The 144,179-nt window shown below is 43.8% G+C and overlaps 2 protein-coding genes across 2 annotated transcripts; both read right to left on the reverse strand.

Annotated features, from left to right (window-relative positions):
- Positions 1-60,614: 60,614 nt before the first annotated feature.
- LOC130357648 (protein spinster homolog 1-like) lies at positions 60,615-64,055 on the reverse strand. Its single transcript, XM_056560373.1, has 2 exons — positions 63,933-64,055; positions 60,615-62,211 (listed from the first exon to the last, which is right to left on the reverse strand). Exon 2 carries the CDS (start codon positions 62,184-62,186, stop codon positions 60,672-60,674), a length of 1,515 nt encoding a protein of 504 aa, XP_056416348.1. The 5' UTR covers positions 62,187-62,211; positions 63,933-64,055; the 3' UTR covers positions 60,615-60,671.
- A 13,942-nt stretch (positions 64,056-77,997) lies between these two features.
- PTGES3 (prostaglandin E synthase 3) lies at positions 77,998-99,846 on the reverse strand. The gene is made up of 8 exons (XM_056562417.1): positions 99,572-99,846; positions 87,388-87,501; positions 83,866-83,935; positions 81,459-81,557; positions 81,216-81,305; positions 81,066-81,128; positions 79,863-79,887; positions 77,998-78,979 (listed from the first exon to the last, which is right to left on the reverse strand). The coding sequence occupies exons 1-8, from the start codon at positions 99,829-99,831 to the stop codon at positions 78,960-78,962; spliced, it is 741 nt and encodes a 246-aa protein (XP_056418392.1). The 5' UTR covers positions 99,832-99,846; the 3' UTR covers positions 77,998-78,959.
- Between the last annotated feature and the right edge of the window lie 44,333 nt (positions 99,847-144,179).

Raw genomic sequence — 144,179 nt, forward strand, 5'->3', positions numbered from 1 at the left:
GAGACTTGTGGGCTCGCTGTGACTTATAGTGAACTTGGACTCAATTATGCAGTCCCACGCTGACTTTAGACTTGACAGACTCGACTGTGACTGACTAGACTTCTCTCCTGTGGTTGCTTACCAGGTTATGACTTTCACCTGAAGGGGTTCACTGAAGATGGAAGCGTGGCTGCGTGGTTAGGCCTTGGTCTCCCTCAGGACACCAGAAACTCTCAGGTCTTGACTGTACTGTAGCTCAGCATGCACTAAACTCATCTGCATAGGCTAGCTCCTCCCTGCTATATAAGGGAGTAATTTGGAGGGGTCCTATAGGTCACCCACAAGTCACCTGGTCACTGACACCTTCCCTGGTTACATAGCTTAACAACAGGACTTAAAGGTACAAACACATAATGGTAATACATTAACTCTTTAGGTAAAAGAAGAAGTGACGAGAGTTCCGAGGAGCGTTGGGGCCAGAGGACTGGGACTGAGTCCACCTGAAAGAACCAAACAGTGTACAGAAGGGCCAACCACATATATACTGTGTATATATATATATATATATATATATATATATATATATATATATATGTTTTATACACTTAAATGCTGGTGTTGTCCCATATTTTTCATTTTTACAAGAGGTAATAGGATAAAATACCCCCAATATAAGTAACATAATTTCTCCCAAGTACAGGAATACCCTATATGTGGACATAAAGTGATCTGCAGTCACACAACAGGGCTCAGAAGCATGCCATGTTCATTTAAGGCCTAAATTGGTGATTAGTACAGGGTTAGCTGATAGTTGCAGAGGTTCATTGCAGAGGAAAGCTAATCAAACAAACAAACATGTGACTACATTTTGGAAACTACACCCCTCAAGGAATGTAACAAGGGGTGCAGTGAGCATTTACACCCCACTGGTGTCTGACAGATTTTTGGAACAGTGGGCTGTGAATATGAAAAAATGTCATTCAACATTTTTCATTTTCACGGCTCACTGTTCCAAAAAATTTGTCAAACACCTGTGGGGTGTAAATGCTCACTGCATCGCTTGTTACGTTCCTTTAGGGGTACTGTTTCCAAAATGGGGTCGCATGTGAGTTGCACCATAGGGGCTTTATGAACGCGACATGGCCTCCAACATCCATTACAGTCAAATTATTTCTCCAAAAGCCCAAATTCTGAGCCCTGCCGTGTGCCCACAGAGCACTTTACGTCCACATATAGGGTATTTCTGTAGTCGGGAGAAATTGGGTAACAAATTTTGGGGTGCTATTTCTCATTTCACCCCTTGTAAAAATGAAAAAAAAAAAAAAAAAATAAATAAAGGCACTTCTTTCCTTATGAGCCCTGACTTGTGCCCGCAGCGCACTTTACATCGATATATGGGGTATTTTCATACTCGGGAGAAAATGGGTTACAGATTTTAGAGTGCAAACCAAAAAACACAAAAAATGCTTTCAGCTCACCAGATGCCCAGATATACGAAGAGAAGGTGTCCATTAGCAGGGAGCACAGGAAACAGGAGCCAAGCCATATCCTTGGTTGATGCAATCCAACAAAAGGAAAAAGGGGTTCCAGCTCCAACAAAAAATTATGGTGCTAAAGTTAAATTTTTTTTAGGACTATCATTTTTTGGTGGAGCTGGAACCCCTTTTTCCTTTTGTTAGATTTTAGAGTACTTTTTCTAATTTTACCACTTTTAAAAATTTAAAGTTTGGGGCTACACCAACATGTTAGCGTAAAAAGTTAAATCTTTCATTTTTACATCCCTCTGTTCCAAAAAAATTGTTGGACACCTGAATGCTTAATGCACACTTTATTACATTCCTTGGAGGATGTAGTTTCTAAAATGGTGTCACATAAGGGGGTTTCAACTGCCCAGGAGCTTTGTAAATGCAACATGGCCCCTAAAATCTATTCCAGCCAAATTATTTTTCCAAAAGCCTACAGTGAGGCGGAGGAGCTGCAAGCACAGCACGGTACTAGTAAGCAGTGGTACACACCCGTAAACTCCAACCACCGGTGTTATATTGCCCTTGGTGCCTTCAATACTTCCCCTCTTCTGTATCGTTGGTTACAACACATTGCACATTATCAGTTCTCTCTGTGCCAATTCAAGGGTATCATTCCCTCACCCACCCCACCCCCCTTCTCACTCCCATTTTTTTTTTCTTCCTCCCCCTTTCTTTTCTTTTCTTCTACTTATTAATTTTTCTGAGCTTAGTATCATACCTTTTTTCTTAATACCACATTGGCCTTGGCTTTCATGCTATGATAAATGCAGTGGCACACTGTACAGTGGTCCCTCAACATACGATGGTAATTCGTTCCAAACGAGCCATCGTTTGTCGAATCCATCATATGTTGAGGGATTCGTGCAATGTTAAGTATAGGAAGCTGTACTCACCTGTCCCCGCCGCTCCGGACCGCGTCCCGCCGCTTCCGATGGTGACCCCGGGCCTCCGCTGGGCTCTCCTGGTCTTCTCCGGTCCTCCGCTGTCTTCTCCGGTCCTCTGCTGTCTTCCGCAAGGCCTTACTGGGCCTGCGTAGCGACGTCATTACGCCACTGCGTACGCCATTCCTATTGGATGACGGGACGGCGTGCGCAACAGCGTAGTGACGTCACCGGAGAGGCCCGAGAAGACACCGGAGGAACAGTGCTGGACCCGGAGGGCACCCCTCCGGAGTCTCAAGCTGTCTGAATTTTTATACAGCTCTCTATAACATTTCGTCTCAAGCTGTCTAGATACATATATCTCACTAAAACATTTTACTTTATTGCCATTTAAGTTTACCTGTTAGTACACAGAAGGGTATATTGGCTTGCCTGAGGCTATCTACCAATAAGTTAGCTACTAGGGTCTATTGGCTACACGCTTCTTACCCCTAGAACACCACAGTATAACCTTACCTAGGTTACCTTTAATAAATACGTGCCTGACTTTTTAGCTCGCAAGAGCACCTACTGGCCAGGTAGAGCATCTCACACACATAATAAAGAGGAAAAAAGAAAGTTAGTGTACCTAACAGTGGCAGGAATTGGATATCAATAGGCTACAATTCCTGCAATTCTTGATATCTTAAGGGTAGATTATTTTGTGACAGGTGCTAACGATTGGCGACTGTAATGCTACTCTCGGAGGAGCCGGGAGAGTCCCCCTTTTAGTAACTACTAAAACACCTTTTAAATGTTTCTAGTGTGTGTACTTGTGTATAAGAATTACTTACAATTTTTCCTTTTGTGTACACGTGCATCTAGCGGACATTTTTTCCGTGTACAACACTTACTTACTTTTATGTACACAGACACAAAGCTATTTTTTCTGTGTACAAGAAACATATACATTTTTTATTACACAGACTTACATATTTATTGACACTCCAACAAAGTTCAGGCGCATACACCTGATAAGTGCAAATTTTTGTAAGAAAGTCTTATGAATATAGGGATATATACACAAAACTGGCGTGTAAGGATCTGCAGTCCACCTACACTAGGAGTCCATTGATAAACACGGCCTTACAACAATCAGCCAGGCACACAACTTACGAATCTCCTACAGGCTAGGAGTCTCTTGACCTAATGGTCAGGCACAAGCTTAGTGGTTACGTTGCTGAACTTGGAACTGGAACAGTCTTAGCATAGTCCTGCTAGGCACATATGTCTTGAATTTTTCTGTTAGTGAAAAATAAAAGTAGTTAGCAAAAAGAAACATAACAGTCATCACATGACAGTCCTTCAGAAGACATTCTTCCGAACTCTTCCTGTTCCTCTTCTAGACCCCCTAGCTCTTCCTACATCAGGGTCTGGCTGGGAGTTAATATAACTCTTCCACACCACATTGGTGAGAGTAGAGTGGGTTACAGTGGGATTCAAAGTGACCAGGGGTTTACTGGTCGCCCTGGTTACTGGGGTCAAGGTTGGTGCCAAAGGTTTTAGCCCCATCTCCATGTCAGGAGTGGTCTACATCACTTTCGTTGGTACCATTGCAGGAGGCAAACTCTCATTGCTCCGAGAGGGCCTAGGTACGGTCTTTGGTGCCCGCAGTTTAGGCCTATATTCCTGGTCCTTGGCAGGCCTTGGCACTTTGCTGTACACTGAAGAAGATGACTGTTGTTGGAGAAGCTCCTCCTCCTTGAGTACGCTGGTGGAGGCATCAGGAGCAGGCCATTTCGGCCTCAGCCGACTCCCAATCTGTAGAGGGGAAGTATTTGAAGGGAAGTTGTGTTAGAGCTGTTGGTCTGGTGACCGCATCAGCACATTCTCCTCGCAGGCCCCGGACGGGGTGTATTGCACTATTTCACCCACCTCCAGGGAATAGAACTTTTTATGAAGATATGGCCTCTGTACTGCTCGCCGGTTTACGAGGAGGGTTTGCCCTGTGTGGCAATCTATGAGTGTCCCGTACCTTCTCACCTTGTCAAACTTGGCCACAGTTGCTCTTCGTCATTCTAAGGGCTCCTCCCCTTCTCGGGGATGATCCCACTTGCGGATGATGAACAGTGCTTCCATCTCTTTAGTATTCTCCTGATAACGAATTCTCTCTTCAGGAGGCAAATGCACACGCTTAGGGGCGTACAGTTCTCTGTGTCGGGCCTTTATTTTGTCCATCAACTCAGCCAGCTCGGCTTCCTGACAGGCCCTTTCTCTTTGTGCAGTTGGGATTGGTGAGAGTGGCTTCCCAGGTATACGTTGTAGAACCGCGTGCATATATTAAATGAATCCTAGCTCGTCCCCAAAAATCCACTGGGGCAAATTTGGTGAGCGCGGTCGTGCACTCCGCAAGCTGGACAGGGGTATTTCATGCTCAGGGCCAGAGGAGGAAGAAAAGCCCGCCTCCGGCAGGGTACTCACTGTAGACTCCTCCGATGGGATCTCGGCCCACGAGCCCCAAGTCCGTTGGTGAGGGGACAATCTCACCGGCGATGCTACTCCAGGTGTCCCAGCGTAGTCTCCTGGAGGTGTATCCGGACAGTCATTAACATCATCGTCAGGCAGTGGGGGAAGATTGCAGGCCCCCTCTTCGTCCAACAACAACCGCTGCAGACGGTCGGCAAGTTCGTGGAACAGTTGGGCTGCGACCGCCACAACTTTCCGTTGCTCCAGCACCATCTTGGTGCTCTCACCACGTGGAACGCTGCTCTGCTCCATGTCTGTACTCTCCGGCTCTCTGTGCAGACTGAAGAGGTCGCTGTGCAGGGTTTCCTTTATACTGGGCTTCCCCAAAATGGCTGCCGGCAGGAAGAACGTCATCGGTGCAGGTCCTCCCAGAAACAACTCCTCTGTCTCTAAGTTCCCTTTTGGCTGCGATACAGCAACTTGACACCCACGCCCAGGGGCAGGACGTGGCGCAGCGTGGGACTTTTTTGCGCCCTTCCTGTGAGGTTAACTCTTCCTGTGCTGACCGGACCAGAGGATTGTAGCATGTATTCATTTTGCAGTTTACACATTCTTGCATCAAATAAAACTTCGCCTCCCCCTTACTTTTCGGATGGCCCCCTTGTAATGCACACCACACGCACCGCTCTTTTACACTGTAATGCGGTTTGCAGCACATGAATAAAGTCCGTTATATTGGGGGGAGTACACTTTCACTAGTGGCAACAGCAGCAGGCACACACCCGAATCCTGTTCGTCAGACGCCAAAAAGGCTTTGTGGTACGCCTCGGGGGGTGTAGGGTAGCTGGAGTGTTGCTGAGCAGGTATCAGGGGTTTATTAACCCTTGTCACTCATGACGCCAGGGTGAGGGTTAAATGCTGAGGTAATACTGGGCCTATCGCCACCCTTCCCAAGAGCGATAGGTGAGTGCAGAATAATGGATTGTCCACAACCAGTGCTTAGCTGAAAACTTGTTGAAACTTTACTGAAGATTTTCTGTAACATGCAGTAACCGGTAACAGTCCAGATAACAGAGTCTATATATAGCTGAAGCAGTGATTGACAGTGGTTGGGACCTTGTAAGTTCTCTTTAGTTTAGAATTAATCTGTAGCATAGATCCGCTGGATTTAGGGGTAGATTTAGGTCCAGTGATCTTGCGGAGTTAGCAGGGAATTGTAATAACTCACTTATTAGTGTATGCCGAGGCTGCAAGGCTCTGGCCTAGTAATTGTCTTTGTAAGTTGCAGAGGTCCTACCTCATCCAATGTCAGCAGCCCAAGAGAGCGATTAATGGCTGCAGCTCCCTTATATGGGCAGAAGCTGAGCGGTTTTGGATTGGTCCATACAGCTGTCACTCACCGTTACATGGCATTGTGGGTGAACACCTGACACAAGAACCCCCAAAGGTCCTTCAATAAACCATAGAGTTCTGAACACCGAGTCACATGACCTAAGGTCCTGCAACGCTAATAGGTAGGCATTTAAATATACATATTTACATTTATATTTAGATGAATATTAGCTAACTGAGGGGTGACGAGGGGTTGACTACAAAAGAGGGACCCCACCGTTCCTATGAACTCAGACTTTGGGGACTTCCAACAAGGTACGGCATGCAATACGGCACCGGGACACCACAACAGCAAGCTTGGGACTAAAAAAAAAAATGATCATAAAGTCTCTGTTTAATGGCGTAACAAGTAACTTCAGGTGGTAGTGATATCTAACTCCTGTACAACAAACTGTATTTCGCTTCCCTGAGAGAAAGGTTCTGCTCACCGACTGTTCTCTGCACACCTGTAAATATCGCTGCCGAGCTACTCGTGGCCTGCGCCAGGTCTCTTATATTCCCTGGATCTGTGTAAGACATTTCACCTGATAATCCCTGGTCATGGCCTGACCATTGTGCATTCTTCTTCCTGAAAGTGTCACCCCCAGAGACTGGAGAAGAGGGGGACCTGAAGAAGAGGGGGGTCCAGCCCCTTGAAACGCATTGTCTATACTGTTTTAACTGATAAATAAAATCCCTATTTCTTTATTATTTTCTGTCCGAATTGGTTAATTGCTTTCAACCTCTCCACGGGTGAGTGCCCTGAAGCATCGACTTTCTATCTGCTTTCACAGTATCTTCAGGACCGTCCCGAGGGATCCGAAGGACGGGATCGATGCTGGCTGCACCCCGGTGATTTAACCACGGAAGTTGTACATAGGCTTTTGCAATAAATCAAGAACAAAAGGCAATCCTGCGCTCACCGCTCAGGTACACTGTATTCGGCACCTCTCACAGACGCAACATCCGACACGCAGGTGTGTTTGGCGTGGGGCACTCAGAGGCGACTGCCGTCGGTTTCACGCAAAGGAATTATGAGCTTCTTTTGGAATAGAAGAACATACAAGCAATAGCACAGTGACAAGTAATTACAGTAAAATCTCCCTTGGTGGACACCTCCCATTAGGGGACACCTCCCAATAGTGGACAGTTTTTAATTCCCCGGAAGAGTCCCATAAGACTTAATGTATTTGCACCCTCCAAATAGGGGACATTCCCAATAGCGGACGCGGACACACCCAAAAGGGACAATAGGGGACAAGTCACTCACATTAGGGGACAAAACACTCCCAATAGGAAACAACCAGGATTATGTGCTGGCCCTACCTACTGTCAGGGGATACAGCCAATACCCCAGTAAGAACGTTAATCCAGGGATTTATTCTGACTGCCATATTGGAGTCGGGAAGGAATTTTTACCTCTAGTATGAGGGTTTTTTCCTTCCTTTGGATCAACTCAGTAGGGACTCATTAGGGTTATAGGTTGAACTTGATGGATTCTGGTCTTTTTTCAACCTTATGAACTATGTAACTAAGAAGCCCAGGCCCCCCGCTGCACCCCCCTGCAGAAGCCCCAGCACAGAAGCAGAAGAACAATGCCTAAACAGTAATCTCCTGCTTCTGTACGTCCGCCGGCCACATTATTCAACCCCTTCCTTCCCTGATCCCCCTGTGCCACTTTATACCCCTGTCCCAAATCATCCCCCCTTTATTACTCCCTGGGCCATTTCATTCCCCTTTATCCCCCATTGCCATTTTATAACCCCTTTATCCCTCTGTGCCGCTTCATAAAGAGGGGGGGGGGGGGTGATTAATTTAAACAGAGGGCAATAAAGGGGGAATGAAATGGGGGGGATCAAGGGGTAATGTTGTGGCACAGGGGGTAAGAGGTGGATAATTTGGCACAATGCATGGGGGAATAAGGTGGCACAGGGTATAAAGGGGGATTAAATGACACAGGGGTGGTAAGGGGAGACTAAACGACACGGCAAATTCTACTGTAATATTGCTTTTTATCGTGTTTTATAGGTAATTACACTCTGGGGTGAGTTCAGGACAGTATTCTGTCATTTAGTAAGGTTTTTGAGCCTTTTTCCCAATAGGGGACATGTCTCAATAAAGGAACCTTTTTATTACCTGTGAGTGTCTGCTATGGGAGATTCTACTGTACCACTAATAAGGTCCTCCTATACCCTACAAACACACCAGCAGTCACATTTTTTCCTCTTCTTGGAAGATAGAAGATTTAAGAGAAAAGTAAGCCTCTAAACCAGGCATTCGCTCAATAACTGGGGTTCAGCTATAGGTGGCCGCAAACTGGGAGTTTTCCCTCAGCCTCCCTTCTACCCTCAGCGCTCTCACCTGTGGTTCCGAGAATATCTAGGGGTAGTAAAAATGTCCAGAACCTCTTCTCCTGAGCAGAAGGTAAGTCCTCATGTCTCTGGTCCTCTCAGAGCCAGTGGGCAGCGAATGAGGCCGGATAAATAGTTGCGGAGCTCTGCTGCGGGCAGCGCCGGTGGGAGGAAGCTGCACATGTGCCTGGAACCCCAGAGCTGTTTTGTGCATGCGAAGTGCTCAATTCTCGTCGGGAGATTTGAAATTGCCGGAAATTTTCATTCTGAATCAACACTCTGCTGAGGCAGCAGATCCACTGAGAGCTTCAGGTATTTTCTCCTCCCTCCCTCTCCCTTCCTCTTCTTTTCTTCTTTTTTTTCTTATGATGTGTCTCCCTGCCTTCTTAGAATGTCTGGTCTAGGAGGAAAGAGGAAATGGTTCCAGCCTTTGCCAGAGACCTGGGATCAGTATATATGTGTCTAATCAGCCAACCACGATTGAGCCTGGTGCGTTCCTCAACTGGTTCAAAGGCTAACTTACTACCCCTACTTTCCAGGAAGTTGTGGCTTCTATGATGGGTAAAAAGAAAAACAAGCCTTCTGCTAGCTGTGTTTCTCCAGAACTATCTGGTTCCTCTAGTGCTATTACATTGTCTGATTCTGAAGAAGAAGAGGATACAGAGGACCTTTACCTTCTTCATAAAGAGAGGATTCCTAAGGGGTACTGGAAAATCTTTTTTTTTTTTTTTTTTATCAACTGGTGCCAGAAAGTTAAACAGATCTGTAAATGACTTCTATTAAAAAATCTTAATCCTTCCAGTACTTATTAGCTGCGGAATACTACAGAGGAAATTCTTTTCTTTTTGGAACACAGTGCTCTCTGCTTACATCACGAGCACAGTGCTCTCTGCTGACATCTCTGTCAATTTTAGGAACTGTCCAGAGCAACATATGTTTGCTATGGGGATTTTCTTCTACTCTGGACAGTTCTTAAAATGGACAGAGATGTCAGCAGAGAGCACTGTGCTCGTGATTCAGCAGAGAGCTCTGTGTTCCAAAAAGAAAAGAATTTCCTCTGCAGTATTCAGCAAGTAATTTACAAATCTGTTTAACTTTCTGGTACCAGTTGATTTATAAAAAAAAGTTTTCCACCGGAGTACCCCTTTGAGCCCTATAGAAAAAGGTTGAGAAGGTCAACCAAAAGACAGTATTCCTTTAGTAAATCTGATTGGAAAAGACAGAATAGAGAAAGAGGATCAAGCCCTTCACCCCAAAGAGTGATCAATGATCAATGATGCCAGTCCTCCGGTGGGCACCAGACATCTGGATTTTGCAGAGATATGGTCATTAACATCCTTAGATGTCTGAGTCACAGCCACTATGAGAAGGGGATATTCTCTGGAGTTCAAAGAGCAACCTTCAAACAGATTTCTGCTCAGCAAAACTTCCAATCCAATTATTCTGAAACTTGTAGATCAGTTTATTCAGAAAAGAGCCCTAGAAGAAATACCATCTCACAAGAAGGGCGAAGATCACTACTCTCCAGTGTTTGTAGTCCTGAATTCAGGAGGGGATTGGAGACTTATCATAGACCTGTCTTACCTGAACCAATTCTTCCTCAAGAAGGCGTTTGGATGGAATCCATTCAGTTGGCCGTTCTCAACATTCAGCAGGGAGATCATCTAGCCTCCATAGATCTTTAGGATGCTTACCTGGATATGCTTACAGATATTGAAGAGCCATCAGAGAGTCTTACGCATAGAAGTCTGGGACCATCAGAAGATTTGGCATCTGCAGTTTACATTAGGATTACCTTAGAGAACCCTACATGAGGCTTCTTGCTGATGCTGTCGTTTTTTGGACTATACCAGGATTTTTGCCTAAGGTTCCGTCAGAATCTAATTTGAATCAAGAAATAATCCTTCCGCTTTCTTCCTCTCAAGAGGGTAATATGCATCTCCTCTAAGTGAAAAGAGCTATTATGATCTACCTTGAGAAGACGGCATCATTCAGTCTTTCAGAAGGGTTGTTTCTTCAGTTTGAATGCCCAAATAAGGGTTAGAAGGCAAGCAAGTCTTCCCTTGCTAGATGGCTGAGAAATACTATCAAGATGTGTTACTCTATGGAAAGAATTCAGTATTCATTGACTTTGAGAGTTCATTCAACGAGATCGACTGCAGCTTCTTGGGCAGAGAAGTACCACATCCCCTTAGACCAAATATGCAAAGCGGCTATATGGGCGTCACCTACTACCTTCACTAAGCACTACAGGTTGGATGTCGCTATCTCCCAGGGATCCAAGGGGAGGTAGCTGGTAACCTATGAATCAGATTATGCTGCCCGTCTTTGTTCTTTTTACTGCTTGGATTGTGCCATTGTGTGCTGTCACGGATGAACAGGTGTTACGTTATGCGCTCCGGCCACACACGCTGGCCGTGAGCACATGGTCCCGTTACCTGCTACTGCTGGCGGGGCTGGGATTCGCATTGCGGGGCGCACCTGCATGCGAATCCCAGTCTGTCACTCACCGGGTGCTTTTCCTGCCCCCGCCTCTGCCTCTCTGCTCCGGAGCATTTGTCCCCGTCCCCTAGGGCGCTCGACGGACATTTAAGATTTAAAGGGCCAGTGTGCCCATCAGTGTAGTACACCTGTGGCTCATTGATAAATTCCTCCTCCTCCCACACTTCCTTGCCAGATCTTTGCTGCCTTGTGCCTGAGAGAAATCATTCCTGAGAGTTGCCGCGCCGTGTATCTGTTCCTTTGCTCTGTGACCTGACCTTGCTCCTTTGCCGCCTGCCTACTGACCTCCTGCTACGTCCTGACTATGTTACTGTGCCACCTGCCCTGACCTTCTGCTATCTTGACTACGAGCTGCCTTATATCTCCTGTGCCTCGCATCTCCTCAGCCTCCTGTGTGGTCGAGCCGTGCCAGGGGTAGCGACCTGGGTGCCGCCTGCCACAGCAAGTCTCTCCCGCACACAGCGTTCGGAGTAATGAACTTCCAGACACTAAGAGCGGAGCTCCGAAAGGCAGGGCAGCGCACAACCAACGGCACCTTAGACTCCGTTCCCTGGTACAGTCCGAGTAATCTGCCACACAGGTCCAGCGGATCCATATCCACCAGTGTTCCAGTCATCTGAAACGTGAGTATTACAACAGGAAGTGGAAAATTTACCTTTTCTGAAATTTTCATTTTCTGGAATCAATGGCAGCCCAAGTATACCCACCCAAAAAAATTCTCACTGCTGCATAAAATACAATTGCTGGAGTGTTTGTGGGATACTTATAGGTTAGGAGAGGGCTGTACCTTATTAGTGTTAATTACTTATCTCTATGCTATTGCTTGTACGATATTCTATTCCAGGTTCATGAGGAAAGCATTAACCCATTGTGTGCTGCCATGAATTCCAGGAAATGGACATTCCAGAAAAAATTAATTTTCCACCTTTTTAAGTCAACCCTTTGAGAAAAAGTTTCTAAAGCTATGTTCCCATGTCAGAATTTCCGCTGTCAGAGATTCTGCTTCAGCAGAGTCCCGATTAATTCAACAGGAATCTGCTGCGCACCCGAATGCTCCGAATGCTGTGTGCGGGCTTCCGTGTTCGCGGCCGCACCCTCTTGACGTCACGCCCGGCCCCTCGTGACGTCACGCCCGCCCGCCCCCTCAACCAAAGTCTATGGGAAGGGGGCGTGACAGTGGTCGCGCCCCCTTCCCATAGACTTTCGCTGAGGGGGCGGGCATGACGTCACGAGGGGGCGGCCGCGAACACGGAAGCCCGCACACAGCGTTCGAAGTAATGAACTTCCGGACGCTGCAAGCGGAGTTCCGAAAGGCAGGACAGCGCACAACCCCTTTAAGATTTGAAAAACCTGGCCAAAAATGGTACTTTCTCATTGGGCTCCATTGGGGGACACAGGAACCGTGGGTATATCTTGATGCCACTAGAAGGCTGACACTAGGCATTAACAAAAAAGAAGTCAGCCCCTCCTGGCAGGATATACCCCGCCCACTGACTCTGAGCTAATCAGTTTTAGCTTAGTGTCAGTAGGAGGCAGGCACGGGTCTGGAGCTCTCAAGCTCGGGTCTTCTTTTATATTGTTTTCTAGTTTTTCATAGAGTATTAGATTTTTCTCTCATTTGTTATTTTATCTGATTGGGGTGACAGGAGCATGGCGCCTCCTGATCCCCCACTTGCGAGGAAGGGGCACGGTACATAAAGTATGCACTGTTAACCCCTTCTCACCATCGACTAGCTGGTTGAAGACGTCAGAGGTGAGTATGTGGGAAATCTTCCTTGTAGGTAAGTACACCCCTCTTCCTCCTCCCCCCCACATGGCTCCCCTCCGGCCCTTCCCAGTGCTCTCTCCCTGCTCAGGTTTTGGGGTACTATTGGGGCTGTTTAGGGATTTTTTATTGTTATTTGGGGGGTCAGGTACTCTTTGTTGGGGGACCAGCTCTGGCCGCTCCTGGCTTAGCGCTGTCTCTCCCTGCCTCACACGCGGCACTCCCAGCTTCTGTCCTTGTTTGCAACAGTAAGTGTGTCGCACAGCTGGCTCTGTGCTACGGCCGCAGTTTCTCTGCGCCTGTCACACAGCCCTGTTTTTGAGCCCCCGCCGCATATTATTAAGCCGATGACCGCGGCCAGCTCCCATCTTCTTCAGAAGACCGTTCACCCGGCTGCATGGCAGCATCGGTCCTGGGAGCGAAGGCCGCAACCAGCAGACGGCTGTAAATTTAGTCCATGGCTTCGGCCCTGCGGCCGGCGGGTAGCTCCGCCCACTATTTTCACATGGTCCTGCGCTCTGCTTTCTTCCTGTGTTCCCTCTAAATGCCTCCATAGCGTGACCACAAGAGGTCAGCGCTGGCCTCTCCTGGCTTAGCACGCGCTGCAGGTGTTACATATCCCCTCCCCCCACTTGGTCCTCCTGCCTATGGGAGGCCATAAACTCCAGGGGAGGGCCACTCCTCTGCTAGTGATCTCACGGGGGTCTCCTTCTTCCTCACGGCACACTCTGTCCCTCTAGCTGTTCTCTTCAGGGATATACTGCTCTGCAAGCTTCCAATACTGCAAGCTGCCGTTCCTGCAAACTGCCATTCCTGCAAGCTGCCATTCCTGAAAGCTGCTATTCCTCTTCAGCTGTTCCTGGACGTAGCGATCTCCTCTGCAAGGGACCTCCACCTCTGCAAGAGACCTCCACCTCGGCAGGGGACCCGCGCCTCTGTACGGAACCTCCAACTCTGCAAGGGACCTCCGCTGCTGTTCCAGCTGCTGCAGGACACAGAAACCTGGGTGAGCTTGTTCCTTTTTTTCTGGTTTGGCTGACTTAACTGTTGGGTTTTTCCATGTCCGACCCCAGACCCGAACCCCCCACCAGACAGGCGGTCGCCGCCTTGGTTACATACTAAAATGCCAGGTGGTTCGGCTGAGTCCACCTGTTCTACCTGCTCCGCTTCACGTCCCAGCCCCCTGTGCCTTCCGCCCAGGACAGCTCCCTCGAGCGTGCGGTCTCTGACCCTCCCCCGGTTTGGGTGTCCTCTCTCTCTCAGACGATCTCTGATCTGACCAATGTTACCAGAGAGGTGGCTACTGCCTTAAAGCGGTCCTCCTTGGGCCCTCACTCCCAGGAGGCTTATTCAACCTCCTCTGGCCGCCCCACCCAGTGCTCTCACAAGCGCCCTAGGGTCATTTACTCAGACTCCTAACCCGATGGGACGTCTTCACGCCTCTCTCACTCCCTATCTCCATCTACCAGGCAGTGTCCTCGCTCCCGTGGTCGCTCTCCTGGGGGCTGCTCCCGATCTCCAGTCCACCGTTCCAGGTCTCCTATGCCTGGAGCTTCCACTGCCCGTTCCTGGTCTCCTGGGGAACTGGTGGACGCTGATCCGCACTCGGAGGCCGAGGAGCTGTCATCCATGTCGGACATGGTGGAAAGTTTGGTGTCAGCTGTCATGGACACCTTTCACCTACAGGAACCTGGAACTTCGGACCCTGCTCGAGAAGCTTCCTTCCGCCGCACTCAACGCACTCCCAAGGTCTTTAGTACTCATGCAGAGTTTGATGACTTACTGAACGCAGCTTGGAAGCATGAAAAATGCTTCCAGGGGTCTAAACGGTTGCAGGCTATGTATCCATTTGCCCAGGACCTGGTCTCCAAATGGACCGCCCCACCTATAGTGCCTATCCAAGTCCACCACTCTTCCTTTAGCTGATGTGGCTTCTTTCAAAGATCCCGTTGACAAGCGGATTGAGAACGTGGTGAAAAACTGGGTGTCCAAGGCGTCCTCAGCCTGGGCTTCCCAACTTCACCAAGGAGTTTTATCTGGGGCTCCTCCAGATGACCTGGCTGACTTGGCTCTCCAGATCTCCAACGCTGGTGATTATCTGTGCTAGGCGTCTCTGGAGTCCACACTTTTTCGGGCAATTCGGTTGCTATACGCTGCTCTGTGTGGCTGAAGGACTGGAATGGCGATGTGGCCTCCAAGAAATCTCTCACAGAGATGCCTTTTGTTGGTGGCTTTTTGGAAAACGCCTGGATGAAATTATTTCTGAGGCTACAGGCAGTAAGTGCTCTCTGCTTCCTCAGAATAAGGCGCGTTGCACCGATTCGCAAAGCAAGTCCTCTTCTTTTCGGCCCTTTCGGTCCTTTGCCTCGGGCTGCCAGGACAAGCCAGTGGCCTCGCAGTCTGGGAAGGCTCCTTCCTTTAAAGCGCGTCCCTCCTGGAAGCAGAATGTCCGTTCTGGACATTATTCCGCCAAACCAGGTACCCGCAAGCCTACCTCCGCCTGAAGGGGTGCCCCCACTCGAGTCTTCCTCTCAGGTGGGTGGTTCATTTTTTCCAGTCCCGTCCTCCCTGCTCTCCTGCCCTGGCTACGGCTATTCAGTCGGCGCTCCACATCCTCCTTGCACAGGGGGTCATTATGCCAGTTTCGTCCCAGGAAAGTTTTTTTTGTTTTTATTTAAATCTGTTTGTTGTTCCCAAAAAAGGGGAACGGTACGTCAGATTCTCGATTTGGAGCTCCTCAATCGGCACCTGCAGCACTTCCAAATGGAATCTCTCCATTCTGTTGTTGCATTAATGGACATGGGGCGAATTTCTGTCTTTGGTGGACATCCGGGATGCTTACCTCCACATCCCCATTTTTCCGGCCCACCAACAGTTCCTCCGGTTTGCCGTCCCTGCAGGACAATTTCAGTTTGTGGGTCTTCCCTTCGGACTGGCCACAGCTCCCAGGGTCTTCACCAAGGTCTTAGAGGTGGTTATTGCTATTCTCTGCCTGTTGATCAAGGCTCCATCCTTGGCCCAAAACCAGGAGAGTCTCAACATCACCCTTCAGACCCTGACAAATTTCGTCTGGGTGATCAATCGGGAGAAATCCAACCTCTCTCCCTCTCAGTAGCTGGTTTTTCTGGGGCATCGTTTCGACACCGCAAAAGCTCGAGTTCTGCTTCCTCTGGACAAGCGGAGTGCTCTGTTGTTTGGGATTCGCCCCCAGAACCAGTGGCCATCCGTTCTTGCATGGTAGTGCTGGGCAAGATGGTGGCGGCCGTGTGCCCTGTGCCAAGTTCCGGTGTCGCCCTCTCCAGTGGGCCATCCTGTCCCTGTGGGACAAATCTCCACTGTCCCTCCACCGCCGGATCCGTCTGCCCCGCGAAGCTCGCCAGTCTCTCCTTTGCTGGCTCCGCTCTCCTCTTCTTTGGGAGGGACGCTAGTTTCTCCCGCTGTGTTGGCAGGTCTTAATCCCTTAAGGACACAGGACGTACTCAAATGGCCCCTTTTCCGAGTCCTTAAGGACTCAGGACGTTTGAGTACGTCCTGTCAAATCCCGGCCCCCCGCCGCTAGCTGGAGGGGAGCCGGTGCCCGATGCCTGCTGAAGTCGTTCAGCAGGCATCGCAGCATATCGCTCAGGGGGGTCATGATGACCCCCCAGGTCGGCGATGGCCGCAGATCGCTGGACAATTCAGCCCAGCGATCTGCGACGGATTCCGGGTCAATCGGGTCTCCAGTGACCCGGAATTACAGTCTCTGAGGGCCCCGAACAGCCATAGCCAGCAGGGGTGAGGTGGCACTGGTGCCACCTCACGATCGCCCTGATTTGTCTGCCGGTTTACCGGCTGACCAATCAGGGCACCTGCTGCGGGTGTCACTCCCGCAACCCGCTCCGCCCCTCTTCCGGAGGACGTGATCGGGTGCAGGAAGAGGACCCCGGCAGCTGGGGACCCCGATCCCCGGCGTCAATGTTGGGATCGGGGCCCCAGGAGCGGCGGCGGCGAGGGACTGACCTGAAGCGGCGTGGATCAGCAGTTGGAAACATAGAAACATAGAATGTGTCGGCAGATAAGAACCATTTGGCCCATCTAGTCTGCCCAATAATCTGAATACTATGAATAGTCCCTGGCCCCATCTTATATGGAGGATAGCTTTATTCTTATCCCATGCATGTTTAACCCCTTAAGGACGCAGCCCTTTTTCACCTTAAGGACTGAGCCCTTTTTCGCAATTCTGACCACCGTCACTTTACGAATTAATAACGCGAACTTTTACTTTTCTTTTACTTTACTTTTCGTGACATATTCAGCTTTATTTTGGTGGTAAATTTACGGCGTTAATTGCATCCTTTTTTGGTGAAAAATCCCCAAATTTCATGAAAATTTTGAAAATTTAGCATTTTTCTAACTTTGAAGCTCTCTACTTGTAAGGAAAATGGATATTCCAAATACATTTAATTTTTCTTCACAAATACAATATGTCCACTTTATGTTGGCATCATAAAATTAACATATTTTTGCTTTTTGAAAAAATTAGAGGGCTTCAAAGTAGAGCAGCAATTTTCAAAAATGTCATGAAAATTGCTAAATCTGAAGGGACAGATGTTACAGAACTACAACTCCCAGCATGCCTGAGCAGTTGAGGCATGCTGAGAGTTGTAGTTTGGCAACATCTGGAGGGCTACCGTTTGGGCACCACTGTAACAGTGGTCTCCAAATTGTGACCCCCCAGATGTTGCAAAACTACAACTCCCAGGATGCCCAGACAGCCTTTGGCTGTCTGGGCATGCTGGGAGTTGCAGTTTGGCCTTCCTAGTGGTTGCTACAGTAAAGATCGTTTTGTTTTCACTTTCAATTACCCCCCCCCCCCCCCCCCCACACACACACACACCATCGATTCCCCAGCAGGATCCAGCAGGCTCCAGCGAAGATCCCAGGTCCCCAGGCATCTTCTCCTGCAGGTACGGCCTCCATCTGCTTCCCAGATCCCCTCGACATCCAGGGGCGGGCAGAACGGGGGGTCCTGTCCTGCGCTGCCATTGGTCAGAACTCTGTTCTGCTAATGGCAGGGGATAGGAGGAGATCGCAGCTTTGCGACCTCACTCCTATCCCTTAGGCTGATCGGGGCTGTTGCTGACAGCTCCGATCAGCCCTATTTTCCGGGTGATCAGCTCACCAGAGACCCGATCAGCCCGGAATTGGAGAAAATCGTATGTCTGAATTGACATGCGATTTTCTCCGATCGCCGACATGGGGGGTCTCAGGACCCCCCTGGGCGATGTGCCGGGGTGCCTGCTGAATGATTTCAGCAGGCATCCGGCTCCGGTCCCCAACCGGCTAGCGGTGGGGACCGGATTTCCCACGGGCGTATGGATACGCCCTCGGTCCTTAAGGACTCGGAATGCAGGGCGTATCCATACGTCCTATGTCCTGAAGAGGTTAAACTCCTTCACTGTATTTGCAGCGACCACTTCTGCAGGAAGGCTATTGCATGCATCCACTTCTCTCTCAGTAAAGTAATACTTCCTGATATTACTTTTAAACCTTTGCCCCTCTAATTTAAAACTATGTCCTCTTGTGGCAGTTTTTCTTCTTTTAAATATGCTCTCCTCCTTTACCATGTTGATTCCCTTTATGTATTTAAAAGTCTCTGTCATATCCCCTCTGTCTCTTCTTTCTTCCAAGCTGTACATGTTAAGGTCCTCTAACCTTTCCTGGTACGTTCAATCCCGCAATCCATCCAGTACTAGTTTAGTAGCTCTTCTTTGAACTCTCTCTCTGGAGATGAGTGACAGCCTCCTGCTGTTGCTTAGCAACAGCTCCCAGCATGCAAAAAGGGCATGCTGGGAGCTGTAGTTATGCAACAGCAGGAGGCAGACCACCACAACTCCCAGCATTCCCTTATGGGCATGCTGGAACTTATAGTTTTGCAACAGCTGGAGGCACATTTTTCTATGGAAAATTGTACCTTCAGCTGTTGTATAACTACAACTCCCAGCTTGCACAAACAGCTAAAGTGCATGCTGGGAGTTGTAGTGGTGCATCTGCTGGTTGCATAACTACAACTCCCAGCATGCCCGTTGGCTGTCGGTGACTGCTGAGAGTTGTAGTTTTGCAACAGCTGAAGGCACACTGGTTGTGAAACTCAGAGTTGTTGTTTTTTTTACCTAACTCAGTGTTTCATGACCGGTGTGCCTCCAGCTGTTGCAAACTACAACTCCCAGCATGCACCATACATGCTGGGAGTTGTAGTTTTTCAACAGCTGGAGGCACACTGGTTGTGAAACACTGAGTTAGGTCACAAACTCAGTGATACACAACCAGTGTGCCTACAGCTGTTGCAAAACTAAAACTCTCAGCATGTACAGTCGGTCAGCGCATGCTGGGAGATGTAGTTTTGCAACAGCTGGATGTTCCCCCATCCTCAATGTGAACGTACAGGGTACACTCAAATGGGCGGAGGTTTACAGTGAGTATCCGGCTGCAAGTTTGAGCTGCGGCAAATTTTCTGCCACAGCTCAAACTGCCAGCGAGAAACTACTGTGAACCCCCGCCCGTGTGACTATACCCTAAAAACACTACACTACACTAACACAAAATAAAAAGAAGAAAACACTACAGCCTCCAGCTGTTGCAAAACAACTACTCCCAGTATTACCAGACAGCCACTGACTGTCCAGGCATGCTGGGAGTTTTACAACAGCTGGAGGCACCCTGTTTGGGAATCCCTGGCGTAGAATACCCCTATGTCCACCCCTATGCAATCCCTAATTTAGTCCTCAAATGTGCATGGCGCTCTCACTTTGGAGCCCTGTCGTATTTCAAGGCAACAGTTTAAGGTCACATATGGGGTATCACCGTACTCGGGAGAAATTGTGTTACAAATTTTGGGGGGTATTTTCTGCTTTTACCCTTTTAAAAAATGTAAAATGTTTGGGAAAACAAGCATTTTAGGTAAAAAAATTTTTTTTTTACATATGCAAAAGTCGTGAAACACCTGTGGGGTATAAAGGTTCACTTAACCCCTTGTTACGTTCCCCGAGGGGTCTAGTTTCCAAAATAGTGTGCCATGTGTTTTTTTTTTTTTTGCTGTCCTGGCACCATAGGGGCTTCCTAAATGCGGCATGCCCCCAGAGCAAAATTTGCTTCCAAAAAGCCAAATGTGACTACTCCTCTTCTGAGACCTGTACTGCGCCAGCAGAGCACTTTTCACCCCCATATGGGGTGTTTTGTTTTCTGAATCTGGAGACATTGGGCTTCAAATTTTGGGTGGTATTTTCTGCTATTACCTTTTTTTAAAATGTAAAATTTTTGGGAAAACGAGCATTTCAGGTACATTTTTTTTTTTAACATTTGCAAAATTAATGAAACACCTGTGGGGTATTAAGGCTCACTTTATCCCTTGTTACATTCCCCGAGGGGTCTAGTTTCCAAAATGGTATGCCATGTGTTTTTTTTTGCTGTTTTGACACCCTAGGGCAGTGATGGCGAACCTTTTTGAGCCCGAGTGCCCGAACCGTAATGCACGCCAACTTTTTTCCCCTCAAAGTGCCAGCACAGCAATTAAATCAGAATACACATTAGCTTGGCAGTATAGTTCCCCCACATTAGGTGCAGTATAGTTCCCCCACATTAGGTGCAGTATAGTTCCCCCACATTAGGTGCAGTATAGTTCCCCCACATTAGGTGCAGTATAGTTCCCTCACATTAGGTGCAGTATAGTACCCCCACATTAGGTTGGCAGTATAGTTCCCCCACATTAGGTTGGCAGTATAGATCCCCCACATTAGGTGCAGTATAGTTCCCCCACATTAGGTGTAGTATAGTTCTCCACATTAGGTGCAGTACAGTTCCTCCACATTAGGTGCAGTACAGTTCCCCCACATTAGGTGCAGTATAGTTCCCCCACATTAGGTGCAGTATAGTTCCCCCATATTAGGTTGGCAGTATAGTTCTCCACATTAGTGTTGGCAGTATAGTTCCTCCACATTAGGTGCAGTATAGTTCTCCCACATTAGGTGCAGTATAGTTCCCCCACATTAGGTGCAGTATAGTTCCCCCACATTAGGTGCAGTATAGTTCCCCCACATTAGGTACAGTATAGTTTCCCCACATTAGGTTGGCAGTATAGTTCCCCCACATTAGGGTTGGCAGTATACTTCCCCCCACAAGGTTGGCAGTATACTTCCTCCCACAAGGTTGGCAGTATAATTCCCCCCCACAAGGTTGGCAGTATAATTCCCCCCCACAAGGTTGACAGTATAATTCCCCCCCCCCCCCCCACAAGGTTGGCAGTATAATTCCCCCCACAAGGTTGGCAGTATAATTCCCCCCCACAAGGTTGGCAGTATAATTCCCCCGCACAAGGTTGGCAGTATAATTCCCCCACAAGGTTGGCAGTATAATTCCCCCCACATTAGGCAGGCAGAGTTCCCCCACATTAGGCAGGCAGTGTTTCCCCACATTAGGCAGTCAGAGTTCCCCAACATTAGGCAGTCAGTGTTCCCCCACATTAGGCAGGCAGTGTTCCCCCACATTAGGCAGGCAGTGTTCCCCCACATTAGGCAGACAGAGTTCCCCCACGTTAGACAGGCAGTGTTCCCCCACATTAGACAGGCAGTGTTCCCCCACATTAGGCAGGCAGTGTTCCCCCACATTAGGCAGGCAGTGTTCCCCCACATTAGGCAGGCAGTGTTCCCCCAAATTAGGCAGGCAGAGTTCCCCCACATTAGGCAGGCAGTGTTCCCCCACATTAGGCAGTCAGAGTTCCCCCACATTAGGTAGTCAGAGTTCCCCCACATTAGGCAGGCAGTGTTCCCCCACATTAGGAAGGCAGTGTTCCCCCACATTAGGCAGGCAGTGTTCCTCCACATTAGGCAGTCAGAGTTCCCCCGCATTAGGCAGGCAGTGTTCCCCCACATTAGACAGGTAGTGTTACCCCACATTAGACAGGCAGTGTTACCCCACATTAGACAGGCAATGTTACCCCACATTAGGCAGGCAGTGTTACCCCACATTAGGCAGGCAGTGTTACCCCACATTAGGCAGGCAGTGTTACCCCACATTAGGCAGGCAGTGTTACCCCACATTAGACAGGCAGTGTTACCCCACATTAGACAGGCAGTGTTACCCCACATTAGACAGGCAGTGTTACCCCACATTAGACAGGCAGTGTTACCCCACATTAGGCAGACAGTGTTACCCCACATTAGACAGGCAGTGTTACCCCACATTAGACAGGCAATGTTACCCCACATTAGACAGGCAGTTCCCCCACATTAGACAGGCAGTGTTTCCCCAGATTAGGCAGACAGAGTTCCCCCACATTAGACAGGCAGTGTTCCCCCACATTAGACAGGCAGTTCCCCCACATTAGACAGGCAGTGTTCCCCCAGATTAGGCACGCAGTGTTCCCCCACATTAGACAGGCAGTGTCCCCCCACAGACATACAGCCTCCAGCCATATACAGTGTATGGCTGGAGGCTGTATGTCTGTGTCGGAACACCGAAGATGACGTCCCGCTGGTCACTTACCATGCGCGCGTCATCCTCGGTACTCCCCGATGCTCCGCTCTGCTCTGCTTTACTGGTGCACGCATGGGACGTCAGTAACGTGACATCCCTGCGTGCTCTACCTCCCGGCGGTCCCTGTGTTTTTAAAGCTAACGCGGGACCGCAGAGAGGTAACCGGGACATCCTTGTGTCCCGAAATGACCTTTCGGGACACAGGGATGTCCGGAATGTGATGGGGGCCTGTGGCCGCTTGCCCACAGAGGGGGCTCGGTGTGTCACCTGTGGCACGCGTGCCATAGGTTGGCCATCACTGCCCTAGGGGCTTCCTAAAGGTGACATGCCCCCCAAAAACCATTTCAGAAAAATGTTCTCTCCAAAATCCCCTTGTCGTTCCTTCCCTTCTGAGCCCTCTACTGCGCCCGCTGAACACTTTACATAGACATATGAGGTATGTGCTTACTCGAGAGAAATTGGGCTACAAATACAAGTAAAAATTTTCTCCTTTTACCACTTGCAAAAATTAAAAAATTGGGTCTACAAGAACATGTGAGTGTATTTTCTCCTTCACTTTGCTGCTATTCCTGTGAAACACCTAAAGGGTTAAAACGCTGACTTAATGTAATTTTGAATACTTTGGGGGGGGGGGGGGGTGTAGTTTTTTATAATTGGGTCATTTATGGGGTATTTCTAATATGAAGACCCTTCAAATCCACTTCAAAACTTAACTGGTCCCTGAAAAATATCGAGTTTGAAAATTTTGTGGAAAATGGGAAAATTGCTGCTGAACTTTGAAGCCCTCTGATGTCTTCCAAAAGTAAAAACTCATAAAAAAATTATTTTGAATATCCATTTTCCTTATAAGCAGAGAGCTTCAAAGTTAGAAAAATGCCAAATTTTCATTTTTTTCATCAAATTTTGGGATTTTTCACCAAAAAAGGATGCAAGTTACCATAAAATTTTACCACTATGTTAAAGTAGAATATGTCACGAAAAAACAATCTCGGAATCAGAATGATAAGTAAAAGCATTCCAGAGTTATTAATGTTTAAAGTGACAGTGGTCAGAATTGCAAAAAAGGGCTGAGTCCTTAAGGTGAAAAAGGGCTAAGTCCTTAAGGGGTTAAAGGGGTACTCCGGTGAAAAACTTTTTTTTTTTTTAATCAACTGGTGCCAGAAAGTTAAACAGATTTGTAAATTACCTCTATTAAAAAAATCTTAATCCTTCCTGTACTTATTAGCTGCTGAATACTAAAGTGGAAATTATTTTCCGTTTGAAACACAGAGCTCTCTGCTGACATCATGAACACAGTGCTCTCTGCTGACATCTCTGTCCATTTTAGGAACTGCCAGCATGAAAGGAAATCCCCATAGCAAAGTGGGCAGTTCCTAAAATGGACAGAGATGTCAGCAGACAGCTCTGTGTTTCAAAAAGAAAATAATTTCCTCTGTAGTATTCAGCAGCTAATAAGTACAGGAAGGAATAAGATTTTTTAATAGAAGTAATTTACAAATCTGTTTAACTTTCTGGCACCAGTTGATTTAAAAAAAAAAAAAAAAAAAAGTTTTTCACCGGAGTACCCCTTTAACGACCAATGCGAGTCTCCTTGGTTGAGAGGGCGTTTTTCAGGACCGGTGTACTGAAGAAAACTGTTCCCTGAAGAGAAATGTTCCCAAGCAGCTGATGAGAAATGCTGAGTCAGCAAAACCACTGTGATTGGCTGGGACTCGCACACCCGCCCCATACTATTGGTTGTTGGGAGTGTGCAGTCTCGTTCTGCTCACTATTTTGCAGCCTTGCCATGCCTGGATACAGTTCTCTGCAAACCTTTCACAAGCAGACAGATCAGGGGAACAATTCTCTACAGCCTCCTTCCCCTTCAGACAACCAGCAGCACAGCAGAATATGTCCTTTATCATGTCCCAGATCTCTATGCTCGCTCTAGCAGATGTCAGGGGAACATTTCTTTTCAGTGTCTTATTGCACCAAAATGTACGGTGTAAAATCCACATGATTTAGCATTTCTGCGATGTGTGGCCATACCTTTAGGGCAGTGGTCTCTAAATTATTGACCTCCAGTTGTTGCAAAACTACAACTCCCAGCATGTCCAGACAGCCGTTTGCTGTCAGGGCATGCTGGGAGTTGTAGTTTTGAAACATCTAGAGACCCACAGTTTGCAGATCACTGCGCATAGCTCTCTAAACTGTGACCATCCCCATCTTGCAAAACTACAACTCCCAGCATGCCCAGAAAGCCGTTTGCTGTCTGGACATGCTGAGAGTTGTAGTTTTGCAACATTTGGAGAGCCACAGTTTGCAGATCACTGCGCATAGCTCCCTAAACTGCGGCCATCCGCATCTTGCAAAACTACAACTCCCAGCATTCCCAGACAGCAGTTTGCTGTCTGGGCATGCTGGGATTTGTAGTTTTGCAACATCTGGAGGGCCACAGTTTGGAGATCACTGTGCGGTGGTCTCTAAACCGCGGCCCTCAAAATCTTATAAAACTACAACTCTCAGCATGCACGAACAGCAAAAGGCTGTCTAAGCATGCTGGGAGTTGTAGTTGCGTGCATCCAGCTGTTGCATATCTACAACTCCCAGCATGCTTACACAGTAGTTTGCTGTCTGGGCATGCTGGGATTTGTAGTTTTGCAACATCTGGAGGGCCACAGTTTGGAGATCACTGTGCGGTGTTCTCTAAACCGTTGCCCTCAAAATCTTGCAAAACTCACTGCATGCACAAACAGCAAAAGGCTGTCTCAACATGTTGGGAGTTGTAGTTGCATGCCTCCAGCTGTTGCATAACTACAACTCCCATCATGCCCTTCGGCGATCAGTATATGCTGGGAGTTGTAGTTTTACAACAGCTGGAGGCACACTGGTTGGAAAATACTGAGTTAGGTAACAGAACCGAATTCATGGTTTTCCAACCAGTGTGCCTCCAGCTGTTGCAAAAGTACAACTCCCAGCATGCACGGTCTGTCAGTGTATGCTGGGAGTTGTAGTTTTGCAACAGCTGGAGGTTTACGGGTGGGTTTACAGTGAGTTTCCTGCTTCAAGTTTGAGCTGTGGCAAATTTTCCGCCGCAGCTCGAACTCCTAGCGGGAAACTCACCGTAACCCCCCGCCAGTCTTAACCCGTACAGGACCTAGGGCGTATGGATACGCCTTCTGTACCTGGGTCTTAAGGACCCAGGGCGTACCTGTACGCCCGTGGGAATTTCGATCCCCAACGCGCGCCGGGCGGGGACCGGGCCGGGGTGACTGCTGATATCGATCAGCAGGCACCCCGTGCAAATGCCCAGGGGGGTCAACAGACCCCCCCATGTCGGCGATCGGCGCAAATCGCAAATGAATTCACACTTGCGATTTGCGCCGATTCCTGGTCATACGGGTCTATGGTGACCCGGAATATAAGGGGGATCGCGGTTGTCTAAGACACCCACGATCCCCCTCTAGCGATAGGAGTGAGGTGGCAGAGGTGCCACCCATCCTATCTCTGTTATTGGTGGTCTAGACGCGACCACCAATAGCAGATCAGCGGCGGGGGGGGGGTTTACTTTCATTTTCCCCGTTCTGCCCACCCACAATAGGCGGGGCAGGATGGGGAAACCGACAGGGACCGAACGCCGAAGATCCACTTACCCGTCGGTGGAAGCTGCGGGACGGGATCGGTGGCGGTGATCGGCGCGGGCGGCGATGTCGTGCAGCAGAGGAGGACGGCTCCCTGGATCCGATGGAAACCGGTAAGTTGCCTAGCAACATCTAGAGGGCTACAGTCTGAGACTGTAGCCCTCCAGATGTTGCAAAACTACAACTCCCAGCATGCCCAGACAGCTGCTGGGCATGGTGGGAGATGCAGTTTTGCAACAACTGGAGGTCTACAGTTTAGAGACCACTGCACAGTGATCTCTATACTGTAGCACTCTAGATCTTGCAAAACTACAACTCCTAGCATGCCCACATAGCTGTTTGCTGTCTGTGCATGCTGGGATTTGTAGTTTTGCAATATCTGGAGGTCCACAGTTTGGAGATCACAGTGCAGTGGTCTCTATCTGTAGCCCTCTAGATGTTGCAAAACTGCAAATCCCAGCATGCCAAATTAGCTGTCTCGGCATGCTGGGAGTTGTAGTTGCGATCCCTCCAGCTGTTGCATAACTAGATCTCCCAGCATGCCCTTCGGCGATCAGTACATGCTGGGAGTTGTAGTTTTGCAACAGCTATAGGCACACTGGTTGGAAAATACTGAGTTCGGTAACAGAACCTAACTGAAGGTTTTCCAACCAGTGTGCCTCCAGCTGTTGCAAAACTACAACTCCCAGCATGCACGGTCTGTCAGTACATGCTGGGAGTTGTAGTTTTGAAACAGCTGGAGGTTTGCCCCCCATGTGAACGTACAGGTTACATTCACACGGACAGGTTTACAGTAAGTGTCCTGCTTCAAGTATGAGCTGCGGCAAATTTTTCGCCGCAGCGCAAATTTCTAGCGGGAAGCTCACTGTAAACCTGCGCCCGTGTGAATATACCCTAAAAACACTACACTACACTAACACATAATAAAGGGTAAAACACTACATAAACACCCCCTTACACTGTCCCCCCCAATAAAAATGAAAAATGTATTGTACGGCAGTGTTTCCAAAAGGAGCCTCCAGCTGTTGCAAAACAACAACTCCCAGCATTTCCGGACAGCCACTGACTGTCCAGGCATGCTGGGAGTTTAGCAACAGCTGGAGACACCCTGTTTGGGAATCACTGGAGTAGAATACCCCTATGTCCACCCCTATGCAATCCCTAATTTAGTTCTCAAATGCGCATGGCGCTCTCTCACTTCAGAGCCCTGTCGTATTTCAAGGAAACAGTTTAGGGCCACATATCAAATCGGGAGAAATTGCGTTACAAATTTTGGGGGCTTTTTCTCCTTTTACCTCTTATGAAAAGGAAAAGTTGGGGGCTACACCAGCCTGTCAGTGTAAAAAAATGTAAAATTTTACACTAACATGCTGGTGTTGTCCTTTACTTTTTATTTTCACAAGTGTTAAAAGGAAAAAAAGACCCCCAAAATTTGTAACGCAATTTCTCCTGAGTATGGAAATACCCCATATGTGGGCGTAAAATGCTCTGCGGGCGCATAACAAAGCTCAAGAGTGAGAGCGCACTATGCATATTTGAGGCCTAAATTGGCGATTTGCACAGGGGTGGCTGATTTTACAGCGGTTCTGACAAACGCAAAAAAATAAATACCCACATGTGACCCCATTTTGGAAACTACACCGCTCACGGAAAGTAACAAGGGGTATAGTGAGCCTTTACACCCCACAGGTGTTTGACAAATTTTCATTAAATTTGGATGGAAAAATGACAAAAAAAAATCACAAAAGTGCTGGTGTTACCCAAAATTTTTCATTTTTCATTTTCACAAGGAAACATAGGAAAAAAGCCCCCCAAAATTTGTAACCCCATTTTTCTGAGTAAGAAAATACCCCAAATGTGGATGTAAAGTGCTCGGCGGGCGAACTACAATGCTCAGATGAGAAGGAGCGCCATTGGGATTTTGAAGATAAAATTTGTCCGGAATTGAAGGCTACGTGTGTTTACAAAGCCCCCATAGAGCCAGAACAATGGACCCCCCCCCCCCACATATGACCCAATTTTGGAAACTACACCCCTCACGTAATGTAATAAGGGGTACAGTGAGCATTTACGCCCCACAGGTGTCTGACAGATTTTTGGAACAGTGGTCCGTGAAAATGAAAAATGTAATTTTTAATTTGCACAGCCCACTGTTCCAAAGATTTGTCAAATGCCAGTGGGGTGTAAATACTCACTGCACCCCTTATTAAATTCTGTGGGGGGTGTAGTTTCCAAAATGGGGTCACGTGGGGGGGTGTCCACTGTTCTGGCACCACGGGGGGGGGGGGGGCTTTGTAAACACACATGGCTCGACTTCTATTCCAACCAAATTCTGTCTTCAAAAGCTCAATGGCGCTCCTTCTCTTCTGAGCATTGTAGTGCGCTTGCAGTGCACTTGATGTCCACACATTGGGTATTTCCATACTCAGAAGAAATGGGGTTACAAATTTTGGGGGTCATTTTCTCCTATTACCCCTTGTAAAAAATATAAAATGTGGGGAAAAACCAGCATTTTAGTGGAAAAAAATAAATAAAAATAAATTTTTCATTTACACATCCGACTTTAGCAAAAAGTCGTCAAACACCTGTGAGGTTTTAAGGCTCACTGTACCCCTTGATGTGTTCCTTGAGGGGTGTAGTTTCTAAAATAGTATGCCATGTGTTTTTTTTTTTTGCTGTTCTGGCACCATAGGGGCTTCCTAAATGCGACATGCCCTCCAAAAACCATTTCAGCAAAATTCGCTTTTCAAAAGCCAAGTGTGACTCCTCCTCTTCTGAGCAATGTAGTGCACCAGCAGAGCACTTGACGTCCACACTTGGGGTATTTCCATACTCAGAAGAGTTGGGGTTACAAATTTTGGGGGGCATTTTGTCCTATTATCCCTTGTAAAAATTAAAAATTTTGGGGAAAACTAGCATTTTAGTGGAAAAAAATAAATAAATCATTTACACATCCAACTTTAGCAAAAAGTCGTCAAACACCTGTGGGGTGTTAAGGCTCACTGGACCCCTTGTTACGTGCCTTGAGGGGTGTAGTTTCCAATATAGTATGCCATGTGTTTTTTTTTTTTTTTTGCTGTTCTGGCACCATAGGGGCTTCCTAAAGGTGACATGCCCCACAAAAACCATTTCAGAAAAACTCACTCTCCAAAATCCCATTGTCGCTCCTTCCCTTCTGAGCCCTCTACTGCGCCCGCCGTACACTGGACATACACATATGAGGTATTTCCTTACTCGAGAGAAATTGGGCTACACATTTTAGGAACATTTCTCTCCTTTTACCCCTTGTAAAAATTCAAAAACTGGGTCTACAAGAACATGCCAGTGTAAAAAAATGAAGATTTTGAATTTTCTCCTTCAATTTGCTGCTATTCCTGTGAAACACCTAAAGGGTTAACAAACCTTTTGAATGTCATTTTGAATACTTTGGGGGGTGCAGTTTTTATAATTGGGTCATTTGTAGGGTATTTCTAATATGAAGGCCCTTCAAATCCACTTCAAAACAGAACTGGTCCCTGAAAATTTTTTATTTTGAAAATTTTGGGAAAAATTGGAAAATTGCTGCTGAACTTTGAAGCCCTCTGATGTCTTCCAAAAGTAAAAACATGTCAATGTTATGATGCAATCATAAAGTAGACATGTTGTATATGTGAATCAATATATAATTTATTTGGAATATTAATTTTTCTTATAAGCAGAGAGCTTCAAAGTTTAAAAAAATGCAAAATTTTCAATTTTTTCATTAAATTTTGGAATTTTTCACCAAGAAACGATGCAAGTATCGACAAAATTTTACCACTAACGTAAAGTAGAATATGTCACGAAAAAGCAATCTCGGAATCAGAATGAAAGGTAAAAGCATTCCAGAGTTATTAATGCTTAAAGTGACAGTGGTCAGATGTGCAAAAAATGGCCGGGTCCTACAGTGAAAATTGGCTTGGTTCTTAAGGGGTTAATGTACCCTAAAAACACTACATTACACAAAATAAAGGGTAAAACACTACATATACTCTCCATTACACTGTCCCCCCCTTCCCCCCCAAAAAAGAAAAATGTATTGTACAGTAGTGTTTCCAAAACGGAGCCTCCAGCTGTTGTAAAACAACAACTCCCAGCTTTTCCGGACAGCCATTGACTGTGCAGGCATGCTGGGAGTTTAGCAACAGCTAAAGGCTCCCTGTTTGAGAATAACTGGTGTAGAATATTTTTGATAGTGGAGCCAATTCTAACATTTGCATCCGTGTCCACCCCTATGCAAATCCCTAATTTAGGCCTCAAATGCGCATGGTGCTCTCTCACTTCAGGGCCCTGTCGTATTTCAAGGAAACAGTTTAGGGCCACATATGGGGTATTTCCGTACTTTGGAGCAATTGCTTTACAAATTTTGAGGGGCTTTTTCTCCATTTACCCCATATGAAAAGGAAAAGTTGGGGTCCACACCAGCATGTTAGTGGGAAAAAATATAAAAATTTACACTACCCTGCTGGTGTTGCCCCATACTTTTCATTTTCACAAGAGGTAAAAGGAAAACAATTTGAAACGCAATTTGTAACGCAAGTACGGAAATACCCCATATGTGGGCGTGAAATGCTCTGCGGGCGCACAACAAGGGTCAGGAGTGAGAGCGCACTATGTACATTTGAGGCCTAAATTGGTGATTTGCACAGGGGTGGCTGATTTTACAACGGTTCTGACATAAACGCAAAAAAATTAATCCCCACATGTGACCCTATTTTGGAAACTACACCCCTCATGGAACGTAACAAGGGGTATAGAGAGCCTTAAAATTTCACTAAAATGCTGGTTTTACCCTAAATTTTTCATTTTCTCAAGGGAAAATAAGAAAAAAGCCCCCCAAAATTTGTAACACCATTTCTTAGAAGTATGGAAATACCCCATATCTGGATGTAAAGTGCTCTTCTATGAAGAGAAGGAGCGTTGGGCTTTTGGAGAGAAAATTTGTCCGGAATTGAAGGCCACGCGTGTTTACAAAGCCCCCATGGTGCCAGAACAATGGACCCCCCCACATATGACCCCATTTTGGAAACTAAACCCCTCACAGAATTTCAAAAGGGGTGCAGTGAGTATTTACACCCCACTGGCGTTTGACCAATCTTTGGAACAATGGGCTGTGCAAATGAAAAATTAAATTTTTCATTTTCTCGGACCACTGTTCCAAAAATCTGTCAGACACCTAACATGCTGGAGTAGACCCCAACTTTTCCTTTTCATAAGCAGTTGTAAAGCAATTGCTCCCGAGTACGGAAATACTCCATATGTGGCCCTAAACTGTTTCCTTGAAATACGACAGGGCCCTGAAGTGAGAGAGCGCCATGTGCATTTGAAGCCTAAATTAGGGATTTGCATAGGGTTGGACTCGGGTGCAAGTGTTACAATTGGCTCCGCTATCAAAAATATTCTACGCCAGTGATTCCCAAACATCCTGCCTCCGGTTGTTGCTAAACTCCCAGCATGCCTGGACAGTCAATGGCTGTCCGGAAAAGTTGGGAGTTGCTGTTTTGCAACAGCCGGAGGCTCTGTTTTTGAAACACTACTGTACAATACGTTTTTCATTTTTATTTGGGGGGGGGGGGGGACAGTGTAAGGGGTGTATATGTAGTGTTTTACCCTTTATTTTGTGTTAGTGTAGTGTAGTGTTTGTAGGGTACATTCACACGGGCAGGGGTTGCAGTGAGTGAGCTTTTTGATGTTCGTACATGCTGAGAGTTGTAGTTTTGCAAGATTTTGAGGGCCACGGTTTAGACACCACAACACAGTGATCTCCAAACTGTGGCCCTCCAGATGTTGCAAAACTACTAATCCCAGCATGCCCAGACAGCAAACTGCTGTGTGGGCATGCTGGGAATTGTAGTTTTGCAAGATCTAGAGGGACACAGTTTAGAGACCACTGCACGGTGATCTCCAAACTGTACCCCTCTAAATCTTGCAAAACTACAAATCCCAGCATGCCCAAACAGCAAACAACTGTGTGGGCATGCTGGGAGTTGTAGTTTTGCAAGATGTGGATGGCCACAGTTTAGGGAGCTATGCATAGTGATCTGCAAACTGTGGTTCTCCAGATGTTGCAAAACTACAACTCCCAGCATGTCCAGACAGCCGTTTGCTGTCTGGACATGCTGGGAGTTGTAGTTTTGCAACAGCTGGAAGTCAACAATTTAGAGACCACTGCCCTAAAGGTATGGCCACACATCGCAGAAATGCTAAATCATGTGGATTTTCCACTGTACATTTTGGTGCAAGAAGATGCTGAAAAGAAATGTTCCCCTGACAGCTGCTAGAGCGAGCATAGAGATCTGGGACAAGATAAAGGCAAAATAGTGAGCAGAGCGAGACTGCACACCTTCAACAACCAATGGTATGGGGCGGGTGTGCGAGTCTCAGCCAATCACAGTGGCTTTGCTGACTCAACATTTCTCATCAGCTGCTTGGGAACATTTCTCTTCAGGGAACAGTTTTCTTCAGTATACCGGACGGTTCAGGGACGTTGGAAGCCCGGTTCTCCCCTGGAAGCCCGTCTCCCCATCAATGTCCCGGAACTTCGGGCCATCTTTCTTTGTCTCCTCCACTGGGAGTCGTACCTCCGAGGTCGTCCAGTTCGAGTTCAAGCTGACAACGCCTCAGCAGTGGCTTATATCAATCGCCAGGAGGGCACTCGCAGCCTCTCAGCAATGGTGGAGGTGACAAGGATTCTGGTCTGGGCGGAACGTCAGGTTCCCTCTATCTTGGCGATCCATATTCCAGGGGTGGACAATTGGAAGTGGACAATCTGAGTCACTCCTCGCCTGACTCCGGGCAGTGGCCTCTCCAACCGGAGGTGTTTGCAGCAATTTGCGAATGTTGGGGGACCCCGGAAATGGACCACTTTGCGTCCCATCTAGACAGACAGGTCCCCGAGTTCGTGGCCAAGTCCCGCGATCCTCTAGCTCTGGCCGTGGACGCATTGGTCATTCCCTGGGCGCAGTTCACCCTTCCTTACCTCTTCCGTCCGCTTCCCCTTCTGCCCAGGGTAGTGAGGAAGCTCAAGGCGGAAGGCATCTCAGCAATTCTTGTGGCTCCAGATTGGCCCCCTGATTTGCCGACATAGTTTGTCTTGTGGCGGACGTCCCCATGTGGCTTCTGGACCGTCCTGACCATCTGTTTCAAGGTCCTTTCTGCCACCCCAAGTCCCTGCCGCTGCGTTTTACGGCATCATGCTTCCATCCTCTGCCAGGGTCTACCATCACACCTGGCGTGCCTACTTTCGATGGTGCAAGGCCCAGTCCCTGTGTCGGGTTGTTTTTTCCTTGCCAAACCTGCTTTCCTTTCTGCAGGCGGGTCTGGAAACGCATCTGAGGCCCTGTTCCCTTAAAGGGCAGGTGTCAGCACTTTCCATTTTTTCTCAGCGCCCACTAGCATCCGACCCTCATGTCCGCACCTTCCTTCAAGGTGTGGCTCATGAGGCTCCTCCATACAGGTCCCCCACTCCGCCCTGGGACCTGAATCTGGTACTCAGTGCCTTATTTGAGCCCCTCAGGGAGGTCTCTCTCCGCTTCCTTTCTTGGAAGGTGTCCTTTCTTATCGCCGTTACCTCGATCTGGCGGGTGTCTGAATTGGCGGCTTTCTCCTGCCGCCCTCCTTTCCTTGTCCTTCATCAGGACAAGGCTGTGCTTTGGCCGGTGCCATCCTTTCTCTCTAAGGTAGTTTTTGCTTTCCATCTGAATGAGGATATTGTCCTTCCCTCCTTCTGCCCGGCCCCTTCTCACCCTAAGGAGCACTCTCTCCACAATTTGGATGTGGTCAGGGCCGAGTCTATCTCTCTGCCACCTCTTCCTTTCGGCGCAGTGATTCACTGTTTGTCATTCCGGAAGGCCGACGCAAGGGGCTTGCAGCTTCTAAGGCGACCATCTTCCGGTGGATCCGATCTGCCATCTCGGAGGCCTATCGTTCTAAAGGGAAGGTTCCTCCTTTCCGGGTTACAGCACATTCCACCCATTCCGTTGGGGCCTCCTGGGCGGTCTTTAACAGGGCTTTGGCACTGCAGGTGTGTAAGGCGGCCACATGGTAGTCCATGCACACGTTTACCAAATTCTACCAAGTGCACACTTCCGCATCTGCTGCCGCCAGGTTTGGGCGTAAAGTGTTGCAGGCAGCAGTGGGGTTGCCCTCCGCCTGATTTTTCTCTGGCTGTGTTCTGCTTCCCACCCCGGGGACTGCTTTGGTACATCCCATGGTTCCTGTGTCCCCCAATGGAGCCGAACGAGAAAAGTAGATTTTTTTTATACTTACTGTAAAATCTTTTTCTTGGAGGATCCATTGGGAGACACAGCACCCACCCCGTTGGTTATTAGTTTGTTGACCTGAGGGTCGGTTGCCTGTCAGTAGTATTGTTCGGTTGTTTCTGTCTGGGCCTTACTCGGACTTCTGTTGTGTGTTTCGGTTCCCTCCTACTGCTTTGGGACTAAACTGATTAGCTCAGAGTCAGTGGGCTAGGTATATCCTGTCAGGAGGGGCCGACTTCTTTCTTGTTAATGCCTAGTGTCAGAAAGATATACCCACGGTTTCTGTGTCCCCCAATGGATCCTCCGAGAAAGAGATTTTACAGTAAGTATAAAAAATCTACTTTTATTTTAGATTTTCTTTTTTTTTTTTTACTGTAATTTTTATTGACATTTTCAAGTACATGAATCCACAGAAAAAACAACAAGCGAATAACAACAATACTGGCTACGCCCGCAAGAAAACAAAAAGGTATACAAAGAAGGCTTGCAGTAGACTATCATGGTACATCCAAAAGAGGAAGGGCGGACCCATGAGGAGACGTCCCACCCAGGGAGCCACAAAATAGTGAGCGATGCAAAAGCCAAACAAAGCGAAAGATTAAGGCACATCTTTGTATGTGGACACAGTAACCTATAAGGCCCAAAGGGCAATACACACACATAAATAAGGGGGGGGGTAGGAAGATGAGGGTAGGGAGAGGGGAGGAAAACACTAAGTGACCACACAGACCAATACAAAGCAAAACATGAAACACAGAGCTAGGAGGAAGAGGAAAAAGAAGGGGAGAAAGAAGGTGAAATGAAAATAGAGCCCAACAGATCAAGGCGGGTGCCGGTCAGAAAAAATCATGATAGCGGTGAGATGGGGGATCTCCATTAGGGGGCCGAAGGAGTAGCGAGTATGTGTTGGAGAGAAGTCCCCGAGCCTGAGGTCCACCACGGCATAACCTTTCAAATTCAGTAGGTCAAGAGACCACAGTAGAACCAGTTGTGGAGGACAAGAAATGCCGAAGTTGCAGGTAGTGGAAGTGCTCAGACGAGGGAATATCCCAACGAGACACCAGCTGATCAAAGGGTAGAAGGGAGCGAGACAAGGGGTCCACTACATCAACCCAGCAAAAAAGACCTCGAGAACCCCATTCCCGCACCATGAGGGAGAACATATCAGCAGAAAAAGCAGGACAGTAAAGGAAAGACCGCAGTGGCAGTGGCAGTGGCAGCGCCTGAATGACGAAGGAGAGTGAGAAAAGGAAAGAAGGACTGGGCAGTGGTCGGACCAGGAAATAGGGTCACAGGAAGCAGTAGAGAGCATGCGCACCATGGGAAGGTTGCCGAAAAAATTGTCTATGCGGGTGTGCAACTTATGCGGGTGTGAATAGGAACTAAAAGAATGGTCCGTCGGATGGTTAATCCGCCACAGGTCGTACAATGAAGAGGCCCGGATAATCCCCCAAAAAATGGAAGCCAAGTGCAATTGGGCTGGGGATGGCGGGGAGCCAGACAGGGAGTGCCCCCCAGAAGCCAAGCAGAAGAGGGATATTTATGGAGCCTAGAGAGGACCCTACGGAGAAATGGGATCTGAGACGTGTTAGGGGCGTAAATATTACAGAGCAGAAGAGGGACCCCACCCAGGACACCCTCAACTATAACATAGCGCCCCTGAGGGTCAAGAGAGCAAGAGGAGACCTGTAAAGGGCAAGAGCGAGAGACCAAGATAGCTGTCCCAGCCGTCTTCCTATCAGAGACTGCAGAGAAGGTCTGAGGGCAGGAGTGTTGAAGAAATTGGAAAGATTCAGAATGGTCAAAGTGTGTCTCCTAAAGGAAGACAATATCAGCTCGGAGATCTATCAGTTCGCGTTGCAATAAACACCTCTTAGAAGGGGAATTAAGACCCTTAACGTTCAAGGAGACACACTTGACCATGGCGGATGGTAAGAGGAGGAAGAAAGCCAGTAAAGAGTCATACTCACGAAAGGCCTTGGGAAGGTGTCAGCCGACACGCGGAGAAGAGATAAAGGATCCCGGATTTCAAAAAGAAAGCACGAGGAAAGGCAACCTGAGGAAGAGAGAAAACAGGAAGGGGAGGGAACAGTGGACAACAAAAAGACCCACAGACCAACAACACACAGACAGGACAACACAACAGACAGAGAAAACAAAACAGTGCAATAAAACAAACCATTGACAATGTCAATGCAGAGGCCAAGACCACCAAAGTGGATTGATAACCAAGGCATGGACGATCCATTGCTATAGCCTCGAGAGGGGAAACGGAAGAACACCACCAAGGAACAACTACAATAAAGGGTAAGCACCCCACCCCGAGGCCACAGCAAGAATCACACAATCTGGAAGTAAATCAAACTACAGGTGACCAATAATGCAAATATAAAACAAGTAGTATAAAACCAAGCAAAAAAGGGGAGGAAATATCAAAACATCAGCAGGAAATCCGTGCAGGACAGGATCAGGCAACAGGAGAAAGTCCCAGGCCATCAGGAAAGATGGGAGCTGTCACAGAGGACTCAGGGGGGGTATCCATGGAGAGCCCCTGCAGTCACGAGGAGGGGACTTCTGAGATCCAGGCCGGCGGGACCGGACCGGTTGCCAGACCAAGGGCAGGGGTGGAGGAGGAGAGGTGAGATCCCAATCCACCAGCTGGGGGAGCGGTAAGTCCAGGACAGAACAGAAGGCCGGGAGGTCAGAGAAGGATCACAGAACTGCAGAGCGTCCATCCCTGCGGGCATGCAGAGCAAACGGAAAGTTCCATCTGTAGGGAACCTGGTGGGAGCGAAGGACAGCCAAGAAAGGTTGAAGCATGCGGCACTTCCGTAGCATCAGCCAGGACAGGTCTTGGTAGAGCTGGATGGGGGCACCATCAAAGTCAAATTTCCGTAGCGAGCGAGCTTTAGCCATGATGGCCTCCTTTACTTGGAAGTCGTGCACACAACAGACTACATCCCTGGGGGCGCCCGTGGTGGATTTAGGGTGGAGGGCCCTATACGCCCTGTCCAGCTTAATCTTGTGGGAGGGTGTCAGCAAGGAGGAGGATGGCTCAGGGGACTCCGATCCCAGCAGTAAGGAAACCGGGGAGCTGCAGGCCAGGGCCACAGGAGGCGGGCCCGAGCGGGAGCACAGGCCCTGCGCCGGACCAGTAATGGCGGGCAAGCGTGCAGGAACCGCCGGATGCCTCCAGGCTGCAAATTCAGGAGCCGGGCAGGTGCAGAAGGGGTCTGGGGTTTGCAGGAGGTCCTCCCCATGTAATAAAGCCAGGTCACTGGGAGTTTCAATGCTTGTGTAGGGCCACGCAGGGGCGGACATATGGCCTGTGCAGCCGGTTCAGCTGCACAGGGGCCCAGCGTGAGAGGGGGCCCGCTGCCCTCTCCAGGTCCGGCCCCAGAGGCGAGCATTAGGCCACATACCACCGCATACTCCCCGACCACAGCAAGTTTGACAGCACCCGGATGGACACTGCGTTCAACCACATCTGCAGCCAGTGGCGTCTCTAGCGGCCCCCCCTACATCATGATTGCCCCCCCCCTTGTGCCCCCCCCTAGCAGCAGTAGGTCACTAGCAGCTCTCATGGCCACCAGTAAGGGGCCCGAGCCCCCGCTGCACCCCCCGCCCCCCGGAGCCATCTACTCCGGCATCCTTTTTTAAAATAAATCTTCAGCCAGCAGCCCTGTCACCACGCAGGGGCCGCACTATGCAGACTGGGAAGAGCAGACAGGAAGCTCCTCCCCCTCTCTCACTCCCCTGTATACTGGACCTTGTGGAGCAGGCCCGCTGTGTGTATACAGGCCCGGACACCACCAGTATGGAAGACTTACCTGCCCAGTGCCCACTGCTGATGCTGCCCTTTTAAAGTAAGTAACTTGCTTGGGGGAGAGGGGGAAAGTTGTAGGAGACAGTGGGAGGTAGTTCAGTGTTTCCCAACCAGGGGGCCTCCAGCTGTTGCAAAACTACAACTCCCAGCATTCCTTTGGCTTTATGAGCATACTGGGAGTTGTAGTTTAGCAACAGCTGGAGGCCCCCAGGTTGGGAAACACTGATCTATCTATCTATCTATCTATCAATCTATTATATATCTATCTCCTATCTATCTATCTCATATCTATCCATCCATCCATCTATCTATATCCATCTATTTATGCATCTATCTATCTATCTTTCTCATATCTATCTATCTATCTATCCTCATATCTATCTCATATCTATCTATCTATCTATCTATCTCATATCTATCTCATATCTATCTATCTATCTCACATCTATCTATCTCATATCTATCTATCTATCTATCTATCTCATATCTATCTATCTCATATCTATCTATCTCATATCTATCTATCTCAAATCTATCTATCTCATATCTATCTATCTAACTCAGATAGATGAGAGATAGATAGATAAATAGATATGAAAGATAGATAGGTAGATGGATGATATATAGATAGATACATAAATATATATATATATATATAGATAGATAGAGAGATAGATAGATAGATATATATGAGATAGATAGAAAGATAGATATACATAAATATAAGTGTACAACAACATAAGATACAAGGTAATAAAACCATTGTAATTTAAGAGGAGCAGTGAATGGTGTGTTGAAAATAAAAAGGCAGGTCGAAGGCTGCAAAATATTATAAAAAATCGCATAAAGTGCATAAACAGTCATAATTGATAAACATGTGCAAAGTTTAAAAAAGCAATCAGGTAGGCGGAGTATGTCGGCTGCACTCACCCCTATATCCATACAAGGTAAACGCCATAATGGCTGATCCAAATCCCGAGGCATATGGCGTGTGGGTAGATGGAAACACCCGGTCACATGACCCGTTCCATCACCCCACGTCACATCCGGTGATAGGGTAAACAATTTTGGTTGTCATGCAGGGAGTCGGGCTGGTCGATGGTCCCGAAAGCGAGGTAGGTCATGTGATGATCACATGACTCACTCTCGCTTCGTCCGCATCATCCCGTCCTAGGTTCCCTTCTCTGCACAGTAGCGCCGGTCAGGGGAATCCCCCTGTGTGGATAGGTGCAATGAACGTTGTGTGGCCGTCACTCCTGGCAACACCTAGTAGTGAATGAAGAGAGTATAGTATAGAAAAAAAATTTTTTATAGAGATCGAAAAATAGTAGGAAAAGTAGATAGAGTAGGTAGAGTCAAACAAAAAATAATAAATAAAAATAAATAAAAATAAAATAAAATAAAAATTGAATAAAAATGAAAATAAATATAAATAAAAAATATAATGGAAAGATAAAAAATAATAAAATAGAAAAAATAAGAAAGATAAAAATAAAATAAAATGAAAATAAGAATAAAAATAAAAAATAAAAATAACTGAAAAATAATGAGAAAAATGAAAAATAAAAAATAATAATAAATTAATGTAAATAAAAATAAATGAAATAACATGATACTATGTTGCACAATGCCTATCTTGTTATTACACTGTGGCACATCCTTCCCTCTCACCTCTAGGTTATTTATCCTCTTTACCCCCGCATTGCGTGCTTGCACATATGCTGACAGGGAGACCTCTTGTACCCGCGGGCATTCTGGGTGTCCGCTGGGGATTCAGAGTGGGATTAACCATAATCAAGGTGGGCATTTTCACCGGGGGGTGCCTGCGTCAGTGTGTAGAGCCATAGTTGTAGTTCATTCTCACTTGCACGGCTATTATATCCAAAAAATAAGAAAATAATAAAAAAGTGAAAAAATAAAAAAGTAATAGAATAAAAATAAATAAAAGAATAAATAAAATTTAATGAAAAAAAATAATGATAAAGATGGAAAAATAGAATAAAAAAGGGCGTTGTGTTGGGGTGTAGGTCACATACAACGTTATTTATTGCACCATATGACAACCGAACAGTTTCAAATATAGAGTTTTTAAAAAAATATATAGTTTTTAAAGGAATATTGTGTTGAAAGTAGTGATCGCAGCCGTCATCATCACGCCAACCTAAGATATATAAAAGAGAACAAGTGTAAATACATATTCACAAATAGATACATATTGATCTTAATATCTCGTCACCACTGACTAAACTGGAAATGAGTTTGTGTATCTACTGGTTGCTAGGGGTTACGCTAAATAAATCTGTGGGGTGACCGTGAAGTCTACATTAAGTCCGTTGGGTCTAAGAGACCCAAGCTGGTATATCCATCTTAGTTCTGTCTTCTTAAGTTTACTCACACGATCTCCACCCCTTTTAAGGGGGGGAGTGTGGTCTAAAAGGACAAAGCGGAGATCCCACTCGGAATGACACATTTCGGTGAAGTGCTTGGATACCGGTAGATCCAAACGCTTTTTCCTAATAGTATACCGGTGTTGATTAATACGTGTTTTGAAATCCCATGTGGTCTCGCCAACATAGACGAGACCACATGGGCATATCAAGGCGTATATTACAAAAGTAGATGTACATGTCAGATAATGTTTCAAATTGTACACTTTTCCTGTTTTAGGATGGGTGAACTGGCCCCCTTTCAACATCAGGGGACAGTTGACACACTGGCAACATGGAAAAGATCCCTTATTTTTGACAGACAGATACCTTTGTGAAGGTGTCTGTCTGGACACATCCGATTTGATCAGTCTGTCTCTGAGGTTGCGAGACCTCCGGTATGACATCAGGGGCGGACTCGCAAACTCAGGGACCAATGGAAAACTTTCTTTCAATAATTTCCAATGTTTGTTAACAACTCTGGCCAATTGGCTCGAGTGGTCACCAAACGTGGATACAAAAGCCAATCTGGTCTGTGACTTTTTTGATGTTGTCTCATAAATAAGTTTTTTGCGATCCATTCTCATAACTCTCTGCTTGCTATCCTCCAAAAGGCGTGGCGGGTATCCACGTCTCCTGAAGTTCGCTACCATCTTGTCCAAGGCTGGTTCAATTTCTTCCTCCTGCTCAATGATCCGTCTTGCCCTAATCATTTGACTGGTGGGCAATGATCGGACCATTGAGCGGGGATGGTTACTATTGAAGTGTAAAGTGGAATTGGAATCTGTTGGTTTAACATAAAGGCTGGTAACTAAACGCTGTGTGTGAACAGAAACCAAGGTGTCCAAAAAATTAACAGACTCTTGTGATGCGGTCAAGGTAAATTGAATGTGAGGATCAATAGAATTCAAAAAATAATTAAAGGAATCCAGTTCCTCCCTACTGCCCTTCCAGACCAAGAAGACGTCGTCTATGTATCGCCACCATCCCAACAACTTGTCGGAATGGTGGGACACATAGACGAACGTCTCCTCCAGCACCGCCATGTACACGTTAGCATACGTGGGTGCCACGTTCGTGCCCATGGCGGTGCCGGTGGTCTGGAGGTAGAAAGCGTCATTAAATAAAAAATAATTATTTTGCAAAATAATGTATAATAACTCAACTATGAACTCAATCTGTGCATGTGAAAAATCAGAATTTATCATGGATCTGACAGCCTGCACACCCCCATCATGTGGGATGGAGGTGTACAGGCTGACAACATCCAATGTGGCAACAAAGGCCCCCTCTGGTATGTCAAGATCGGCAATCTTTTTAAGAAAATCTGATGTGTCCCTCAGATACGACCTAGTTCTCATTGCATAAGGTCTTAAGACTTGATCAGTAAAGACAGACAAGCCACTGGTGATGGAACCCCGCCCGGAGACAATAGGTCTCCCGGGGGGGTCCACCAGGGACTTGTGTATCTTTGGTAAAAGGTATAGAACCTGCACCACAGGGTGCTCAACCAGTAAAAAATCGTACAATGGTTTGTCAATGATATCAGAGTCTAAAGCCTTATCCAGCACATACTTGACCCGTGCAGTTATTTCCTTAGTGGGGTCTTTTGGAAGTTTTTTGTATGTCAACCCATCCGATAGTTGACGGTTGGCCTCCCCAATGTATTACATCCACATACATCCACGGTTGGCGTGATGATGACGGCTGCGATCACTACTTTCAACACAATATTCCTTTAAAAAGTATATTTTTTTAAAAAAACTCTATATTTGAAACTGTTCGGTTGTCATATGGTGCAATAAATAACGTTGTATGTGACCTACACCCCAACACAACGCCCTTTTTTATTCTATTTTTCCATCTTTATCATTATTTTTTTTCATTAATTTTTATTTATTCTTTTATTTATTTTTATTCTATTACTTTTTTATTTTTTCACTTTTTTATTATTTTCTTATTTTTTGGATATAATAGCCGTGCAAGTGAGAATGAACTACAACTATGGCTCTACACACTGACGCAGGCACCCCCCGGTGAAAATGCCCACCTTGATTATGGTTAATCCCACTCTGAATCCCCAGCGGACACCCAGAATTCCCGCGGGTACAAGAGGTCTCCCTGTCAGCATATGTGCAAGCACGCAATGCGGGGGTAAAGAGGATAAATAACCTAGAGGTGAGAGGGAAGGATGTGCCACAGTGTAATAACAAGATAGGCATTGTGCAACATAGTATCATGTTATTTCATTTATTTTTCTTTACATTAATTTATTATTATTTTTTATTTTTCATTTTTCTCATTATTTTTCAGTTATTTTTATTTTTTATTTTTATTCTTATTTTCATTTTATTTTATTTTTATCTTTCTTATTTTTTCTATTTTATTATTTTTTATCTTTCCATTATATTTTTTATTTATATTTATTTTCATTTTTATTCAATTTTTATTTTATTTTATTTTTATTTTTATTTATTTTTATTTTTATTTATTATTTTTTGTTTGACTCTACCTACTCTATCTACTTTTCCTACTATTTTTCGATCTCTATAAAAAAAAATTTTTTCTATACTATACTCTCTTCATTCACTACTAGGTGTTGCCAGGAGTGACGGCCACACAACGTTCATTGCACCTATCCACACAGGGGGATTCCCCTGACCGGCGCTACTGTGCAGAGAAGGGAACCTAGGACGGGATGATGCGGACGAAGCGAGAGTGAGTCATGTGATCATCACATGACCTACCTCGCTTTCGGGACCATCGACCAGCCCGACTCCCTGCATGACAACCAAAATTGTTTACCCTATCACCGGATGTGACGTGGGGTGATGGAACGGGTCATGTGACCGGGTGTTTCCATCTACCCACACGCCATATGCCTCGGGATTTGGATCAGCCATTATGGCGTTTACCTTGTATGGATATAGGGGTGAGTGCAGCCGACATACTCCGCCTACCTGATTGCTTTTTTAAACTTTGCACATGTTTATCAATTATGACTGTTTATGCACTTTATGCGATTTTTTATAATATTTTGCAGCCTTCGACCTGCCTTTTTATTTTCAACACACCATTCACTGCTCCTCTTAAATTACAATGGTTTTATTACCTTGTATCTTATGTTGTTGTACACTTATATTTATGTATGTCTTAATGATTTGATTGCATACTCATAATGTTTTAATCACCTGTACACCTTTATATACTTCCTGTTTGTCACTACTATGATGCTTGAGAAAGGCTGCATGGCAGCTGAAACGTTGCTCTGTATTAGTATGGAATAAAGCACTTTATTTTTGCACCTACTCCTGGAGTGCTGCGGATTACTATTTTGGATGTGTGACCGCCTTGACCGGGCTATTTCGCCGCTGGCACCGCTTCACTAATCTGCCTTTTGGATGTGCTGCTCTGTTGGTATTTTGGAAATATTGAAGTTGGTCGCTGGAGCCTGCACCCACCATGATGGAGACATCTCTATCTACTGCTACTATTACCGGTACTGTGATACCTACTAATACGTTTTCCTATTCTGTTAATGATGCTGATGTTATACTGGGACGTGCTGATGGGGACCCTACATTTTTACATACACCCTCCTTGACAGACCTTCAACGACAGTATACAAATGAAACCAAACGAGCGACTGCTTTGAATCTTCATCTTACTACATTAAAAGAATATTATAAATCACAACGGATCCCACGAGGACTCAGATTTCAACCACGAGAAAATGCTTACTCTCAAGATATAGAATACCGCACAAAATTTGAATTAATTACCAACAAATACTCATTCGACTTGATGCTGTTAAACATGGAGTTTTTATACAAAGACCTTATGGACACTCAAACTCGCATTGCGACCATTGAAACCTCTCTACACACCACCTGCAAGGAAGAGGATGTAACCAATCTAATGGAGAAACAAACCAATTTTTTACAGAAATTCAAGACAGACCAAGAAACAGTTAAAAGGAACAAATGGCATCGAGATAACTTTGATTACACTACTGGGCGTGTGTATACCTGGGGAGTGTCATCCTCACAAAAAAGATTCTGGAAAACCAAGGACTCTAACACAGACTCTAATGATATTCAAAAGAGGGACATTACCGTGGACAATAACAATATTGATTTTTTAGGGGAAACCAGTGGCCCAAAAGAGGACCCACACGGAGAGGGGGCCGCCGTCACGGACGCTCCCGTAAAAACCCGAGCACAACGGAACCCCAAGACGGCACAACCCAAGCTTTCATTCAAGAAGAAATAGAACATACATCCACGGTAAATTTGTCCTCTACCCCTTTAACATCTGAACAACTACAGCTATTAGCTAGAGGGTTAAATTACTGTCCTTCACAAATTACCGATTGGTTCCAACTAGAGTTGGATTTAATACAATTTTTTCGTAAAATTAAACTCAAAATATGGTTTTTTGAACATCCTATGAACCAAACTGAATTTGTACCACCTAACTCATCTCACATTAATGGTTTTTCTTTTTGTGATTACAATTTAAACATTCCTAGCCGCTTCCAGCCACACATTGACTCATGCAGTTTTGATACTTTTTGTCAATTTGTTAAACGGGATATTGAGAAATTAAAGGGGGTTCAAACCATACCCCATAAAACTAACCTTACTAAAATAGAGGCCTTAGCCCTCAATGATCTGATCCATAGCCACAACTTGGTGATGAAGCCCGCTGACAAGGGCGGAGCCGTTGTGGTTATGGATCGGAATAAATACATTGGGGAGGCCAACCGTCAACTATCGGATGGGTTGACATACAAAAAACTTCCAAAAGACCCCACTAAGGAAATAACTGCACGGGTCAAGTATGTGCTGGATAAGGCTTTAGACTCTGATATCATTGACAAACCATTGTACGATTTTTTACTGGTTGAGCACCCTGTGGTGCCGGTTCTATACCTTTTACCAAAGATACACAAGTCCCTGGTGGACCCCCCCGGGAGACCTATTGTCTCCGGGCGGGGTTCCATCACCAGTGGCTTGTCTGTCTTTACTGATCAAGTCTTAAGACCTTATGCAATGAGAACTAGGTCGTATCTGAGGGACACATCAGATTTTCTTAAAAAGATTGCCGATCTTGACATACCAGAGGGGGCCTTTGTTGCCACATTGGATGTTGTCAGCCTGTACACCTCCATCCCACATGATGGGGGTGTGCAGGCTGTCAGATCCATGATAAATTCAGATTTTTCACATGCACAGATTGAGTTCATAGTTGAGTTATTATACACTATTTTGCAAAATAATTATTTTTTATTTAATGACGCTTTCTACCTCCAGACCACCGGCACCGCCATGGGCACGAACGTGGCACCCACGTATGCTAACGTGTACATGGTGGTGCTGGAGGAGACGTTCGTCTATGTGTCCCACCATTCCGACAAGTTGTTGGGATGGTGGCGATACATAGACGACGTCTTCTTGGTCTGGAAGGGCAGTAGGGAGGAACTGGATTCCTTTCATTATTTTTTGAATTCTATTGATCCTCACATTCAATTTACCTTGACCGCATCACAAGAGTCTGTTAATTTTTTGGACACCTTGGTTTCTGTTCACACACAGCGTTTAGTTACCAGCCTTTATGTTAAACCAACAGATTCCAATTCCACTTTACACTTCAATAGTAACCATCCCCGCTCAATGGTCCGATCATTGCCCACCAGTCAAATGATTAGGGCAAGACGGATCATTGAGCAGGAGGAAGAAATTGAACCAGCCTTGGACAAGATGGTAGCGAACTTCAGGAGACGTGGATACCCGCCACGCCTTTTGGAGGATAGCAAGCAGAGAGTTATGAGAATGGATCGCAAAAAACTTATTTATGAGACAACATCAAAAAAGTCACAGACCAGATTGGCTTTTGTATCCACGTTTGGTGACCACTCGAGCCAATTGGCCAGAGTTGTTAACAAACATTGGAAATTATTGAAAGAAAGTTTTCCATTGGTCCCTGAGTTTGCGAGTCCGCCCCTGATGTCATACCGGAGGTCTCGCAACCTCAGAGACAGACTGATCAAATCGGATGTGTCCAGACAGACACCTTCACAAAGGTATCTGTCTGTCAAAAATAAGGGATCTTTTCCATGTTGCCAGTGTGTCAACTGTCCCCTGATGTTGAAAGGGGGCCAGTTCACCCATCCTAAAACAGGAAAAGTGTACAATTTGAAACATTATCTGACATGTACATCTACTTTTGTAATATATGCCTTGATATGCCCATGTGGTCTCGTCTATGTTGGCGAGACCACATGGGATTTCAAAACACGTATTAATCAACACCGGTATACTATTAGGAAAAAGCGTTTGGATCTACCGGTATCCAAGCACTTCACCGAAATGTGTCATTCCGAGTGGGATCTCCGCTTTGTCCTTTTAGACCACACTCCCCCCCTTAAAAGGGGTGGAGATCGTGTGAGTAAACTTAAGAAGACAGAACTAAGATGGATATACCAGCTTGGGTCTCTTAGACCCAACGGACTTAATGTAGACTTCACGGTCACCCCACAGATTTATTTAGCGTAACCCCTAGCAACCAGTAGATACACAAACTCATTTCCAGTTTAGTCAGTGGTGATGAGATATTAAGATCAATATGTATCTATTTGTGAATATGTATTTACACTTGTTCTCTTTTATATATCTTAGGTTGGCGTGATGATGACGGCTGCGATCACTACTTTCAACACAATATTCCTTTAAAAACTATATATTTTTTTAAAAACTCTATATTTGAAACTGTTCGGTTGTCATATGGTGCAATAAATAACCTTGTATGTGACCTACACCCCAACACAACGCCCTTTTTTATTCTATTTTTCCATCTTTATCATTATTTTTTTTCATTAATTTTTATTTATTCTTTTATTTATTTTTATTCTATTACTTTTTTATTTTTTCACTTTTTTATTATTTTCTTATTTTTTGGATATAATAGCCGTGCAAGTGAGAATGAACTACAACTATGGCTCTACACACTGACGCAGGCACCCCCCGGTGAAAATGCCCACCTTGATTATGGTTAATCCCACTCTGAATCCCCAGCGGACACCCAGAATGCCCGCGGGTACAAGAGGTCTCCCTGTCAGCACATGTGCAAGCACGCAATGCGGGGGTAAAGAGGATAAATAACCTAGAGGTGAGAGGGAAGGATGTGCCACAGTGTAATAACAAGATAGGCATTGTGCAACATAGTATCATGTTATTTCATTTATTTTTATTTACATTAATTTATTATTATTTTTTATTTTTCATTTTTCTCATTATTTTTCAGTTATTTTTATTTTTTATTTTTATTCTTATTTTCATTTTATTTTATTTTTATCTTTCTTATTTTTTCTATTTTATTATTTTTTATCTTTCCATTATATTTTTTATTTATATTTATTTTCATTTTTATTCAATTTTAATTTAATTTTATTTTTATTTATTTTTATTTATTATTTTTTGTTTGACTCTACCTACTCTATCTACTTTTCCTACTATTTTTCGATCTCTATAAAAAAATTTTTTTCTATACTATACTCTCTTCATTCACTACTAGGTGTTGCCAGGAGTGACGGCCACACAACGTTCATTGCACCTATCCACACAGGGGGATTCCCCTGACCGGCGCTACTGTGCAGAGAAGGGAACCTAGGACGGGATGATGCGGACGAAGCGAGAGTGAGTCATGTGATCATCACATGACCTACCTCGCTTTCGGGACCATCGACCAGCCCGACTCCCTGCATGACAACCAAAATTGTTTACCCTATCACCGGATGTGACGTGGGGTGATGGAACGGGTCATGTGACCGGGTGTTTCCATCTACCCACACGCCATATGCCTCGGGATTTGGATCAGCCATTATGGCGTTTACCTTGTATGGATATAGGGGTGAGTGCAGCCGACATACTCCGCCTACCTGATTGCTTTTTTAAACTTTGCACATGTTTATCAATTATGACTGTTTATGCACTTTATGCGATTTTTTATAATATTTTGCAGCCTTCGACCTGCTTTTTTATTTTTAACACACCATTCACTGCTCCTCCTAAATTACAATGGTTTTATTACCTTGTATCTTATGTTGTTGTACACTTATATTTATGTATGTCTTAATGATTTGATTGCATACTCATAATGTTTTAATCACTTGTACACCTTTATATACTTCCTGTTTGTCACTACTATGATGCTTGAGAAAGGCTGCATGGCAGCTGAAACGTTGCTCTGTATTAGTATGGAATAAAGCACTTTATTTTTGCACCTACTCCTGGAGTGCTGCGGATTACTATTTTGGATGTGTGACCGCCTTGACCGGGCTATTTCGCCGCTGGCACCGCTTCACTTATCTGCCTTTTGGATGTGCTGCTCTGTTGGTATTTTGGAAATAGAAAGATAGATAAATAGATGATATATAGATAGAGAGATGACATATAGAAAGATACATAAATAGATGGATAGATAGATGATAGACAGATCGATAGATGATAGATACATAGATATGATATAGATAGATAGATGATAGATATGATATAGACAGATAGATAGATAGATATACAGCAACAGAAGAATGCAGCAGCACACTGCAAGCACAAAGATATAGGTGCAACATGAATATGCAGTTAAAACATGGAGAGCTATACAGCTATGGTGTAATAGATGCAAATGTGAAACTATGAAATAGTGAGGCACTTAGCTTGCAAATTTGTCTCCGCCGGCGGTCAAATAGCTTGGACCGTCCCACCGCGATAAGGTGGCCTCCTTGGGACGGACCCTACACTGTGAATATGCCTCTGTGTGAACAGTTCAGTAAGCATGGCAGGGTCTGGAACATCCAAGACACCTTATATACACACATTTGCATCTATTACACCATAGCTGTATAGCTCTCCATGTTTTATCTGCATGTTCATGTTTCACCTATATCCTTGTGCTGGCAGTGTGCTGCTGCATTCTTCTGTTGCTGTATATCTAGCCTAGTAGCGTGCACCTGTAGGCCAGGTCCATATAATAGTTTGGTATCAACTAAAGTGCTGGCTGACTTATTCTTTGTCTAGATAGATAGATAGGAGATAGATGGATATGATATAGATAGATGGATATGATCTAGATACATTTATATGATATAGATAGATAGATCAGTTTCCCAAACAGGGGGCCTCCAGCTGTTGCAAAACCAACTCCCAGCATTCCTTTGTGAGCATACTGGGAGTTGTAGTTTTGTAACAGCTGGAGGCCCCCCTAGTTGGGAAACACAGATCTATATCAATTATCTATCTATTATCTATCTATCTATCTATACAAACCAGCAGCACACAGAAAAATTAGTGCAAAAAAGGTGGAGATTTATTGCATTATCCCAGTGTACAAAAGAAGCGACGTTTCAGCGACCTCTCGTCGCCGTTCTCAAGGAGCTTGTACACTGGTATAATGCAATAAATCTCCACCTTTTTTGCACTAATTTTTCTGTGTGCTGCTGGTCTCTTGATTTTTTCTAGTACAAGTGAAACTCTCACCAAGGTCCACACCCAGCGTGCACCATTGCATTGGTTTTCTTAATTTTGTTGTGCTGCTCTTCTGGAGTTTTTTTTTTTTTTTTTTATCTATCTCCTATCTATCTATCTCATATCTATCTATCTCATATCTATCCCATATCTATCTATCACATATCTATCTATCTATATCATATCTATCTATCTATTTATTTATCCATCTATCTATATCCATCTATTTATGTATCTATCTATCTTTCTATTTATCTATCTATCTCATATCTATCTCAGATAGATGAGAGATAGATGAAAGATAGATAGATATGAGAGATAGATAGATAGATAGATAGATGATATATAGATATATAGATAGAAATATAGATTAATAGATGATAGATAGATGATAGATATGATATAGATAGATAGATATGATATAGATAGATAGATAGATGATTGATAGATAGAGCAGTGTTTCCCAACCAGGGGGCCTCCAGCTGTTGCAAAACTACAACTCCCAGTATGCTCATAAAGCCAAAGACATGCTGGGAGTTGTCATTTTGGAATAGCTAGAGGCCCCCTGGTTGGGATACACTGATCTATCTGTCTATCTATCTATCTATCTATCTCATATCTATTATCTATCTATCTATCTATATATCATCTATCTATCTATCTACAAAACTAAAGATCCAGCGGCACTCCCAGATAAGGTGCAAAAACAAAGGGTTTTATTCCCCCATGTATGTGTGACGTTTCGATAGCATCCCGCCATCATCATCATACGTACAGTTGTACATTCTGTAGTATCTGTGACATCACTGTGCTTCATAATAAACTGTGACATCACTGTGCTTCATAATAAACTGTGACATCACTGTGCTTCATAAAAAACTGTGACATCACTGTGCTTCATAATAAACTGACATCACTGTGCTTCATAATAAACTGTGACATCACTGTGCTTCATAATAAACTGACATCACTGTGCTTCATAATAAACTGTGACATCACTGTGCTTCATAATAAACTGACATCACTGTGCTTCATAATAAACTGTGGCATCACTGTGCTTCATAATAAACTGACATCACTGTGCTTCATAATAAACTGTGACATCACTGTGCTTCATAATAAACTGTGACATCACTGTGCTTCATAATAAACTGTGACATCACTGTGCTTCATAATAAACTGTGACATCACTGTGCTTCATAATAAACTGTGACATCACTGTGCTTCATAATAAACTGTGACATCACTGTGCTTCATAATAAACTGTGACATCACTGTGCTTCATAATAAACTGACATCACTGTGCTTCATAATAAACTGTGACATCACTGTGCTTCATAATAAACTGTGACATCACTGTGCTTCATAATAAACTGACATCACTGTGCTTCATAATAAACTGTGACATCACTGTGCTTCAAAATAAACTGTGACATCACTGTGCTTCATAATAAACTGTGACATCACTGTGCTTCATAATAAACTGACATCAATGTGCTTCATAATAAACTGTGACATCACTGTGCTTCATAATAAACTGACATCACTGTTCTTCATAATAAACTGTGACATCACTGCTTCATAATAAACTGTGACATCACTGTGCTTCATAATAAACTGTGACATCACTGTGCTTCATAATAAACTGTGACATCACATCACTGTGCTTCATAATAAACTGTGACATCACTGTGCTTCATAATAAACTGTGACATCACTGTGCTTCATATTAAACTGACATCACTGTGCTTCATAATAAACTGTGACATCACTGTGCTTCATAATAAACTGTGACATCACTGTGCTTCATAATAATTTGTGACATCACTGTGCTTCATAATAAACTGTGACATCACTGTGCTTCGTAATAAACTGTGACATCACTGTGCTTCATAATAAACTGACATCACTGTGCTTCATAATAAACTGTGACATCACTGTGCTTCATAATAAACTGTGACATCACTGTGCTTCATAATAAACTGTGACATCACTGTGCTTCATAATAAACTGTGACATCACTGTGCTTCATAATAAACTGTGACATCACTGTGCTTCATAATAAACTGTGACATCACTGTGCTTCATAATAAACTGACATCACTGTGCTTCATAATAAACTGACATCACTGTGCTTCATAATAAACTGACATCACTGTGCTTCATAATAAACTGACATCACTGTGCTTCATAATAAACTGTGACATCACTGTGCTTCATAATAAACTGCAACATCACTGTGCTTCATAATAAACTGCGACATCACTGTGCTTCATAATAAACTGCGACATCACTGTGCTTCATAATAAACTGACATCACTGTGCTTCATAATAAACTGTGACATCACTGTGCTTCATAATAAACTGTGACATCACTGTGCTTCATAATAAACTGACATCACTGTGCTTCATAATAAACTGTGACATCACTGTGCTTCAAAATAAACTGTGACATCACTGTGCTTCATAATAAACTGTGACATCACTGTGCTTCATAATAAACTGACATCAATGTGCTTCATAATAAACTGTGACATCACTGTGCTTCATAATAAACTGACATCACTGTTCTTCATAATAAACTGTGACATCACTGTGCTTCATAATAAACTGTGACATCACTGTGCTTCATAATAAACTGTGACATCACTGTGCTTCATAATAAACTGACATCACATCACTGTGCTTCATAATAAACTGTGACATCACTGTGCTTCATAATAAACTGTGACATCACCGTGCTTCATATTAAACTGACATCACTGTGCTTCATAATAAACTGTGACATCACTGTGCTTCATAATAAACTGTGACATCACTGTGCTTCATAATAATTTGTGACATCACTGTGCTTCATAATAAACTGTGACATCACTGTGCTTCATAATAAACTGACATCACTGTGCTTCATAATAAACTGACATCACTGTGCTTCATAATAAACTGCAACATCACTGTGCTTCATAATAAACTGCGACATCACTGTGCTTCATAATAAACTGCGACATCACTGTGCTTCATAATAAACTGACATCACTGTGCTTCATAATAAACTGTGACATCACTGTGCTTCATAATAAACTGTGACATCACTGTGCTTCGTAATAAACTGACATCACTGTGCTTCGTAATAAACTGACATCACTGTGCTTCGTAATAAACTGTGACATCACTGTGCTTCGTAATAAACTGTGACATCACTGTGCTTCATAATAAACTGTGACATCACTGTGCTTCATAATAAACTGTGACATCACTGTGCTTCATAATAAACTGACATCACTGTGCTTCATAATAAACTGTGACATCACTGTGCTTCATAATAAACTGTGACATCACTGTGCTTCATAATAAACTGTGACATCACTGTGCTTCATAATAAACTGTGACATCACTGTGCTTCATAATAAACTGTGACATCACTGTGCTTCATAATAAACTGTGACATCACTGTGCTTCATAATAAACTGTGACATCACTGTGCTTCATAATAAACTGTGACATCACTGTGCTTCATAATAAACTAACATCACTGTGCTTCATAATAAACTGTGACATCACTGTGCTTCATAATAAACTGTGACATCACTGTGCTTCATAATAAACTGACATCACTGTGCTTCATATTAAACTGACATCACTGTGCTTCATAATAAACTGTGACATCACTGTGCTTCATAATAAACTGTGACATCACTGTGCTTCATAATAAACTGTGACATCACTGTGCTTCACAATAAACTGTGACATCACTGTGCTTCATAATAAACTGTGACATCACCGTGCTTTATAATAAACTGTGACATCACTGTACTTCATAATAAACTGTGACATCACTGTACTTCATAATAAACTGACATCACTGTACTTCATAATAAACTGACATCACTGTGCTTCATAATAAACCGTGACATCACTGTGCTTCATAATAAACTGTGACATCACTGTGCTTCATAATAAACTGTGACATCACTGTGCTTCATAATAAACTGTGACATCACTGTGCTTCATAATAAACTGTGACATCACTGTGCTTCATAATAAACTGTGACATCACTGTGCTTCATAATAAACTGTGACATCACCGTGCTTCATAATAAACTGTGACATCACCGTACTTCATAATAAACTGTGACATCACTGTACTTCATAATAAACTGTGACATCACTGTGCTTCATAATAAACTGTGACATCACTGTGCTTCATAATAAACTGTGACATAACTGTGCTTCATAATAAACTGTGACATCACTGTGCTTCATAATAAACTGACATCACTGTGCTTCATAATAAACTGTGACATCACTGTGCTTCATAATAAACTGTGACATCACTGTGCTTCATAATAAACTGTGACATCACTGTGCTTCATTATAAACTGTGACATCACTGTGCTTCATTATAAACTGTGACATCACTGTGCTTCATAATAAACTGTGACATCACTGTGCTTCATAATAAACTGTGACATCACTGTGCTTCATAATAAACTGACATCACTGTGCTTCATAATAAACTGTGACATCACTGTGCTTCATAATAAACTGACATCACTGTGCTTCATAATTAACTGACATCACTGTGCTTCATAATAAACTGACATCACTGTGCTTCATAATAAACTGTGACATTACTGTGCTTCAAAATAAACTGACATCACTGTGCTTCGTAATAAACTAACATCACTGTGCTTCATAATAAACTGACATCACTGTGCTTCATAATAAACTGTGACATAACTGTGCTTCATAATAAACTGACATCACTGTGCTTCGTAATAAACTAACATCACTGTGCTTCGTAATAAACTGTGACATCACTGTGCTTTGTAATAAACTGTGACATCACTGTGCTTCATAATAAACTGTGACATCACTGTGCTTCATAATAAACTGTGACATCACTGTGCTTCATAATAAACTGTGACATCACTGTGCTTCATAATAAACTGTGACATCACTGTGCTTCATAATAAACTGTGACATCACTGCTTCATAATAAACTGACATCACTGTGCTTCATAATAAACTGTGACATCACTGTGCTTCATAATAAACTGTGACATCACTGCTTCATAATAAACTGACATCACTGTGCTTCATAATAAACTGTGACATCACTGTGCTTCATAATAAACTGTGACATCACTGTGCTTCATAATAAACTGTGACATCACTGTGCTTCATAATAAACTGTGACATCACTGTGCTTCATAATAAACTGTGACATCACTGTGCTTCGTAATAAACTGTGACATCACTGTGCTTTGTAATAAACTGTGACATCACTGTGCTTCATAATAAACTGTGACATCACTGTGCTTCATAATAAACTGTGACATCACTGTGCTTCATAATAAACTGTGACATCACTGTGCTTCATAATAAACTGTGACATCACTGTGCTTCATAATAAACTGTGACATCACTGTGCTTCATAATAAACTGTGACATCACTGTGCTTCATAATAAACTGTGACATCACTGTGCTTCATAATAAACTGTGACATCACTGCTTCATAATAAACTGACATCACTGTGCTTCATAATAAACTGTGACATCACTGTGCTTCATAATAAACTGTGACATCACTGTGCTTCATAATAAACTGTGACATCACTGTGCTTCATAATAAACTGTGACATCACTGTGCTTCATAATAAACTGACATCACTGTGCTTCATCCTGTAATTTGATGTCACTGTGTATAACAACCCTGTAGTGACATCACAGTTTATTATTCTTGAATGCTGACTTCACTGTGTATATTTTCCGGGTACAATGACATCACTGTATAGTTACCCTCTACTGTGACAACACTGCGTTTATTAACCCTGTAGTGGCAAAACTGTTTATTGTCCCTGTACAGAGACATTACTGTTTATATTAACTCTGAACTGTGATGTCGCTGTGCATATTTACCCTGTATTGTCACTCGCAGTGCAAGGTAAATATGTACAGTGGCATTAGGGTATACAGGCTTAATATATACAGTGATGTCACAGTGCAGTGTAAGTATTAACAGTGATGTTGCAATATAGAGATAACACACAGTGATGTTATAGTTCAGAGATAATATACACAGTGATGTCACAGTACAGGTATAATACACACAGTGATGTCACAGTACAGGGATAATACACACAGTGATGTCACAGTACCGGGATAATATACACAGTAATGTCACAGTACAGGGATAATATACACAGTGATGTCACAGTACAGGGATAATACACAGTGATGTCACAGTACAGGGATAATACACAGTGATGTCACAGTACAGGGATAATACACACAGCGATGTCACAGTACAGAGATAATACACACAGTGATGTCACAGTACAGAGATAATACACCCAGTGATGTCACAGTACAGGGATAATACACAGTGATGTGACAGTACAGAGATAATAATTTGGGGTTGGCTAAAACTACAAAGGGGCGACAATTCCTAAATTTATTGCAGGATAATTTTATGGGCCAGTTTGTGGAGGACCCAACAAGAAGTGATGCCTTGTTGGATCTGATCATTTCCAACAACGCAGAGCTGATTGGTAATGTAACTGTGCGGGAAAACCTTGGTAATAGCGACCACAATATAGTTACTTTTGACTTAAAATGTAGAAAACAAAGACAGGCGGGGAAGGCAAAAACATATAACTTTAAAAAGGCAAATTTCCCTGGGCTAAGGGCTGCACTACAGGACATAGACTGGGGGGAGGGGTTCTCAAATACTGATACAGAAGGTAAATGGGACATCTTTAAATCAACTCTAAATAACTATACAGCTAAATATATACCAAAGGGGAACAAATATAAACGATTAAAACTAAATCCTACATGGCTGACACATGATGTTAAAAGAGCAATAAACAACAAAAAAATAGCGTTCAAAAAATACAAATCTGATGGGTCAGCTATAACATTTAAACAGTACAAGGAGCTTAATAAAATCTGTAAAAATGTAATAAAAACAGCAAAAATTCAAAATGAGAGACAGGTGGCCAAAGAAAGCAAAACTAATCCTAAATATTTTTTTAGATATATAAATGCAAAAAAACCAAGGACAGAGCATGTAGGACCCCTTAATAATGATAATGGGGAGGTTGTCACAGGCGATCAAGAGAAGGCTGAGCTACTGAATGGGTTATTTAGTTCTGTATATACTATGGAAGGAGGAGCTGACATTGGCCAGGTCAGTGCTGGTAACACATCATGTAATGTACTGAACTGGCTTAATGTAGAGATGGTACAAGGTAAGTTAAGTGATATAAATGTAAGCAAATCCCCAGGACCGGATGGACTACACCCAAGAGTTCTTAGAGAGGTAAGTTCAGTAATATCTGTACCCCTGTTCATGATATTTAGAGATTCTCTGGTGTCTGGTATTGTGCCAAGGGACTGGCGCAAGGCGAATGTGGTGCCAATCTTCAAAAAGGGCTCTAGGTCTTCCCCAGGAAACTCTAGACCGGTAAGTTTAACGTGCATTGTGGGTAAATTGTTTGAAGGACTTATAAGGGATTACATACAGGAATACATAGGGGATAATTGTATTATAAGTGACATCCAGCATGGGTTTACTAAGGATAGAAGTTGTCAAACCAATCTAATTTGCTTTTATGAAGAGGTGAGTAGAAGCCTTGACAGAGGAATGGCTGTGGATATAGTGTTTCTGGATTTTGCTAAAGCGTTTGATACTGTCCCTCATTGACTTCTGACAGGTAAGTTAAGGTCTTTGGGTTTGGAAATTTTAGTTTGTAACTGGATTGAACACTGGCTCATGGATCGTACCCAGAGAGTGGTGGTCAATGATTCGTACTCTGATTGGTCCCCGGTTATTAGTGGTGTACCCCAAGGTTCAGTACTGTGCCCGCTGTTGTTTAATTTATTTATCAATGATATAGAGGATGGTATTAACAGCTCTGTTTCTATCTTTGCAGATGACACCAAGCTTTGTAGCACGGTACAGTCTATAGAGGATGTGCATAAGTTACAAGATGACTTGGATAGACTAAGTGTCTGGGCATCCACTTGGCAAATGAGGTTCAATGTGGATAAATGTAAAGTTATGCATCTGGGTACTAATAACCTGCATGCGTCGTATGTCTTAGGGGGGATTAAACTGGCAGAGACACTGGTAGAGAAGGATCTGGGTGTACTTGTAGATCACAGACTACAGAATAGCATGCAATGTCAGGCTGCTGCTTCCAAAGCCGGCAGGATATTGTCATGTATCAAAAGAGGCATGGACTCAAGGGACAGGGACATAATACTCCCCCTTTATAAAGCATTGGTACGGCCTCACCTGGAATATGCTGTTCAGTTTTGGTCACCTGTCCATAAAAGGGACACTGCGGAGTTAGAAAGGGTGCAGAGACGCGCGACTAAACTAATATGGGGCATGGAACATCTTAGCTATGAGGAGCGATTAAAGGAGTTACAATTGTTTAGTCTTGAGAAGAGACGTTTAAGGGGGGATATGATAAACGTATATAAGTATATAAATGGCCCATACAAAAAATATGGAGAAAAACTGTTCCAGGTTAAACCCCCCCAAAGGACGAGGGGGCACTCCCTCCGTCTGGAGAAGAAAAAGTTTAGTCTCAAGGGGCGACACGCCTTCTTTACCGTGAGGACTGTGAATTTATGGAACGGTCTACCTCAGGAACTGGTCACAGCAGGAACAATTAACAGCTTTAAAACAGGATTAGATACATTCCTGGAACAAAATAAGATTAATGCTTATGAAGAAATATAAAATCTCATCCCTTCCCCAATATCGCGCCACACCCCTACCCCTTAATTCCCTGGTTGAACTTGATGGACATATGTCTTTTTTCGACCGTACTAACTATGTAACTATGTAATACACACAGTGATGTCACAGTACAGGAATAATACACAGTGATGTCACAGTACAGGAATAATACACAGTGATGTCACAGTACAGGGATAATATACAGAGTGATGTCACAGTACAGGGATAATATACAGAGTGATGTCACAGTACAGGGATAATACACAGTGATGTCACAGTACAGGGACAATACACAGTGATGTCACAGTACAGAGATAATACACAGTGATGTCACAGTACAGGGATAATACACAGTGATGTCACAGTACAGGGATAATACACACAGTGATGTCACAGTACAGGGATAATATACACAGTGATGTCACAGTACAGGGATAATACACACAGTGATGTCACAGTACAGGGATAATATACACAGTGATGTCACAGTACATGGATAATACACACAGTGATGTCACAGTACAGGGATAATATACACAGTGATGTCACAGTACAGGGATAATATACACAGTGATGTCACAGTACAGGGATAATACACAGTGATGTCAGAGTACAGGCATAATACACAGTGATGTATTTTTTTTGTGCCTAGTAGGTTCATGGTAGGGTTGGCGCCGCCGCTGCTCACTGTTCTAAAGCAGCTGCGGGGTATAATAGCGCAGCGGGCACTTTAGACAGTGAGTCTGCCTCCGGCCGACCGGGGTCTGACGGGGGACGTCGCACAAGTGACATACTTCTGCAGACCCGCTCAGGAGGACGTCAGTGATGTCACTCGTCAGGCCGCTGCCGGAGAGGAGAAGCGCTGTGCAGGGCAGGTAAGTGTGTCTCTGTGTGTGTCTGTGTCTGTCTGTGTGTTTGGGGGGGCTATGGCTACCTAATGTGAGGAATCTATGCTACCTAATGTGGGGAAAGTATGCTACCTAATGTGGGGAATCTGTGCTACCTAATGTGGGGAAACTATGCTACCTAATGTGGGGAAAGTATGCTACCTAATGTGGGGAAGCTATGCTACCTAATGTGGGGAAACTATGTTACCTAATGTGGGGAATCTGTGCTACCTAATGTGGGGAAATTATGCTACCTAATGTGGGGAAACTATGTTACCTAATGTGGGGAATCTGTGCTACCTAATGTGGGCAAACTATGCTACCTAATGTGGGGAAACTATGTTACCTAATGTGGGGAAACTATGTTACCTGATGTGGGGAATCTGTGCTACCTAATGTGGGGAAACTATGCTACCTAATGTGGGGAAACTATGTTACGTAATGTGGGGAATCTGTGCTACCTAATGTGGGGAAACTATGCTAGCTAATGTGGGGAATCTGTGCTACCTATTGTGGGGAAACTATGCTACCTAATGTGGGGAAACTATGCTACCTAATGTGGGCAAACTATGCTACCTAATGTGGGGAAACTGCTACCTAATGTAGGGAATCTATGCTACCTAATGTGGGGAAACTATTCTACCTAATGTGAGGAAACTATACTACCTAATGTGGGGAATCTATGCTACCTAATGTTGGGAATCTATGCTACCTCATGTGGGGGGCTTGAATGAGCTGCGGCATATGGGAGGCCTTAATAAATAATTAGAAACTTATACAGCAAGTGACATATGCGGGTCCACCTGAGTAAGTGACACATGGAGGGGGGGTGCTGAACAATTGATGTTTTTGGGGGGGGGGGGGCACAGGCACATTCTTTGCACAAGGGCCCTCTGCTGTCTGTGTCCGCCCCTGGATAGAGAATAAGGGGTAAAGTGGAACATAGAACAAATGCAGTTATTTTTTTCTTAATTTTTTTTTAATGAAGTAAACGAGATAAAGGTAAGCAATGACTTTTCCTCAGTCTGAAGCGCGGTCCTCATCGGCAGGAAGCAGTGAGGAGGAGGAGGATGACGGAGGTTCTGATTCCATCTCTGCTTCTTTTTCGTCCCTCTCTATATATAGGGCCGTGGCCATGAAGAAGGCCCCTCCGATGACTGCCATTATGGTGCAGGTCATGAGGGCATACTCCAGGCTGCGGTATTTCAGAAGAGGGGATTTGGCATATCCTCGTTCGTAGGTGTCAGATATCAGGCCGATGAGGTACGGGCTGCCGGCGTCACCTAGGAGGTGATAGATTGTCATCTGCACGGCCAGGGCTGAAGATCTCCTCCACGGAGTTACTACTTTTAGTATAATGTCAGATATGAGGGTGAAATTAACTGACAGAAGCGTCTCTCCGATGAAGATGAAGATGTTGGTGGCAACGAGGCTGATGTTACCAAAAGTCAATGCCAACAGAAGAAAAGGGGCGGAGAGCATCATCGCGCATCCACACACAAGCGGGTCCGCCCGTGGGTTGGATTTGCGATATCTTTTACTTATCTCCGTCCCTGCTACAACTCCCAGAATGCCGGAAACGACTGTAACCACACCAAATATTAGGATGTCGTGATAGTCACACGGTTCAGCACGGCAAGGGTCCTTCTCTTGTAGGAGTGTTCGTGCGTGGGTCAGGTATGACGGACCCCATACACCTATGGCTCCCACTATGAAGGATACAGCCGTCGATCCCATGGTGGTTAACATGAAACTTCGATTTTTAAATAGTTTTTTCAGATCTGTCGCCCATTTGGCAAACTTCTGGGATTTGTTGTTCTTCTTCCCGTTTGTAGTCGTTCGTGGAAGCTCCTTTGTGACCAAAATCATCAAAGCCACAGCTATGAGGCCCAGGCCAGGGGTGACCCGAAATGCCCAGTGCCAATCGCCCTTTGCTGCATCAGTCACTTTTGGCCCGATGATGTATCCTAGTCCGCAGCCTACAGGTATGACGGAGTAAAACACGTTCAGCATGCGGGTCCGCTGGTCACTTGTAAAAAGGTCTGCAATGATGGAGGGGGCGATGGTGCAGAAAGTCGCCTCTCCGGCTCCAACCAGTCCACTCGTCAGCAGGAAGAGCAGGAAGTACCCGTCAGGGATGAATGACAGGGTAAGTGTCATGCTCAGCCAAACGATGACTCCTGCGCAAACAGTATATTTCTTATTACAGTGGTCGCCCAAATATCCGGCAATTGGTGCGACCAGCACGTAGCTTCCAATGAACAATGTATTCAATAAGCCGGACAGACTAGCATTGGTGTCATATGCTTTCTGTATATAAGGCAGCACCCCCGCCACGCTGGAGCGATTTGCATAGATGAGCAAATTAACAAAGGCGAGGATCACTACGGTGATGATGGAACGTGCGGTGGACATCACGCTTAGAGATGGCAGGTTCTGCCTCTCAGGGATATCGCCCTTTTCTACATCCATATCACTATGGTCCTCCATTGCTTCTTCCTCCTCCTTCAGCAATGGGTCTTGTGGAGAGGCCATGGTCACAGGTCAGAGCCTGAAAACACTAGAGAGAGAGAGATAAGAGAACACATTAGACAACATGTCATCATTCCTGTCATTATACAATAGATCCTTCATGCAGAGCAGAAATGTCCAGCACAGAACCACAAGATAACACTAAGACCATGGCAGCCTCAGAAGAAGACGCTTCTCTATAAGTGTTATATATGGAGACGTCTTCCCTGAGGTTACCAATGTCTGATAACCCTGAACCTGTCCGGTCCTAGTAATATCTGATAACCCTGAACCTGTCCGGTCCTAGTAATATCTGATAATCCTGAACCTGTCCGGTCCTAGTAATATCTGATAACCCTGAGCCTGTCCGGTCCTAGTAATATCTGATAACCCTGAACCTGTCCGGTCCTAGTAATATCTGATAACCCTGAACCTGTCCGGTCCTAGTAATATCTGATAACCCTGAACCTGTGCGGTCCTAGTAATATTTGATAACCCTGAACCTGTCCGGTCCTAGTAATATCTGATAAACCTGAACCTCCCCGGTCATAGTAATATCTGATAACCCTGAACCTGTCCGGTCCTAGTAATATCTGATAACCCTGAACCTGTCCGGTCCTAGTAATATCTGATAACCCTGAACCTGTCCGGTCCTAGTAATATCTGATAACTAGTGTTGCTCGCGAATATTCGCAATTCGAATTTTATTCGCGAATATCTCATATTCGCGAATATTCGCGAATATAGCGCTATATATTCGTAATTACGAATATTCGTTTATTTATTTATTTATTTCTTTTTTTTCACAGTACACATCACAGTGATCACCCCTCTCTGCTTCCAGCTTATGTGGTGTAAGAAGGCTCTAATACTACTGTGTAAGACTGGTGTGCGAATTTTCGCATATGCGAATATTTACATATGCAAATTTCCGCATACGTTAATTTTCGCATGTGTGAATATTCGCAAATGCGAAAATAAAACAAGACTATTACGAATATGCGAATATTCGCGAATATGACGAATATTCGTCCATATATTCGCGAATATTCGCGAATTCGAATATGGCCTATGCCGCTCAACACTACTGATAACCCTGAACCTCTCCGGTCCTAGTAATATCTGATAAACCTGAACCTCTCCGGTCCTAGTAATATCTGATAACCCTGAATCTGTCCCAGTAATGGTGGATTATAAGGGCTTGGCTGTATGGTCACTGGGCCATGTGAACTTAGATACAATTGGGCTATCCTGCTATATACATTTACTAATAATGAACCTACCCAACCTCATTGGGATCTATCCATCCCCTATATGACTTTCTGCCACTAGTTGATTTGAAAATTTTCCCTTTCGGAGTACCCAGAGTATTTCTATTGTTAGTACACACAGAATTCTATTATATAATATTATATTTCTGCCCTAATCTTTCTGTTATTCTTTTACTACACCACCAAATCTTTCTCATAGACTTATATCTTTTAGAACTTCATGAATTAGGACTCTTTTTCTTGGGGGCTTTTTTGGGCATAATTGCATTTTAGCAGTTTTGCAAGAAAAAGCTCTGGTCATGATACTATCTGTGCGTTTTATTATGTTTAATGCCTAAGCCAAGTATTGTCACAATGCTATGAGAAATATAACTTTTGTTATTTCTTTTGGAAATTAATTTCTTGTTTTTTTTGCTAAAAAAAAAAGCAACAACAATGAAAAAAAAACTGTCAAACAAAAAGCCCTGTGTATGTATGAATAGAAGAGGCTGAGACTTACCTTGTGGTTCTCTCTTCAGACAAGGAACGGTCAAAATCTTGAATTCTCTATCGCAAATAGAAACTCTCTAACAAACACTTTGCACCACAGGTTGTGAATGCAAAACACACTGAAGAGACTACAGCCGGCGCGCACCTCCTTGTACAGCTTACGGTGACATCATCACAAGCATGTGTGACATCACAGGGTTCTAAACCATCTTCAGGTATGTGTATATCTGTATAGTAAATGTGAAGATCCATATTAGTCCAGTGATGCAGATTGTAATACCTTTTTTATTGGACTAACAGAATTTTGTAGAGACAAACTTTTGGGATTCCTCCCTGATAATTTATAAAGTCCTTTGATCATTAGTCCTTGACTATTGTACTTGATAAAGGGAGGAATCCTGAAAGCTTGTCTCTACAAAATTCTGTTAGTCCAATAAAAAAGGTATTACAAGAGACTGCAACATATTTTTTGATTTGTGTATATATATATATATATATATATATATATATATATGTATATAGTTCCAAGCGTGAGTAGGTGCCTCCAGCTAGGGTCCGTGTCCAGGATTCTGCATACATAGTTCCAAGGAAAATGTTGTGGCACTCAAGGTATGGTGAAAAAATGAAAACTATTTATTCATCCCAAATGTGCAAAGAGCAACGTCTCAATGGTCTCACACCATCATTATCAAGCCAGCTGGAGGCACCTACTCACGCTTTAGGAGTGCTGCTTTCTTCTTTGACATATATACATATACATATATATATATATATATATATATATATATATATATATTAATATACACCTAGAAATACATCAAGTACATAAAAACATATTTTAGAAAAATATTTCTCCAGGCCTGCCGAGTATATCCCCGTACTTCACAGTGTCTTTTAGTTTATATATTTTAATCTTTTGACCTTTTAACCCCACTAGGACCAAGGGCATCCTGGGACTTAAAGGGGTATTCCAGGCCAAAACTTTTTTTTATATATCAACTGGCTCCAGAAAGTTAAACAGATTTGTAAATTACTTCTATTAAAAAATCTTAATCCTTTCAGTACTTATGACCTTCTGAAGTTAAGGTTGTTTTTTTCTGTCTAAATCCTCTCTGATGACACGTATCTCGGGCAACGCCCAGTTTAGAAGCAAATCCCCATAGCAAACCTCTTCTTAACTGGGCGTTTCCCGAGACAGGTGTCATCAGAGAGCACTTAGACAGAAAATAACAACCTTAACTTCAGAAGCTCATAAGTACTGAAAGGGTTAAGATTTTTTAATAGAAGTAATTTACAAATCTGTTTAACTTTCTGGAGCCAGTTGATATATATAAAAAAGTTTTTGCCTGGAACACCCCTTTAAGATTGAACCGATTATTATTGATATATGTCATAAATGCATCAACGGTCAGATGGTTGGACGACCAAATGATGACCACATCGTCTACATACCTCCCATACCATGCGAGGCATGTGGAAAATGGATTGGTGTCAGAAAAAATAAACTGCTCCTCCCACCAAAAAACTAAAAGCTTAGCCCGAGCTGGTGATGACTTTGCTCCCATTGAAGCACCCGTGCGCTGCAAATAAAAATTGTTACCAAACATAAAATAATTGTGTTTTAACACAAAATCTACCACCTCAATAATGTAATGTCTCAAATCCACAGAATATTTAGAAAATCTCATCAGTATATCCGAGATAGCTGATAATGCCAGGTTTTGCAGAATACTGGAATAGAGCGATTCAATGTCGCAAGTAAGCCACGACAGAGAATCGCTCCATGTGAATTTAGTTCTTCTGACCAGGAGTTTACTGAAAATTCAGATTGTTCAGATACCACGGACACTAGCGGGGACTCAGAACCGCAATATGTGAACACTCACAAGAATCGCAATGCGAGAAGACAGTCAAAAAACGAGAGGAAGGCGCGGTGGCAGAAAACATAGGAAGAAGAGCTTCGGAGCGTAACAAGGACAAATGGAAAAATAATAAAAGAGGATTTTCAAGTCATTAACATTTCTGCACAAATCATTACAGATGAAGAAACCTCAGTCCTGTGGAAAGGACTGGGTTTCTCTCCTACACATCATTTTCATGTTTATCGGACAATTTTGGATATAAATAAATTTGTGAGAACTTTAACAGTTAAGAAACATTTTTTTGTGGAAAATGCTGATGAACCATCGGACCCACCTCAACTTTCTATAAACCCTGATTTACCACTAATGCATACGTTAGCAGAACAAATTGCTTTTAGAGATCTCTGTCTCCTTGAAAATAGTGGGATATCAATTTGTGATGAAGTGAATACTGCACATACCTTCTCCACTAAAAAACAGAATTTTTACCCCATACAGACCAGACCAGCAATTTTTGATTGGTTCAAGGACCTTATCATGAAAGATTTGGTTAATCTACAATCAAAAGTAATGTCCAATACAACTCGTCCTAATTTGAATAAAAAGGAGGCTGTTGCCATAAAGAAATTAAAGAAAAACAAAAATTTGACGATCCGATCTGCCGATAAAGGTGACTCGGTAGTATGTATGGACACGGGACTGTATATCAAACTTTGTGGGGATCCCACTGAACCTTTTAAAAAAGAACTGTTGACTCTGTTGGAAGAGGGGAAAGCCAGATCTATTTTGACCCAAAAAGAAGTGGATTATATTTTCGTGCCTGCTCCAATTATTCCTATCTTCTACTCGCTACCCAAGCTGCATAAGGACCGATTCCTGCCGCCGATTCATCTGATCGTGGCGGGGATCGGATCCCTTAACGAGCACCTATGCGAGTGGTTGGACTCAGTACTGCAACCTCTGGTTATGCAATGCCCAAGTTATATCAAGGACACTAAGCACTTGCTAAAAATCATGGATGAATTCACATGGAGCGATTCTCTGTCGTGGCTTACTTGCGACATTGAATCGCTCTATTCCAGTATTCCGCAAAACCTGGCATTATCAGCTATCTCGGATATACTGATGAGATTTTCGAAATATTCTGTGGATTTGAGACATTACATTATTGAGGTGGTAGATTTTGTGTTAAAACACAATTATTTTATGTTTGGTCACAATTTTTATTTGCAGCGCACGGGTGCTTCAATGGGAGCAAAGTCATCACCAGCTCGGGCTAAGCTTTTTGTTTTTTGGTGGGAGGAGCAGTTTATTTTTTCTGACACCAATCCATTTTCCACATGCCTCGCATGGTATGGGAGGTATGTAGACGATGTGGTCATCATTTGGTCGTCTGACCATCTGACCGTTGATGCATTCATGACATATATCAATAATAATCGGTTCAATTTTACGTTTACCCACACATGGTGTAAAAGTGAAACCCCCTTTTTGGATGTCATATTACGTGGAAACCCTGATACAAATAAAATTGAGGTTGATCCTTACAGAAATAAGATATCAGGCAATACCATCCAAAGGGCGAATTCATGCCATTCCAAACAAACAGTAAGAGCCATACCAGTAGGTGAACTTATACGAATTAAGCGGAACAGTTCTTCCGCCGAGATGTAACGCAGGGAAGCTGATGCAGCATGCACACGCCTGGCGGCTCGAGGCTCGAGGGATCGAAAATCCCTTTTTACAAGTAAGCAACCAACTGAATCACAAGATTGTCCTACATTTGTCACCATGTACAGTCCAGAATTTAATGACATCAAACGCATTGTAATTAAACACTTACCTTTGCTATCAACAGATCCCACGGTAGGGGAGATTATAAAGTCAGGTGTGAGATTTGCAGCGAGGCGGGCACCTACTCTATCCAATCTCCTTGTTCCCAGTATGGTGGACACGGCTCGTGTTACCACCCAGTGGATTAGCACCAAGGGCTTCCACAAGTGCGGTAAATTGCGGTGTGTGGTATGTCCCTTTGCCGAAAAATGCCAGAAAATAGAAGGTACGGTGGATGGCAAATGCCATGTCATTCACAACTTTATAAACTGTGATAGCACTTTTGTTGTATATAAAATCATGTGCACACAATGTCACTTAACATATGTGGGTTCCACCAAAAGGTCCCTTAAAAAACGCATGCAAGAGCACATTAGACATGCTGCTGGCCCTTTAAGCTCGAACATTTCTAACATATCTAAACATTTTCTAATATGTCGTAATTCAGACACCACTTCCCTCAGGTTCTCAGGCATTGAGAAGGTGAAGCTAAATAAAAGGGGAGGTGACCATATTCGATCCCTCCATAATAGGGAAATCATGTGGATTTATCTTTTGAATTGCATTCAACCCCATGGTCTAAATAGCAAAACAGATTTAATATTACATTACTGATATGTCTCCGAATAATTTATCTGTGTTTGGTCCCATGTTTTTGTTTTAATCACGCGCACATGTGATTGTGACGTTTTCGAAACATTGTCTCTCCATCTGTTGCAAAACTACAACTCCCAGCATGCTCGGACAGTCTTAAGCTGGAAGTTAGAGTTTTGCAGCAGAAGGTGGCATTTTGGTGGGTAGTTGGGCCCTTAGTCCCGTGTTTCCCAACCTGAGTGCCTCCAGCTGTTGCAAAACTACAACTCCCAGCATACCCAGACAGCCAAAGCCTGTTTGGAAAACACTGGACTAAGGGCCTACCTACCAAATGTAACGTGGACACCCACCTACCAACCAAACATATACCTGCCTACCTACCAACCAAACATATTACCTACCTAGCAAATGCTTTTCCTGCCTACCTAACAAATGTATACCATATATACTCGAGTATAAGCCGAGTTTTTCAGCACGATTTTTCGTGCTGAAAACACCCCCCTCGGCTTATACTCGAGTGAACTCTCCGCCCTCAGTGGTCTTCAACCTGCGGACCTCCAGAGGTTTCAAAACTACAACTCCCAGCAAGCCCGGGCAGCCGTCGGCTGTCCGGGCTTGCTGGGAGTTGTAGTTTTGAAACCTCTGGAGGTCCGCAGGTTGAAGACCACTGCGGCCTTCGACATCATCCAGCCCCCTCTCACCCCCTTTAGTTCTGTACTCATCTCCGCTCGGCGCTGGTCCGGTGCTGCAGGGCTGTCCGGTGAGGAGGTCGTCCGGTGGGATAGTGGTTCCGGGCTGCCATCTTCATCGGGGGGGCCTCTTCTCCGCGCTTCAGGCCAGGAATAGTCACGTTGCCTTGACGACGACGCAGAGGTACGTTCATTACCAACGTCCCTCTGCGTCATCGTCAAGGCAACGCCTCTAGTCCGGGCCCGAAGTGCGGAGAAGAGGCCCCCCGGTGAAGATGGCAGCCCGGAACCACTTTCCCAGCCGACGACCTCACCACCGGACAGTCCTGCAGCACCGGACCAGCGAAGAGCGGACGTGAGTACAGAACTAAAGGGGGTGAGAGGGAGCTGGATGATGTCGATGGCCGCAGTGGTCTTCAACCTGCGGACCTCCAGAGGTTTCAAAACTACAACTCCCAGCAAGCCCGGACAGCCGATGGTTGCCCGGGCTTGCTGGGAGTTGTAGTTTTGAAACATCTGGAGGTCCGCAGGTTGAAGACCACTGTAACAGACATTGACAAGCGGTGATGATGATGACATGTGGGGATGATGACAAGGGGATGATGAAGGGGGGTGTGGGATTATGACAAGGGGATGATGAAGGGAGGGGTGTGGGATGATGACAGGGGGATGATGAAGGGGGGGTGTGGGATGATGACAAGAGGATGATGACAAGGGGAGGATGAAGGGGGGTGGGGATGATGACAAGGGGATGATGACAAGGGGATGATGAAGGGGGTGTGTGGGATGATGACAAGGGGATGATGAAGGGGGGTGTGGGATGATGACAAGGGGATGATGACAAGGGGATGATGAAGGGGGGGTGTGGGATGATGAAGGGGGGATGATGACAGGCGGTGATGATGAAGGGGGGATGATGACAGGGTGATGATGACAGGGTGATGATGATGAGGGTGTTAATGACGGGGGTCTGGATGATGACAGGGGGGATGATGTATTTCCCACCCTAGGCTTATACTCGAGTCAATAACTTTTCCTGGGATTTTGGGGTGAAATTAGGGGCCTCGGCTTATATTCGGGTCGGCTTATACTAGAGTATATACTAGAGTATATAACCTACCTACCTAGCGGCAAACCTTTTACTTGCCTTCCTACCAACTGAATTTACTACCTGCCTAAATAACTTGCAAACTTACTACTTGCCTACCTACTTAGAGAATGTTCTACTTACCTAATTTACTACTTGCAAACGTACTACCTGCTTACCTAGCAAACATATTACCTGGGTGGGGGGGGGGGGCAGGCATAATCTTTGCACAGGGGCCCTCTGTTGTCTGTGTCCGCCCCTGGGGCCACGGGAGCGGAAGCTCTCCTACAGTGCGGCCATTCAGTAGCGCGTCAAGCCACGCCCCCCTAGATTTTCAATGTACATTTCAAGTAAATACAGTTGATTCATGCAGCTGCACCCCACCCCCCAGGAGATACTGAGCAGGGATGCCTGAGCTTATCAATAAAGTATATAATACTCCATTGGTTTGCTTATTGCAGTGCATCCTTTGGCTTTTCTCTCATGCAAACTGTCAGCATTTTGTTCGAAAGACCCCCCCCCCCTCCTCACCTATTTTAAAGCAATATATTGATAGAGTAAACCTCCAGCTATGCCTTAAAGTGTACCTGTGAGATCCCACACAAAAAAAAAATTTTTTTTATTTGTTACTCAGTACCTAACCCTGGCCATGTACATCTAATCTTTATGCCTCTATCACTTATATCTATATATATAAAACTCAATGGCCCTCATTTACTAAGTGTCAGGTTTATCTCTGAGTGTTTCTTCATTTACTCTGTATTTTTCTCCCTGATTTACTAATGTGTCGCACGGGTTGGAAATTGTGTCGCAGGGTAAATTGTATATGCCCCCCGCACAGCGCTATCATATACCCACTGCAGCGCAAGTAGATATATATATACGCCCCCTGCACAGCGCTATCATATACCCCCTGCAGCGCATGTGTATATATATATACCCCCGCAAAGCGCTATCATATACCCCCTGCAGCGCATGTGTATATATATATATACCCCCCGCAAAGTGCTATCATGTACCCCCTGCAGCGCATGTGTATATACCCCCGCAAAGCGCTATCATATACCCCCTGCAGCGCAGGTGTATATATATATATATATATATATATATATATACCCCCCCCCCCGCAAAGTGCTATCATATACCCCCTGCAGCGCATGTGTATATATATATATATATATATATATATATACCCCCCGCAGCGCATGTGTATATATATATACCCCCCGAACAGCGCTATCATATACCCCCCACAGCGCATGTAGATATATATTATATATGCCCCGCACAGCGCATCTATATACATCCTTTGAAGTGCTATCAATGACTAATGCAGTGGTCTCCAACTTACGGACCTCCAGATGTTGCAAAACTACAACTCCCAGCATGCACGGACAGCCGTTGGCTGTCCGGGCATTCTGGGAGTTGTAGTTTTGCAACATCTGGAGGTCCGCAGGTTGGAGACCACTGGCTAATGCTTGTCAATGATAGTGCTTAAGAGGCATATGTATATAGAAGCGAAGTGGGGACCAGACATATAGCGTTATCTGGTCCCCACTTCGCTTCTATACACAATCCTCAGCAAACACCACAGCTGCCCCATCGCCTCCCCCATCCCCGGTGTTATAATTACCTGTTCCCGGGGTCCGCGATCATTCTGGCTTCGGCGCTGTTGCTGTGCGCTGTCCCTGTGCGCACTGACAAGTGACGTCACGACGTGCGTTGGGGATGTCACTCGTCAGTGCGCACAGTGCGCTATCATTGACAAGCATTAGCCAGTGGTCTCCAACCTGCAGACCTCCAGATGTTGCAAAATTACAACTCCCAGAATGCCCAGACAACCGACGGCTGTCCGTGCATGCTGGGAGTTGTAGTTTTGCAACATCTGGAAGTCCGCAAGTTGGAGACCACTGCATTAGTCATTGCTAGCACTTCAGAGGCATATGTATATAGATGCGCTGTGCGGGGCATATATAATATATATCTACATGCGCTGCGGGGGGTATATGATAGCGCTGTGCGGGGGGTATATATGTGTATATATATATATATATATATATACACGGGTATATGATAGCGCTGGGCGGGGGGTATATATATATGTATGTACACATGCGCTGCGGCAGGAGGACAAGACATATGGCGAAGCTGTGGGGACATATATATAGAAGCTGTGGGGACATATACAAAACCCCCAGCGATTCTCGCCGGGATCCTTGATTGGCTCCTCAGTACGGGCCATTCAAGGACCCCGGCGGGGAATTTGAAAATGAAAGTGAAATACATCGTACATCGCTGGGGAGCGGAGCATGCCGCCCACTCCCCTGCTTAATAACTTTTGATCGGATCGGGTCTCAAAAGTGAGACCCGATGCGATCAACCCCTTAGCCCCTGTACTACTACCCCCCAACATGGAACAGACCCTGTTCCATGATGGGGGTAGGATTCACTCGGTTTTGAGTAATTTCCCGACAGCTCTGAGCTGTCGGGTTTTAGTGAAGAAAAAATCACAGGTTTTCCTGTGAGTTTTTCCTCATACTCCGAGTGTTTTTTCTGTTTTGTCGGGAACACGCCCCCTTTTTGTGATAACCACGCCCATTTTGACAGGTTTAAAAAACACTCGGAGTGATGATATATTTTGTCGGGCTGTGCGACCAAATTTGTGTGGCATGGGCTATGAGACACAAATTTGGTCGCACAACCCGACAAAAAAAGTTGGGTTCACATTAGTAAATGAGGGCTAATGTGTGTGTGTATGTGTATGTATGTATGTATGTATGTATGTATGTATGTATGTGTGTGTATGTATGTATGTATGTATGTGTGTGTATGTTCCAGCATCACGTCCAAACGGCTAAAGGTATTAACATGAAACTTGGCAGACATGTTACTTATATGTCAACAACAAATATAGGATAGATTATTTAACCCTTACTCACCCCCATTTGCCAGGGGCAGGGTTTTTGTTTAACCCCTTAAGGACCAAGCCCATTTTCACCTTAAGGACCAGGCCAATTTTATTTTTGCATTTTAGTTTTTTTCCTCCTCACCTTCTAAAATCCATAACTCTTTTATATTTCCATCTACAGACCCATATAAGGGCTTGTTCTTTGCGTGACCAATTCTACTTTGTAATGACACCCCTCATTTTACCATAAAATTTACAGCAAACCCCCAAAAATATTTTTTTAGGGATGAAATTTAGATGAAAACCACCATTTTGCACATTTTGGAGGGTTTCTTTATCACACTGTACAATTTACGGTATAAATGTCATGTGTTCTTTATTCTGTGGGTCAATACAATTAAAATGATACCCATGGCTAGATACTTTTATATTTTTGTACCGCTAAAAAAAAATCTAAAACTTTTTGTACAAAATCAGTAATCTAAAATTGCCCTATTTTGACCACCTATAACTTTTTCATTTTTCCGTATATAGGGCGTTATGAGGGCTCATTTTTTGCGCCGGCATCTGTACTTTATATCGATACCAAATTTGCATATATAAAACTTTTATATAATTTTTATAAATTTTTTTATTTTTATAAAATGTGACAAAAAAGCTGAATTTTTGGACATTAATTTTTTACGTTGACGCCGTTCACCGTACAGGACCATTATCATTAAATTTTGATAGTTCGGACATTTACGCACGCGGCGATACCAAATATGTTTATTTAAAAAAAATTATGCTTTTTGGGGGTAAAATGGGAAAAACTGACAATTTTCATTTTTATTTGGGGAGGGGATTTTTCACTTTATTTTTACATTTTTCAACTTTTTTTTAAACACTTTTTATGTCCCCATAGGGGATTATCTATAGCAATCATTTGACTGCTAATACTGTTCAGTGCTATTATCGGCTATCTCCTGCTCTGGTCTGCTCGATCTCAGACCAGAGCAGGAGATGCCGGGAGACGGACGGAGGCAGGTGAGGGGACCTCCGTCCGCAATTACAGATGATCGGATCGCCGCAGATGCCGTGATCTGTACTGATCATGGCATCTGAGGGGTTAATGGCGGACATTAGCAGCGGATCCCGGCTGCTGATAGCAGCCGGAACCTGCCGTGTATGAAGCGAGCACCGCTCTGATGCTCGCTGTCATACACAGAATGTAAATGTACGTCCTGGTGTGCGAAGTACCGCCAAACCAGGACGTACATTTACGTGCGTGGTCGTTAAGGGGTTAAAGTTTATACAAGTCTATGGGAAATATATGTTACTGCATAACTTCCAAACGTCTGGAGATATTTCGATAATACTTGGTCACATGTTACTTATATGTCCACTTAAAATATAGGATAGTTAATTTAACCCTTAAAGGGGTACTTCCGTGCTGACAACTTATCCCCTATCTAAAGGATAGGTGATAAGTTGCCTGATCGCGCGGGGTCCCGCCGCTGGGGACCCTCGCAATCTTGCAAGCAGCACCCCGCTCTCATCAGGCCCCAGAGCGTACATCCGCTCCGGGTCTGATGACGGGGCCGATGATCGCCCCCTGCCATAGACTTACATTGAGGGGCGGAGCGTGACGTCCCATGGGGCAGAGCTGTGGCGTCAGGATACTCTGGCCCCGTGATCGACAGTCATCAGACCCGGAGCGATGTTCACTCCGGGGCCTGATGATAGCGGGGTGCTGCGTGCAAGATCGCAGGGGTCCCCAGCGGCAGGACCCCGAACGATCAGGCAACTTATCCCCTAACCTTTAGATAGGGGATAAGTTGTCAGCAAGGTAGTACCCCTTTAACTAACACCATTTGTGATGGTCGGGATTATTGTTTAAAGTCCCATGCAAATCAATGGGAAACTTATGTTCCCACATAACTTCCGTACGGCTGGAGATATTTCAATACCTGGTACACATATTAAAGGTCGGGATAGGAGGGGGAGATAGGAGGACGGGATATGACAACAATATATGAGGACAGGATATGAAGTCAGAAGCTTCCTCCTTTATTTTCCTCCCCAACAAGGATTAGGAATAGAGATGAACGAATTTACAGTAATTCAATTCGTCACGAACTTCTCGGCTCGGCGTTTGCTGACTTTATTCTGCATAAATTAGTTCAGCTTTCAGGTGCTCCCGTGGGCTGGAAAAGGTGGATACAGTCCTAGGAGACTCTCTCCTGAAAGCTAAACTCATTTATGCAGGCTAAAGTCAGCAAACGGCGAGAAGTTCTTGACGAATCGAATTGCTGGAAGTTCGTTCATCTCTAATTAGGATAGGGGAGGGTAAAACCGAGTAATGTCGGGTACTCAGCTAGTTTATTATAAAAATACCTTTTTATTAGATCACAGTGTTATAAATCCTCTCAGGGCAAGGAGGCGAGTCCCTCGTGGTGGTGGGAGGTGATTGGTGCATCTGCTCATGCAACCTTGTCTAGGAGTGATCTTTTGTCCATGACTCACAGACAAGCAGATGCTGCCTCAGGACTGGTGTCTCAGTGGGTTTGGGGACCCCTAGTGGTGGAATTTGTAGCAGTAGTTTTCTTTATTAACCCCTTAAGGACTCAGCCCATTTTCACCTGAAAGGGGTACTCCACCCCTAGATATCTTATCCCCCCATCCAAAGGATAGGGGGATAAGATGTCAGATCACCGGGGTCCCGCTGCTGGGGACCCCGGGGATCGCTGCTGCAGCACCCCGTTATCATTACTGCGCAGAGCGAGATCGCTCTGCACGTAATGACGGGCAATACAGGGGCCGGAGCATTGTGACGTCACGGCTCCACCCCCGTCAATACAAGTCTATGGGAAGGGGGCGTGGCAGTCGTCACGCCCCCTGCCATAGACTTGCATTAAGGGGACGGGCCGTGATGTCAAGGGGGGGGGAGCCATGACATCACGCTGCTATGGCCCCTGTATCACCCGTCATTACGCACAGAGCGAACTCGCTCTGTGCAGTAATGATGGCGGGGTGCCGCAGCGGCGATCCCCAGCAGCGGGACTGCAGCGATCTGACATCTTATCCCCTATTCTTTGGATAGGGGATAAGATGCCAGGGGCGAAGTACCCCTTTAAGGACACAGCCAATTTTATTTTTGCGTCGTTTTTTCCTCCTAAGCTTTCTAAAATGCATAACTCTTTTATATTTCCATTCCCGGACCCATATGAGGGCTTGTTTTTGAGTGACCAGTTGTACTTTGTAATTACATCACTCATTTTACCCTAAAATGTATGGTAAAAACAAAAAAAACATTTTTTGTGTAAGGAAATTTAAACAAAAATCATAATTTAGCAAATTTGGGGGGGGGGGGGGCTATTGTTTTTGTGCTGTACACTTTACGGTAAAAATTTATGTTTTCTTTATTCTTTGGGTCAATACGATTAAAATGATACCCATGGTTACATACATTTCTATTAAAGTACTGCTTTTAAAAAATCTCAAACTTTTTTTTTTTTTACTAAATAAGTACCGTATTTATCGGCATATAACATGCACTTTTTAGCCTAAAGTCAACCTGCGTGTTATACGCCGATAAGCCGCTGCAGTTCAATGATTTAAAGCGGGCGCTTAAAATCAATGAACTGCAGCGGCTTTGCAGGTGCAGAGACCGCCAGTGCTGCCGGCTTCTCTCCCCCTGGCTATCGGCGCCGCTGCCCGTTCTCTCCCCCTGACTATAGGTGCCGGCGCCGATAGCCAGGGGGAGAGAAGCGGCGCCGACAGCCAGGGGGAGAGAAGGGGCAGCGGCACCCATTGCCAGCGCTGCTGCCCCGTTGCCTCCCCCCATCCCCGGTTGCATAATTACCTGTTGCCGGGGTCGGGTCCGCGCTGCTTCAGGCCTCCGGTGTGCGTCCCCTGCGTCGTTGCTATGCGCTGCACGGAGCAAAGACATCACTCGTCATTGCGCCGCGCATAGCAACGACGCATGGGACGCACACCAGAGGCCTGAAGCAGCGCGGACCCGACCCCGGCAACAGGTAATTATGCAACCGGGGATGGGGGAAGGCAGCGGCGCCAGCAATGGGTGCCGCTGCCCCTTCTCTCCCCCTGACTGTCAGCGCCGCTGCCCCATTGCCGGCGCAGCTTCTCTCCCCCAGGCTCCAGCCAGCGGGAGAGAAGCGGCGGCAGCAGGGCTGTAGACCCCAGGAAAGGCAGGGGCAGAGAAGCGAGCAGTGACGACCTCTCTCCCGCTGCCTTTCCTGGGGGTGTATCGGGGTATACACACACACGCACCCTCATTTTACCATGGATATTTGGGTAAAAATCTTTTTTTACCCAAATATCCTTGGTAAAATGAGGGTGCGTGTTATAGGCCGGTGCGTGGAATACCCCGATAAATACAGTATTCTCTCATTTAGCTTAAGAGTTGGAGAGGCAGTACCAAGCTGCAGCAGCATGCCTCTCCCTCCTCCTACCAAACTTCGGTTTCCAGCAGAGAGCCCTGTACATCAATCAGGAGGAGCAGTGGATAAGATCAATTCAACTTTGTCACCTGCCAGGTAAACTGGGAATGAAATCCGGCTTTCAACATCCACATTCTTTTGCAAAATTTCTACAAAATTGTTATTTGATGGTGGAAAAATTATGTAGACCGACAAAACAGTGTGAGCAAGTTAATGTCCTGTATTTTATTTTTTTTTAAAGGTTCACTCTGCCCCTAGACAAGTTATCCCCAATCCAAGGGATAGGGGATAACATGTCTGATCGCAGGGGGGTCCGGCCACGGGGATCCCCCACAATCCCCTGGCCGGCGCTGTGACGCTATTACACAGCCGTCACACCCCCTCCCACAGACATGAATGAAGGGGGTGTGGTGTGATGTCAAGAGCACGGAAGGCCCAGGCTCCCATTCTCGTAACGCCGGCCCAAACATCATTGTTTCCTGCGATCAGACATGTTATTCCCTATTCTTTGGATAGGGAATAACATGTCAGGGGACAGAGTACTGCTTTAATCACTCATTTCTATGTTACGGGCTCTGTTTATTTATAAGGCATTGCAATAACAAATAAAAAATAAACAGGTGATGTGCTTTTTTAATACATAAAGAAATAAATCATAAATAAGTCTCTTAATAGTTTATTAGAAATAATGCAGACAATTAAAAAAATCCCCATCAATTCCAATACAACTTAGGCTTTTCACCCAATTAAAGAAATAAAACAAACAAAACAGTATAGTGTATTAACATTGTTACTCTTTCCTTTTTAATATATACTGTGACAGTGCAAATACAATTTGGTCTAAATGTACAGACTGATGAGAGAAACAATGTACAGCTGTCTACACTCTTCCAAGGTGGAAATGCTAAGGGTCAGAGCAGTTGTACAGGACTCATGGTTACAAATGGGATACACCTTACTTAGTATCCAGAAACCCTAAGTCATTGTTCTAGAGGTACAACTACCAAAGCTCATTCCTGGCTTAAAGTCTACTGTTTGAAATAAGAACATGTGTAAACAGTACTGGGAGCACTTCTGATGTCTATGTTAAAATGAACAGTAATTCCCTTATGAATATCAAATGTCGATTATATGTAGAGTTCATTTTGGTTTGTACGGCTACTCTGTCAGTGACAATGCAAGAATTACAGAAAACACTCCCTTGACAGAGCTCATATACTGGATACACAATGTACTTAGGAGACTAATTATTAAGTCATGTTGTAGTGGTTTTCTTTGTAGTTCTCTATTCAGCGTTTCATTTTGGAGAACATATGCCCCCATATAAATCAAGAGTAAATGAAAACTTACTATAACCACATAACAAGATAAGGGATACACAATATACTCTAATGTGTTATGATAATTTAAATTAGCAGCTCCATATTAAGCATTCAGGGATGTCCCGTACAATTGTAACTTCTAAACCCCTGGTAAGCGCCATTCGGTGATACACGAACAAGGCTGACTGGAAGTACTCTGTATTTACAACTTGGGTATCGGCAACTGTTGCAGAGTGTGTTGAAATATTCTTTCCACCCATTCTCCCACCCTCCTCCCACATTTTATGATCATGTATCTTCTTATTCCAGGTCAGGCATTTCTAAAAGAAAGGAAATGAAATGTTATGTTAAAAATAATCCTATAGTTTTCTTACTTCTTTTAACGTTAAAGCAACTTTATTAAAAAGTGTACATAAGCTTTCACACAACTTCTGACATGCCATAGAGAAATATCAGAAGTTTTAATCATTTGGGGGGGGGTCTGGGTGTTAAGACACCCACCGACTGCTATAATAAAGGAACAGAAGCATCCGCCTGAACGCTGTGTCCTTTAGTTTCTGCTTGACTTTATTCAGAAAGCTGAGAGCATGGTGTACAGATGCAGTGATCTACTGCTCAGTGGGGCTCTCCTAAGACAGACCCCCCTGACAACTTTCACTGACATTTGTCTATGACCGGTTAGAAGTTGTGTGAAAACTTCACTGTAAAATGGTTCAAAACATAATAATGATTAATATATAATACTATGCAGTAGAAAGAATCTTCAGGTCGGCGCTACAACTCCCAACAGAACAGTCCTTGACTCACTCTGCATGTAATGGAGTAGCAAGCAGCGGTAGGCAGAATAGTAAGGCAACAAAGCTATAAACAGTGTGGAACTCAGCAATATTTGCAACATAACCTAAGAGCAGAAAGATGGCACTCGCCAAGGATGTCTTTAGCTTAGTCTTTTATAATGTCATTAGGGAAAAGAACACGGAGCAGGCCTGCTTCACAAACGCAGGCCTGTGCTTGTAGTGTGCGCCTGCTCCTTGTTCTCCCTTCCCTAATGACATTATACAAGGTGAAGCTGAAGACCTCCCAGGTGAGTCTTCCTGTCTGTTCTTATGTTGTTGTATATAATGATTTATACTACAGTCATTGTGCACTATTCAAATTTTATTTTTGTTCCTCAGCATATAGAGTAAAAAGGATTAAACTTACTTTCATCATCACTGTCTGGTGAATCCTAAAAGGAAAAAAAAAAGTTTTATTACTTGTAACAGATTAATAACTCTCACATGGCAAAATCCTCTAGCTTACGTATAGGGAAATTTATCAAAACCAGTGTAGAGGTAAAGTGGAGCAGTTGCCCATAGAAATCTGAGTCCTTTCATTTCTATTTCTTTTAAGTAAAGAAGCAATCTGATTGGAACAGTTGCCCATAGTAACCAGATTGCTTCTTTCATAAAAAAAAAAAAAAAAAAAAAAAAAAATGGGGCTTTAGGGAAATGAAAGGACTCTGGTTTCTATGGGCAATTGCCCCACTTTACCTCTACACAGGTTTTGATAAATCTCTCTCAGTGAACAGATCTTGTTTAGGAAGTGACAAGATGTTTTAGGTTTCTGCCATTGGTTTGCTGTGGATTCACCCAAGATGCTACATGCATTTTCCCCTTGAGAGAAAACTGCAGTGGTTCAAGGTGTGAATAAAATAACTTTAAGATGTATTATTGTAGGTGCAGGTCTTTTGTGAAACAATATTTAGAGAGCATTTTCTTTAACACACTGGCACACATTACTATTGTGCTATGGAAGAAGAAAACAGGGATTTGTGTGATTCTTTTGGATTTCAATGCATCTTCGCACAGATGAGAGTGTTAAACATCTCCTAAAGGGAAGGTACATCAACTCAATAACATAAGCGAACACACAGTCTGCATCTTAAGTGGAAATAAAAGACTGGCCAATGACAATTCTGGATCCTATAAAGCTTATCTGTCAACTACTCTTTAGAACCAACATGATTTAAGAATATTTTCACCCTTAGCCTGAATTCTTAGTTGCTCTTTCCTTGGCATTCTAAATGGTGAATTCCATATGTCAAAGTACTATTTTTCTTTTTTGATCCTTTGGGTCCTTTTTTCCTCTCTGTTTGGCTTAGAAATACATATGCCACTCGCTAAAATACTGAATGTGTTTGATGTATGTTTTACAAAGCCAGAATACTAAACCCAGATATGCGATATCTGAGTTACTACAAAGTAAACATGCTGGGTGAACATCATCAGTGTGATGACCACCTGGTTTGGCTAATGGATGTAACACTTGAGGAAATAGTGTTTTTTTTTTATTATATAACAAAACCTTATAATAGAATCTTTAGAAGTCATAACATTTTCAGCAGTTTTAAGACAATAATCGTACATCATCTGCACCGTCTACTTCTGGTAAGTCTACATCTTCATCTCCTCCCATATTGTTCATCATCTGTAAAAGTATGACAGTCATGAGGACATTCTATGTAATAAAGATACAGGAACATCACAAAAGTACAACTAGAGGTCAATCACTAACCTCTGAAAAGCGATCAAAATTGGACAAGTCCTCATCGGAGTCATCTTCCCAATCTTTCCAGTTGTTGAAGTCCACACTAAGCCAATTGAGCTATTTATAAAAAATAAAAAAAAACACATTATAAAAGTTAACACATGTACTAGAATGTCCGTGATCGAGCAGAGTTGGTTCTTACTACAAGTTGATACACAAAACAAGAGACATAAGGGTTTGGCTAGAAGATTTTTAAGAAAAAAAAATTACCTTTGCTTTCTCTTTTGTCAGTCTCGGCCAAGACTGGCCAGATTCTGCTTTTCGTAAACAACTCAAGACAGATCTGTCTGTTCTTTTATGTTTAGACTCCTGAGGAGGAGAGAGAAATTGTGAACAAAACAACAAGAATTACACCTCCGATGTTAAGTAAAGGCACTGTAACTCCATGAGTTCAAGGGGTTTTCTAAACCAATAAAATACTGAAATGTACCTATATGTAATACTGCTCACCAGGTGATTCCAACATAGGTCAAATGTAGTTATTTTAATAATCTCACTAACACCTTTGTTTTGAAGCTGCCAGGATTTCCTGTGGACAGGATTACCTTGTAAAGAACCACAATTACCATGATGCCTCTCCTTTCAGACCATCATTATTTTAGCTGCCTGTATGCCTTTACTACCAGGCCTTGAGTAGTTCTGTTATTATTCTGTTCACATAGTGTTGCTCTGTAACCAGACACGTCCCTGATGTTATATATGTCTGTGGCAAACTATGTCATCCCATTGAGAAAATAACTTTGTGAATTCCACCGAAAGACTGAACTTAATCTTCCTGTGGGATCCCAGTGAAGTTACTCAACCTTCCGTAAAGTAACTTCCAACGTGTTAACTAAGCAAAGATTCCTGAAAGGGCGGCTGCTAGAGGCAGAATCTCTGTAGTGTGAACAGGGCCCAAACCTACAGCATGTAAACCATTTGCACATAAGCTTACATGAAGGTGTTGTGTGTTTTTTTTTCTTTTTTTCTTTTTTTTTAACACTTAATTGTTCATGGATTAATTTCCCATCTACAAGTATTCCCTAAAGCCACCTACTTCCACTATAAAGTGTGAGGGAAATTCAACTTGTGCAAAGGAACAGTGGAGCAGTTGCCTATAGCAACCAAATTGCTGCTTTAATTTAAAAAATCGGTATCTAAAAAATGAAAGCTAGAATTTGATTGTTTGCTATGGGCAACTGCCCCACTGTTCCTCTGCATAGTTTTGATAAAACTCAATCAATGTAAGACAAACACTGGGGTTGCCCATAGCAACCCGATTGCTTTAATTTTTTTTAAAAAGGCCTCTGAAAAATGAAAAGTGATCTGATTGGTTGCTATGGGCAACTGGTCAACATTCCTCTTGGCAGGTTTTGCTAAATCTCCCCCCCCCCCCCGTCTGCCATAGCGACCAATCACAGCTTAGCTTTCATGTCTTATAACATAAAACCTGAGCTCTGATTGGTTTCTATGAGCAAAACCAAACAGTTTTTTTTTTATCAGACAGATTGATAAATCTTGCCCTACATTTCAGTAAAACAGCACTTTGCTTAAGTATTGACTCCCCCCTTTGACTTTTTACATTTTGTCATGGTATAACCACAGATTCAAATTCGATTTCATTGCAATTTTATGGACCAACACAAAATAACCATTTGGCAGAGAAATATTAGATTGATTTTAAAGCAATTTATAAATAAAAAAAATCTAAAGAGTGCATATGTATTCCACCCCCTACGGGTACGTTCACATGTGAATATAATGCTGCAAATTTTCTAGCAGCAGATTTTATTACGCAATGAAGTCAATAGGTAACAAAACCAGATGCAAAACATAAAATATAGACGCATGAACGTACCCTAACAAAGATCTAATGCGTCCAATTGCCTTGACAAGTTACGCAATTAGTAGGACTACTTGTCTGCAACTTAATCTTGGTAATAATACACCTGTTCTGTGAGTTTGTTAGAGAGCATTACTGAACAGACAGCATTAAGACCAAGGAGCTCACCAAACAGGTCACGGATAAAGTTGTGGAAAAGTATGAAGAAGAGTTAGGCTGCAATCAAAGAAGCAGTCAAGTGGCCCATGGTAACTCTGGTGGAGCTGCGAAGATCAACAGCTGAGGTGTTCACATCATTGCTTGTGCCACAACAAAAGGTATTTTGCACTTTAAGGGTACGTTCACACGTGGTGATTGACAGCGTATTTTACGTTGCGGATCCACTGCTGAAGGACCTCTGTATGGTGCCCTTAAATGTGCCTGCCTGCCTTAAATGCGCCGCACATGCGCGGTGTACTCTCACACATCGCGGCCGCTTCCCCTGCTCAATGAGCTAGGCCGAGAGCTGCCACGATGTGCGAGTATACTGCGCATGTGCGCGGCGACTCGCACATAGCAGAGTGTCTGCTCGTAGCGGCTTATTGCCACTCCGAGCAGGCACATATAAAGGCAGCATATAGGAGGTCCTTCAGCGGCAGATCCGCAGGGAAATCCACGCGAAAATCCGCACATGTGAACGTACCCTTAAAGTACAAAAAAAAGTCCAAATGGGGGAATACTTATGCAAGACATTGTAAGGTCCTGCTCGATATTGGCAAGTGGATAACAGAGCATTAGAGAAGACAATATACTTACATTGGGCTCAATAGACTGATACAGTTCGACTTGATTTAAGTATTTAATGTTATCGGATCCTCCCAGACAACTACAAGATAAAAAGGAAAATAAAATAAACACATGTGTATTAAATAATTTAAAGTAGTTCAAGCAATGAATAAGCATAAGTTAAAAGACAAGACTTAACGGGATATTAGCATGCCTCAAATATTATTCTATTTTAAGTTTAACTGGTTGTCGTCTAAGAAGAGCCGGCTCGTCCTGAGACCACAACCAGTGTATGCCGCGGGCTCCTGACATACCTGCCGGCCGACCCCCAGCTGATTCCTGTAGCTGGGGGCCGCCGTTAATAGCAGACATGCGGCGATCGCCATGGGAGGCTATTAACCCTTTAGATCGCCGCTGTCAAAGCTGACAGCAGAGTCTAAAGGTACCTTTAACAAGTCCCTGGTGGCCCAGTGGGGCGGACATAAACCCCCCCCCCCCGGCTGCGCGATCGCGGGGGAGCGACCCACTGTGGAGGTAGCTGGAGGGCTTACCTTATTTTCCATGTCTGCTACGGCTCTGTTATTCATAGAGCCTGGTTAAACCAGGCTTTATCAATGAAGCAAAGAGCACACAAACCAATGTAGTTCTATGGAACGTCATTGATCTGTATGAGGAATCTAATGATTCCTCCTAAAAGTCCCCTAAGGGGACTAAAAGTGTGTAAAAAAAATAAACATATGTGGTATTGTTGCATGCAGAAATGTCCGAATTATAAAAATATACCGCTTTTTAACCCCTTAAGGACCGGGTTTTTTTCCGTTTTTTGCATTTTCGTTTTTTGCTCCTTGCCTTTAAAAAGTCATAACTCTTTCAATTTTGCACCTGAAAATCCATATGATGGCTTATTTTTTGCGCCACTAATTCTACTTTGTAATGACGTCAGTCATTTTGCCCAAAAATCTACGGTGAAACGGAAAAAAAAAAAATCATTGTGCGACAAAATATAAAAAAAAAAACTTTTGTAACTTTTGGGGGCTTCCGTTTCTATGTAGTACATTTTTCGGTAAAAATGACACCTTATCTTTATTCTGTAGGTCCATACGATTAAAATGATATCCTACTTATATAGGTTTGATTTTGTCGGACTTCTGGAAAAAATCATAACTACATGCAGGAAAATTTATACGTTTAAAATTGTCATCTTCTGACCCCTATAACTTTTTTATTTTTCCGTGTATGGGGCGGTATGAGGGCTCATTTTTTGCGCCGTGATCTGAAGTTTTTAACGGTACCATTTTTGCATTGATAGGACTTATTGATCGCTTTTTATTCATTTTAAGATAAAAAGTGACCAAAAATGCACTATTTTGGACTTTGGAATTTTTTTTGCGCGCACGCCATTGACCGAGCGGTTTAATTAATTATATATTTTTTTATAATTCGGACATTTCTGCACGCGGTGATACCATATATGTTTATTTGTATTTACACTTTTTTTTTTTATGGGAAAAGGGGGGTGATTCAAACTTTTAATAGGGGAGGAGTTAAATGATATTCATTCACTTTTTTTTTGCAGTGAGGTCCCATAGGGACCTATAACACTGCACACACTGATCATCATTGATCACTGGTTTCTTATAGGAAACCAGTGATCGACGATTCTGCCGCATGACTGCTCATGCCTGGATCTCAGGCACTGAGCAGTCATTCGGCGATCGGACAGCGAGGAGGCAGGTAGGGGCCCTCCCGCTGTCCTGTAAGCTGTTCGGGATGCCGCAATTTCACCGCGGCTATCCCGAACAGCCCACTGAGTTAACCGGCAGCTTTCACTTTCGGTATTAGCGATAAGCGCTGCGCGCTATTAGCGGCGGGTCCCGGCTTCACTATGACGCCGGGCCCGCCGTGATATGATGCGGGGTTACTGTGTAACCCCGCGTTATATCAGGAGAGCAGGACCAAGGACGTACCAGTACGTCCTTGGTCCTTAAGGGGTTAAACCGCACGTTCAATGGTGTACGCGCAAAAAAATCCCAAAGTCAAAAATAGCGCATTTTTGATCACTTTTTATACCACAAAAAAGTGAATAAAAAGTGATCAAAAAGTCTGATCTGAACAAAAATGGTACCGCTAAAAACTTCAGATCACGGCACTAAAAATTAGCCCTCATAGCGCCCTGAACACAGAAAAATAAAAAAGTTATAGGGGTCAGAAGAGGACCATTTTAAACGTATAAATTTTCCTGCATGTATTCATGATTTTTTTTCTGAAGTGATACAAAATCAAACCTATACAAGTAGGGTATCATTTTAACCGTATGTAAAAATGTACTGCGTAAAAACGGAAGCCCCCAAAACGTACAAAATAGTGTTTTTTCATAAATTTTGTCGCACATTGATTTTTTTCCCGTTTCACCGTAGATTTTTGTCTAAAATGACTAATGTCATTACAAAGTAGAATTAGTGACGTAAAAAATAAGCCATCATATAGAATTTTAGGTGAAAATTTTAAAGAGTTATGATTTTTTTAAGTTAAGGAGGAAAAATTGAAAATGATCGGCAAGGTATTATCGGCAAGGTAATTGCCGTTACCGATAACGTCCAAAATCGTGAATATCGTCTGATAATATCGGCCAAACCGATAATTGGTCGATCCCTAGTGTGAATATGAGTACCAAAATACAGCTGTGTGGGAAACCTACAAAATGATTTTTTTTTTTAAACTGACAACAAGACGTCTAAAAAACATATTTGTCATCAGAGATTACACCAAACTAATCATCAGCGGCTCCTCCCATCTCTCAGAAGTGACTGACAGCTGCATGCTGTCTATTAACGTACTCAAAAGCCCATCAATTACTTTGAAAAGGATAAAGGGTAAAGTTAAATTATAAAATGAATTCAATTAAATGGCGATTTTGAACAAAGTCTAAGTCCCATGAGTAAAGGTAAATGCAACAAGTGAGTTTAAAAGTAGGGTCACACGTAAGGCATCCGCAGCGTATGTTATGCTGTGGATGCGCCCATGACAGTCCCTAGAGTGAGCTCCCTGCTGTGCCATGTGTCCAGCGTGTCTGCTCATAGTAGCAATCCATTGCTATGAACAGACACACAGGGATCTGCGAGCCTGTATTAAACTGTGCACACATGCGGAGTTTACTCTCAGACATAACGGTCACTCTCGGCCTAGCTCAGGGAGCAAGGGGAGCGTCCGCGATGTCTGAGTAAACTACACGTGCAGATTGATACAGACTCTTAGATCCCTGTGTGTCTGTTCATAGCAGCGGATTGCTACTAGGGACAGACACGCAGGACACATGACACAGCAGAGAGCTCACTCTAGGGACGCTCATGGGCGCATCCGCAGCATGAAATGTGTGTGACCCTAACCTAATGGGGTATTCTTATTTTACAAAATTAGTGAGTTATTTGTGAGAAACCCCCTTAAAGATTATTATGACACCTGCAGTTATTGAGGTATTTATTACTGACAAGTTCATGTCACATTGCTAAAACATTACAATTTGCAGAATGGGTTTTCCCCCACAACACTTACCTGAATGTTAGTTTATCTTTTTCAAAGACTACTTTCACTTCTTTGCTGTCCTCAACACAGAATTCAATAAAGACATAATCCCTCCTATCGTACCACTTTGCAGATACTGCTTGCCTGTGTAAACAATAAAAAAAATAAAACATTCATGACAAATAAAGTAGAAAAGAAACAGCACTGAAAATGTTGAACTTTGCAGGAGTTCATCTGTTTTTTTTTATATGGGTGTTTTATAGAAATAAAGGCTAAATTTGTACAATCAAATTTGCTTTATGAAAAACAACACTTAGAGCCCATTCACACTATGTATTTTCGGAGTGGAGATTCCGTAGTGTTATAAGCCCTTATTTTATTAGGACAAAACATTCGGCCAATAGTTAGAGATCATTTAAGCTATTTAATATGTTAAATCGGTATTCCCATCTCAGCATGTTATCCTCACTGATCCGTAATATGGAGGTAAATTATCCCCGGGAATAAATAGAAAACACTGCACATGCACAGCCAGACCCTGCTTCCTCAATAACCAGGCAGTGCACTCACAGTGGCCGCTGTGAAGGTGCAAATTCCCTCTTGGCCCATGACATTGAAACTGCTCTAGTGGGACAGGCTCTGACAAAGGTAGGCAGAGATTGCCCCTAGCTTTTACAGTGATCCCTCAACTTATAATGGCCTCAACATACAATAGTTTCAACATACGATGGTCTTTTCTGGACCATTGTAACTTGAAACCAGACTCAACATACAATGTACAGACAGTCCAGATCTGTGATACCTGTCACAACTGGAGGAACTGACCAATCAGAATTGGCATTTTACTGGTAAATCACCTCTATTAGGCTGGGTCCACACTACGTTTTGTCCCATACGGGAGCGCATACGGCAGGGGGGAGCTAAAAGCTCGCGCTCCCGTATGTTACCGTATGCGCTCCCGTATGTCATTCATTTCAATGAGCCGACCGGAGTGAAACGTTCGGTCCGGTCGGCTAATTTTTGCGCCGTATGCGCTTTTACAACCGGACCTAAAACCGTGGTTGACCACAGTTTTAGGTCCGGTTGTAAAAGCGCATACGGCGCAAAAATGAGCCGACCGGACCGAACGTTTCACTCCGGTCGGCTCATTGAAATGAATGACATACGGGAGCGCATACGGTAACATACGGGAGCGCGAGCTTTTAGCTCCCCCCTGCCGTATGCGCTCCCGTATGGGACAAAACGTAGTGTGGACCCAGCCTTACTGAAGTGCAAGCACTTAATCGCTGTCTGGTAGCGCCCCCTACAGAACAGGGAGGAACTACAAGTTCTGTACTACTTCTTACCTGTGCCAGGGTTAGCTGCTCCTTTGGACACCAAGTAAGGGCGGCTCCATTTGGGACACTGTGTGTACTGTATAGGATCCTGAAAAAGCTCCTGTTCTCTACATAAACCATCGTTTCCCAACAAGGGTGCCTCCAGCTGTTGCAAAACTACAACTCCCAGCATGCCCGGACAGCCGTTGGCTTACTTTATATGTATTAGTTATCTACTTAATTTTTTTTTAATCCTCACCTTTTCCTATTTTTGGATGACATTTTGGTGGCTTCAGAACCAATTACCAGGTTTCCATAGAGTTCTGGTCTCAACATACAATGGTCATCCTGGAACCAATTAATATTGTAACTTGAGGGACCACTGTATAAGGATATAGCTTACCTAATCCACCTACTGAATGAGGCCCTTACCAGTCACTGGTGGAGATATAGAGGAGTCAATCCCATTAAAAGGAAATGTTTTGCCTGAACTTTATTCTTTACAGAATTCAAAGAAATGCTTTTCAGCAAGCCCCATGGATAAAATGACCACAAAGTGGACAGCATATACAAAACTGTATAAACTCTGTAAATATACAGCAAGGACGCAATGCGGTGTCCTATTCTGGGACTAACCTGGCTTAGGCTGGGTTCACACCACGTTTCGTTAAATACGGTTCCCGTATACGGCTGGGAGGAGGCGGGGCTTAATCGCGGCGCCCGCACTCAGCCGTATTCGGGAACCGTATTTAATGCATGTCTATGAGCCGACCGGTCGACCACGTTTTTGCCTGCGGTCAGGAAACCGCATACGGCCGAAAACGAAGCCAACCGGAGGCTGCGGTTCACTCCGGTCGGCTCATAGACATGCATTAAATACGATTCCCGAATACGGCTGAGTGCGGGCGCCGCGATTAAGCCCCGTCCCCTCCTCCCAGCATTATACGGGAACCGTAGTTAACAAAACGTGGTGTGAACCCAGCCTTACACCTACTTATCTTCTCTGAGGCCCCATTTACAAAGCAAAATTTTTGAGCAGAATACAGCGGAAACATTCTTGGAAATTCCGTTGCAGCAGACTAATTTTTTTAATAGGATCCTGCTGCACTGTGCTCATGTAGACAACATCTGCCATGGAAATTCTGATTCCAGACTCCACAGAAAGAATTGACAGGTCAATTGTTTAGAAAAGCATTGGCATCTATGGAGACCGCACATTTCAGAATAGTGCCGTCGCCTGCAGCATGTCCTCCCACAAATATTCTGGCCAGACACTCCAACGTGTGAATAGGGCCTGACTGAGAAGGCTAAATTAAAAGGAATGAGCCACACCTATAATGTTTAGAAGGAAGCCATGTTTATTATGTCTATTTTTGTTTACATATTAAATGCTGACAGAAGCCACATGTTTATTATGTCTTTTTGTTTAAATTTTTTAACCCATTTATGTTTAAAATTGGCATCTTCTGACCCCCTATAACTTTTTTTTTTATTATTCCATATATTTAAATACATGAGGACTCATTATTTGCGCCGTAGTCTCTAGTTTTTATTGGTACCATTTTTGTTTTGATGGGACTTTTTGATGGCTTTTTATTAATATTTTTATGGTATATGAAGTGACCAAAAATGCACAATTTTGGACTTTGGTATTTTTTTACGTGTACACCATCGACTGTGTGGTTTAGCTAACCTTATATTTTAATAGTTCGGACATTTACGCATGCGGCGATACCACATATTAATATTTTTATTCTTTATTACATAATTTTATTTTAAAAAATGGGAAAAAGGGGGGGGGTGATTTAAACTTTTCATAGGGAAGGGATTGCTAAAACATGCAATATTTTGATTGCATATACTGATCAATGCTATGCCATAGCATTGATCAGTGTTCTCGGCGCTCTGCTGCTCCTGCCTAAACAGGCCTGGAGCAGTAGATTGCCATTTGGACAACGGAGAGGCAGGTGAGGACCCTCTTGTCGGCCGATAAGCTGATCAGGACAGTTTAAGTTTTGTTTACTGGATCAGGGCATACAGGTACACCCTGCGTCCTTAACCCCTTGCCACAAATGGATGTACATTAACATCCATTTGCGGCTCCCGAGGTATGATGCGCGCTCAGCAGGTGAGCGCGCGCGGGACACAGCCGATCTGGCTGATGCCCGGCATTAACCCTTCAGATGCAGCAATCAAACTTGATCGCTGCATCTAAAACGAAAGTAAATAATGCCGGTTAGCTCAGCGGTTCTGTCCCGAACAGCTTGCAGGATGCGAGGAGGGTCACCATCTGCCACCTGCACATCCGATTGCCGAATGACTGCTCTGTGCCTGAGATCCAGGCAGGAGCAGTCAAGCGGCGATAACACTAATCAGTGTTATGCTATTGCATAACAGTGATCAGTGTATGCAATGTTATATTTCCTTATGGCAGCAATAACATTGCAAAAAAAAAAAAAAGAAAGGGTTAAAAAAAAGTTAAAGATCATTTAACCCCTCCCCTAATAAAAGTTTGCATCACCCCCCTTTTCCCCATTTAAAAAACAAAAACTGTGTAAATAAAAACAACCGTAAGTGGTATCGCTGCGTGCGTAAATGTCCAAACTGTAAAAATATAGTTAATTAAACTGCACGGTCAATGGCGTACACAGAAAAAAAAATGTAAAGTCCAAAATAGCATATTTTTGGTCACTTTTTATACCATAAAAAAAATGAATAAAACATGATCAAGAAGTCAGAACAAAACAAAAATGGTAACTATAAAATTCAGATATTGCAAAAAATTAGCCCTTATAGTAGTAAAAATCAAACCTATATACGTTGGGTATCCTTGCAACCATATGGACTTACAGTGCAATTTTTACTGAAAACTGCACTGCATAGAAAAAAAAAAAAAAAAGACGCTAAAAATAACAAAATAGCTTTTTTTTACATTTTGCCCAACAAATAATTTTTTCCTGGTTTCGCAGGAGATTTTGTGGTGAAATTATTAATGGTATTACAGTAAAATTGTTGACACAAAGAACAAGCCCTCATACAGAATTTTAGGTGGAAAATTGAAAGTGTTATGATTTTAGAATGTGAGAAGGAAAACACAAAAGTGCAAAAATGAAAAATCGCCAAAGAGGGAAGGGGTTAAGGACTCGGGATTCAGGGCGTACCTGTCCTTGACTGGTTAATGGGAAAAGGGGGTGATTGTAACCTAAGGGGTTAAATCACTTTAACCCCTTAACGACGCAGGACGTATATTTACGTCCTGCACCCGCGATATGAAGCGGGGTCGCAGCTCGACCCCGCATCACATGGCGTCGGTCCCGGCGCTCATCAACGGCCGGGACCCACGGCTAATACCACACGTCAAAGCTGACCGCTGCTTCTAAAGTGAAAGTATCCCGGCTAGTCAGTCGGGCTGTTCGGGACCGCTGCGGTGAAGTCGCGGCGTCCCGAACAGCTTACAGGACACCGGGAGGGCCCTTACCTGCCTCCTCGGTGTCCAATCGACGAATGACTGCTCCGTGCCTGAGATCCAGGCAGGAGCAGTAAGCGCTGATAACACTGATCACAGGCGTGTTAATACACGCAAGTGATCTGTGTAAGAGATCAGTGTGTGCAGTGTTATAGGTCCCTAATAAAAGTTTGAATCACCCCCCTTTTCCCATAAAAAAAATAAAAGTGTAAATAAAAATAAACATATGTGGTATCACCGCGTGCGTAAATGTCCAAACTATAAAAACATATCGTTAATTAAACCGCACGGTCAATGGCGTACACGTAAAAAAATTCCAAACACCAAAAAAAGCGTATTTTGGTCACTTTTTATACCATTAAAAAGTGATCAAAACAAAAATCGTACCGATAAAAACTTCAGATCACGGCGCAAAAAATGAGTCCTCATACCGCCCTGTACGTGGAAAAATAAAAAGAGTTATAGGGGTCAGAAGATGACATTTTTAAACGTATACATTTTCCTGCATGTAGTTATGATTTTTTCCAGAAGTGCGACAAAATCAAACCTATATAAGTAGGGTATCATTTTAACAGTATGGACCTACAGAATAATGATAAGGTGTCATTTTTACCAAAATATGCACTGCGTAGAAACAGAAGTCCCTAAAATTTACAAAATGGTGTTTATTCTTCGATTTTGTCACACAATGATTTTTCTTCCCGTTTCGCCGTGAATTTTTGGGTAAAAAGACTAATGTCACTGCAAAGTAGAATTGGCGACGCAAAAAATGACCCATAATAATAACCCAGCATTCGGACCCCCCACAATCTAAAACCTATCCCCTATCCTTGGGGGATAAGTTTTTCTGCACTGGATATCTTCTTTATGGGGTTAAAGGCAATCTGACAACACTGGGACTTTGGTATGGTGTTTTTGCAGGAATTTCTTTCCCTCCCACAGACTTCAATTTGGGGGGGCAATGTGCATTTAAAATTGACATTTTTATTTTTTTATTCCACCCAAAAGAAATCCTTGAGTCACATGATGATTGAATGACATGACTTGTAATAAATATAACCCAGGGTGTAAAAAAAAATAAATAAATAAGTTCATTTTTTTATTTTTACTGTGCCAACAGCAACATAATATTTTAAAGGAGTATTATCACCTCCTGAGTTTTTCTGGGTGGGCACTTCCTGATTGATACTTCAGGCCACAAGTGGTGACATGACTGCTGCAGCTATGAAAACCATTGATAGAAGCGTCAGGACATTCAGCAGCTCACTGTTCTGCTCCCTGCCCTGGTCCTAGCAGGCCAGGGAGTTGTCCCATAAATTGCCAGGAGCTGTCAGTGCTGAATTAGGGGTCAGAGAAGCCAGCGGACATGAGTCTGCTGCCCGCCCTATACTGCAGAGTGTGACGTCACCAGCCTGCACACTGCTTTAGTGGTTGGTAACCTAAACAACAAGCAGACATTAGAAGGGTTATAGGGAGCAGCTATATCCCCAAAAGATAGCAAGTAGGGCAATTATAAGCATTTGCAAAAACGTTTACCTTGCTGTGCCTTACATGCTTATATAAACCCTCAGATGGGAGTATTTCTTAAAGGAGTATTCTGATTTAAAAATGTATACCCCCCAAATGTCCCCCATGGCTGTACCTGTCTGGCCATGTACTTTTTACTCCAATCGGTCAAGCCTTTCTCCCGGTGTGGTGCTCGGTATTTCATGGCACTTCCTGGTTATGGTGGTGTGGAGGATGACGTAAAAATCGTCATCCCCCATGCTGCTTTGCTGCAAGTTCCTGTCCCTCCGTGCCTCCCTTCTCCGCAACCCCTCTCCTCCCTCCTGCTCTCCCCTCCCTTATAATGTCAATAGTAACGCTGCCCATGCCCCTAACCCCACCCCAATCATCTGTGTCTCCCTCCCCCTCCATTCCCTGGCTACAATATGAAGATAACTAACTTGCTACTAGAATATCCCTGGTAGTTACACCAGCGTAACTATCAGGGATATCATTGGACTACAGATGACCGATCCTGGGATGCACAGTGTGCAGGCGCGTCTGGCGCAGGAGCTTGCCCGCTATATAAAACTAAGTATTTTTGAGAATATCCCTGGTAGTTACAACAGCGTAACTATCAGGGATATCATTGGCCTAAAGAGATCACATGTCCGGTCCCGGGAAAGGATTAGTGCGCAGGCGCGTCCGGCTCGCGCTGATAGGCTAGGGGCATTGTGAGGTGTTTGCACAGCCCAGCGAATGACGGCTGTGCAAACGAAGATTGTATGAATATGTAAATGGTGGGAGTGATCGAGTCGTGGCTAGGGGGGCCGGCATAGAGCGGGGAGGATCCTGAACAAGGTGACGTTTCGTTACCAAGATGGCTGCGGCCCGGGAACGAAATTCATAATTGTGACAGACAGCCTGTACTTCCGGATTTCGGAAAAGTCGGGGATGCGTGGAAGTAAGACAACGGAGGTAATTGAGGTTGTTATATAACTTATTGCTGGCTTTACAATGGGATAAGATAAGTTTGCTTCAGAGTACTCCTTTAATAGGGCACTCCACTGGAAAACAAGGAGAACTCCGGAATAGGAAAATTATCGTCCATACTGCCAGCAATAAAAAAAATACACAGGTACATACCTTCCTTCGCTCACCCGATGCCTCCGGTACCCATCTCCGCCGCGATCCTCTTCCTGGTTGCCGGTGGTCGGCGAGTCATACTGCACTCAGCCAATCACCAACCGCAGTGAAGTCCGGCTCGGCTGACGATAGGCTGAGCGGCAGTGTGACGTTTTCAGCCCCGGCAGCAGGTGCCGGTGTAGTGAAGAATTGTGTGTCTTGAAGCGTTCTCACACTGCTGCTCAGCCTATCGCCGGCCGAGTTGGGACTTCACTGCAGTCGGTGACTGGCTTAGTGCAGTATGACTCGCTGACCACCAGCAACCAGGAAGACGATCACGGCGGATACCGGAGGAGCGAAGGAAGGTATGTACTAGGGATCGACCGATTATCGGTTTGGCCGATATTATCGGCCGATAATCACGATTTTGGGCATTATCGGTAATTACCCCACCGCCGCACTGCCCCATTGCCTCCCCCATCCCCGGTTTTATAATTACCTTTTCCCGGGGCCCACGCTACTTCTGGCTCCTGCTGTGTCCTGTGTTACGCTGCGCGCAATGACGAATGCGATGTGACATCATCGTCAGTGCGCACAGTGACAGCTCAGGAGGACGCCCCCGGAGCCAGATGTAGAGTGGACCCCAGGCCCAGGTAATTATAAAACCGGGGATAGGGGAGGCAATGGTGCCGGGGTGGTGGGGGGTGCAACGCGGCGGTAGGGGGGGGCACGGAGTGGTGCAGTGGTGGGGGGAGCGGTGCGGGGGTGGCAGTGATAGGACTCAGGACCCCCGGACAGGCAGGGGGAGAGTAGTGGGTGGCGGCGGCAGTCTATGGCACCGCAAAAGCCATTGCAGTGAATTGATTTAAAGCACCCGCTTTAAATCAATGATCTGCAGCGGTGTTGCGGGGGGGTAAATAGCCGATAACTTATACCGGAATATCGGTATAAGTTATCGGCCCTAACCTCCACCGATTATCGGTATCGGCCCTAAAAAAAACGATATCGGTCTATCCCTAGTATGTACCCGTTTATCTTTTTTTTTACTGCCAGCAGTATTGACGATAATTTTCCTATTCCGAAGTTCTCCTTTAAAAAGATTTGTAAATTACGTCTATAAAAAAAAAAAAAACCTACATAGCTTCTGTATGCGCCAGAAGAAGTTGTGTAGTTCTCATCTGGCTGACAGTGCTCTGGCAAACCACTCCTGCTCCAGACAGTTCCTGTCACAGACAGAGGTGTCAGAAGAGAGCACTGTGGTCAGAATGAAAAGAACTTACTTCCTCTGTAGTATACAACAGCTGTTAAGTACTGAAAGGATTAAGTTTATTTTTTTTATAGAATTAATTAACAAATTTCTAGAGTTTTCTGACACCAGTTGATTAGAAAATAATAAAGTTTTCCACCAGAGCACCCCTTTAAAGGGTCTATTCACACGTACAATATGCTGAGAATATTTGATGTGCAGGATTTGAAGCTGCAGCTTTCAAGTTGCAGAGTTTAATGTAAACTAAATGATTGAACACAGCTTCAAAGCCCACACATCAAATCTGCACAGAATAGTGTACATGTGAAGAGAGCCTTAGGCCAGGTAGACATGGAAGAATTCCTGCATTGAATTGTGGAAAATATGCAAATCTTTCTCTACTGCGTATTTTCTGCTGACCCATTAACCCCTTAAGGACTTAACCCATTTGGGCCTTAAGGACTCAGACAATTTTATTTTTACGTTTTCATTTTTTCCTCCTCCCCTTCAAAAAATCATAACATATTTTCATCCACAGACTAGTATGAGGGCTTGTTTTTTGCGCAACCAGTTGTCCGTTGTAATGACATCACTCATTTAGTGCAACCAAAAAAATACTATTTGTGTGGGGAAATTAAAAAGAAAACCGCAATTTTGCTTATTTTGGAAGGTTTCGTTTTCACACCGTACAATTTATGTTAAAAGTGACATGTGTTTTTTATTCTTTGGGTCAATGCGATTAAAATGATACCCATAACATACTTTTCTATTACTGTTGCGCTAAAAAGGGGCTCATTTTTTGCGCCGTGATCTGTACTTTTTATTGATACCATATTTGCTTATATAAAACTTAATTCATTTTTTTATAATTTTTTTGGAATAAAATGTTATATAAAAGCAGCTATTTTGGACTTTTTTTTACATTCACCGCACGGTATCTAACATTTTATTTAAATTCTTGAGATATTTACGCACGAGGCGATACCAAATATGTAAAAAAATATTTTATATACACTTTTTGGGGGTGAAAGGGAAAATGGGACAATTTACATTTTTATTGGGGGAGGGGGTTTTCTAAATATTTTTTACTTAATATTTTTACACTTTAATAGTCCCCATAGGGGACTATTTATAGCAATCATTCGATTGCTAATACTGTTCAGTGCTATGTATAGGACATAGCACTGATCAGCATTATCGGTCATCTTTTGCTCTGGTCTGCGGGAAGGCAGATCAGAGCAGAAGACTCCCGGAAGGCAGCGGAGACTGGTGATGGGGACCTCCGGCTGCCATGCTGGATGATCGGATCACTTCCATGCTGCAGATGCCGTGATCTGTATTGATCACGGCATCTGAGGGGTTAATGGCTGACATCCGCGGGATCGCGGATGTCCGCCATTATGGGCGGGTCCCTAGCTGAGATCAGCAGCCGGGACCTGCCGCGCATGATCCGGGCATCGCTCCAATGCTCACAGTTGTGCTTAGGACATACCGTATTTTTCGTCCTATAGGACGCACCGGCGTATAAGACGCACCCAATTTTTAGGTGCAAAATAAAAAAAAATAAAGATGTTGAACCCAATAGTGGCCTTCAACCTGCGAACCTCCAGATGTTGCAAAACTACAACTCCCAGCATGCCCGGACAGCCGTTGGCTGTCCGGGCATGCTGAGAGTTGTAGTTTTGCAACATCTGGAGGTCCGCAGATTGAAGACCACTGCAGGAGGAGGTAATACTTACGTGTTCCCGCCGCTCCGGACCCGTCACCGCTGCCCTGGATGTTGCTCCATTGCTGTCACCGTGTCCCCGTCGCTCCGGAACGTCTCTGCTGCCGGCCGGGTATTCTCGCTCTCCATCGCCGCCATCACGTCGTTACGCACGCCGACGCACATACGCGACGACGAGGAAGGAGACCGCCGGCATACAGGGGATCCCTGAACGGAGAAGACACCGAGGAGGCAGGTAAGGCCCCCCCCCCCCCGGTGTCCTGTAAGCACTAACCCGGCTATTCAGGACCTCCGCGGTGAAATCGCGGCGGTCCCGAACAGCCCGACTGAACAGCCGGGTTAGTGTCACTTTCCCTTCAGACGCGGCGGTCAGCTTTGATCGCCGCGTCTGAAGGGTTAATACAGGGCATCACCGCGATCGGTGATGTCCTGTATTAGCCGCGGATCCCGGCCGTTGATGGCCGCGATAGGGGTGTATTCGCCGTATAAGACGCACCGACTTTTCCCCCCAGTTTTGGGGAAGAAAAAGTGCGTCTTATACGGCGAAAAATACGGTAAATGTACGCCCTGGAGCGTTAAGTACCGGCTCATCAGGACATACTTTTACGCCCTGCGCCCTTAAGGGGTTAAAGTCAATGGTACCAAAATCCACAGGTTATCCGTCCATGTCTAAGGGTGCGTTCACACGTGCGTATTTTCTACTGTAGCAGATTTTGTTACCCATTGAAGTCACTGGGCAGCTAAATCTGCATAAAGGGTGCGTTCACGCTAATTCAAGAGGAATTTACTCGAGTAATTCCTCTTGAATTCCCAGTCCATTGACTTTAAATGTTTTTTCCACTGTCCTGTTCACACTGCGGAAATTCTGATCACGGAATTCCGACAGTGAACTCCTTTCCGCTTGAAGAACACGTTCTTTTATCAAGTGGAATCCGCGAGAATAAAATAAGAAGTCAATGGTAAAGAACATTTTCACCCGACAGTTTTCACATGGAATTAAAAAGGGAATTCAAATGGAATCCTGAAAAGTAGAATTGAATAGCCGCCTCCTCCTCTTTATTTCCTCCATGGATAAACCGACAGACAGCAACAATTTCCTGACCCAAATTATTCCTCATGAATTCCTCAGTGTGAACGTACGCTTACAAGATGTGTTTCAGAATTGATGCTGCAGAGGTCACCAGTTTGTATTTAAGATCAACATAAAATCTGCAGCAAATCCTGTACATGTAATCTTACCCTAAAGGAAAATATAATGTAAATAGAACCTAAGATCTTCAGCCTTATCACAGATGGAATTATATACATATAGGTGTAATGATCAGGATAGGACTAAAGTGCAAAATAAATCTAAAACTAATTAAATCACGTGACGTGAGAGCCTAAGATGATGCCCCTGCCTGCACACACCCCGACACCGCCGACTACATCCTGAGCAGAGCCCCAGACTGGCGGGTGTAAGCGGCAGGTGCCACCCTAGAGCTGCTCCCCACCCACCCACACCTCACAGGTGACGGAGCAGTAATGGAGATGCGCACTGCAATGAATGGACGAGTAAGCGGATTACACGCTCAGCGGATGCTGCTCACAGAAGCTTCTGGAGCGATGGGCCGGGGTGGCTGGGAGCGTCTCCTCCTCCCATAACCAGACCATGAGCGCCACAAACTGGGTGACGGCCTGGGCAGGGGGATTGATCCGCCATGCAGGTGAAGGTCCGTAATGCATGCGGAGACCGGCTGAACTCTACCGGTTCCTCGGATGCGGTACCGCCTACCAGCACCGAGGAGAATGGGCTCTCACCAGCACCGCACACCTACTCGCCCTTTATCGTTTCCGCCACGCATACTTACATGTTGCTGCGCTTCTCCCGGCTTTCCGCTCCACGCTGCTTCTCTCGTCGTGTCCGCCGCCGCACGCCGCTCAGCTCCTCCCCAGGTCTCCCGGGCCTGGTTCGTGACGTCACGGTCGGCGGGCGGAGACTGGCCTCAGCCTCATTCTGGGGGGAGGAAGCGCGCGTAGTCTCGCGGCAACACAAAGGACTATGGGGCGGGGAGTAGAGCGCGGGAGACTCTGCGGTCACGCCTACTCCAACGGCCACTGCGCTCCTCATAGCAGCGCGTCTCCTCACCGTGTATTAACGAGTTTAGGCGGTAGGTTTACACGACACACCGGCTGCTGTGTGGTGGACCGAGGAGTAAAGAATCCTCTAGACCGGGACCGAACTCGTATTGGACGTGTGTATGTCTGAGGACATGCCGCCCCTACCACGGCCTCTATGTAAGGGCCATGAAAAGAATTAGGTCTTAACCGATGCAATGTGGGAAATAATGCAGATCCTCAATGTATAAGCGTTTCTGGAGATATACAGGTTGAGATTATATATACAGTGGTCCCTCAAGTTACAATATTAATTTGTTCCAGGATGACCATTGTATGTTGAAACCATTGTATGTTGAGACCATAACTCTATGGAAACCTGGTAATTGGTTCTGAAGACCACAAAATGTCATCAAAAATAGGAAAAAGGGAGGATTAAAGATAAATAAGTAGATATCTAATAGAGATAAAGCAAGTCCTTACATATAAAAGTAAGGGTGCATTCACACCACGTTTTGTACATACTGGTGCTGGATCCGGCGGGGGGAGGGGCAAACCGGGCGCTCCTGTACCCTGGCCGGATCAGCCCGTGACTCCATTTACTTTAATGACTGGACCGGAGTAAAACGGTGACTCTGGTCGGCTCAGTTTTGACACGTATCTGGTTTTGGACCGGACCTAAAACCGTAGTAAACTACGGTTTTAGGTCCGGTCAGGAAACCGCATACGGGTCAAAACTGAGCCGACCGGAGTCACCGTTTGACTACGGTTGGGTCATTAAAGTAAATGGAGTCATGGGCTGATCCGGCCGTGGTACGGGAGCACACGGTTTGCCCCTCCCCCTGCCGGATTCGGCACCCGTATGTACAAAACGTGGTGTGAATGCACCCTAAGAAAGATCTGCTGGGAGCTGTAAATCACTGTCTATGTCAGTGTTTCCCAACCAGGGTGCCTCCAGCTTTTGTGGGAGTTGTAGTTTTGCAACAGCTGGAGGCACTCTCGTTGGGAAACAGTGGTCTATGTAGAGGACAGGAGCTTCTTCAGGGACCTGTACAGTACACGCAATGTCCTAAAAAAGTAAAATGGAGCCGCCCTTGGTGTACAAAGGAGCAGCTAACCGTGGCATAGGTTAAAAGTAGTACAGAACATGTAGTACCTCCCTTTACTGTAGGGGGCGCTACCAGACAGGAATTCAGTGCATGCACTTTAGAATACAGGTGTTTTACCAGTGAATGCCCATTCTGATTGGTCAGTTCTTCCAGCCAGTGACACGTTTCACAGATCTGGACTGTCCGTACATTGTATGTTGAGTCTTGTTTCAAGTTACAATGGTCCAGAAAAAACCATTGTATGTTGAAACTTGTATGTTGAGGTCATTGTAAGTTAAGGGATCACTGTATATATATTGTATATACTCAAGGTTATTCAGAAATGTAACATTTGAACCTCAGTATTTTATAAGTGGATGTCCACAGCTCAGTTATCTAGGATTAGGAACACAGCAATTTTCTTCCATGAACAGCACCACACCTGTTGTCAGGTTGTGTGTGGTATTACAGCTCAATTCCATTTTGTGATGGAAGATGGTTCCGGGAGAAATAGTGCATGGACTATTTCTCCCGTTACTATCTTCTGTCACAAAATAACGACCGTTATTAATAACGGGTTAAAAAGGATAATGTAAAAATCCCATAGACTATAAGCAATGGGATTTTCTAATGGCCATATAGGATTTTGTAACTGCTGTTTTACAGCCGATTTTCAGACTGAACTTCAAACGGATCTTTAAAACGGAGTAATTTTGTAGTGTGAAAGAAGCCTAATACCGATCAGTGCTATGCCTAGCACATCACTGAACCGTATTAGCAATCTAATGATTGCTATAGATAATCCCCTATAGGGACATAATAGGTTAAAAATAAAAGTAAAAAAAATTTAAAATTCTCCCCCAATAAAAATTTTAATCAACCTTTTCCCCCATTTTATAAAAAAAAAGCGCAAAAAAAATAATTATAGAAAATATTTGGTATCGCCACGGGCGTAAAATGTCCGATCTATCAAAACATAATGTTAATGATTCCATATGTGAACGGCGTTAAACATACTGATTTTGTTTGAAAAAGAAAAAAAAAGTGAGATTTTATAAAAGCGTCACAATAATAGAAAAGGATATAATCATGGGTATCATTTCAATCATATTGACCCAAAGAATAACGAAAACGTAATTTTTACCATAAAGTCTACAGGGTGAAAAGGAAACCCTCCAAAATTAGCAAAATTGCGGTTTTCATTTAAATTTCCTCACACAAATAATAGTTTTTTGGGTTTGCCGTCCATTTTATGGTAAAATGGGCGATGTCATTACAAAGTACAAATGGTTACACAAAAAACAAGCCCTCATATGGGTCTGTGGATGGAAATATAAGAGTTATGGATTTTAAAAGGCGAAAACGCAAGGCCTGGTGCTTAAAGGGGTTCTCCGGTGCTTAGACATCTTATCCCCTATCCAAAGGATAGGGGATAAAATGCCTGATCGAGGGAGTCCCGCCGCTGGGGACCCCCGTGATCTTGCAGGCGGCACCCCGTTTGTAATCAGTCCCCGGAGCGTGTTCGCTCTGGGACTGATTACCGGCGACTACAGGGCAGGCGGCATGTGATGTCACGTCCCCGCCCCCTTGTGATGTCACGCTCCGCCCCTCAATGCAAGCCTACGGGAGGGGGCGTGACAGCTATCACTCCCCCTCCTGTAGGCTTGCATTGAGGGGCGCAGCGTGACATCACGCGGGGGCGTGACGTCACACGCCGTCCGCCCTGTAGTCGGTGGTAATCAGTCCCGGAGCGAACACGCTCCGGGGACTGATTACAAACCGGGTTCCGCGTGCAAGATCACAGGGGTCCCCAGCAGCGGGACTCCCTCGATCAGGAGTACCCCTTTAAGGCCAAAATGGGCTTGATCCATAAGGGGTTAATGGAAGGCTGCTGCATGCATAATTCGCACAGGATAGTGTGAACAGGGCCTAACTCAGAGAACTCATTAAGCTTCTTTCACACTACCGTCGTGTTCCTGCATTTTAACAGCCGTTTTTCTGCTAAAAGAGGTCATGGAAAAAATAGACAAAATAACTGAAGATAAAGGATGATAACAGATGACCAACGTCCGTTATTTTATCGAGCATTCTGTCAAAATAACGGACATGTTCCATCTGTCATCACCTGTTATTTCTTCCATCGTGCACCGTTTCTGCTTGTGATGCTATACTGAGCATGCTCAGTAGCAACAATGGAAGGTGAAAATAACGGGCGCTAACGGATGTTCTTTGTGAACATCTGTCAGCCATAGACTTCAATGTTAAAATTTTAACGTCCGTTATTCCACCGTTATTTTTGACAGGACAAAAATTAGTGCATGCACCGTTATTTGTGCCGTCAAAAATAATGGAGTTAAGTCATAAACGGGACATAACTGATGCTAAAGGATGGTCAAAAAATCCCATAGACATAAATGATATTTTTTTATGTCCATTTTAAGGACTTTCTGACTGGATTTCATAACTGGACGTCATAGCCCCGACCCCCCCCCCCCCCTCTCATGATGTCACGACCCGCCCCCTCACTGCAAGTCTATGGGAGGGGACACCTGTCATGCTCCCTCCCATAGACTTGCAGTGAGGGGGTGGGGCATGATGTCATGAGGGGGCGGGGCTATGACATCATGAGCTGCCAGTTCCAGCGGAGTACCCCTTTAATAACCAAGGCCTTTTTTTCAAATCTGACATGTCTCTTTATGTGGTAATAACTTTGGAACGTTTTCACTTGCAATTCCGAGATTGTTTTTTCGTGACATATTGTACTTAATTTAAGTGTATAAAAAAAAAGTGATAACATTTTTATAAATTGGCGAAAAATATCAATGTTTGCGAGAAATATGAAAAAAAAATAATGTTTTTGGCTACTGTCAACTGTTATATATCACGTAAGTATTTATATACTATACATTTTTTTTATCAGCTACATGTTACCATTTGTTTACTTTATTTTGGCATCAGTTTAAAAAAAATAACAAACATTTTTAAATGCTTTAAAAGATTCAAACTTTAACATTTTTTTAAATTTTGAATTGCATCTTGTTCTCATGCATTAACCCACGTTTGTAAAAGCTCATTATGATTAAAATTATGAAAGCCCCCAAAAATGACCCCATTTTGAAAATTAGACCCCCTAAAGAATTCATCCAGGGGTGTCATGAGTATTTGGACCTCACAGTTTTTGGAGCAAACTTATGCAAAGAAGGTGGAAAAAGGAAAAATGCATTTTTTTTCCACCAATGTGTCACTTTAAAGTCATTTATTTTGTACTGTGCACATGAACATAACAAAATGCACCACAAAACTTATAAACCCATTTCTTCTGTGATCAGAAATATCCCCGTTGTGGTCCTTACTCGAAGTCTGGACACATGGCAGGGTCCAAAACGATAGGAGCCTCAGAGAATTTCAGAGTATCAGTTTTGCTTGGGAAGATCTCAGGCCCCATTGCACACCTACAAAAATCGCAGTGGTAAAGGATCATACGCTAGTGCTGGGCGGTATGACCAAAAATGCATATCACGGTATTTTTGTAAGTTATGACGGTTCCACAGTATTTAACAGTATCCCCCCCCCCCCTTCCTCCTACTGCCTGGGGAACTAATCATGTGTGACTCTGGCGCTGCTCTGAGATGCCAGCCGCTGCAATATAAATGGTTAAGATGCCAGCCGCATGCGCTATAAATGGTTAAGATGCCGGCTGCTGCGCTATAAATGGTTAAGATGCCGGCTGCTGTGCTATAAATGGTTAAGATGCCAGCCGCATGCGCTATAAATGGTTGAGATGCAGGCCGTATGCGCTTTAAATGAATAAGATGCGACCACGGCACTTGAAACGATTAAAGGCAAACTGTCAGATATTTTCTCCTGCACTATCCACAAGTACTACCTGAGCCCTACCTTACCCGGATCCGCCCGACCGGATCCAGGTAAGGTAGGGCTTGTTTTAATATCTGACAGTTTACCTTTAAGTTGCGAACGGAAAGCTGTCAGCTCCCCATGCAAGCGCTGAAAGCCAGACTTTTAGCGCTTGCAGGGGGAGGTGACAGCTTGCCGCGACTGCATCTTAACCATTTATAGCATCGCAGACGGCATCTTAACCATTTATAGAACCGCGGCCGGCATCTTAACCATTTATAGCACCGTGGCCGACATCTCATTAATTTAAAGCGCGGGTTGCTCACAGGATTATGATGATTATTTCCCCGATGTGGGGACAGCCGCTGCGGCTGATAATTCATTAATTTGAGGGGGAGGGGCCCGACCGGTATTCTGGTATGGGAAAAATTCATATCGTGCAGGGGAAAAATTTGGGTATTCAGTATGGACTGGTATACCGCCCAGTCCTATCATACGCAATCAAAAATAACATGGAGCATACAGCAAGGAAAAGCGTATATAGATCAATTGATATCAAAGTTTATTAACATAAATGCAAGCAAAGACATTTAAAAAACATTAAAACACCAAGAGAGGAGAAAAATTGAAGATGTCCAATGAAATGAACATGCATATCCACAGGGAAAACCAATTGGGAAAGAGAACAAAGGAGGTCTATGCAGTGTTCAGTAACATAAATATTCCGTAGTGTCAATAAACGTGCATTTAAACATTTATGGCTAAGGTGCAAGGCTAGAAGAATACAAAAGCACTTTGTCAGATCACATTGTGCTATAATAAGCAACAATAGGGATCGGTATAATACTGACATTGCAAAACTAGTATGATAGTAACAAAGTAACTTGCCTAATGGCTAGCAATCAGAGACCTCTAGTACCCAACATTTCGTCACCAGACTTCTTCCAGACTTGCACCTTAGCCATAAATGTTTAAATGCACGTTTGACACTACAGAATATTTATGTCACTGAACACTGCATAGACCTCCATTGTTCTCTTTCCCAATTGGTGTTCCCGGTGGATATGCATGTTCATTACATTGGACATCTTCAGTTTTTCTCCTCTTGGTGTTTTAATGTTTTTAAATGTCTTTGCTTGCATTTATGTTAATAAACTTTGATATCAATTGATCTATATACGCTTCCCCATTGCACACCTGCCAGAACAATTAAATTCCCCATAATGGACCCCATTTTGAAAACTAGAGTCCCTGAGGAATTCATTTGTAGATGTCATGAATATTTTGACCCCACAGTTTTTTCAACAAATTTATGCAAAGTAGGCACTCCTTCTCAGAAGAGAAGGAGCGCCATTGGGCTTTTGGAGAGAGAATTTGTTTGTAATGTGACCCCATTTTGGAAACTGTACCCCTCACATAATGTAATAAGGGGTGCAGTGAGCATATACACCCCACTGGTGTTAGACAGGCGTAAATGCTCACTGCACCCTTATTACATTATGTGAGGGGTGTAGTTTCCAAAATGGGGTCACATTTGGTGGGATCCACTGTTTCCATACTCAGTATTGGGGATACAAGTTATGGGGGCTTTTTTCCTATTACCCCTTGTGAAAACAAAAAATGTGGGAGAACACAAGCATTTTAGTAAAAAATAAATAAACATTTTTCATTTTCACTACAACTTTAACGAAAAATAATTTTAACCCCTTAAGGATGCAGGGTTTTTCCATTTTTTGCATTTTCATTTTTTCCTCATCACATTCTAAAAATCATAACGCTTTCATTTTTGCACATAAAATTCCATATGATGGCTTATTTTTTGCGCCACCAATTCTACTTTGCAGTGACATTAGTCATTTTACCCAAAATTCCATGGCAAAACGGAAAACAAATTAATTGTGTGGCAAAATTGAAGAAAAAATGTTGTTACTTTTTGGGGCTTCCGTTTCTACGCAGTGCATTTTTAGGTAAAAATAACATCTTATCTTTATTCTGTAGGTCCATACGGTTAAAATGATACCATACTTATATAGGTTGGATATTGTCACACTTCGGAAAAAAATCATAACTACATGCAGGAAAATTTATATGTGAAAAATTCTCATCTTCTAACCCCTATAACTTTTTTATTTTTCCGCGTACAGGCCGGTATGAGGAATCATTTTTTGCGCTGTGTTCTGAAGTTTTTAAAGCATCTTATATATACACACTTAAGTGAATACATTAACACATTACACATTTGAATTTTGGCGGGTAGGAATGAATAGGCTGGGTCTATAATATTGTGATTTTTTTGCCCATTGAAACCAATAGGCCCATTGTGGTCTATAGGGATATTGCAACAAGCGGGGCAGAAAGGTACACATCAGGGTCCTGGTAGTATCATGGAGACCCTGGGGTGCTTCAAATCCCAGACTGAGAATTAATATTGTGATTATTCTTTAAAGACTTGTGATAGACATATGTGGGTCAATTGTTAATTAAGAGTGTTTGAACCGAATATAAAACATCAAACACAATATCGGCCTAGATTGCATCAGAAACACCCTAAAAACAACACCACAAAACCCCCCAATCAATAGGAATTTCTTCTCGATTGCCTCCGGACCATTCTCACCAACAATTACTTCAGATATGACGGGGCCACCTATCACCAGACGTGCGGTACCGCGATGGGCACCCGGGTGGTGCCGTCTTATGCTAACTTGGTTATGGGGGCCTTTGAAGAAAAATTTTATACAATCCAGACACTGTACAAAGATCATGTGGTCGTCTACCGACGCTAAATAGATGACCTTTTCATGATATGGAAAGGGCCCCCATACCTCATCCAACCATTCCAGCAAGAAAAGAGAATTCCTTCCTACTTTCAAGAAAGTAGATTCGAACAGCTACTTTTTATTAGACAGTGGACACTACAAAAAAGGACGCACAAACCTACCATTCAGTCAGTACAAGAGAATTCGCAAAAACTGTACCAGGAACAAAACTTTCGAACAACAAGCCAAAACCCTACAGAACAGATTCAAAGCAAAAGGATACCAGAAACCCTTTTTAAAAGAGGCCTACAAAAAAAACCAAGATACTCACTCAAGACGACTGCTCAAACCAAAGGAACCCCAAACCATGCCCACCAATGCAACAGAAAACATCCGTTTGAACTTCACCACATACAACTGTGCACATAAAGCCATTCGCACAGCACTCATTAAACATTGGCACATACTAAAAACTGACCCAGTACTGAAATCCATTCTTCCGGACAAACCCAACATAACCTTCAGAAGAGCACCAACCCTACGAAACATGTTGGACCCAAGCAAATTGAAGCAACAGAACAAACCCAGGAACAATACCAGTACTCTACCTATAAAAGGAACATATAAATGCGAGAACACTAAATGTCTGTGCTGTAAGAACATAACACACAATCAAAAAACCTTTAAAAGCACCACCAACTGCAAATCATTTCCAATCAGAAACTTCTTCAACTGCAAATCCAGCTTAATCATATATCTGATCACCTGCAAATGCAAGAAGCAGTATGTGGGGAGGATGACACAGGAACTGCAGGAACGTCTTGACAAACATACAACATTAAAAATAAATCTTTACTTCACAGTATCTCAAGACACTGTACCGAGCAGCACCCAGCTGATGAAGACCCCTTCATTATTTGCCTTATAGATCATGTCCCCAATCACATTCCCAACAGATTTGAAACCCTCACCAAAAGGGAAATGTTCTGGATATTTTGCCTCGATACACTACAACTGCAAGGGATTAAAGCCACAGAGCTAATCCGATGAACAGCCCTATCTTAATTTAACACTATTGCCATTCTCTGATGCCACCACTACTCCTACATAATATTAATAATTATTCATTTATAGTCTTTCTATTCTCCTTGGGTGTCCAACTTATTTCTATGCATTATACCATCTCCTGCTATCATGTAATGCTTTGCTGCCACCTACTGGCGAAATGTGCAATTTACAACCCCTCCCTTCATAACACAGAAGCCCATCTATTAATACTACATTACACTTTATACAATCCTTCCTATTATCCTAGTTGCCCATATATGGTATCACTTGTCCTAGTTCCCACGGCTCAAACACTCTCTTAATTACCAATTGACCCACATATGTCTATCACAAGTAAAGAATAACCACAATATTAATTATCAGTCCGGTATTCGAACCACACCGGGGTCTCCCATCCATGATGCTACCAGGACCCTGCTGTGTACCTTTCTGCCCTGCTTGTTGCAATATCCTCAATCCACAATAGGCCTATTGGTTTCAATGGGCAAAAAATCACAATTTTATAGACCCAGCCTATTCAGTCCTATACACCAAATAGGCCCTGTACGACAGACCCTGGATGCTGACGTCACACTCAGCCTCCACTGGTCTTCAAAAACCCGTCACGAACTTCTTGGCTCGGCAGTTGATGACTTATCCTGCTTAAATTAGTTCAGCTTTCAGGCGCTCCCGTGGGCTGGAAAAGGTGGATACAGTCCTAGGAGACTCTTTCCTAGGACTGTATCCACCTTTTCCAGCCCACCGGAGCACCTGAAAGCTGAACTAATTTATGCAGGAAAAGACTTCAACTGCCGAGCCGAGAAGTTCGTGACGAATTGAATTTACTGTAAGTTCGCTCATCTCTAACGGCGGTGTAGCGCTACAGTGACTAAGTCTGATCTTCACTGGAAGGTAAAGGAAAACCCTGCCGGGATTCCCACATCTGTATTCCTGATTTCAGTGGTCTCCTCCCTATAAGAGTATGGCTACACTGTGTATTTCTTTAGTATGAGTAAGACAGGTATATCTGACTGAAACGCGTCACATTTGTCCTGTTGTATCACTGTGGTGTGTCTAATAAAAGAAGTTCTTATTGCACTGACATCTACGCTGGACTTCCATCATTATGTTTTCGTGGATATTGTGGTGCTGGTTTACACCAGTCCAGTTGCGGTTTCTGGCTTAAGGGGTGAGCTGAAGTTATATACAGTTATACTACAAACTACCATATAAAACTCATCATTATAATACCTTGGTAAGTTTATATATAGATAGACATGTGTGTGTAACTAGTTGACTACCTGGCATTGCCCCTTTCATACTACCAAAACTTTTTGGAATATATATTTTGTATTTACATATATGTATGTTTGTTTGTGTATATATTTATATAAAATATGTGTGTGTGTATTTGTGTCTATATGGCTATATTCACATGATTGTTTTGAGCTCTGTAAGTCTGGGTTCACATATGTCCGGTGTATGGCATAGGTGAACTCCAGCCTAAATCTCGACGCAACGGATCCACAACTGATGACAAAATTCATCTGTAGTGTAGCATCCAGACTACATTGTTTTGAATGCCTGACATGAATGTTAACATATGTCCAGCATAGTTTCCCTCCGTCGTGCAACGAAGGGAAACTAATGCTAGAACTGATCCCATTCATTTGAATGTGACAGTTCACAATCATTCAGCATCTCGATTTTGGCACAGGATGGTTGGGCACGCCTGAGGGCACTGGACAGGGGAAGGCAGCTGTGTTCCCCTGTCCTGTCCAACCATCTGTTGACAAAATTGAGATGCTGGATGATTGTGAACTGTCCCATTCAAATGAATGGGATCAGTTTTAGCATCATTTTCCCTCTGGTGCATGCCTGATGGAAACTGTGCCTGACACCGGACATATGTGATTCCACTAAAATGACAAGACTAAAATGACTAGCAAAGAAAACAACCATGCATGTCATTTTTTTCTCTCGGATAAATCATGCATAAATCATAAATCAATGTACATCTAACAACCCTGAAGGGCACCATTCTAAGTGAATTTGATCTGTCTGGATCTGTTCATGTTATTTGTGACACCCTCTGTCTGAGCCCTTTTACCAGCTGTTGTAATATATCTCCTTAAGGCTTGGTTCACATATATCCGGCAAAGGTGAGTTCAGCCTAGATCTGACGCAATTGATGCCATAACTGATGGCAGCCTGTCATCAGTTCTATGGCATTCAGCATCCATTATTACAGGACGTCAGAAAGGGGAACGCAGCAAGCTGGCATGTCCAACCATGCAGCATCAAAATTGAGACTGAATGAGTGTGAACTGTTCCATTCAAATGAATGGGATCAGTTCTAGCATCAGTTTACCTCCGGCACACATCACTATAGGGGATAAGATGTCTTTGGCCGGAATACCGCTTCAAAAGCACATTTTCCTGGAGTCAATCACTGTCTTGTTTTGTAAACCACAGCAGAAAGTGGGCCAATCTGAACTTGTAGTGCATCAGACATTACATGTGATTGCGAATGCTACATTTGAGGGTTTATTTTGCAGGAGGTGGAGGCTTTTTTAGGTTTCTTAAGAAGGGCCATTCTTTATTATATACAACAATAAACTTCTGCTGCATTGAATTTTTGAATTATAAAATTACATGTTGAATTATTTTTATTTATTTAAAAAAAAATTAATACTGGACAATGCTCGGGGTGCCGTGGATTTTACAGAAGGCATGTTGCTTTGTGTCAGTCGGGTGAGAAGTCTGGTGGGACATGGCTGTAGCTATCTGATAGTCTCCCCCTTTTGTCATGGGCCTGACACTACGGACCAGGGATAAAGATGATTACTGTCCTGGGACCCAGGGCACGTAAACTGAGCTCATGTATCACCCCGGGCTAATGCAGCCTTGGTCTGTCCCACACTTCCTGCATGGGTCCTGGATTCTCAAAGTCTACATAGTGCATAGAGATCTGGGTCAGCTGCAAAGCTATAGGCTGTCAGGGCATGCTTGGAGTTGCATTCATGTACTAACTGCAACTCCCGTTATAACATGATATAGCCTATGGCTCTGCAGCTAATCCAAAACCAGTACTAAAATTTCCAGCATGGTTATTAACTTTTGTAGTGCTATAGAGCATTTTTTGAATAATATGCCCAGTATTTTTTTTTAAATCCCTACAGCCTTTTTGATTTATTTATTTATTTATTATTATTATTTTTTTTTTTAAGCAGTGCAATGCATTTTCATTTTCTTTTTTTCACCAAAGCACAACCTAAATTGGTTACCGGCAATAGAGGTTTCTTTGTTTCCGTCTCTGAAGCAAAGTTGAGGTTTCTTTTTTAAATGTATGTATTGTTGAATGGTCATTCTTATTTATAAGCCCAAATTGAAAATACAGTGCTGTCGGTACTGCTCAATAATGAGAAATCTATGTCTTAGCCAGTGGGAGAGACCCGCAGGAGCCACAACTGTATCAGCATCAAAATTGGTGCTCTGTGAGAGATAGTGTAGCATACACACTCAAATTATGAAAAAGACACATCACTCACGCAGCTTCATTTAAAAAAAAAATTCTCTGTATTTTATTACTTTAGGACCACAGAGAACACGGGGGGGGGGGGGGGGGGGGGGAAGCAGGATGACAGGAATATGTCCATTTAACAATCTATTAGGGATCGACCGTTTTTTTAGGGTCGATATTCTGTGGAGGTAAGAGCCGACAGCCGATAACTTATACCGATATTCCAGTATAAATTAATGGCTATTTATCCCACCCGGCGCAACGCACTCCCCCCGCACTGCAAAGCCCCCGCACTGGCCCCCCCCACGCAACATCCACCACCCCCGCACTGCTCCGGCCAGAGACCGCTGCCCCATTGCCTCCCCCATTCCCGGTTTTAGAATTACCTGTTCCCGGGGTCCGCTCTACTTCTGTCTCCGGCGCCGTCTTCCTGAACTGTCACTGTGCGCAATGACGGTGTCGTCGCGTGGGGGACGTCACTCGTCATTGTGCTGCGCAGCGCACAGTGTAACACAGGACGCGCAGGAGCCAGAAATCGCGTGGACCCCAGGAACAGGTAATTATAGAACCGGGGATGGGGGAGGCAATGGGGCAGCAGCCGGTGTGGCGGGGGGGGGGGGCATTATCGGATTATCGGCAAGGTAATTGCCAACACCGATAACGTCCAAAATCGTGAATATCGGCCAAACCGATAATCGGTCGATCCCTACAATCTATACCACTTCCACAGTTGAAGCAGTAGAGACTTTGAAACACACACAGTCCCGTCATCCTGCTCCCTCCCATGGTGTCTGCGATCCTAATGTAATAAAATCCTGACAAGTTTTTTAACTGCCGCTGTGTGAGTGCCGTGTTTTTCTTATCTTATTTATAAGACTCTCCCTTCAGATTAACCCTTTACGTAGCATCTTTTGCAAAATGCAAAATTTTGCAAAAGGATAATTATTGATAAAATGTTCATTTTTGTTGATTACATTTTTAGGATGCCCTCGTGTTGTAATAGGGTGTACAACAAAGTGACGCAACAAGGATCAATTCGTAATTTTACACACATTCCCATCTGATAAAAATCGTATAAGGACTTGGCTTCATCAAACTGGCCATTTCAAAGAAAATCTAGAGGAAATGGTAGAAAAGTCCTTAGGGGAAAGAAAAGTGATATGTATCATATGTGTTAAATGCATTTTCCTGTTGAGGCTTACAATTATGAAGGACTTTGAAACATTTTTAAATATAATGCTGTTACTTCAGTATTTGAAAACAACAACTGTCAGACATGTTAGAAGTTGGTCCATCTGTAACAATTGCACCTATTTTAACATCATCTACCCCATGCATTTTAATAAATTTAACATGTATAACTGCACTTGTCTTTACATGTGCAACTCAATCAGTGACTTATTGCCTAGCTTTGCATCGTCATGCATCTTGTCAAACTATTCCTCGTACAGTTATTTCTACACCTATTCCTTCATATGTGCTGTTGAGATCAAGTATTTCTACACCAAGCAATAGTGATATAAAACCTGACACTATTCAAAGAAAAAATAAAAACACAACCTTGAGCATCCGCTTGAAAAATCATCAATATCGGAAAGTAATTCTCAAGAAAGTAGTGAATCAACAGAAGATATGTCAGCGTCAATGTCAGCACTACCTGATTTGAATTCTACTAAACCATTAAAAAAAACTCCACTCCTGAAAAAGGGATGTGGATCAGTATTAAATTTTGGGTATTCAGAAGACATAGGCGGACACAAACTTATACTAATAAAAAAAAAAATTCTATTTCCAAATAAAAAAACTGATAAAATAAAAAAAAGTCCAAATGAACAAGAATTCTACTGATCATACTTCTATACCTAATACTATTAAAACAACCATTCAGGAAGTACAGTTTGAAGATGTTATCAGTGGAGAAGACGACTTTGATATAGAAAATTTAAATGAAGCCACAACTAGCTTTCAGTTTGCAAATGAAGGGATTTAATCTTCCACACCATTTTTTTTTATATACCTGGGAAATCAAAATCAAGCAAACCACCACCAGATCAAATTATTCTAAAAAATGTTGGAAGTTGCTTTCTTGTATTATGGCAAGACAAAGAAACTGACAAGCAAGAAAGTCAGGACACTTCAGTCATTAGTTTCAACAAAGAGTCTGTTCTTGATCCACTGTCAACCATTTAATTTGATAATTAAAATACTCCAAGAAAATCTTGCAATACAGATGCCATGATCACTGAGGGTGTAACCATCTAAATCTCGGATGTACATGACTCCTCATTCATTTGAGTAATTGTGAGAATGATCCTGATGAACCGTGCTTTGATGACAGTAATGGCAAAACAGAATGCATAGATCAATTTGAATACTACTGATGTTGATCCTGTAAATGAACAGAAGTGCATTGTATTTGACTCCTGTTTACGAGAGTTTCTAAAACTTATATTATACTCAACTCTCAAAAACTGCAAACGAAACTATTAAAATACAAGAAGCGATATAATGGTAGTCCTGTCACTATAAATGTAAAGTGTGAGAATGGTCATGAGAGAATTATTTGCAAAACTCAAACAAAAATACCAGCAGGAAATATTGTAATTTCTGCAGCCACAATTTTAAGTGGAAATAGTTTTCTGAAAATAAAACATTTTTTCAAAATGTTATATTTGAGTCATAGACAAGACAACCTACTATAAAAATGGGAAAAAATAAAATAAAAAAATATATATGTATTTCCAGTTATAGACAAACACTGAAAGAAAGAAAAGTAGTCTCTCATACAAGAAATAGAGGATACACCATTGATTTTTATTGGAGATGGCCAGTGCAACATCCCAGTTTTTTCTTCGAAATATTGTGTGTATACCACAATGAATGTTGAAAATGAAATGATTTGCTTCTTTTCAGTAGAGAAACTGCTTCCTACTATATCATCAGTGGTACTTGAGTAGACTGCCTTCCAGAAATGTCTTAAAGAACTTTTAGACAATCAATTGGAAATATCTATAATCGCCACTGACCGCCATGTCTCAATTAGGAAACTTATAAAGGAGGAATACCCACAATTTAAATATCATTTTGCTGCTTCAAGAACAAAAGGAACAGAAATGTTAGGATGTTGGGTACAATGCATCAAAAATCATCTGTGGTGGTGTTCACAAAATTGTGAAAAAGACCCTGACATTTTAGTTTAAAGATGGAAGTCATTGAGTTATCATGTTGTCAATCAACAAAGTTGGGAAGTTAATTCCACAACACATCAATGTAACCACCCTCCTTTATCAGATGAAGACAGCAATGACATCAAATGGGTGATACCTGAAAGTGTACCTCATAAAACACTTAAAAAAAATTATAAAAACCCAATAATATTGAAAGATCCTAAGTTTTGTCACACTGGTGAGCTGGCAATCTTTTATAGTATGTGCCTAAAATACTGACAAACGCATACATTTTTATATAGATGGTATGGTGGCAAAAACGCAATCGAAATGTACACCATGTTTGAGCTACTGTGCATAGAAAAACAACCAGTGGAGATCCAGTTAGTACAATAAGTCATCGGATTGAGTACCCGAAAGGGCAAAGAGTGTGGGTTGTTGTTACGCCGAGCGCTCCGGGTCCCCGCTCCTCCCCGGAGCGCTCGCTACACTCTCCCCACTGCAGCGCTCCGGTCAGATCCACTGACCCGGGGCGCTGCGATTCCGCTTCCAGCCGGGATGCGATTCGCGATGCGGGTAGCGCCCGCTCGCGATGCGCACCCCGGCTCCCGTACCTGACTCGCTCTCCCTCGGTCCTGTCCCGGCGCGCGCGGCCCCGCTCCCTAGGGCGCGCGCGCGCCGGGTCTTTGCGATTTAAAGGCCACTGCGCCGCTGATTGGCGCAGTGATTCCAATTAGTGTGTTCACCTGTGCACTTCCCTATATCACCTCACTTCCCCTGCACTCCCTTGCCGGATCTTGTTGCCATCGTGCCAGTGAAAGCGTTTCCTTGTGTGTTCCTAGCCTGTGTTCCAGACCTCCTGCCGTTGCCCCTGACTACGATCCTTGCTGCCTGCCCCGACCTTCTGCTACGTCCGACCTTGCTTCTGTCTACTCCCTTGTACCGCGCCTATCTTCAGCAGTCAGAGAGGTGAGCCGTTGCTAGTGGATACGACCTGGTCACTACCGCCGCAGCAAGACCATCCCGCTTTGCGGCGGGCTCTGGTGAAAACCAGTAGTGACTTAGAACCGATCCACTAGCACGGTCCACGCCAATCCCTCTCTGGCACAGAGGATCCACTACCTGCCAGCCGGCATCGTGACAGTAGATCCGGCCATGGATCCCGCTGAAGTTCCTCTGCCAGTTGTCGCTGACCTCACCACGGTGGTCGCCCAGCAGTCACAACAGATAGCGCAACAAGGCCAACAGCTGTCTCAACTGACCGTTATGCTACAGCAGTTACTACCACAGCTTCAGCAGTCATCTCCTCCGCCAGCTCCTGCACCTCCTCCGCAGCGAGTGGCCGCTCCTGGTCTACGCCTATCCTTGCCGGATAAATTTGATGGGGACTCTAAGTTTTGCCGTGGCTTTCTTTCCCAATGTTCCCTGCATCTGGAGATGATGTCGGACCAGTTTCCCACTGAAAGGTCTAAGGTGGCTTTCGTAGTCAGCCTTCTGTCTGGAAAAGCCCTGTCTTGGGCCACACCGCTCTGGGACCGCAATGACCCCGTCACTGCCTCTGTACACTCCTTCTTCTCGGAAATCCGAAGTGTCTTTGAGGAACCTGCCCGAGCCTCTTCTGCTGAGACTGCCCTGTTGAACCTGGTCCAGGGTAATTCTTCCGTTGGCGAGTATGCCGTACAATTCCGTACTCTTGCTTCAGAATTATCCTGGAATAATGAGGCCCTCTGCGCGACCTTTAAAAAAGGCCTATCCAGCAACATTAAAGATGTTCTGGCCGCACGAGAAATTCCTGCTAATCTACATGAACTCATTCACCTAGCCACTCGCATTGACATGCGTTTTTCCGAAAGGCGTCAGGAGCTCCGCCAAGATATGGACTCTGTTCGCACGAGGCGTTTCTTCTCCTCGGCTCCTCTCTCCTCTGGTCCCCTGCAATCCGTTCCTGTGCCTCCCGCCGTGGAGGCTATGCAGGTCGACCGGTCTCGCCTGACACCTCAAGAGAGGACACGACGCCGCATGGAGAACCTCTGCCTGTACTGTGCTAGTACCGAACACTTCCTGAGGGATTGTCCTATCCGTCCTCCCCGCCTGGAAAGACGTACGCTGACTCCGCACAAAGGTGAGACAGTCCTTGATGTCTACTCTGCTTCTCCACGTCTTACTGTGCCTGTGCGGATGTCTGCCTCTGCCTTCTCCTTCTCTACTGTGGCCTTCTTGGACTCTGGATCTGCAGGAAATTTTATTTTGGCCTCTCTCGTCAACAGGTTCAACATCCCAGTGACCAGTCTCGCCAGACCCCTTTACATCAATTGTGTAAACAATGAAAGATTGGACTGTACCATACGTTTCCGCACGGAGCCCCTTCTAATGAGCATCGGATCTCATCACGAGAGGATTGAACTTTTGGTCCTCCCCAATTGCACTTCGGAAATTCTCCTTGGACTTCCCTGGCTTCAACTTCATTCCCCAACCCTGGATTGGTCCACTGGGGAGATCAAGAGTTGGGGGCCCTCTTGTTCCAAGGACTGTCTAAAACCGGTTCCCAGTAACCCTTGCCGTGACTCTGTGGTTCCTCCAGTAACCGGTCTCCCTAAGGCCTATATGGACTTCGCGGATGTTTTCTGCAAAAAACAAGCTGAGACTCTACCTCCTCACAGGCCTTATGATTGTCCTATCGACCTCCTCCCGGGCACTACTCCACCCCGGGGCAGAATTTATCCTCTCTCTGCCCCAGAGACTCTTGCCATGTCTGAATACGTCCAGGAAAATTTAAAAAAGGGCTTTATCCGTAAATCCTCCTCTCCTGCCGGAGCCGGATTTTTCTTTGTGTCCAAAAAAGATGTCTCCCTACGTCCTTGCATTGACTACCGCGGTCTTAATAAAATCACGGTTAAGAACCGCTACCCCCTACCCCTCATCTCTGAACTCTTTGATCGCCTCCAAGGTGCCCACATCTTTACTAAACTGGACTTAAGAGGTGCTTATAACCTCATCCGCATCAGAGAGGGGGATGAGTGGAAAACGGCATTTAACACCAGAGATGGACACTTTGAGTATCTGGTCATGCCCTTTGGCCTGTGCAACGCCCCTGCTGTCTTCCAAGACTTTGTTAATGAAATTTTTCGTGATCTTTTATACTCCTGTGTTGTTGTATATCTGGACGATATCCTAATTTTTTCTGCCAATCTAGAAGAACACCGCCAGCATGTCCGTATAGTTCTTCAGAGACTTCGTGACAATCAACTCTATGCCAAAATTGAGAAATGTCTGTTTGAATGCCAATCTCTTCCTTTTCTAGGATACTTGGTCTCTGGCCAGGGACTACAAATGGATCCAGACAAACTCTCTGCCGTCTTAGATTGGCCACGCCCCTCCGGACTCCGTGCTATCCAACGCTTTTTGGGGTTCGCCAATTATTACAGGCAATTTATTCCACATTTTTCTACCGTTGTGGCTCCTATCGTGGCTTTAACCAAAAAAAATGCCGATCCCAAGTCTTGGCCTCCTCAAGCGGAAGACGCCTTTAAACGACTCAAGTCTGCCTTTTCTTCGGCTCCCGTGCTCTCCAGACCTGACCCTTCCAAACCCTTCCTATTGGAGGTTGATGCCTCCTCAGTGGGAGCTGGAGCCGTTCTTCTACAAAAAAATTCTTCCGGGCATGCTGTCACTTGTGGTTTTTTTTCTAGGACCTTCTCTCCGGCGGAGAGGAACTACTCCATCGGGGATCGAGAGCTTCTAGCCATCAAATTAGCACTTGAGGAATGGAGGCATCTGCTGGAGGGATCAAGATTTCCAGTTATTATTTACACCGATCACAAGAACCTCTCCTACCTCCAGTCTGCCCAACGGCTGAATCCTCGCCAGGCCCGGTGGTCTCTGTTCTTTGCCCGATTTAATTTTGAAATTCACTTTCGGCCTGCCGATAAGAACATTAGGGCCGATGCTCTCTCTCGTTCCTCGGATGCCTCAGAAGTTGAACTCTCTCCGCAACACATCATTCCACCTGACTGCCTGATCTCCACTTCTCCAGCCTCCATCAGGCAAACTCCTCCAGGAAAGACCTTTGTTTCTCCACGCCAACGCCTCGGAATCCTCAAATGGGGTCACTCCTCCCATCTCGCAGGTCATGTGGGCATCAAGAAATCTGTGCAACTCATCTCCCGCTTCTATTGGTGGCCGACTCTGGAGACGGATGTTGTGGACTTTGTGCGAGCCTGCACTATCTGTGCCCGGGATAAGACTCCTCGCCAGAAGCCCGCTGGTTTTCTTCATCCCCTGCCTGTCCCCGAACAGCCTTGGTCTCTGATTGGTATGGATTTTATTACTGATTTACCCCCTTCCCGTGGCAACACTGTTATTTGGGTGGTCGTTGATCGATTCTCCAAAATGGCACATTTCATCCCTCTTCCTGGTCTTCCTTCAGCGCCTCAGTTGGCTAAACAATTTTTTGTACACATTTTTCGTCTTCACGGGTTGCCTACGCAGATCGTCTCGGATAGAGGCGTCCAATTCGTGTCTAAATTCTGGAGGGCTCTCTGTAAACAACTCAAGATTAAATTAAATTTTTCTTCTGCATATCATCCCCAATCCAATGGACAAGTAGAAAGAATTAACCAGGTCTTGGGTGATTATTTACGACATTTTGTTTCCTCCCGCCAGGATGACTGGGCAGATCTCCTTCCATGGGCCGAATTCTCGTATAACTTCAGAGTCTCTGAATCTTCCTCCAAATCCCCATTTTTCGTGGTGTACGGCCGTCACCCTCTTCCCCCCCTCCCTACCCCCTTGCCCTCTGGTCTGCCCGCTGTGGATGAAATTTCTCGTGACCTTTCCATCATATGGAGAGAGACCCAAAATTCTCTCTTACAGGCTTCATCACGCATGAAGAAGTTCGCGGATAAGAAAAGAAGAGCTCCTCCCATTTTTTCCCCTGGAGACAAGGTATGGCTCTCCGCTAAATTTGTCCGCTTCCGTGTCCCTAGCTACAAGTTGGGACCACGCTATCTTGGTCCTTTCAAAATTTTGTGTCAGATTAATCCTGTCTCTTACAAACTTCTTCTTCCTCCTTCTCTTCGTATCCCTAATGCCTTTCACGTTTCTCTTCTTAAACCACTCATCATCAACCGTTTCTCTCCCAAATCTGTTCCTCCCACTCCTGTTTCCGGCTCCTCGGACATCTTCTCCGTCAAAGAGATCCTAGCTTCTAAAAAGGTCAGAGGGAAAACCTTTTTTTTAGTGGATTGGGAGGGTTGTGGTCCAGAAGAGAGATCCTGGGAACCTGAGGACAACATCCTAGACAAAAGTCTGCTCCTCAGGTTCTCAGGCTCTAAGAAGAGGGGGAGACCCAAGGGGGGGGGTACTGTTACGCCGAGCGCTCCGGGTCCCCGCTCCTCCCCGGAGCGCTCGCTACACTCTCCCCACTGCAGCGCTCCGGTCAGATCCACTGACCCGGGGCGCTGCGATTCCGCTTCCAGCCGGGATGCGATTCGCGATGCGGGTAGCGCCCGCTCGCGATGCGCACCCCGGCTCCCGTACCTGACTCGCTCTCCCTCGGTCCTGTCCCGGCGCGCGCGGCCCCGCTCCCTAGGGCGCGCGCGCGCCGGGTCTTTGCGATTTAAAGGGCCACTGCGCCGCTGATTGGCGCAGTGATTCCAATTAGTGTGTTCACCTGTGCACTTCCCTATATCACCTCACTTCCCCTGCACTCCCTTGCCGGATCTTGTTGCCATCGTGCCAGTGAAAGCGTTTCCTTGTGTGTTCCTAGCCTGTGTTCCAGACCTCCTGCCGTTGCCCCTGACTACGATCCTTGCTGCCTGCCCCGACCTTCTGCTACGTCCGACCTTGCTTCTGTCTACTCCCTTGTACCGCGCCTATCTTCAGCAGCCAGAGAGGTGAGCCGTTGCTAGTGGATACGACCTGGTCACTACCGCCGCAGCAAGACCATCCCGCTTTGCGGCGGGCTCTGGTGAAAACCAGTAGTGACTTAGAACCGATCCACTAGCACGGTCCACGCCAATCCCTCTCTGGCACAGAGGATCCACTACCTGCCAGCCGGCATCGTGACAGTTGTAAAGGCTGTTTACCAAGCTAGTAGCCAAGATTTTTTAAAGGACATATTGTCTACAGATCTTGAAATTGTTATGGAAGAAATGTCTGCTCAATGGATTTCAGAGGAAGAGCCTGCCTGCTAATATAGCCCCGTTCCTTGTCCAAATAAAGATTAGTTGATTACATCTTTTCTAACCAGATTTTAAAAATAATTTCTACTTACGGTTCAAATGTGCTCAAGTGAGGTCTCATGTGAGTGGAGCACCGTCATTGCATCATTAGCCAGACGCTCAATGAATATCACCATATCAACTGATTTTGAAATGTCACTAACATGTTATCAGAACACAGTGAGTGGTTCTCATGGCAAATAGTATGTGTTGTCAAGACTTCTCAGCTCCTATAATACGCTGTTTATTGAACTAGCCATGACTCTTTTGCCTGTGGCTTCCCTATATTTCTTTAATTCACATAGCAGCAGCACACATTTACATTCACTGCACACAATGAACAGTCATTATACTCATAGGATATTTCCTATGCACTGGTTCTCAACTGTGCACTCATAGTACGCACAGAGCAATTAGGCTGTGAATGCCTGATTCTCAGTCTCTCTTTGATGATTAATTGAAAAGTACATGAACTATACAGGTGAAACTTGAAAAATTAGAATATCGTGCAAAAGTTCATTTATTTCAGTAATGCAACTCATCTACGGAAGGAAGCATGAAGTGCTCCAAAATCTCCTCGTAGACGGATGCGTTGACCCGGGACTTAATGAAGCACAGTGGACCAATACCAGCAGATGACATGGCTCCCCAAATCATATAATATATTGGGGATTTGGGGTTTTCATGAGCTGTAAACCATAATCATAACAATTATGACAAATCATGGCTTGAACTATCTTGTTTTGTATGTAATGAGTCTCCCTTATATATTAGTTTCACCTTTTAAGTTGCATTACTGAAAGAAATTACCTTTTGCACAATATTCTAATTTTTTGAGTTTCAACTGTATGAACAAAGAGACACTAAGCATTTAAAAAGAATAAGGATGGGCTGATGATTGATGGACACAAGTTGCTGCTTCTCTTTTGACTATTCTGTTGATGTCTCACGAATGAGGGCATTTTCACCAATCTGCTCTGCAATAGTCCAAAGACTGATAAAGTTTCATACTTTTAACAATTCATTTTGATGTTAAAAATATACTTCAGTTTTCTTACCAAGAATTGTACACATTATTTTGTATGTTACGTGTTTTAAGTACTGGCAGTGGTGTCTGCCTCTGTCGGTTCTTATTTTGTGTATTAAGTGAAACAATAAAAACATTTGATTAAAAAAAATATATATAAATATATATACAGTGGTCCCTCAACATACGATGGTAATTCGTTCCAAATGAACCATCGTTAGTAAAAACCATCGTATGTTGAGGGATCCGTGCAATGTTAAGTATAGGAAGTTATACTCACCTGTCCCTGCTGCTCTGGACCTTCACCACTGCCCTGGATGTCACCCTCCATCACTGTCGCTGCGTCCCCGGGGTGTCCCCGCTGCTCCCGACCATCTCTGCTACCTGGGATCGTCGCTCTTCATTGCCGTCATCACTTCGCTGCGCACACCGCTCCTATTAGATGACCCGACGGCGTGTGCGGCGACATGATGACAACGAAGGAGAATGATGGCGATGCAGGGGATCCTGAACAGATCGGTCTGGAGCGCCGGGGACAGGTGAGTGACCATCACCGGAGCACACGGGGCACCTTATACGGCTATCCGGCGACAGCTGAAGCAGTCTGCACTGCCGGAAAGCCGTTTATGCGATGGCCCCGACATACAAAAGCATTGTATGTTGATGCTGCCTTCAACATGTGATAGCCTCTGAGAGGCCATCGTATGTTGAAATTATCATGTGTCGGGGCCATCGTAGGTCGGGGGGGTCACTGTACTTCAGAAATTGTACACAGGCTAATTTTTTAAACCTTGAATCAAATGACTTTAAGACATTTCTGCATAATTGCTCTAAAGCTAAATAGGATGCACTCAAGTGTCCAAGAACGGAAAGTTCAACTATAACAGGAGATGAATTTATGCAGTGGACTATTTCTTGAAATTCAGCATGATTCTTACTGGATCAAGATTTAGGATTAGAGATGAGCGAAGTTACAGAGATTCGATTTGTCACAAACTTCTCGGCTTGGCAGTTGCTGACTTTAGCCTGCATAAATTAGTTCAGCTTTCAGGTGCTCCGGTGGGCTGGAAAAGATGGATACAGTCCTAGGAGAGTCTCCTAGGACTTTATCCACATAAGGAGAGAAGATAGGGAGAAAGGAAGATTCAGTGGCATAGCCTCAGACTTAGACAGGTTGACCTTCTAGCCCGAAACCACCCCATAGGATGTCAGAATCCGGTATAAAGCAGGAAGGGATAGGAGGGGACGTGAGAGAGTCAGGAGGACATTGTCAGCAAACAAACAGTTCTTAAAGTCCCTATCATGTAACCGGATCCCAGAGACATCCGGATCCCCCCGAATCAAAGCAGCGAACAGTTCAATACAGAGAGCAAAGACCAGGGGAGACAACGAACATCCCTGCCGAGTGCCGTTAAATTGGGAAGCTCAGAGAGGTCACATGAGGGAGTTTAATAGCGGCAGTAGGAGAAGAATAAAGGCCTCTCAAGGCAGTCAGAAAAGGCCCAGCAATCCCAGTAGCAAACATAAAGGGCCAGCTGAGCCTATCAATGTCCTTTTCAGCATCTAGACTAAAGACCAAGGCCTGTTCTGAGCGCCAATTGATTAAGTCTATCAGACCCACAACCCGTCTGGTGTTATCCCCTCCTTGGCGGCAGGGAATAAAGCCAACCTGATCTTTATGAATAAGCCACAAAGGCGTACCGTCATGATTTTGGTAAATAACTTCAAATCTGAATTAAGAAGGGCAATGGGTCTGTAGCTCGCACAATCATGGGGATCCTTGCCCGGTTTGGGAATAAGAGTAATCAAAGAGTGCAAAAAGGATTGTGGAATTCCCTCTCCCCCAAAAAGGAATTAAACAAAGAAACAAGCCGAGGAGATAAGGGACTGGCAAAGGTCTTGTAGTAGAGATAAGTGAAGCCGTCCGGACCGGGAGAGCACCCATGAGGAAGGGACTTGAGAATCTCCACTACCGGAAGTGATCGGAGCATTCAATGCCGCTCGAACAGCAGCCGATAGTCGGTAAATCGCAGTGCGACAAAAAGTGTAAAGCTGCGTCACACTCCCCCAGGTCAGACAGCAACTGCGAAGGGAGAGAGTACAGTTTAGAATAGTAATCCAGAAAGAGACGATAAATAGCGTCAGGGTGATATTGGAGAGTACCCGTAGAATCCTTGGGGGCCGAGGGGGACTGGGCAGCGGCACGATCCCTTAGGCGCCTAGAAAGCATATTATGGGCTTTGTTGCCCTTCTCATAGAACCTTTGTTTAGCATAAAGAAGGAGGCGTTCGACCTTCCGAGGAGCTAAATCACCCAATTGAGACCGAGCCGCTATCAGCCACCTCGGCACCGAAAGGGGAGACTAAAAGAGAGGCCTCCAGTCTAGAGATCTCAGTACGGAGCTCTCGGGAAAGAACCAAGGGCAATACAATGGCCACGGACTACAGATTTATGTGCCTCCCATAGGATGGCCTGCGAAGCAACAGAGCCATCGTTAGTAGTAAAATAATCAGAAATACATTCCTAAATCGAGTCCCGGGAGGGCAGAGATTTGAGGAGAGAGTCATTAAGACGCCAATGACAGCAGCGAGATGAGGTAGACAGAGGAGAAAAGGAGAGCAAAACTGGACTATGATCTGACCACAAAATCGGTTCTAGGGAAGCACCTGCAAGCCTACGCACCATGGTTAAGTTACCGAAAAAGTAGTCAATATGTGTGCATCCGGTGCGGGTAAGAGTAGAAAGAAAAAGACCAATTCGTTGGGTGGTTAATAAGCCAAAGATCGTACAGAGAAGAGCGAATTAGCCGATAAAAAAAAGCAACGCTAAGCGTATCTGCGCCGGGGATGGAGGAGAACCCACGAGAGAGGAGCGATCCATAGAGGGCGAAAAAATTTAATTAAAATCCCCACCCAGAAGCCACGCAGACGAGGGATACCTGTGAAGCTTAGCCAGAACCCTGCGTAGGAAAGGAAGTTGGGAGGAATTTGGGGCATAGACATTGCAAAGAAGGAGAGGCTTACCCCCCAAGGAACCCTCCACAATGACAAACCTGCCTATAAGATCTATAAATGAGGAAGCCATCTGCAGGGGGCAGGATCTGGAGATTAAGATAGCAACCCCTGCAACCTTCCTATTCGTGGTGGCCGAGAAAACCTGGAGATAGATATGATGGAGGAATTGGAAGGATTCAGTACGGTCAAAGTGTGTCTCCTGGATAAAAGCAACATCAGTCTTCAGTGCAATCAACTCCTGCTGTAGCATACGCCTCTTAGGGGGGGGAGTTGAGACCCTTTACATTCAAGATGACGCACCGGACCATAGTGGAGACTGAAAAGGGGAGAAAGCAAATAAACTAGTGCACTCACCAGACCATTGGAAGCAGGAGAGAACGATCCAGGAGGGAGAAGGGCCACAACCAATCCTGGTGAGGAGAGATCCATTCCCAATGAGCTGAGGAGAAAAAGACTGGGAGGGAGAAGGAAAACAGAGGTGGGAGGGAAGACCAGACGGCAGGGGGGACTGTACTAGACAAGACTACACAAACAAAGAGAGACAAGAAGAAACATAAAGAGAACACATCACTAAATAAACCACTGATCCTAGGGTCAGAGAGGAGACCCAACATAACTAGTAAAACCAAAGAATCACACAAAGTGAAATCAACCTTGAAGAAGGCATGGCCTCGGTGGGGGAGTGAGAGACAACTAGGAAGAAAAGAATGACTCAACAGGTCAAACACTGCCCCTCCCAGGCCATGTCAAAGAATTATACTAAAACGAGACATTATAAAATGAAAACTACATATCTGAAAAAGGCAATAATAAAAGCTAAACTAGAGATGAGTCCTGAGAACAAGCCTATCCACAGGGAGACCCAACATAGTGCGGACCCACAAGATAGCGGGACATAACAATCAAGGCACAGCAGTGAAGTAACAATAGGAAGAGTCCCATCAGGGTGGCAGAGAGGGAAGGGCCAGCCAGCCAGAAGGAGCAGGGGATCACCTTGGCCAAGACTGCCGATTGTGGACCAGCTGCCAGACTGGAGTGGGGGGGGGGGGGGGAGATAGGGGACAGGGGCCAGTAGAAGCACATTGTTTGTGCGAAACAATTGTTGCCCATCTTTTTCCGTTTGCTATGTCCTTCCCCTACCTGTATCTACATTGAATAAAGTCCTGTATTTTACTTTCAAGTTATCCCTGTGTGCCGCTTACCTTCTTTTGTTGCTTTGGATTACGTGGACTGTGTCTTCATTAGCCGTGCACCCATGGAGGAGAAAGAAAATAACCACGTCTATCCATCAGAAGCTCTGCCAAGCTCCTCATCACAGGAACAAATAAGTCAGTTTCCTTATGTCAAGTTGCATTTTATGCTGTGCCACATATCTTTCTTTCTTCGTGTCATTGTTCACAAGCAATTATAGCTGACAACGAGCCACGGGAGCTGCACACTTATTCGGCCATTCACTTTGGCACCTAGCCACGCCCCCAGCTAATAGGATTTGATATCTTATGGACCTAACTGTTGATTTTTAAAAACTATCTACACATCGCCAACAAGTGGCTTTATCAAGGGCTATAGGGAAAATGGCGTGTATATGAGCCAACCTGGTATATTACTATAGATGAGCGAACTTTTCAAAAATTTGTTTCGGCCAATATGCTTAATTTTTCCGAAAAGTTGGTTTTGTGTATAATACATTTGCGGCGAAACTGTATTAAAAACGGTTATTTCTGGCCTACAGAGCTCTTCAATAGGGGTGTAGAACACTTTGCCTTGCTGTAACACACATAGGGAGTGTGCTAGGTTAGTGAAATCATACTGTTATTCTGTTTGGCATGCAGATTACAGGCAATGCAATTAGAATCACAGCTGCAGAGCGTCTGTGTGGCAGCAGGGAGACCATAAGGTGTCAAAGTAGAAGAGGATAAAGAGAACTTTTATGTCCTATTTAATGTCATTTGATGTGAAAATTACATTTTTCCATTACCTATTCTGGTGAGCATCGAGCTGGTGGTCCTCCGCAAGGCGAGATACTACCTGTTCCAACCCCTGCCTCTCAGTGCCCCCCTGATTATAAAAGTACGAATGTTTCATTTAATCAGTTATGGTGCATTGCTATTATTCCAACATGTTTCATTGTTGGATTCTTGTGATAATTCAGGTCATATGACGTCGAGGGCCAAAGGGCCTAAGTCTTGAAAAAATTACAATCCCTAAGATTAAAAGATGAATGTTGAAATCTCTATTGAAGATGTATGTTAGCTAGTGCTACCATCAAAACATTTTTTGGGCCAGGCCCAGCAGCAACAGTAAGCCAAGTAGTTCCTGAAACACATCATTGTCTTTAGACTGTTTTTTGTGTCTAAAAAAGGCGCAAGCAGGGTTTATTTGTGCCTTTTTTGCGCCTTTTTGTTTACACATTTCTGCTGATTTTGAGTTGCAATCCACTGATTTTGAGTTGCAATCCACTGATTTTGGCAATACACATGATATAGGAGGGATTTATGTACTGCGCCTTTTTGTAAAAATGTGCAAAAAAAGGCACAAAGCCACTGAAAAGTCTCTAAAACTACACCATCCCAGACCTGGCGTAGCTTTTTAGTGTATGTGAAGAGAGAAATTTGAGAAAATGTTTACCGGCACAAAATTTATCAAATGCTCTGTGAACAGTTAATAAATTTGGTTCTCCTACACATTACCAGCACACAAAAAAAGGTGTAAAAAAATGCTTCACATACACCTACAATGATAAATGTGGGCCACAGAGTGGAGCAGGAAGCAGCATGAGTACACAAGAGGGGTTCACAACCCCTAACATTAAAAGGTGAATGTTTAAATCTCTATTGAAGATGCATGTTAGCTAGTGCTACCATCCAAAAATGTAAGGCCCAAGCCTAAAAGCACCAGTAAGCCAAGTAGTTCCTGAAAGACACAGGAGCAGTCAGGTGCAGGCATCAGGAGTACACCCGAGGGTTTCATAACCCCTTACATTGAAAGATCAATGTTAAAATCTCAATTAAGCATTTATGTTAGCTAGTGCTACCATAACATATATTGAGTTAATAACCCAGTCCCAGCAGCATCAGAAAATTATATATTGGCTGAATGACACAGCCTGGAGGTGGCTGAAGCATGAGGAGACCATATAGTGGCTGAATGGCACAGCCAGGAGTTGGCAGCAGCATGAGTAGACAATAGGCCTTCACAATCCCTAAGATTAAAAGATGAATTCAAAAATTTAAACCGAAGATTTATGCTACCTACCATAACAACATTTTTATTCCCAGGCCCAGCAGCAGTATCAGTAAACCATAAATTGCATGAATGACACAGCCTGGAGTTGGCTGAAGCATGAGTACACACTAGGGCTTCACAATCCCCCAGAAAAAAACTGAAGAATTTTTTAAATTTAAAATGAAGGTTTTGGATAGCTAGTGCTACCTACCATAACACAATTTTTATTCCCAGGCCCAGCAGCGCTATCAGTAAACCATATATTGCCTTAATGACACAGCCTGGAGTTGGCTGAAGCATGAGGAGACCATTGAAATGTATGATTTTTTTTATTTAAATTTAAGATTTTGAAATTTAGGTTTTAGTGTCCCTGACCACGGCGTGTGGGTACCAGCCATTCTTTCCAACACTTTTTGCCAAGGCAAACCATGTGAAGAACATCATGACACCGCCGTGCCCTGCACACTTGGTATGCTGAAGGGCCACTGAGACTTGTCCGGGCAGTGGAGGCTGAGGACACGGAGGATGAGGAGGCGGAGTCGCACACTGTCACAGGAGCATTGGACTGACAGAGTGGAGCAGGAAGCAGCATGAGTACACAAGAGGGGTTCACAACCCCTAAAATTAAAAGGTGAATGTTGAAATCTCTATTTAAGATAGGTAGTGCTACCATCCAAAAATGTAAGGCCCAAGCCAAGAAGCATCAGTAAGCCAAGTAGTTCCTGAAATACACAGTCAGGAAAAGGCATCAGCAGTACACAATAGGATTTCATAACCCCTAAGATTGAAAGATCAATGTTGAAATCTCAATTAAGCATGTATGTAAGTTAGTGCTAAACATCCAAAAATGTCAGGCCCATGCCCTGAAGCATCACTAAGCCAAGTAGTTACTGAAAGACACAGGAGCAGGCATCAGCAGTACCCAAGAGGGTTTCATAACCCCTTAAATTGAAAGATCAATGTTGAAATTTCTCATAAGCATATATTTAGCTAGTGCTAAACATCCAAAAATTTAAGGCCCAAGCCCAGAAGCATCAATATGCCACGAGGTTCCTGAAAGACACAGTCAGGAGCTGGCATCAGCAGTACCAAAGAGGGTTTCATAACCCCTTACATTGAAAGATCAATGTTGAAATTTCTATTAACCCCTTAAGGACTCAGGGTTTTTCCGTTTTTGCACTTTCGTTTTTTCCTCCTTACCTTTTAAAAATCATAACCCTTTCAATTTTCCACCTAAAAATCCATATTATGGCTTATTTTTTGCGTCACCATTTCTACTTTGCAGTGACATCAGTCATTTTACCCAAAAATTTACGACGAAACGGAAAAAAAATCATTGTGCGACAAAATCGAAGAATAAACGCCATTTTGTAATTTTGGGGGCTTCCGTTTCTACGCAGTGCATATTTCGGTAAAAATGACACCTTATCATTATTCTGTAGGTCCATACGGTTAAAATGGTACCCTACTTATATAGGTTTGATTTTGTCGTACTTCTGGAAAAAATCAGAACTACATGCAGTATAATTTATACGTTTAAAAATGTCCTTTTCTGACCCCTATAACTTTTTTATTTTTGCAAGTACAGGGCGGTATGAGGGCTCATTTTTTGCGCCGTGATCTCAAGTTTTTATCGGTACGATTTTTGTTTTGATCGGACTTTTTGATCACTTTTTATTCATTTTTTAATGGTATAAAAAGTGACCAAAATACACTTTTTTGGACTTTGGAATTTTTTTGCGCGTACGCCATTGACCGTGCGGTTTAACTAATGATATATTTTTATAGTTCGGACATTTACGCACGCGGCGATACCACATATGTTTATTATTTTTTTTATTTACACTGTTTTATTTTTTTTATGGGAAAAGGGGGGTGATTCAAACTTTTATTAGGGAAGGGGTTAAATGACCTTTATTAACACTTTTTTAAAACTTTTTTTGCAGTGTTATAGGTCCCACAGGGACCTATAACACTGCACACACTGATCTCCTATGCTGATCACTGGCGTGTATTAACACGCCTGTGATCAGCATTATCGGCGCTTGACTGCTCCTGCCTGGATCTCAGGCACAGAGCAGTCATTCGTTGATCGGACACCGAGGAGGCAGGTAAGGTCACTCCCGGTGTCCTGCAAGATGTTCGGGACGCCGCGATTTCACCGCGGTGGTCCCGAACAGCCCGACTGACTAGCCGGGATACTTTCACTTTCGCTTTAGAAGCGGCGGTCAGCTTTGACCGCCGCTTCTAAAGGGTTAATACCGCACATCGCCGCGATCGGCGATGTGTGGTATTAGCCGCGGGTCCCGGCCGTTGATGAGCGGCGGGACCGACGCGATGTGATGCGGGGTTGCAGCGCGACCCCGCTTCATATCGCGGGAGCCGGCGCAGGACGTAAATATACATCCTGCGTCGTTAACGGGTTAAGCATGTATTTAGCTCGTGATAAACATAAAAAAATGTAAGGCCCAAGCCCATAAGCAATCAATAGGCCAAGTAATGAATGACTTAAAGCCTACTGGAACTGAGGAACTTCAAAATGGTAAATCTACCACCTGGGATAGTCAGTCAATTCCAACAGCCTGTGGTCAGTATCCACAGTTTCCTTTTTCTGCTAGTCCTTGGCAATATTCCTTTTATTACTGGTCTGTATCAACATGGCAATAATGCTGGGAGAGGATAACCACATGTTTCCTACAATACACAGTCAATATATGGAGACCATATAGTGGCTGAATTACACAGCTTGGAGGTGGCTGAAGCATGAGGAGACCATATAGTGTCTGAATGGCAGAGCCTGGAGTTGGTGGCAGATGAGGAGACAATAGGGCCTCACAATCTCTCAGAATAAAAGATGAATTTTGAAATTTCCATTGAAGATGTATGGTACCTAGTGCTACCATAAACATATATAGGTAATGTCCTAGGCCCAGCAGCATCCCTAAACCATGTAGTTGCTGATTGTCACAGAAAGGAGCAGTCTGCAGCAGAAGTGCACAAGAGGGTTTCATAACCCCTAAGATTGAAAGAACAATGTTGAAATCTCAATTCAGCATGTATGTAAGCTTGTGCTAACATCCAAAACTATAAGGCCCAAGCCCAGCAGCATCACTAAGTCAAGTAGTTCCTGAAACAGACAGCCTGGAGCAGGCATCAGCATGAGTTTACAAGAGGGCTTCACAACCCCTAACATTAAAATGTTAATGTTGAAATCTGTATACAAGATGTATGTTAGCTAGTGCATAGCAGATGTATGCAAAGGGCAGCATGGTGGCTTAGTGGTTAGCACTGCTGCCTTGCAGTGCTGGGGCCTTGGGTTCAAATCCCACTAAGGACAACAATAAATATATCGACTTATTATTATTATTATTATAATAATGTCAGCAGAGAGCACTGTGCTTGTGATGTCATCAGAGAGCATTCCAAAAAGAAAAGAATTTCCTCTGCAGTATTCAGCAGCAAATAAGTACAGGAAGGATTAAGCTTTTTTAATAGAAGTAATGTAAAAATCTGTTTAACTTTCCGGAGCCAGTTGATTTAAAAGAAAAAAGGTTTTCACCGGAGTAACCCTTTAACAGGTACAAAATAATAGACTGCTTTGATGTAGGTATGTGGTATGCACGTATGAGGGCAGAAAAATGCACTACAGTCCGCTGAAAAAAAGTATTTTTGCACAGCAGAAGGACACAACAGTGCAGCACTACAAGAAAAAAAGAAAAATGTGTATTAAACCCAAAATTGCACTCTGTCACCGAGTATTAAGAATGGTGTGAACTGCTGCTGGTTATTCTACCGTCTGCAGACTAGTATAAGCAGCAGATGATTTATTGTGGGAAAAATAAACAGAATTGCGCTGAAAAATCACTCCTGCCTCCTGTGATAAGGTTCATGAAGTTTAGGCAGCTTGTTGATATGTATGAGGCAACGAAAAGCTATCTGCCCCTCTCTGATAAAATGCTGAATAACATGACTGGGGCGTTAATGGCTGGCATAAAAATCCTTCTCAGTGAGAACATGCACTGCACTTCTCTTTGTCCACAACATTGATGTGACTAGCAGTTGGCAGTGGAACTCTGCGTTATAATCAATTCAGCATGTCTGTGTAACAAACAGAGACATGCAGTCCCTCCTCTCTCTCTGCAGTGAATGGCATGAAATGAGCAGCCGCAAAATGGATGCAGATTATATAGGACTGTGACATCACAGGAGTCAATGAATGCTGATAAGAGTACAAAAGAATCCCGGCACACCAGTCTTTGATGCAAATAATTTTCCTTTTATTAAGGCATAAGTTAAACGCAGCACGCGTTCCGGCCTATACAGCCTTTTTCAACTGCATGATAATACAAAGAACAGTGGCGCTATTTAAGGGCGCCAAATACTGCAAAAATACGTCATAGCATTAATCAACGAATCACCAGACAAAACGTGAACACCTCCCCCTGTGTCGTCATATTCCGCGTGGAGCAACAAGGCAAAGTAAACAATGCGTTTTTCATGAATAAGAGCATAGTAAAGAGGAGGTGCTTCAAGTTGGGCGTTATAGCTATAGAGAGAAAGAGCGAGAGAAACAAATCAGTTAATCTGTATAAACAATGTAATCAGTACAAAAGGCTTGACAGTTCATACTCGCGATTAAGGCCGCGAGGTTCCAATGTATCGAGCTTATGTATCCAATAAGCTTCTTTACGGGCAAGTAGTTTTTTGATATCACCACCTCGTCGTGGTGGAATCACCTCGTCAATAACCTGAAACTGCAGTTGAGAGATATTATGACTCTGTTTGTGAAAATGGTTAGGGATTGGAAAGAGAAGATTTTTACAACGGATTGTAGATTTATGACGGTTGATGCGGTCCCCCACACGCTGGGTAGTTTCCCCAATGTATAGGAGACCGCACGGGCATTTTATGAGATATATGACATTTTTTGATTGGCAAGTAAAAAATTTATTGATCAGGAACGTTTTACCGGAATGTGGGTGAGTAATCTTATTGGACCGCATCACATTGGAACACTGTGCACAGTTCAAGCAAGGGTATGTACCTGTCCTCTGGGTACATAGAAAAGATTGTCTGCTTTTTTTGGTTTTGCTACCCACGTCCGCCCGTACCACCTTATCTTTAATATTTGGGGCTCTCTTGTTACAAATGAGGGGGGGGGTCATTAAATTCTTCCACCCCAGGGTAGGATTTCCTCAAAATGTCCCAGTGCTGTCTGACAATCTTGTCAACCTTAAAACTCAGCGGGTGGTAGGTGCGGACAAAGGGATTCTTTTTGGATTGTGTCCTACATGTGGATGTGCTTTTTATCTCTGATGCAGTCCCAAGAGTACTTTCAGGGTAACCCCTTTCCCTGAATTTGTCATCAAGTTCTTGAAGTCTCTTGATCCGCAACGTAGGATCTTGCACAATCCTAGTGATGCGCTGTCTCTGTGATTGGGGGATCGACTTTTTCACGGAGGGTGGGTGGGCACTAGAAAAGTGTAACAAGCTATTCCTATCGGTCGATTTCCTGAAGAGGTCTGTAGTAGGTCCTCCTTCCTCATTTTTTAATAGCTGTGTGTCCAAGAAGCTTACACTTCTTGTGTCATGGGTCAGTGTAAATTTAAGTTCCGGGCGGATGGTGTTAAGGTGGTCAAAAAATTCCAGTAGTGACGATTGTGGCCCCTCCCATATGCATACAATGTCGTCAATATAACGACGCCATAGTCTGGAGTGTCTCAAAAAAAGGGGGTTCTGATATACAAATTGATGTTGAAAAAAGGCCATGTATGCATTAGCATACGGGGGGGCCACATTCGCCCCCATCGCCGAACCTCTCCGTTGCTGGTAAAAAGAATCTTCGTATAAAAAATAGTTCTCCCTTAATACAATGTTCAATATATCTTCCAGAAACTGTTTTTGGTGAGTGGTAAAGTGACTTTTATCAAGTAGCCATTTAGTGGCCTCAATCCCTTTGTCGTGATCAATAGACGTGTAGAGACTCACCACGTCTATTGTCACCAGCAAAGTCTCACTCGTGATCTCCCGGATTGATCCTATAATCCGAAGAAAATCAGAGGTGTCCAGAAGAAATGCAGGGGTTTCCTTAACCAATGGGGTAAGTGACTTCTCCAGCGTTATAGATAGGGGGGAAAGGACCGACTCCGTTGAGGCAACAATGGGACGGCCCGGGGGGTCTGTTAACCCTTTATGTACTTTTGGCAAGATGTAAAATACCGGGGTGATGGGGTGCTGTTTTTGTAAGTAGATAGCTAACTTCTCATCAATCACTTCCAGTTCTCTATATTTCTCAATTGTTGTGGAGATAAGTTTCTGGATATATTGTAGGGGATCCTTATCAACCTTTTGATATGTTTCACTGTCCGCCAATTGTCTTAGGATTTCTTTTTGGTATTTAACCGTGTCCATAATAACTATGGATCCGCCCTTATCGGCTGGTTTAATTGTAATTTCTTTATCGGCGGACAATAAATCGAGAGCTCGTCTTTCAAGGGTAGATAGATTGTTGTATACAGGGTATTTTCCACGTTCAATTTCTCTGGTAAGTGATTCCACATCTTTCTTAACAAGGTTAACAAAAGTCTCGACAGGATGGTACAATTTTGGAGGATTGTACCTACTCCTGAGTCGTAGGTTCAGGCTCTCCAAAGTCATTTTGTTCTCCCCAGTATTCTCACGTGTGGAGGTTGCAGTCTCAGATATAGATTCTCCTCTCGAAAAATGTGTTTTAAGACGAACCAAACGGAACAGTCTCTCTAGATCTAAATCTAGTTGAAACGTATCTAATTTCTGTGTAGGGCTAAATGAGAGGCCTTTCTGGAGTACTGCAATCTCCACCGGAGACAGACATCTAGATGATATATTGATAACTAAAGAGTCGGTCCTACCTGTGACCTGGTTAGAACTGGTCCCCCTGGTTCGCCGATGATGGCGGCCCCCTCGCCTCCTCGGCGTCCTCTTCGCCTCTGAAAAAAAGGGCGTCTGCGGTTGGAGTTGATGTATTCGCTTGAACTTGAAGATGAGTATCCTCCACGGCTGTAGAAAGTGTTGCCGCGCAGAGAGGAGGTGGTAGGCTCCCGCCATCTGTAAATCCTATTGGCAAGGTAATCCTCAGTATCTCTTAGAAATTTCTTCCTTTTCTTTTCCTCTAGATCTTTACGTAGGTTATCAATTTGTCTGTCAAGGTCTTGTTTCAAGGTGGTGAAGTCTTCACTTTTCAATAAATCCCGTAGCTGTAAAGATATTGTCTCGACTTCCTTCTTGGTTTCGGAAATTGCTTTCTGAAGCCGTTCCACTGTTAGGACAATGATGTCCAATGAGCATTTATTCAGTATCCGTTCAAAGTCCTTGCAATAATCCGCGTCTTCAGAGAAGAGTGTGGGTCTCAAATTCACTCGTAATCCTCGCAGTATGCGTTCCAGAAGGTGGTATTCCACCAAAGTAGTATTGTGTAGTTCATAGGATAACAATCTCCGTGACTCCCGCTCTAGAGTCCTTCTCTGCAATTCGTTTGCAGGTGTCTGCAGAAAATCAGCAGGTGCAGTCGTCTGGGATATTATCCTAGTAGCTTCGTCCTCACTGAAGGACAATATAGAAGACATCTGTTCAGATCCCGTGCACGTACCTTGGTAAGTAGTGATTCCAAGTATGTTCGGTCGGCACTTGGATCGGTGCGGGTGCCAGGGATAAGAGATCCAGTAAGAGTACAAAAGAATCCCGGCACACCAGTCTTTGATGCAAATAATTTTTGATGCAAAAAACTACTTGCCCGTAAAGAAGCTTATTGGATACATAAGCTCGATACATTGGAACCTCGCGGCCTTAATCGCGAGTATAAACTGTCAAGCCTTTTGTACTGATTACATTGTTTATACAGATTAACTGATTTGTTTCTCTCGCTCTTTCTCTCTATAGCTACAATGCCCAACTTGAAGCACCTCCTCTTTACTATGCTCTTATTCATGAAAAACGCATTGTTTACTTTGCCTTGTTGCTCCACGCGGAATATGACGCCACAGGGGGAGGTGTTCACGTTTTGTCTGGGGATTCGTTGATTAATGCTATGACGTATTTTTGCAGTATTTGGCGCCCTTAAATAGCGCCACTGTTCTTTGTATTATCATGCAGTTGAAAAAGGCTGTATAGGCCGGAAAGCGTGCTGCGTTTAACTTATGCCTTAATAAAAGGAAAATTATTTGCATCAAAGACTGGTGTGCCGGGATTCTTTTGTACTCTTACTGGATCTCTTATCCCTGGCACCCGCACCGATCCAAGTGCCGACCGAACATACTTGGAATGAATGCTGATAGGCTGAATCCCGCATGTGATTCAGGGTAATCACGCCTACCTCCCTTCCCGCCTTGCCTTTCCGCCTTCCCTGCATCCCCTGCCCCGTGTACTGACATGTGGAACTGCCATTTTAGGTGTCCCGGAGCCTGGAATGCTGTTAAATGGAGTTTAATGAAGCGATTTGCGTGATAGTCGCATTCGTTGCGAATCGAATAAATCCTGAAATTCGTAACGAATTCGGGTTCGTCTGCTTCGATTCGCTCATCTCTATATATTACCCTCCATCCATAGGTCCAATTTGTTTTGTTTCCACCATATCTGGTCGCATTATAAATCGCTGGGTTCTAACACTGTATAAAAGTGATATGTCAAACAAATTGTGTCTGGTACCTGGAGAAACTTATGATGGTTAAAATAGAGACTGAAGGCCGACTGTGCTATGCTCCAAACATACCTAGAGGAGAAAGAATTTCTATGTATAAATAAGCTATGGGTTTGATGTGTCTGTGAATCAATGGCTTGTAAAGGCAAAGCATAAATAATTCAAGTTTAATGTATTGTCTCAAGACAGAGTAGACAGTAGGATATTTTAAAACCGGGTATTATAGGGACAAATGTGAAGACTTAGCCTATATGGTATATAGGCACCAAAAATGTATAAATTAGTATTTTTATGTAAATAGAAAGCAAGATGTAGATCAATATTTTTATGAGTAGAGCCAAATCCAGTCAGAAAACAGGTTTTGAACCAGCAGATTGTCAATAAGCGAGCACAACCAGGATAGGGGTTCTTTCCTTGAATATACAGTTCTGTTCGGCGTGTTGTGTACCAGTCATTGGGTACATTCATTGTGGTCCTGTATACATTATATCCTCATGTTACCTGACTTGCGAAGCAAGGTACAGGGCTCATCTATTATCTCAGAACATTCTTCAGTTTTTCTGCATTTCAGCGATATTTTATAAATGTGGGCTTATTACTTGTTGCACTTCCCATCTTATTTTACACATGCATTTGAGGATCAGTTGAGAGATTTGTTGATGTGTTTACCAACCAAAAATAACCAACACAGTATTAATACTCATTTATAATGAGACCCTGCTAAAACAGTACAATCATTTTAGTAATTTATGTCGACCAGAAAATGTAAAACTTGAAAGCTAGTGACAGGCTATGTTTAGCAAGTAGCATTACAGGTGGCCAGGCTGCAGAGTCGGGGTATAGCACACGATCCCCCCATCGTTGAAAAGGTGATCATCGACATTTGTGCTTATTTTCACATTGATCTGACCAGTATTTTGAGATAAAATTGCAGAAAATTGCGCAATCCAATATGGCTGCCAGAAAGTGATCACTAATGTGTACTCATTTTCATGCTATTCCGACCAGCATTTTCAGAGAAAACTATGTATAGAGAATGTTGCGCAATCCAATATGGCGGCCAAACCAGGTGATCATTTGTGGTACAGAAAGTGAACGTGTCTGCTAATTTTCACATTGTTCTGACCAGTTATTCCAGAGAAAACTGTGTGCAGAATATTGCACAATCAATAAGTCTATCAAACAATGTGACTGATAGTCTGACAATCTCACTATAGACCTTTACAACTGCTACTGATTTCATGAATATTAAAAATGTATGAAATTCAAAATGGCCGCCGGCCTTGGTGACATTTGCAAATGATCCAGATTTAGACATGCATCATACAGGAGGTAGGCCTAGACATGTGTGCCAAATTGTGAATTATTTTAACATATGGTTTCCAAAAGAAAGATGTTTGTAGAATAATAATATTGCTCAATCCAATATGGCGGCTAAACTGTGACCAATTGACTTGTAATGAACAAATAATAATCTTGATCATGCTGTTACCATATGCAACAATTTATACATATGTCTATCTTTAGTGGTTGCATGGAAGCAGATATATGAATATTTTGCAAAAACATGGATGAATTATACTAATTAATGAACATTTACTATACAAAGATGAAATATGTCTAATCATATAAAAGGTAAATTGTGAGATAAAGGAAATATGTGACACCTGTGAAAAAGTAGCAAAGAATTAAAGTAAGAACATTGTATATAAATATATATTGTATGTAGAGATATGATGTAAGAAGAATCTCACTGTAATGTTATATTGTAACAGTAGTAAAATGTGTTAGTGTAGTACAGTAATTTAGGCAGTGTTGTTATTGTAATGAATATTTAATATGGACAATTTGTGAAGGTTGTTTTAAATAGTTTGACAGTAAAGATAAGAATTATTAGAAAAAGAAAGACTCTTCTACTAGAAGATTTATTTTCTGTGTAGTCGTAGTTTAGGTCACCAAGGTTCAAACTGCAATTTCACGTTAGTCTGGTTTAATGGTTACAAACAACATATGAAAATAATTATTTTATGATATGTTAAAAACTTTCGTCTTTGTTACTTTTTATTAATTTTCATGTTTCTTTTTCATGTTTAAATTAGACAGTAGACAAAACTCAGATTATTAGAGGATGTTGTAATGGTCATAATAAAAATATTTAGTATTTTGTTGCTGTCTGAGCATGCTGGGATTTGTAGTTTTGCAAGATCTATGTGGGGGGGGGGGGGGGGGGGGCGGACAGTTTGGAGATGAATGACTGGTCCGTGCCTGAGATCCAGGCATGAGAAGTTGAGTGGCAGAATCATTGATCAATTTTATCCTATGGGATAACAATGATCAATGTAAAAGATCAGTGTGAGCAGTGTTATTGCCCCCTATGGGGCTATAACATTGCAAAAAAAAAAAAGTTCAAGAATCACCCCCCTTTTCCCATAAAAAAGTGTAAATAAAAATAAACATGTGGTATCGCCGCTTGCGGAAATGTCCGAATCATAAAAATATATAGTTAATTAAACCGCACGGTCAATGGCGTACGCGCAAAAAATTTTTAAAGTTTTATTCTTTCATGAAAAAAATGAATAAAAAGCGATCAAAAAGTCCAATCAATACAAAAATGGTACAGCTAAAAACTTCACATCATGGCGCAAAAAATGGCGCCCTCGTACCGCCCCATATGCCCAAAAATGTAAGTTATAGGGGTCAGATGATGACAAATTTAAACGCATACATTTTCCTGCATGTAGTTATGATTTTTTCCAGAAGTACGACAAAATCAAACCTATATAAGTAGGATATCATTTTAATCGTATGGACCTACAGAATAAAGAGAAGGTGTAATTTTTACCGAAAAATGTACTGCGTAGAAACAGAAGTCGCCAAAAGGATTTTTAGGTTCAAAATTGAAAGAGTTATGATTTTTTAAAGGTAAGGAGGAAAAAATGAAAGTGAAAAAATGCAAAACCCCGTAACGACGCAGGACACAAATGTACATCCTGGTGAGGTGGTACTTAACGCACCAAGACATACATTTACATCCTATACATTGCGAGCATAGGAGCGATGCTCGGGTCATGCGCGGCAGGTCCCAGCTGCTGATAGCAGCAAGGGATCCGCCAGTAATGGCCGACATCTGCAATCGCGCAGATGTCCACCATTAACCCCTCAGATGCCGTGATCAACGCAGATCACGGCATCTGCGACAGTGCGGTACTTAAGTAAAAAAAAATTAAAATTAAAAAAAAAAAATTTGAAAAATCCCCTCCCCCCAATAAAAAGGTAAAACGTCAGTTATTCCTATTTAACCCCCCAAAAAGCGTAAAAAACCCCCACATATTTGGTATCGCCATGTGTGTAAAATCTGAACTAATATATTAATTATCCTGTACTGTGAACGGGGTAAACGTAAAAATATTAAGTTTTAAATTGCTGCTTTTTTGTCACATTTTATTCGCCCAAAAAATTATAAAAAATTTATAAAAAGTAAAACTTAAGCAAAAGTGGTATCCATAAAAACTACAGATCATGGTGCAATCGCGGCGTCCCGAACAGCTGTAGGACAGGAGGAGGGTCTCCTACCTTGCCTCCTGGTGTCTGATCGCCGAATGACTGCTCAGTGCCTGAGATCCAGGCATGAGCAGTCAAGCGGCAGAATCATTGATCACTGGTTTCCTATGAGAAACCAGTGATCAATGTAAAAGATCAGTGTGTGCAGTGTTATAGGTCCCTATAGGAGCTATATCATTGCAAAGAAAAGTGTAAAAAAAAAATGGATAAAGATGATTTAGGAGAGAAGTGCAGTAATTATATTCCGAAAGGTGGAGAACATGAGAGAAAAATACACTTGTAAGATGATGTAAGAATTCATCAAAAGGGAACAAATGGACAAGTGGACAAAGGGAACAAGTGGTTCGTCTCTCACACTGCCCGTCATGTGATTTATCATGTGACGGGGCCGGCTGGGGCGAGTCCCGGAAGTGGTGCCGCGTGCGCTGGCTCGCGCGCTATGCGCCGCCGTGAAGACAGGCAATTATATCAGCCATCCAGGTATGTTGTCTTTTCCACAAAGTTTGTAATATGGTAACCCATTGGATAGTTGTGTACATAACTAGTCTCTGCACTGAGAGGACGCCACCCCCAGGACGAAGGATATCTCCGAAATGTACGTTGGGGTGGTGTCACTCCTGCTGCACTAGTCACTTTACTTTACATTGAGGTCGGTATTGTACATTGTTCACATTTATATATCAAACTTGTATTTTTGCACTTATGTTAAGATGTTAGTCTTATAACTTATATCCTGTCATGATCACAACTGTGGCAGCAGTGACGCCTCTTGTTGTCCTTGTTCCCCTGCTGTGTTTGTTTTCCCCCCTCACCATCAATTTTTTAATTTCTATTTAATAAAAATTGTATTTTAATAATCTTTACAAATGACTCCATTGTCTTCTTAGTGTATCATGAAAAAATGAATAAAAAGCGATCAACAAGTCCGATCAATACAAAAATGGTACCGTTAAAAATTTCAGATCACGGCGCAAAAATGAGCCCTCATACCGCCCCATATGCAGAAAAATAATAAAATTATAGGGGTCAGAAGATGACAATTTTAAACGTATACATTTTACTGCATGTAGTTATGATTTTTTTCAGAAGTGCGACAAAATCAAACCTATATAAGTAGGGTATCATTTTAACCGTATGGACCTACAGAATAAAGTGAATGTGTCATTTTTACCGAAAAATTTACTGCGTAGAAACAGAAAATGGTGTTTTTTTCAATTTTGTCTCACATGATTTTTTTTTCCGTTTCGCCGTAGATTTTTCGGTAAAATTACTGATGTCACATTACAAAGTAGAATTGGTGGCGCAAAAAATAAGCCATCATCTGGATTTTTAGGTGCCAAATTGAAAGAGTTATGATTTTTTAGAGGTAAGGAGCAAAAATGAAAGTGCAAAAACGGAAAAAACCCTGGTCCTTAAGCACTCAGCAAATTTTCGTTTTTGCATTTTCGCTTTTTCCTCCTTCCTTTCTAAAAATCATAACTCTTTCAATTTTGCACCTACAGACCCATATAAGGGCTTGTTTTTTGCATCACCAATTGTGCTTTGCAATAACATCACTTATTTTAGAATATAACCTACGGTGAAACAAAAAAAAAAAATTAATTGTGGGGTAAAATAAAAAAAAGAAAACGCCATTTTGTAACTTTTGGGGGCTCACGTCTCTACGCAGTGCATTATTTGGTAAAAAATGACAGCATATCTTTATTCTGTAGGTCCATACGGTTACAAGGATACTGAATTTATATAGGTTTTATTTCAATACTTAAAAAAATTATAAACTACATGCACCTCAATTAGTATGTTTAAAATTGGCATCTTATGACCCCTATAACTTTTTTTTCGTATATGGGGCAGTATAAGAGCTAATTTTTTGCGCCGTCATCTGTAGTTTTTATCGGTACCATTTTTGTTTTGATGGGACTTTTTGATCGCTTTTTATTAATATTTTTATGGTATATGAAGTGACCAAAAATACACAATTTTGGACTTAGGTATTTTTTGACATCTACGCCATCGACCGTGTGGTTTAGCTAACCTAATATTTTAATAGTTCCAACATTTACGCACACGGCAGTACCATATATGATTATTTTTATTCTTTATTACATTATTTTATTAAAAAAATGGGAAAAGGGGTGTGTTTAAACTTTTAATAGGGAAGGGGTTAATGAACCTTTATCACACTTTTTTTTTTACAATTTTTTTTTTAGCCCCCATAGGGGGCTACAACATGCAGTCTTCTGATTGCATACACTGTTCAGTGCGCTGTCATTGCCAAGCAATGATCAGTGAAACCGGCGATCTGATGCTCTAGCCTGCTGCGCAGGCATGAAGCAGTAGATCGCCGATTGGACAACGGAGAGGCAGGTGAGGTCCCTCTCGTTGTCCGGCAAGCTGATCGGGACATCACAATTTGTCGGGATTATTTTACTTTCGTTTTAGATGCCGCGATCAATTTTGATTGCGGTATCCTAAAGGGTTAATGCCGGGCATCGGCCCGATCACCATGCCCGGCATTAGCCGTGGGTCCTGGCTGCCCATAGCAACCGGGACCCACCGGGTTTAATCCGTTCTCTTCTGGTGAGAACGGTTTAAACCCGATAAACGGGACCAGGGCGTACAGGTACGCCCTGAGTCCTTAAGACTCAGGGATGCAGGGTGTATGCATACGCCCTGCGTCCCCAAGAGGTTAAGGGGAACTCAGGTGGAAACAAGTGAAAAAAAAAAAAAGGTTTTCAAATCAACTGGTGCCAGGAAGTTAAATAGATTTGTAAATTACTTCTATTAAAAAAATCTTAATCCTTCCAGTACTTATCAGCTGCTGTATACTACAGAAAAAATTGTGCAGTTCTTTCCAGTCTGACAACAGTGCTCTCTGCTGACACCTTTGTCCAGATCAGGAAATTTCCAGATTAGAAGCATATCCCCATAGCAGACTTCTCCTGCTCTGGACAGTTCCTGACACGGACAGAGGTGTCAGCAGAGAGCACTCTGGACAGACAGAATAGAACTTCACAAATTTCTCTGTAGTATACAGCAGCTGATAACTAGTGGAAGGCTAAAGATTTTTTTAATAGAAGTAATTTACAAATCTTATTCTTATAAGACAAGAAAAGTATTTTCGGAGCACTCACCTCGGACACTGGTTATGTTGTGAATTTTTCTTTATTCATAGTACGAGAACAAGTGCATAGCAGGGA

This window comes from Hyla sarda, chromosome 2 (assembly GCF_029499605.1).
Source record: "Hyla sarda isolate aHylSar1 chromosome 2, aHylSar1.hap1, whole genome shotgun sequence".
Taxonomy (NCBI): domain Eukaryota; kingdom Metazoa; phylum Chordata; class Amphibia; order Anura; family Hylidae; genus Hyla; species Hyla sarda.

Excerpts from the sequence above, each read along its gene's own strand:
- LOC130357648 (XM_056560373.1), bottom strand. The coding sequence starts at position 62,186 with ATGGCCTCTCCACAAGACCCATTGCTGAAGGAGGAGGAAGAAGCAATG.
- PTGES3 (XM_056562417.1), bottom strand. The coding sequence starts at position 99,831 with ATGAGGAGCGCAGTGGCCGTTGGAGTAGGCGTGACCGCAGAGTCTCCC. Across the intron at positions 81,306-81,458 it reads TGACAAAAGAGAAAGCAAAG|CTCAATTGGCTTAGTGTGGA; the intron begins GTAATTTTTTTT and ends TTTTATAAATAG. Across the intron at positions 78,980-79,862 it reads ACCAGACAGTGATGATGAAA|AAATGCCTGACCTGGAATAA; the intron begins GTAAGTTTAATC and ends CCTTTCTTTTAG.